This window comes from Delphinapterus leucas, chromosome 1 (assembly GCF_059928025.1).
Source record: "Delphinapterus leucas isolate spDelLeu-1000000601 "Yukka" chromosome 1, BTC_Dleu_Yukka2, whole genome shotgun sequence".
NCBI classification, from domain to species: Eukaryota; Metazoa; Chordata; class Mammalia; order Artiodactyla; family Monodontidae; genus Delphinapterus; species Delphinapterus leucas.
In genome coordinates, this window is record NC_143129.1 from 160,302,115 (window position 1) to 160,442,061 (window position 139,947).

The 139,947-nt window shown below is 47.8% G+C and overlaps 5 protein-coding genes, 1 long non-coding RNA gene, 1 other non-coding gene and 1 pseudogene across 17 annotated transcripts; 4 read left to right on the top strand and 4 right to left on the bottom strand.

The window, feature by feature from the left end:
- Positions 1-6,091: 6,091 nt before the first annotated feature.
- Positions 6,092-32,978, top strand: GNL2 (G protein nucleolar 2). Its single transcript, XM_022575271.3, has 16 exons — positions 6,092-6,303; positions 7,998-8,082; positions 9,084-9,178; positions 11,300-11,439; positions 14,610-14,794; positions 18,714-18,780; positions 19,907-20,065; positions 21,273-21,386; positions 24,873-25,001; positions 25,721-25,825; positions 26,612-26,770; positions 26,979-27,092; positions 30,284-30,750; positions 31,112-31,194; positions 31,775-31,860; positions 32,760-32,978. Exons 1-16 carry the CDS (start codon positions 6,099-6,101, stop codon positions 32,922-32,924), a joined length of 2,358 nt encoding a protein of 785 aa, XP_022430979.3. The 5' UTR covers positions 6,092-6,098; the 3' UTR covers positions 32,925-32,978.
- Positions 32,979-34,606: 1,628 nt separating this feature from the next.
- On the bottom strand, positions 34,607-41,199 carry DNALI1 (dynein axonemal light intermediate chain 1). The gene is made up of 6 exons (XM_022575272.3): positions 41,014-41,199; positions 40,333-40,478; positions 38,600-38,769; positions 37,382-37,560; positions 36,881-37,045; positions 34,607-34,729 (listed from the first exon to the last, which is right to left on the bottom strand). The coding sequence occupies exons 1-6, from the start codon at positions 41,179-41,181 to the stop codon at positions 34,694-34,696; spliced, it is 864 nt and encodes a 287-aa protein (XP_022430980.3). The 5' UTR covers positions 41,182-41,199; the 3' UTR covers positions 34,607-34,693.
- A 1,121-nt stretch (positions 41,200-42,320) lies between these two features.
- Positions 42,321-56,627, top strand: SNIP1 (Smad nuclear interacting protein 1). Its single transcript, XM_022575270.3, has 4 exons — positions 42,321-42,606; positions 44,012-44,114; positions 51,575-52,173; positions 53,156-56,627. Exons 1-4 carry the CDS (start codon positions 42,389-42,391, stop codon positions 53,418-53,420), a joined length of 1,185 nt encoding a protein of 394 aa, XP_022430978.1. The 5' UTR covers positions 42,321-42,388; the 3' UTR covers positions 53,421-56,627.
- LOC115801884 (U6 spliceosomal RNA) lies at positions 51,026-51,130 on the bottom strand. The gene has a single exon (XR_004022242.1). It is a non-coding gene; the product is annotated as a U6 spliceosomal RNA (small nuclear RNA).
- Positions 56,628-62,569: 5,942 nt separating the features above from the next.
- MEAF6 (MYST/Esa1 associated factor 6) lies at positions 62,570-91,690 on the top strand. Of its 4 annotated transcripts, XR_002644753.2 has the most exons (9): positions 62,570-62,694; positions 63,895-64,010; positions 67,404-67,491; positions 67,670-67,715; positions 79,722-79,914; positions 83,693-83,722; positions 83,828-83,885; positions 84,519-84,552; positions 85,040-86,590. XR_002644753.2 is itself a non-coding variant. In XM_022575269.2 (7 exons), exons 1-7 carry the CDS (start codon positions 62,605-62,607, stop codon positions 85,046-85,048), a joined length of 576 nt encoding a protein of 191 aa, XP_022430977.1. In that variant the 5' UTR covers positions 62,570-62,604; the 3' UTR covers positions 85,049-86,590. The 4 variants fall into 4 exon arrangements, 2 of the variants coding, with proteins under 2 accessions (XP_022430977.1, XP_089751993.1); XR_002644754.2 differs by lacking the exon at positions 83,693-83,722; XM_022575269.2 differs by lacking the exons at positions 83,693-83,722; positions 83,828-83,885.
- A 3,155-nt stretch (positions 91,691-94,845) lies between these two features.
- On the bottom strand, positions 94,846-104,430 carry ZC3H12A (zinc finger CCCH-type containing 12A). 2 transcript variants are annotated; one of them, XM_022575266.3, is made up of 6 exons: positions 104,285-104,430; positions 102,944-103,419; positions 98,463-98,602; positions 97,261-97,495; positions 96,659-96,765; positions 94,846-96,465 (listed from the first exon to the last, which is right to left on the bottom strand). In XM_022575266.3, exons 2-6 carry the CDS (start codon positions 103,336-103,338, stop codon positions 95,591-95,593), a joined length of 1,752 nt encoding a protein of 583 aa, XP_022430974.1. In that variant the 5' UTR covers positions 103,339-103,419; positions 104,285-104,430; the 3' UTR covers positions 94,846-95,590. The 2 variants fall into 2 exon arrangements, with proteins under 2 accessions (XP_022430974.1, XP_022430975.1); XM_022575267.3 differs by lacking the exon at positions 104,285-104,430 and adding an exon at positions 103,980-104,206.
- A 77-nt stretch (positions 104,431-104,507) lies between these two features.
- LOC111175594 (uncharacterized) lies at positions 104,508-114,249 on the top strand. 7 transcript variants are annotated; one of them, XR_016387783.1, is made up of 4 exons: positions 104,508-104,674; positions 107,521-107,727; positions 109,855-110,009; positions 113,770-114,249. It is a non-coding gene; the product is annotated as an uncharacterized LOC111175594 (long non-coding RNA). The 7 variants fall into 7 exon arrangements; XR_002644746.3 differs by lacking the exon at positions 107,521-107,727 and having other exon boundaries at positions 104,521-104,674; XR_002644750.3 differs by lacking the exon at positions 107,521-107,727 and having other exon boundaries at positions 104,522-104,674; positions 109,884-110,009.
- Positions 114,250-126,922: 12,673 nt separating this feature from the next.
- LOC149750784 (histone H3.3A-like) lies at positions 126,923-129,886 on the bottom strand (annotated as a pseudogene).
- Between the last annotated feature and the right edge of the window lie 10,061 nt (positions 129,887-139,947).

The following is a 139,947-nucleotide window of genomic DNA, read 5'->3' on the forward strand; positions in this document are numbered from 1 at the left end:
GTGGGAGGGCTGTAGTTTGCCTACCCCTGCCCTCAGAAATAAGCTACTTGGTTTATGCCCGGTGCACGGGTGAGGTGAGGGAAGGGGAACACAGCAGAAATCTGAGTCCCCAGGTCCTAGGCACAGTGGCCAAGCATCCTAGGGATTTGCCCAGCTCTGGCTAGAAGCGAAACTGACAGCTCTAAAGTCTCTCAAATAGACGTTTAAAGCATCTAGAAGATTCCTCCAACCTGGTTACACAGTGAGTTGGAAGGACTGCTTTTTCCTGAGATGAAGGAGTTGGCAGATTTGTCTTTTTCTAATCAAGGCTCTAAAAAAATACAGAAATCAAGGTTTTGACCACTTCTTCCTCTGCTGCTTGAGAAGGTACTTGTCCTAACTTTCTTCCATACCTCAGTCTGGGTCTCTCTTTTGGAAGTAAGATTTTGTTCCCAGTCTAGACTAGAGCAGACAAAGGAGCAAGAGGGATACAGGAGGCCAAGGAAAACCTCGGGGTCTTGTTGGGCAGAAGCTGCCCCTAGGGCAAGGCTGACCTTCTGACAGACAGAGGTCCCCCTGACACACTGGTTTCAGGAGTTGAGTTCAGATTCTTTATGTGACATTATTCTTCTGGAAACAATCTAAGATACCTGGTCAACATTTTTAAAAAGTGCTTCCCTAAGGAAAAGAGGGTGGTGGGCAGGAGAGGAGGGGGTAAAGAATTACACAGAGATTTAGTCTAATGGCTTAAAAATCAAAAGGATCATTGGACAGATAGATATCAAGTGTAATAGGAAACACACTGATCCTGGGGAGATGACTTAATATGGGCCCTCCAGCCTCCTTGGAGCTTAAACACTTATCTACGATTTGGAATTATCCTGCAAATTCCCACATCAGTGTGTGCTCTGGATTCACTTCTCAGGACGCAGCCAGCAATCCTGAGTTATCTAACCCAGTCTGAAAATTAGAGGCCATTAATAGCAACTCATAAAATTGCTTCTCAGATTTTCGTAAGCGGAGTATGCTGAGGACCACAGGGCTTCGGTGATAGAAGGAGAGAAATGCTGCTAGTTATTTTTCCAAAGCGTAATCTGGGGATCTTTTTGAAGAGCTCCTTACCCAGCAATGAGATGAATGCCAAGACCAATATAGACTGTTTTTCCCACTTAGAAGTGGTGACCAGATACATCATCCATGAAGAGAAGTTTCTTGGGGTTCCCAGGGGTGAATCTCTCAGCTTTTGATAGCTTTCCATAGCCACCCAGCCCATCAGCTTGCTATAAGCTTGTCTAAAACTTCCCTGGCATCCTGCGTTGAAAACTGATAGCAGTTTGGTCCACGAAGCTCCAATTGAACACACCTTATATTTTTGTATTCCCTTGTTGAGGTTGTCCGAACAAGGACTGTCTCTTTTTGTTTTCTACAAATGTAACAAAACTCTAAAAACGTATTCCGAGTGCTTCTCTGGTCTTCCAGGATCCTGGGGCTGGTAACTGTTTCACTCTGAGAAGCAGCCACTCCAGGGGCCCAGCAGGCAGGGGTCACTTCATCAGTACTTGCCAGAGAGACACAGGAAACTGAATAGAGAAGGCTCTGCTGTCAGTTCAACCGGGAAGGCTAAGCCAACAAGCTGGCACTAACTAAGAGCAAATGGCCTTACAATGGATCATTGCCAAAGGATAACGACCCTCAGGCTGCAGCATAAATATAGAGGCATTTGGGGCAGAGCCAAGACATATATTTTTAGAGTGCACAAGACACTGCCGCAGCCTTCCTCACCCTGGCTCTGCTGAGAGAAGAAGAGAGGATCTAAGATAGGTGGGAAAGGAGCTGGGTCTTACTAGGACTGCCTTCCAGTCAGCTTATCAGAAAGCTTCAGGGGGACTTTGGGGAAAGACTTTGCTTTTCAGATCTCAAACTTCTGTGTACCCAGGAATCATTTGAGAAGTTCTTTAAAACGTATGTTATCTGGGCCCCAGCTCCAGAGGGTCAGATTTCAGTAGCTCTTGGGTGAAGTGCGAGAGTGCATTTTTTAGAGTTGCCGTATGATCCAGCAATCCCACTCCTGAGCATACATCTGGAGAAAACTATAATTAAAAAAGACACATGCACCTCTGTGTTCATAGCAGCACTATTCACAATAGCCAAGACACGTAAACAACTTACATGTCCGTCGACAGATGAACGGATAAAGAAGATGTGGTACATGTACACAACGGAATATTACTCAGCCATGAAAAGAATGAGATAATGCCATTTGCAGCAACAGGGGTGGACCTAGAGATTATCCTACTAAGTGAAGTGAATCAGAAAAAGACAAATACCATATGATATCACTTATATGTGGAATCTAAAATATGACACAAATGAACTTATCTACAAAACAGAAACAGACTCACAGACACAGAGAACAGACGTGTGGTTACCAGGGGTGGGGTGGGGGAGGGATGCACTGGGAGTTTGGGATTAGCAGATGCAAAGTGTTACATATAGAATGGATAAACAACAAGGTCCTACTGGATAGCACAGGGAACTATATTTAATATCCTGTGATAAGCCATAATGGAAAATAATATAAAAAAAGAATGTCTATATATGTATAACCAAGTCACTTTGCCATACAGCAGAAATTAACACAACATTGTAAATCAACTGTACTTCAATTTTTAAAAAAGTCTGCATTTTTTTTTTTTTTTTTGCGGTACGTGGGCCTCTCACTGCTGTGGTCTCTCCGGACGCACAGGCTCAGCGGCCATGGCTCACGGGCCCAGCCGCTCCGCGGCATGTGGGATCTTCCCGGACCAGGGCACGAACCCACGTCCCCTGCATTAGCAGGCAGACTCTCAATCACTGCGCCACCAGGGAAGCCCACCAAAAGTCTGCGATTTTTACCAACTCCCCCAAGTGTTTCTGATGCTGATGGCCCTCAGATCACACTTTGAAAAAACACCTCTTTAGAAGCTGCTGCTACTTGTCCATTAGATCCCAATGAAAAAGTTTTTACAGAATGAAGAAGGAAGTGAGGTCAAGATTCTCTGCTTCCCGTGAAAACGCCAGTTCATTCTTTCCTATCAGAACTTGGCACAAAGTTTGGCGTTTTGAACCACCTTTCTGCTCTATTCCTGTTGGGATCTTCCCATTCACACACACCTGTGCTTACTAGGAGCAAGATTCCAGGGAGTGAGAAGCTAACTCTGGGTCTGGAGGAAAAGAGAAAGCATCCCATCTACATGGTGTGTACTGGGTATACAATGCTTTCATGTGCCATAATTCATATGACCACACTGCAGTCTTTCCGGGTAGTTAAATGAATATGTCAGTTTTAAAGCTGAGAAATTATAGGCCTGGAGGTATGTCATGCCTCCTCTGATCACCATGACTTGAGGAAGGATATATGTGAAAAATATATTACACATGCGGTAAGCAGGGCAGGCAAACCACACCAATAACTTTAGCTTGACTTTCCTTGATGAGGCTTTTTATCTGCTGGTAGAACTGAGGTTGGTTGTTGGGGTCAGCAAACACTGCTGTAAAAGAATTGATGGATCACATTATAAAAATAGTCGGAAAGTTCGTATGTTAAACACAAGCTGAGCATGAGGACAGGAGAGAAACAACCCGCCATATCATCTGGGAAAGTGAAACTCCTTGGCAAGACTTCACAACAGCCTGATTCAAAACTTCGTAATGAAATTATGTCACTGATCAAAGCCTGAATGAGCTCATGGGCTGATTTTTGCCATTCGTGTTTATTCTGGTTTGAACCAAATTGAGGCATCAGAAATACATTATCCTAGTCTATTCTCCGGAAGTGGGCTATGGCACTCTTGTTTGGGGGATCAAAGGGACAGAGTGAGGCAGAAGAGGACACCTTTGGATCCTCACTGGGTGTGAAGTTGCTTCTGGTCAGCTCTGAGACACTTCCTCAAACACCATGTCAGGGTCAAGGGTGTTCAAGCAAACTTGTGTTTAAGCTCATGATACTTGCCCTGGGGGCAATAAAAGTGAGTCTCAAGGGACTGAAGGTATTTCCCGCTCTTGTCTAGGACATGGCCTGGTTTTGCTCTAGAAAGATTCTTTTGGGGTTTGTTTGTTTCAGACTCAGAGAAATAAAGACCCAATCATCCCTCCCACAATTAGAGGACCTGACTTTATACCAAGTTGTTTGTTTTTATGGAACAAGCTACCCCACCCAGGATCCACCTTCTTCTGGCCTAACCACCTCTTCTCTGACCTAATCTGAAGGCACAGTGATGGACACTTCCTGACAACTTGAAGTGCCAAAAAAAGAGGGAGTCTTCTTGGTTGAAACACAGACATACAGAGACTTGACTTTGGCTAGTAAAAACAGAAACTTCTGGGTCTTACTGCCCTCATTCCCCCTCAGGAATGCAGAGACATTCCCATCTGCTATTCACTAAATGTGTCCTCCTAAAACTCATGTATTGAAATTCTAATCCCTGATGTGATGGTATGTGTGTGTGTGTGCGTGATGGTATGTGTGTGTGTGTGTGTGTGTGTGTGTGTATGTCGGCGGGGGTGGGTGGTGGGAGTGGGTGGTGGTGGTGGAGATGATTAGGTTTAGATGAGGTCATGAGGATGGAGCCTCCATGATGGGATTAGTGCCCTTATGGGAAGAGGAAGACACTCCCCCTTTCTCCAGCATGTGAGGACACAGTGAGAAGACAGCTGTCTACAAACCAGGAATAGAATTCTCACTAGGAAGCCAACCATATGGGCACCCTGACCATGGACTTCCCAGCCTCCAGAATTGTGAGAAATCAATGTTTGTGGTTTAAGCCACTCAGTCTATGGCATCTCCTACAGCAGCACCAGGTAAGACACCATCTATTCATTCCTTCATTCAGTGAATATTTATTTAGTCCTTACTATGTTTAGTAATAAGGACTTAGTCCTTACTAAGTGCTTTTTGAAGTCTTGAAGACACAGTGGTGAACAAACTTTCAAGGTCCCTGCCCTCAAGAAGCTTACATTCTAGTTTTGGGGGAAGCAGCTGATAAACTTGTAAATAACATAATTTCAGCTAGTAATAAATGCCATGAAGTAAATAAAACAGAATCCTATAACAGAGTAACTGCAAAAGAATGGGAGATTGTGATTTAGACAGATTAGACAGGAAAGACTTCCCCCAGGAGGAAGGGTTGCTGGGTAAAATACAGGATGCCCAAACAAATTTGAATTTCACATAAACAATGAATTTTTTTGTATAAATATGTCCCAAATATTACATGGGACAGATAATATTTATACTAAAACTTATTCCATTGTTTATCTGAAATTCAAATTTAATTGGGCATCCTGGCTTTTTTGTTTGTTTGGCCACACAGCACAGCATGTGGGATCTTAGTTCCCCGACCAGGGATCGAACTCCGGGACCCTGAAGTGGAAGCACAGATTCTTAACCACTGGACCACCAGGGAAGTCCCATGGGCATCCTGTGTTTTTTATCTGCTAAATTTTGCAGCCCTACCTGTAGGTGACATTTGAGCTGAGAACTGAATGACCAGAAGGAACTAGCTATGCAAGGTTTAGGGAAATGATGATTCAGGCAGAAGGAATACCCAGTGTAAATGTCGGAATAACCAGAGAGTGGAAGGTACAAATGAGGTCAAATAAATAGGCAGGGACCAGATCATGCAAAATTCTTTAGGGATAGCAAGGAGTTTCAGTTTCCCTTCCTCTCTCTCTCTCTCTCTCTCTCTCTCTCTCTCTCTCTCTCCTTTAACGCTGAGAGCGATGATATGCTGTTGGAGTTTTCAGAAGGGTGACAAGATCTCATTGGTATTTGGCTGCTGTGTAGTCGGCCACTTTTGGAAGGGCTTAGAGGACAAATTCAGAAGATAATTAAACTTAACCTTCTGTCATTGGCCTGGGAAGAGGCATCTACATTTGAGGGTGGACCCAACTAGGAGTTCTAGGCCGGGCGTCCAGGGTAACTGGGCGGTTGCTACGGAGGGCAGCTTGGTGGTTGCTAGGGAGAGAGAGGGGCGGGGCTCGACGCAGGGCAAAGTCTAAGAGGCCGGGGCGGGGGCGGAGTCTGGAGTGCGGCGGCGCGCGCCTCGCGTTCGCAGGAAGTCGCTCAGGGTAAGGAAGGGATGCGAGCGGAAGTGACGTACTCCCGCGCACGCGGTCCAGCGTGGGTCGGGCGGGTTGTTTCATCCCGGCTTGGGAAGTTACGAGATCTTTTACTCCACGTAGGCCGGACCCAACGCTCCGGTCCCCGTCCCGTCGGCAAGATGGTGAAGCCCAAGTACAAAGGACGGAGCACCATCAACCCCTCTAAAGCCAGCACAAATCCTGGTACGGGCGGCGGGGCTCGCGGAGGGTGGGGCTTGGAGGAAGCTTGGAGGGAGGGACACCGGGTGGCCTTGCTTGGAGTGACTTCAAGCAGAGTGGCCTTTGGGGATGAGAAGGGAGAAGGTGATTACTTGTTTCTAGGCCCTGAGGAGGGCTCAGTCTTGCACGCCTGGCAAGGCTAGATGGCAGGCACCAGCTCTAAAGCCGGGAAAGTGAACACTCAGGCCTGGCAGCCTTGGGGCATCTCCACCTGTGAGGTGCAGAGACTGGGAAGCTCTGAGTTGGAAGGGACACTTAAATTTGACCTCTTCTTGGGTCCCTGTGTGTGTCAGGTGTTGAAGCCCCTCCCCCAATACAGTACAGTCTTGTATGAGTCCAGCTCTCCAGCTCAAGGAATTACTAGAAGTACTATGAATTAGACAAAGTCAGACTAAAAGTGATGTAGCCTGACCCAGCTGGCCCTTTACACTTGGCCACACTTGCCTACCACCTTAGCTTTGACCATTTAGATGAGAAAGGGCTAGTAGATTTGGAATCATCCCATGATGATTTGGATTTCAAATCTTGGAATCATCGCATCCGGTAAAGTGCATAGAAAATGCTACAGATAAGTATGATTGTTTCAGTAAAGATGTTTTTGAAGATGTGTATGAGTTTTGTTGAGGTTCCACCACAGAATGAACAAGATAGCCTTTGGGGGAATCCCTTCCATTTGGGTTTAGTTAATAAAACATATTAAAATATGGCCTGAAGTTTTTGATTTTAATTCATGTTGAATGTTTTACCTGTACCGCTGATAAATTATTCAGTTTGTGTAGACTGGGATCTGACAGTGTTAGACCTGAAGAGGCCCTTAGAGATCATGATGTTATAGGTGAAGAGACTGAGCCAAAATAGGGGAAGTGTCTTGTCACAGCTGGCACACGTAGTGAGCAGTAGAGCCGCCAGTCCTGTGATTTCTGCCTGTTTTCTACTGCATGACTTCAAGACAGATGACTTAAAGGCATCCCCAAATGAGAAGCTAAGCCGGTATTACTATGCTAGTTTGTCCTTCTCTTTCTCTCTGAGATGTAAGGCAAGAATTACTACCTATTTTGCTGTTGATAAAACTAAGGTCAAACATTAGGAAATTAAGAAACTGGTACATTAGGAACACTTATGTGTCAGAATCGTAGTCTTCGTGATGCTTTGCCTGTAGCAGGCACTCAGTATTTGTTAAACTGAGACCCAGAGGTAGGTGTCTTAGTGGTTAAGAGCACAGATGGTGATCTGATGCTTTTGTTCAAATTCTGGCTCTTGTACAAAAAATCTTTGTACAAGATGCTTGCCCACTGAGCCTCAGTGTCTTAACCTGCAGAATGGGGATAATGCATCCCTCTTGGTAGGATTGTTGTATGTATTACATGAGACGATGCCTATAATGTGGATAGCACAGTGCCATAATTAGTGCTCAGAAATATTACCAACTATCATTTTCAAACACAGTCCTACGGAGGGTTCCAGATTAGGTCAACTTTGTCATACCATGTAGCTTCCAGGAATGATTTTGTTGGAGCAACACGTGGAGAAAGTGGAGATTTTGCAGTGAGGTGGCAGCTTGCCTGCTTTGAGTGAACTAGTTGGTGTGTTTGAAGCAATGGCTATACTTAGACTTGTTGGCTATCAAATAGTGTGCCTTCCACTTCTGTGTTTCCTAGATCGAGTTGAGGGAGCAGGAGGCCAAAACATGAGGGACCGGGCCACAATCCGACGCCTGAATATGTACAGGCAGAAGGAGCGCAGGTGAGCGTGGGCGCTGGTGTCCTCTCCCCTTCCCTTCCTGCCCTTGACTTATAGCCGACACCTGCTAAGCCTTTGGTATTCCCACCCCCACTTTCCCCAGGTAGGAGTAGTGTATTTTCAAATACCGTTTTATATGATAAACTGAATTTTGGGTTAAAGACATGTGCAGTAGGGGGTGAAATAGTGATTGTGTCACCGTACTGTACGACAGCCTTGTTCCTCACAGCCTCGGCCTACACAAATGGCATGTTAAATCTCAAGGTACATATCTGTCAGGTAGAAATCTGCTTTTCCTTAACAAAGCATGTAGGATGGTGTCATGAAAGCGGCCAGAAAACTTGTTTTTTCTGATGACAAACTTTAGATCACAACGTTGTGGCACTTGGAAACTCATCACAACTCAGATCTGCTGAGGCAGCCTCTACCACAGGGGCTTGCTGAGTGTGGCATTTTGCGACGTGGTCTTATTTTGTCTTATTCAATTTGTTTGGTAATTGGATTCTTCATCCGTTCTAAAAGATGTGTCTAAAACACAAATGTCAATGAACTTAATCTGCCTTAGTCACCTACTCTGCAGTTTGTTTTAGAATTTCGAGTTCCAGCATAAATCACCCTCTACTTAAAATTCATTTAAACCAGTCTTCAAGTAATTATCCAAAAAAGACTCAAGTATGCAGTTTTCTTTTTTAAAGTAAACAGTAAACAGATTTTTTTTTTTTTTTTTTTTGGTAAACAGATTTTTAAACATGGTCATTAGTTCTTATTCATCGAGCAGAAATCATTACATGCTCTGTTGCAAGAGGTTAAGTGGCTTTGGGGCAGTCTGTTTTGAATGTAGAAGTACTTTTTGTTTACCAAAATCTGTGTTTCATGATCACTTAAAACTGGAAGGAGAAAAAAAAAAAAAGAGGTCCTTTTGATGGAAAGCGTATTCTGTAAACCCAGCTTTGCTGTAGCCTTGCTTCTGTTGTCAACCCAAATCTGTTATTTCCTCAATTCAGGAACAGCCGTGGTAAAGTGATTAAGCCTCTGCAGTATCAGTCAACGGTGGCTTCTGGCACAGTGGCGAGAGTGGAGCCGAACATTAAGTGGTTTGGTGAGTGCGGTCCTTTGCTATTTTTACCCTAGAAAATGTGCGCTGTATGGAAAAGGGTAGAATGTTCAGGTATCTAAAAGGCAGGTATCTGGGGGCTTACCTGGTAACGCAGTGGCTAAGAATCCGCCTGCAAATGCAGGGGACACGGGTTCGATTCCTGGTCCGGGAAGATCCCACATGCCATGGAGCAACTAAGCCCGTGCGCCACAACTACTGAAGCCTATGCGCCTTAGAGCCTGTGCTCCGCAACAAGAGAAGCCACCACAATGAGAAGCTGGCACACTGTAGTGAAGAGTAGCCCCCGCTTACTGCAACTAGAGAAAGCCCGCGCACAGCAACAAAGACCCAATGCAGCCAAAAATAAATAAATAAATAAAAATAAGAGGCAGGTATCTGGGGTGAGGGGAACTGCCAAGGACAGTATGAGAAAGGGATGAGATAAGAAGTCCCCACCGTGGGAAAAATGCAGAGAAAAGTCATGGCGGTGGCTTCCATAAATGACTTCTTTTTGAAAAGAGCCCATCATTGTTCACTGTGAGTGAACCCCTTAGACAGATGAGATCATCCTTAATGACTAGCATTCATTAGAACGCTCCTCTCCTAATTTCCAGTCACCTGGAGAGGTGACTTTGAGAGGTGCCTTGCAGGCGTGTTTGTGCCTTTAGCCTAAAGTTCCTCTGAAACACTTTTTCTTAGTGGGGTTGTATTTGGACTGAGTGACAATGAAAGGACCTCTCGTTGGTCCTTCCCAGGAATGAATAGCGTATCTCCAGAGGCCTTGAGGAAGCAGGATTTCTTCCTTTGGAAACTCCACCTTCACCTCTGTTGGGGCTTTCAGCCTTTCCCTCAGCCACTGCCAGCTGTGTGGCACATCAGATGGTCAGACCGCATTCTTTGCCTGCTGTTTGACCTCTCTTCTGGGGGGCAGATGGCAACTACCTTTGCACATCTCATACGTCTCTTGGTGGGATTGGTACCCCCTAGGAAACTACAGCACAGAAGAGTGTCTGAGAGAACTCCTTCAAGAGGCCTTTAGCATGGTGGCAAGGTCCGGTGACACTAGATCCAGACCTCCTGGGTTTGAGGCCTAGTTCTGCCATATCTGGGACCATGGTCAGGTTCTTAAGTTTGCTCATCAATTTCTCCGTCCGTAAAATGAAGATAAAAACAGCACCTATTGTGTAGGACTGTTGTGGTAATTAAATGAATAAATACTCTTATGTAAAGTGCCTAGAATAGAGTCCAGCAAGTAGTACAATAGAAGCTTTAACTGCTGTCATTGTCACCATCCCCGCCAGCGTGGTCGTCTTCACCTTGAGTTTGGCATTTGTGCTGCAATGCGCTGTTTAGTGAATACGATCTCTCACTTCCAAGGTGTTCTCCGAGCAGTGTTATATAGTTTCATTTTGTTCCCTTGCAGGGCTTTGTTGATTAATTTAATAGTGCCTTCAAATCCTAATAACCCTAAAAACCAGAGCTGTGACTCTTAGGTGCTGTGCTTCGGGATTCTCTTGAGTATGCTAACTGATCAGCTGTGATTGGCTCCAAATTTCTTTGCCAGATCTAGCAGGAAGTAGGACATTTGTCAAATCTCAGTTCCATTCAGTGATGTTTATTTTTCAGTTTCATCCAGTCAGGAAATTGGACTTGGAGAACTATTGAAACCCTTTGTGTGTCTGGGTTGGTGGATTAGTTCTTAGTGTATGAGTGCAGGAGAGGCAGTTTTTTTGTTTTTTTCCTTCTTTTAAGTTTGAAAATGGCTACGTGGGATGGATGTGTCAGGTGTTTGGGTGAGTGAGGGCAATTTAAAATCTTACCTTTATAGCACAGGGAGATCAGCTCGGTGCTTTGTGACCACCTAGAGGGGTGGGATAGGGAGGGTGGGAGGGAGGGAGACGCAAGAGGGAAGAGAGATGGGAACATATGTATATGTGTAACTGATTCACTTTGTTATGAAGCAGAAGCTAACACACCATTGTAAAGCAATTATACTCCAATAAAGATGTTCAAAAAATAAAAAAAAATAAAATAAAATCTTACCTTTCACTGTGTCCCTGGGAAGATGGAGGCGGAAGTTGTAAGGAGCTATTTATTAAACAGCAACATTCTTTTGTAAAACAGGAAATACACGTGTGATTAAGCAGTCATCGCTACAGAAATTTCAAGAGGAAATGGACACGGTCTTGAAGGATCCATACAAAGTTGTCATGAAGCAAAGCAAGTTACCCATGTCTCTTCTCCATGATCGAATCCGGCCTCATGTAAGATGGAGGATGTCCCCGGCCACCCATGCACATCCCTCTCTACCATACTGTGCTCTTGTTTTTCCATAGAGAATAGTGCCTGCTTTCCGAGACTTCTCCTTTCACCTTTGTTAGGGGTCTCACCTTTAGCATGCACCGAATTCTGTCGGAGAAGTTCAGTGGCATAGTAGTGGACCAAAGCACAGGCTTGGGAGTCAGGCCTGAATTTTAATCTTTGCTCCGTCCCTTCCCGCAGCCTTAGTTAGGGTTCTCTGCGAGCTTTCACTTCCCTGACTGGTAAGTCAAGGTGACCCCCTCCTCGGGTGACTGGATGCAGATGAAACATCCAGTAAGGCTCTTGGCACATGGCGAGCACTTAGGCCACCGCTTACTTAGACCCAAATAGATCATGGCTATTATCAGTACTGTTTTTAAATGTTTTTGGTAAGCAAGCTTGTTTAAGTGGTAGTTCCATCAAACTTTGGGGAAACATAGAATTAGGATTGGCTTGGTAGGAGGGAGACCTTTGGTGTTGAGCACTTTCAGCTTCTTGAGAGTTCCTTAGAGAGTCTTTTCAGCTGAAGGAAAGGGTGCCAGTCAGATTGGTTGTTAATCGTTGAAGTTAGAAGTGCAGTAAAGACCGAATCTGGCTTGATTGGAATTAGTTTCACACAGAACCAAAGAAATGGCCTAATGCCTGCCTACACATTTTTACTTGCTTTGAATAGTAATTCCCAAAAATGTACATAAGTACAGCGCAGAGCTTCAGTTCCAGCATGAGGAGGGGAAGAAGACACTGACATGCATACATGGATTAAACACAGATTAAACAGTTCAAAGAAAAGCGTTTACTTGCAGAACAAAGTAAAACCCAAGGCCTGGTTATTGCCGCAGGTTTTGTCAATATGCTTTGTTCTATGACAGACTAGAAGAATGGCACCTATCAGTGGAGTGACTGTGTTCTTTCAGGGAAACTCACGAACGACAGACAAGTTGCTCATTTCCTTTGTTCTCTCTGTCCTCCCTAAAGCCATCTTTCAACAAACTATTGGCTCCTGTTTATGAGAAGAACAGAGAAGTTCTATTATGGATTTATTGCTTTGTTGCCCATGGCAGTCGTTCAGTGCTTCTAAAATTCAGTGCTTAAATGTCTGATGCATGGAGTGAAGGGCCCACAGCTGCAGGAGTTTGTGTTTTGGTGCAGACAGGCACTCAGTAACTGATGAGTTTTCTGCTCTGGCCTTGCAAAACCTTACCTGTTTTAATTTTAGTGCAATACCTACTACTCGTTATGAAATCTGATTCTGAGATTTGCTGCACAGTGGAGTCAAATCAGATATGCTTTTTTTTTTTTTTTTTTTTTTTGCGGTACACGTGCCTCTCACTGTTGTGGCCTCTCCCGTTGCGGAGCACAGGCTCCGGACGCGCAGGCTCAGCGGCCATGACTCACGGGCCCAGCCGCTCCGCGGCATGTGGAATCTTCCTGGACCGAGGCACAAACCCACGTCCCCTGCACCGCAGGCGGACTCTCAACCACTGCGCCACCAGGGAAGCCCCAGATATGCTTTTAACTTTTGCACATTCACCTGTATGTGCATTACAATTACTACGTTTCTGTAGCAGTACTACAGTGGAAATACTGTAACTTATATTGTCTCTGTATTTTAGTGTATAGACATATTACCACCTTGTACTTACTAAGGTACAGGTTTATAGACACAGGTCCAGGTATATTGTATGTAATAGGCTGAGAGATTTTCAAGGATAATTTTGATCATAATTTTCCCAGTGACATTAGAACCTAGTTCTCATGTAAAACGTGACTGTTCTGTTTGGGGATGTTCCCTTGTTGGAGCGTAGTGAGTAAAACTAAACTAAGAGATGGGTTAGAGACTCTGATACTAGCTTAAGGATCTTTAGGAGTTGGAGAGGTGTCTGTTAAGTTCAGAAGCCACTGGGTTGTTCTCTCTTCCGTGTTTCGTAGCTGGTGCTTACAGAGGAGCCTGTACTGGGGGGCAGAGGGTGTTTGTTTTTTTTGAGGATATTCTCTGCCGGCTGTTAACATACTGTTACGTGATAGATCCTAACTCAGAGTTTGACTTTCATCCTGTTTCAAAAATTCCTCTGACTGTAACTCCTTTACAGGCACATCAAGTTCTAGTTAGGATCAGGTTCCTTTTATCACATCTGAACTATTATTTTGGACTTTTGCTAGATGTTTTTCATCTGAAGACTTTGCATGTGCATTTAATAAAAACGTTACCTAAATTAGGAAAAATGTTATCTGAAACTAAAATGCATCTTACAAAACAAGCAATTCCTTTTAGCCATGAAAGAAATTAACTTCCAAGAAAAAGTTGGCATTTACAGTTTTTTTTTTTTATAAATTTATTTATTTTATTGTTATTTTTTTGGTTGGATTGGGTCTTCGTTGCTGTGCACGGGCTTTTCTCTGGTTGAGGTGAGCGGGGGCTACTCTTCGTTGTGGTGAGCAGGCTTCTCATTGTGGTGGCTTCTCTTGTTGCGGAGCACGGGCTCTAGGCGTGCGGGCTTCACTAGTTGTGGCTCGAGGGCTCTAGAGTGCAGGCTCAGTAGTTGTGGTGCACGGGCTTAGTTGCTCCGCAGCTTGTGGGATCTTCCCAGTCCAGGGCTTGAACCCGCGTCCCCTGCACTGGCAGGCGGATTCTTAACCACTGTGCCACCAGGGAAGCCCTACGGTTGGTTTAAAAAAAACCCCACAAATTTGAGCATGATCATCCTTGACAAAAATCTGAATTTGGCGAATTTTATGCACTTGTTTGAAAGCTAAAAAAAAAAAAAAGGTCAGAAAAAAGAAGTTAATTTTCAGCGTTGTAGCAGTAATTACATTTGACTAAAGTTTATGATAAATGAAATAAAGCAGAGTTTTTGGCAAGTCTTACACACAGCTATTCATATTTGCTTTGACTATTTGTATTTTGTATTTCTCCAGGAAAGCTTACAGAGCCTTCAGAAGAGGGGAACAAGTGCATTTGCTATTTAAATAAGGATTTCTGATTTGAAGTCAGGCTGCATCCATGTTGTGGATTTTGGTATGGGTTGAACTTTGCAAAAATGAAAGCAGAAATCCTTTCCCAGATAGGTTTTGAACTTTTTGCTTTTTCTCAGTGCTTTGCTTAGTGTTACCTGTAATTCTCCTTTCTCTTTAGAACTCAAAGGTGCACATCCTTGATACTGAAAGCTTTGAAACTACATTTGGCCCTAAAGCACAGAGGAAGCGACCAAATTTATTTGCAAGTGATATGCAGTCACTTATAGAAAATGCAGAAATGTCCACTGAAAGCTATGACCAGGGGAAGGATCGTGACTTGGTAGCTGAAGACACTGGTGTGAGGTACAGTTTTAAAGTTCATGCATATCTCCTCATTTGCTCTTCTGCAATGGACATCTTCTTTACAGTTATTTACCTGCAAGAAGCTCGGTGATTTATCTCATAGGTGGAGATCTTCCCTTAGACTAGAAAAATTAGTGAAACTGGTTGGGGCCAGACTAAAGATAATTTAAGGTGGCTTGTTTACTATTGGTCTCTTAATTCCCCCCCAAATAAAAATAAATAACACTTTCTTCATAATAATAACAGTATATTCTATCATAGACAAATTTTTAAAATATAGTTAAATTGGAAATACAACAAAAAGAAAATAAGCACTCATAATTCCACTACTTATGCTAAGCATTGTTAATATTTTGGTGAATATCAGGGTTTCCTCTGGACCACTGGGGGTGGGGGGAGTTCATTGATGGCCTTTGAGGTTTCTGTGACCCTCTGAAGATAATATGGAAAATTTATGTACACGCATAAAAGAAGTGGAGTTTTGTTCTTTATAGAGAAGGGGAGGAGAAGAAGGATCCATAACTTTCATCATACTTTCATAGGGGTTCATACCCAAAAGAAGGTCAAGGATCAGTTAAGGATATATATGTATATATATATGCATTATTCTAGATGTTTTTATTTATAAATATAATACTTTAAGACTGTATTTTAACTTGCTTTTATTTTAATATATTTTTCTAAATTATTAAGAATATATTTCCAGGGGCTTCCCTGGTGGTGCAGTGGTTGAGAGTCCTCCTGCCGATGCAGGGGACACGGGTTCGTGCCCCGGTCTGGGAAGATCCCACATGCCGTGGAGCCCCATGAGCCATGCCCGCTGAGCCTGTGCGTCCAGAGCCTGTGCTCTGAAACGGGAGGGGCCCCAACAGTGAGAGGCCCGCGTACCGCAAACAAACAAACGAAAAACAAAACAAAAAGAATACATTTCCATGTCAGTTCTTAGTCAACAGCGATATAATGTTTCATGTCAGAGTAGGTTTTTGTTGTGGCCAGTCCCATGGTTAGACATTTATGCTGTTCAAAGTTTTCCCCTATGGTAAACAACTCTAAGGTAAAACATCAATGTGACTAATTCTTTCTCATTCTTAATTGTTCCCCAAGGATAAATTCTTAGGGGAAATGACGTCGAAGAATATGCAGTTTTTTGATAGGCGGCTGCCTTATTACCCTCCAGAAAGGATTTACCAGTTTAGTTCTCCTAGTTCTCCCTCACGTGTTCCTGAGGTGCCCTAGCGGAGAGGTGCTGTCCCCTGCCTGCAGTGCCACTGCCTTGGTGCTGTCCTCGGTCCATCGCTAGCCCTGGGCCTCCTAGAGGTAAAGTCAAGGCGCTCGAGGCCAAGCAAAAAGAGGCAGCAAGTTAATTTATTCTTAGAGCTATTTGGACTTGTATGCTTCTGCTGATTTGAATTTTTTCCACCTCCAAAGGGTACAGTCGGCAGTGGGGGAGAAACAAAACTATTCTTGTTCCAGGGACATTGGGTAAATGTCTCTGAGGCTAGTAAATAAGCAGATTCTCAACCTTATCAAGAAAGTTTCACTCTACGTGAGAGCTGTGGAGTGTGGATTATGGTTCAGATTCCTTTTCATAATTCTCTGTGACAGACTGCCTAATTATAGGTGCTTTTTTTAAAAATTAAATTTATTGTGGTAAAATATACATAACAAAATTTACCATTTTAATCTTTTTAAAAAATTATTTTTGGCTGTGTTGGGTCTTCGTTGCTGCACGCAGGCTTTCTGTAGTTGCGGCAAGCGGGAGCTACTCTTCATTGCAGTGCGCAGGCTTCTCATTGCAGTGCCTTCTCTTGTTGCAGAGCACGGGCTCTAGGTGTGTGGGCTTCAGTAGTTGTGGCACATGGGCTCAGTAGTTGTGGCTTGCAGGCTCTAGAGCGCAGGCTCAGTCATTGTGGCTCACAGGCTTAGTTGCTCTGCGGCACGTGGGATCTTCCTGCACCAGGACCCGAACCCGTGTCCCCTGCATTGGCAAGTGGATTGTTAACCACTGCGCCACCAGGGAAGTCCCAGTTTAATCATTTTTAAGCATCCAATTTAGTGGCATTAAGTACATTCACATGGCTATGCAACCATCACCACTATCCACCTCTAGAATTTTTTCACATCATCCCAAACTGAAACTCTGTACCCATCCAGCACTAATTCTCCATTCCCCCCTCTCCTCAGCCCCTGGCAGCCACCATTCTGTTCTCTGTCTCTTATGAGTTTGACTTCTCTCTTGAATAGTACTTCACGTAAGTGCACTTGTACGGTATTTGTCCTTTTGTATCTGGCTTATTTCATTAGCATAATGTCTTCAAGGTCATCCATGTTGTATCGTGTATCAGTACTTTGTTTGTATTGCTGAACAGTATTCCATTATGTATACATGACATTTATTTTTATTCATTCATCTGTCAGTGGGCATTTGGATGTAGTCATTTTTTAAATTAAGTCAGTTTTTGGTCCGTCTACAACTAGTTGTTTTTTTTTTGTTTGTTTTGTTTTAGTTTTTATTGGAGTATAGTTGCTTTACAGTGTTGTATTAGTTTCTGCTGTACAACAAAGTGAATCAGTTATACATATACATATATCTACTCTTTTAGATTTCCATCCCATTTAGGTCACCACAGAGCATTGAGTAGAGTTCCCTGTGCTGTACAGTAGGTTCTCATTAGTTATCTTTTTTTTTTTTTTTTTTTTGCGGTACGCGGGCCTCTCACTGTTTTGGCCTCTCCCGCTGCGGAGCACAGGCTCCGGACGCGCAGGCTCAGTGACCATGGCTCATGGGCCCAGCCGCTCCGCGGCATGTGCGATCTTCCCGGACCGGGGCACGAACCCGCGTCCCCTGCATCGGCAGGCGGATTCTCAACCACTGCACCACCAGGGAAGCCCTAGTTATCTGTTTTATACATAGTAGTGTATATATGTCAATCGCAATCTCCCAATTCATCCTACCCCCCCTTCCCCCCTTGGTAACCATAAGTTTGTTTTCTACAGCTGTGACTCTATTTCTGCTTTGCAAATAAGTTCATCTGTACCATTTTTCTAGAATCCACATATAAATGATATTATACGATATTTGTCTTTCTCTTTCTGACTTAATTCTGTATGACAATCTCTGGGTCCATCCACATCTCTGCAGATGGCACTATTTCATTCCTTTTTATGGATGAGTAATATTCCATTCTATATGTGTACCACATCTTGTTTATCCGTTCCTCTGTCAGTGAATGTTTAGGTTGCTTCCACGTCCTGGCTATTGTAAATAGTGCTGCAGTGAACATCGGGGTGCACGCATCCTTTCGAATTATGGTTTTCTCTGGATATATGCCTAGGAGTGGGATTGCTGGGTCATATGGTAGCTCTATTTTTAGTTTTTTAAGGGACCCCCATACTGTTCTCCATAGTGGCTGTACCAATCTACATTCCCACCAACGGTGTAGGAGTCTTCTCTTTTCTCCACACCCTCTACAGCATTTATTGTTTATAGATTTTTTGATGATGGCCATTCTGACCGGAGTGAAGTGATACCGCATTGTAGGTTTGTTTTTTTGTTTTTTTGTTTTTTTTCCTTGCGGTACGTGGGCCTCTCACTGGTGTGGCCTCTCCCGTTGCGGAGCACAGGCTCCGGACGCGCAGGCTCAGCAGCCATGGCTCACGGGCCCAGCCGCTCCACGGCATGCGGGATCTTCCTGGACCCGGGCACGAACTCGTGTCCCCTGCATCGGCAGGCGGACTCTCAACCACTGCGCCACCAGGGAAGCCCCTCATTGTAGTTTTGATTTGCATTTCTCTAATAATTAGTGATGTTGATACTAGTTTTGATACCGCTTTCCCTTGGCACATGGTTTTTTCCCTAAAACATCCTTTTAATCTTTATAGTGCTTCATTTGCTCACTTTGGGTCTTTTCTTATTTAGAAATGAAGCCCAAGAAGAGATATATAAAAAGGGACAGTCTAAAAGAATATGGGGTGAACTCTACAAGGTAAGACTTTAAATTCTGTCTCACTGAGTGGTTCCTTTGGCTTTCATGATCTTATATGAGAAAACTGACTTGGATCTATTGAAGCTCTGTCAATAGAAATTCCACCTCCAGGATGGATATGTCTGTGCACGTACTACCATTGTTCTAGATAACTGCATTTTTTAATTACTCATATAATAGTAATAACCACATTGCATAGATTCACATATTCTCTGTTAATATTTCTTTGGATTACCTGCTAAAATGATATTCCTGTTGGGATTTATTATACATGGTTAGAGCTGCATGAGAAGTTTTGAGTTACTTAGTCCAGCCCTCTCATTTTACAGGTGAGAATTCAAGTCTAGAAAGCTTGAATACCTTCCCCAGCTTACCCAGGTAGTTAGTACAAGAGGCTTTGTGTCTCCTGAGTCCCGGTCTAGTTCTCTTCAGCTGGCTGAGTTTTAGGTCCACACTCAAGTAATATTCTCGGTAATGAAGACTTTCAAGCATAGTCATGTAATTAAATATAACATGATAGGAAACTAGTACCATGAAAGCAAACAAAATTTTTTAGTTTTTTTGTAAAATACTCAAAATCTATAATATGGAAGCTTAGAGGTCTAAGAAGTAAATGAGGGACTGCCCTGGTGGTGCAGTGGATAGGACTCTGCACTCCCAGTGCAGGGGGCCTGGGTTCGATCCCTGGTCAGGGAACTAGATCCCACATGCATGCAGCAATTAAGAGTTCGCATGCCACAACTAAGGAGCCTGCTGCAACTAAGGAGCCCTCGAACTGCAGATAAGACCCAGTGCAACCAAATAAATAAATAAATAAAATATTTTTTAAAAAAAGAAGTAAATGGTTCTGTTCACTAATAGATAGCAGTCGTGAAATAGACTGGTTTCATGCAAGCTAGTTCTATTTGGAATTCAACAAGTTTCAGATACTCACAGGATGAAAACAATTTTTTGAGTACTGATCCCTGGGCTTTGAGATTGGCTACCACCTGCTCTCCTCATAAGACTATTGAGAGGTTATCTCTATTGTTGCTTTATTTTTCCCAGGTTCCCTTAAATGTCTTCTCTCTTTCATTTTGCCCTTGTGCTCCTGTAGCAAGTCACTTTTGCCTCTTTGAATTTGCAGGTGATAGATTCATCAGATGTTGTAGTTCAAGTTCTTGATGCTAGAGATCCAATGGGTACCCGTTCCCCTCACATTGAGACTTACTTGAAAAAGGAGAAACCCTGGAAACACCTCATTTTTGTTCTTAACAAATGTGACCTTGTTCCAACCTGGGCAACGGTAAGTACAGTTGCTAATGCAGAACAGATGACCAAGGCCACACGGCTTCTGCAGGCTCTGAGTTACCCATGAATAAGTCAGTGTCGTGGTCTCTAGGAGTTGGGGCAGCAGTTAAGGTGTTGCACTATTGAGGGTGTAGTCATTCAAGTGTCCTCATCGAAAACAAAACTAAAATCAGCTTCATTGATGATGGGCCGTTACCTTTTTTTTTTTTTTAATTCATTTATTTCTGGCCGTGTTGGGTCTTTGTTGCTGCATGCAGGCTTTCTCTAGTTGTGGCGAACAGGGGCTACTCTTCGTTGCAGTGCGTAGGCTTCTCATCACGGTGGCTTCTCTTTCGCAGAGCACGGGCTCTAGGCGTGCGGGCTTCAGTAGTTGTGGCTCGCGGGCTCTAGAGCGCAGGCTCAGTAATTGTGGCACACGGGCTTAGTTGTTCTGTGGCATGTGGGATCTTCCCGGACCAGGGATCGAACCCATGTCCCCTGCATTGGCAGGCGGATTCTTAACCCACTGTACCACCAGGGAAGTCCTGGGCAGTTACCTTTGACCCTTGATGGTTGGCAGTGGGACAGCTGTAGTGCCCATAGGATGAATGGTGTGCGCCCTTCAGAAGAGGCGGCTGCCGAGGCCCCAGGTCTGTTTCACATTATGTTACATTAGTTGCATTTAGTAGCAATGAAGGCATTTTTGGAATATTGTTTTGTGTTTATAAGACAAAAGACAGGCTTCCCTGGTGGCGCAGTGGTTAAGAATCCGCCTGCCGATGCAGGGGACACAGGTTTGAGCCCTGGTCCGGGAAGATCCCACGTGCTGTGGAGCAGCTACGCCCGAGTGCCACAGCTACTGAGCCTGCATGCCACGACTACTGAAGCCCATGGGCCTAGAGCCCGTGCTCTGTGACAAGAGAAGCCACCGTGATGAGAAGCCTGCACACCGCAACGAAGAGTAGCCCCCGCTCACCACAACTAGAGGAAGCCCGCGCGCAGCAACGAAGACCCAACGCAGCCAAAAATAAATAAATTAAAAAAAAAAAAAGACAAAGCATCAACTGTCATACTTGAAAAAAATATTTCAAAGACTTACAGCTAACATCTTCCTTAGACAACTGTGTATTTGAAGTACCATCCTGTTATTCAAGCTCTGGTTCTTCCTATGTTGTAAATAAACAGCTCACAGTTTACCAGCTTCTTTTCTTTTCTCCCTTTAGAAACGATGGGTTGCCATCCTCTCCCAAGATTACCCGACACTTGCTTTCCACGCAAGTCTTACTAACTCCTTTGGCAAAGGAGCATTTATTCAGCTTCTGCGGCAGTTTGGAAAGGTATTGCGACCTGACCTGTCCCCCCTGGAGTTGGACAGCTGTGGGTTTGTGTGAGAATTTCTCTTCCCAGGGTGTGTCAGAGAGTTACCAGCCTCACCTTCCACATCTTCTCGGTAGTGAGGACAGTGTGTTCTGGAGATGTGAACACTCACAGAGCCTCAGGGATTCTGAAATACTCTGTAGCTCAGCCTGTACCCCCATCCCTGACAAACGTCGCTTCCCTTTCTGCCGTGTCCCTGGCACCGGATGGTCCACCCTCTGCTCGATGATGACGATGGGCCCCCTCCCCACAGTGTATCCCCACTCTGGGCTCCCGGGCTGTGCATTTCTCTTCCCTCTGCCTGGGAAGCACCCTGCCGAACCCCAGCCTCGGATCCCTGGTCAGATGCTAGTTCCTCAGGAAGGCCCTGAAAGCACGTGTTCTCGCAGCTTCGTGTTCTGTACCTGCAACTTTGTATTTGTGTGTTCATTTAATCTTACCTGGCTTCTAACAAAGGACACCTGTCCTCTGTCCCACCCTTCCCCACTTCCCAGAAGGAACTCGTCCAACTCATAGCTGTTACTTCTGGTGTTTTTTTCCATATTTTTTATATATGCTTATGAATCTGTTTCTTGATCTCACACCCCCCTCAGTTTTACGTATTTGTTAAGTTCCTACTATGGAAAATGAGGGTTAGGTTTCTTACCCCCGTCCTCCCTCTCCACTCCCTCTGTCCTTGTACGACATTTGGCTAAACTATTACTCATTTAGTGTTTAGGTTATTATGACTGAAGTGTCAGTCCTTGCTGATCCACAATGCTATGATTTTAATTCCTTTCTAATAGGACCTTCTGTTTTATCTGGTGTTAATTAGCTCCGTTTTATTTGTCACTGGCATATCACCAAATCCTCTGGTGGCGTGGGAACTTTCAGAGTGTCTGGCGCCTCCCTTCCAGGTGGACTGGCTGCTCCCCAGGCTGCTGCCGGGTCTTCCTGGGATTTCCTTTCCCCGTCCTCTGAATGGGGGATTCCCATGGCTGTTCCCTGTGTTGTCCTTGTTCATTGGATCCCTCTTCTTTCTTGGTTTACCCCTTCCTTTTGATGGAACCTGTTTTCCAAAAGCTTTCTGAAAAGGAGTGCTTAGGAGGAACATTTTTTGAGACCTTGCATTCTGTAAATTTCTTCATACTACCCTCACACCGTTTCTTAGAATGTTGAAGGCACCACATTGCATTGTTTTCTGGCTTCCGATGTTGCCATTGAGAAATCTGAGACCGTTTGGACTCCTAATCCTTTGTGGCTGAGATCTCTTTGAAAAAAGTTCCTGTTTTACAATGTCCCAATGATGTGCTCTAAGGTGGGTCTTTTATTGTTCAGTGAGCTAGGCATGGACGGGACTTTTAGTCCGTTATTTGTCCTGTACTGTTTTTTGGAAACCACCCCATGCCATATGCCCCCATTCATCTCTGTTCTTGTTCAGGAATTTGGTTTTATGTCCTGGTTTAATTCTTGAATTTCCATTCTTTTTTTTCTGGCCTCGCCTCGCGGCTTGTGGGATCTTAGTTCCCTTACCAGGGATGGAACCCATGCCCCCTGCAGTGGAAGCGCAGAGTCCTAACCAGTGGACCGCCAGGGAATTCCCAGTTCTTGAATTTTCTTATCTTTTCTTTGTTTCAGCACATTTATGACATTTTACCCCGTTTTCTGGGAAGTTTCCTTGACTTGATCATTTAGCTGTTCTATCGCAAACTTTTATTTTGCGTCTCACTTTTAATTTGTAATTTCTGAAAGCTCTTGTTTATGAATTGCCCTGCTCCCTTTTATAGCCTGTTCTTGTTTCACGGATGCACTGGCTTCTCTGTCTCTGAGAACAATGATAGTGGTATTTGGAAATTTTCCTCTACATTTTCGTACGTTGACACTGTTTCCTCCAAGTTGCTGTTTTTCTGTCTTTTCTACTAGAGTCACACTTCAGATGCCTGGTTATTCTTGGTTCTCCACTCATTTAAGAGTGAGCCACCAAAAAAAGGCTAGAGAGACTTTATGCAGGGAGTGGGCTTGTTGAATGAGAGATTTCACTGTGGGTGACTGGGCAGAAACCCAGTGTTTTGTTGGGGGACACTCTAGATGTCAGGGTCTGTAGGGTGGGTTTTTTGTTTGGGCTGCACTGCACGGCATGTGGGATCTTAGTTCCCCAACCAGGGATCGAGCCCGTGTACCCTGCAGTGGAAGCACGGTGTCCCAACCACTGGGCCACCAGGGAAGTCCCGTCTGTAGGTCTTTACTCCTGGGCCTGTGAGTTTCCCTAGAAAGGAGTCTTCCTGTCTCCAGCTTGGGCGTGTAGAGACCTGGCTGCCAGGGCTCTGGGAACTCAGTGGGAGTAGGAGGCTGGGGCTGTACTATTCAATATTTAGACTTTCAACTAATCACTCTGGGAACACTTGCTTTCAGTTACTGTTATCTCTAAATCTAGGGCCCCTTTCAGGTCTGAAAAGTAAAGATATTTTCAGACATGCAGGGTTTCAAAAGAGTCATTATCTCTCCTAAGGCTCTGGGGTAGAGAAGTTGGGCACCCATGCCAGGCGAGGGAGGGGAAGGAGAGGTGTGACTGTTTCTACAGATGGTCCACTGGTCAGTCTTCTGGATTTCAGTCCCACCCTTAGAGGGGTCTGTACTGCTGATTCCCAAGGTCTTTCGTGATTCATTGGCAGTATATTTGCTGCATTTTTAGTTTTTCTACCTTTGCAGCCATGTAGCTTTCATATTTTGTAGTGGGGCCAAGTTAGATACTACTTTTTAACTGCTAGTCTTCTGTTAATATCACACATTAGTTTGTTCTGTCTCATCTCCAGCGCATGCTTTGGTTTTATATGTTTGGCTCTATGGGTGTGTATGTGTTAATTCCCACGGCTGTGGTTCCAGTGGAGTTTGTGGAGGGAGCGAGGTGGGCAGGGATGTGCAGTCCACTGTCCCTAGTCAGAACTCCCCATCCGTTTGTAGACTCTTCCTGAGCTCTGTCTCTTTGAGACTTTCACCCAGTGATCTAGTTTTTGAAGCTGCCTTTCTTTTCTTTTGTTGTTTACTTTTAGCAGTGAAAATGCAAAATATGTTGTGCAGAGAAGAAGAGGGATGGGTCATGGGATTGCCGGTTGCTGCATCTGCTGAGGTTCTCTTCCCTGAAGACATTTTATCAGTGGATGGTGTTCTTCTAAATTGATGGCTAACAAGCTATTTCTTCCTTTGTTTCTCAACCTACGTACTTTTAACCTTAAAACATTCAAGAGTAATTTCACATGAGTGACCGAGGAGCTGACTCACTTCTGATTTATTAATGAGTATGTGTATGCAGCCCACTCAGACTATGCAGGTGGTGCGTGTCTGGGTTTTAAATCAAGTAGCAGTAGTTTTGTACTGTATTCTTTATGGTAGCAAAGTAACACGACCTGTTTGTCCCATGGGATGTTCACTCTGCATGTATGTGGTGTTTATTCTTTTTTTTTGAACAGTTGCACACTGACAAGAAACAGATCAGCGTGGGGTTCATTGGCTATCCAAATGTTGGCAAGAGCTCTGTCATAAACACACTGCGCTCCAAGAAAGTTTGCAATGTGGCCCCCATTGCAGGTGAAACAAAGGTATGTCTGGCTCAAGGGGGTCTCATTTGCTTTGACTTACTTTATTTCCATGGAGGGTGATAATTCAGGACGTGGAGACGTCTATCTGCTTCTCTTGGGTGAAGATCGCCATTGGGAGTTTAGTCTCCATATAATAGTTGGCAACGTCCTGGAGCTGTTTCTGCCCTTTTTGATAAGACTAAGAGTATTTGTGTGCCACTGCCTGACTCTGGCATGGTTCGGTATGTGCCGTTTGAGTCTGTTTTAAATTGTCACTCCAGCCTTTTGCTTTGATAAACAAAACTAACCCAAGAATATTTGGTGCCTGGGTTAAGAAAGAAAATTCAATTTTAGGGTAGATTCTGTTGGTTGGGGGTCCTACCCTGGAACACAGGGTATTTGGGGAGCACCATGGTTCTGCTGAAAGGAACAGGGGCCAAGCAGTATTAAGCTTCCAGGAGTACTTTTAAAAATCAGAAAAAGCTTTACTGGACATTATTGCACAATACTAGATGGAGATCCTGCCTCTGCATTATTTTTAGACCCTTAGCCGTTGGAAACTACGGTTTATGCCTCGTGGAAGTGCCTCATGCGCAGCCCAAAGAGAGGAGGGGCTTTGGAGCTTCATTACGCAGCAGGCTGCTCCTCTCTGACCGCTACCCCCCTCTCTAGTTTCTTGAGCATCAGGGGTTTGTGAAATCGCTTTCAGGGATTGACCTGGGGAAGTCTCTGCTTTTTAGGTCTGGCAGTATATTACCTTGATGCGCCGGATATTCCTTATCGACTGTCCCGGCGTGGTTTACCCCTCTGAGGACTCAGAGACGGACATTGTGCTGAAAGGAGTCGTGAGTATTTTGGTTCCGAGAGGCTCTTTGTTTGCCTTTTGGGGCCAGCGCTCTGTGGGGAACTCTGGATACCTTTGCTTTTTACTCATTCAGCAGACAGTTTGGGGTCAGCCTGTCTGACCAAACTTGAGGAACATGACACTGAACAGGGCAGTCTCTCCATTCCACTTAAGCCTGTTTGAGGAGTTAGTGGAACCGTGGGCATATCTGGTCAATGTCATCCCACAAAAGAGTTTGTCGTTTACACACGGGCTCCAAAGGGAAGCAGGGCCTGTTTATGTTTAGAGATAATTCATCTTCATGGGTTTATGGGTTGAGTCATTTTGGAACTTGGTCATTTCCTCACTTGTTTCTGAAGACGACGGAGAGCTTTAAATGGTTCCACTTAACCTTAACCAGTGCTTCTGGCTGTGCATCCTGTACGGTTCCTCCCCTTCTTTCTTAAACTGTTCCCTTCTCTTTGTGTCCTGGGATGGGTGGACTTTTAACCATTTCTGCAAGTCAGTAGCACAAAGGGTTGCAGTTTAAACTACTTGCGGAAGTCACACTGTCAGTTTCTGGTGAGCCGAAGTTAGAGCTGAGTTCTGGGCTCCGCGGCTGCGGTCGGCTGTCCATGGCGCTCCTTTCAGCCAACTGCATCTCGCCACCTCCAGGCCAAGCTCGTGCCAGGCCCCGCTTGCTTGGAGGCATTGAAATCTGTTTTCAGATACGGTTACAGAGAGCACTGGGAACTTCACTCCTCCCGTAATCAAGTTTGTAAGCAAGAGCTTTCCTGTGAACATTTAGGTTCAAGTTGAAAAAATTAAGACTCCTGAAGACCACATTGGTGCTGTACTTGAACGAGCAAAGCCAGAATATATCAGCAAGACATACAAAATTGATTCTTGGGAGAACGCTGAGGACTTTCTTGAGAAGCTAGCTTTCCGGACAGGGAAGTTATTGAAGGTAAGCCAGGATTTGTGAGAATTCAGACTGGGACGTGCTGCAGGTGTGTGCGTGTGTGGTGTGGACCTTTTATATATGCATGTGTGAGCAGTATGAAGTGCGAAACTTGGCAGGTAGATGGTGCCAACTGGGACCGCCGCCGTGCTTCCAAACCAGGAGGTGGTTTTCTTGTTTGAATTTAATTGGGCCTCTTCCTGCGACATTTCAGGGTGGAGAGCCTGACCTGCGGACTGTGGGGAAGATGGTCCTCAATGACTGGCAGAGGGGCCGGATTCCTTTCTTTGTCAAGCCGCCCAATGCAGAGCCCCCTGTAGCCCCCCAGGTAAGAGAAGGGTGGACCCCTGTCTCGGGAAGCATGGTTACTGACCTGGGTGTGGTGTGTCTTTGGACCACCGCCTTCTCCCTTTAGGGTAGAACTTTCAACTGCAGTGTCTCCCATCCCAGGGTGCCACTGCTGTGACCTGGTGGGGTGGTGACCAGGAAGTAGATGTATGATAGAAGCGTGAGTGTAAATGCCAGTTTTCAGGGCCTTGAGAAAGGAGGGCTCATTAAATGTGAGTGCTCCTGTGGTTTTCGTGTCTTTTCTTCTGCTTGAAGAACAGGCATTTCCAAGCTGCTTTTGTTTCATGGACATTATGCCCAACCATGTGCCAGGAACTGGGAGCATAGGAATAATGAACATGGTCCTTGCCCTCAAGAAGCTCGTGGTCAGGTGGGAAAGGAGAGTGGTACAGTGGATGCTCAGGGAAAGTCTTAGGTTTGGGGCCTCTGGGCTAGATTGAAAAGTTTCCCTACGGTTCCGTGTCCTTCCCCCGGCAGCGGACTGTTCAGGGCTCCAACTTTGGCACTTTGCCTGTCTATTTCTGGGGTCTTTGTCGGAGCTCAGCCAAGTCTCTTGAAGAAGTGGCTTTAAGTTCTGCTTCCATGCTAGTCTTTTGGGTCCATATTTCTCTGGTTTTCTCTCACCGGGCTCCATTCCCAGAGTTTCCATTGTCAGCTGTAAATTTCCAGTTTGAATATTTTCTCCAGCATTTCAAAATCAACATATCTGAAACTGATGTTACTCAACCTTTTCCCTTCTCCCCACTAAAACCGCCAAACAACCAGTACTGCGGGACGAGGCCCTGCCCTCCTGCACGTATACATGCACACGTACACACGCACGCATACACGTGCCAGTGGAGGAGTATTTGGTGTTTTCTGATACCAAATAGCTTTCATTTTTCCATACCTGTTATGCAAGCCTCTGACACCAACTGGGTGTCCAGTAACTTCCAGAGTTAGTGCGGACCCCACAGGTTAAGGGCTGAGTCCCACAAGACTACCCCAACTTCAGATGCCAGCTGCAGGTGGTGTTCTCAGGCTACCCACACTTCTGCCCAGCTGACTACAAATTCAGAGGTTCCCAGGTTTGATAATTCGCTGAAAAGACTCACAGAACTCAGGAAAGTGGTTTGCTTATGACTACCGGTTTATTACAAAAGATACAAGTCAGGAACAGCCAAATGGAAGAGATGCATAGGGCAAAGTATGGGGTAGAGGGTGGTGTGGAGTTTCCATGCCCTCTCCAGGCAGGCCACCCTCCCAGCACGTCAATGTGTTCACCAACCGAGAAGCTCCCCAGAGCCCGTCCGTCCTTAAGGGTTTGTATGCAAGGTGTGTAAGTTCAGCCTTCATTATGTGGGCACGGTTGACTAGATCATCAGCCACTGGTGATTGAACTCAATCTCCAGCCCTCTCAGCAATTGCTTGGGCTCTCCGGTGACCAGCCCCCAGTCCGAAGCTAGGTCCCACCACAGTCATCTCATTAGCATAACTTTGGGGGAGAGGGGCTTATTACAACTAACAAAAGCAAGATACCCCTGTCTTGACCCGGGAGATTCCAAGGGTTTTAGGAGCTCTTGTGCCAGGAACTGGGGTTCAAGGACCAAATGCACACTTTTATCGTCCTGCAGGGAGTCACGTAGTAAACAGATAACGGATGTAACGTACTGATTGCTGTGAGGAAGGCTAAAGCAGGGTTAGGGGTTTGTGGGAGACAGAGCAGTGCCTCGTACGTGGGGTGGTCAGGGACGGCCTCTGAGGAAGTGGCCTTTGAGGGGGGGCCCTAGTGATGGGAGGCAGGAGCTCCACAGGTGTCACGAGAGGCGAGCGTTGCAGGCATGGGGAGCAGCACGCGAGGCGGAGCGAGCCTGGTGTGTCGTGGCTCTGGGAGGACGTCGCGGGCGGGCCACGTGGCCGTGGCCTCTGACCCAAAGAGGCCGCCCCTGCTCCCGTGTGGCCCTGCGTGGGAACGGTGGGCTTTCTCTAACTCTTCCTCCACGTCTAGTCGTTAACTTGAGATGGTCAGTGTCCGTCGTCCCCCGCCCCTGCTCCGTGACTCTCCTCCTTTCCTCTTTTTGGTGGTGGCAGCAACCCCCTTGAGAATCCGAAGGCTGAAATCCACCTTACCAGAAAAATGCACGGAAACGTACATACGAATTTGTGTACAGTTTCCTGAACTTCATGGATTCCTGATGCAGTTAGTGCTTCGCGCAGCCACCTTCGCCTTTGGAAAATCCCTTGAGTTCTGCGAGCCTCAGTTGTGAGTGCACAATTGCCTCAGCTGCGTGAGGGCTCGCGCCGCCAGCCCACGCTCCCTCCGCCCCTTCCCCGAAACAGGCCGCCTCCGGGCTCATTCTGAGCTCCTAGGAGGTTCCCTCCTCTTTCCTCACACCTTCCTTCCTTTGAGGTGCCTCCTCAGTGCCTCTCCTCTGCCCTCACACTTTCTAAACTAGTGCTGCGATCGCCCTCAGCATTCAGCTGGGCCTTCATTCTTCTGTTATAGTGTGTGCTCATTTGGAATTACCCTTTTTCTTCTTTTTTTTTTTTGGCCATGCTGTGTGTGGGATCTTAGTTCTATGACCAGGGATTGAACCCGTGCCGCCTGCATTGGGAGCACGGAGTCTTAACCACTGGACGGCCAGGGAAGTCCCAAGGTGTGTGCTCATTTGGGATGTGCTTTCTCAGCAACCCCCATTCCTTGCAGTCCCCAGGAACAGTGTAGGGAACCTCCCCTGTCTACAGTGTAAAGTTGACTGGTTTTGATGGCTAAATACTCAGGGTTGGCGCATCCTTTGGGACCGTAGCTGTATTCCTCTGATCCTTCCATGCTGGGTTCAGGGTTTAATGCACATTGACTTAAAATAGATTAACAGTATGACTCAGATGTGCATGCTTTCGATACTTGCCCTTAGTCCTGAGAAGAGGACTGCCTCATTTGAGAGCAAGGTATGGAAGTTCAGAAATTCAGCAGGGAACTCTGCTCAATATTCTGTAATAACCTAAATGAGGAAATAACTGAAAAAGAATAGATACATGTGTATGTGTAACTGACCCACTGTGCTGTACACCTGAAACTAACACAACATTGTTAACTATACTCCAATATAAGATAAAATTTAAAAAAGGGACTCAATTTTCATTTTCTGATTCCATTTCTCTCCCCACCCCACCCCTTTTTGGCCTGACTAGCTTCCATCCTCCTCATCTTTGGAAGTGGCCACAGAAACAGCCCAGAACAGCCCAGAAGAGGACGTCACAGACACTGTAGGTGAGGAGTCGGAATCCATCACCGAGAAGGAAAAAGAGGAGCCCGGCCATGGTGGCGCCGATGCAGAAATGCAGCTGATCGTGGCGCGGGTCCGGCAGAACTTCGGCAAAATCAACGTGGTGCCTCAGTTTTCTGGGGATGACCTTGTTCCTCTGGAGATGTCTGATATTGATGAAGAGCTGGAGAGCCTTTCCGCGGAGAGGGAGGAGGAGGAGGAGGAGGAGGAACAGGAACACCAAGGAGACGAAGAGGAAGAGTCTTACGCAAAGTCCCAGGAAGAACACACGGGAAGCAACACCAAGGCCGTTATTCAAGCCCTGGATGAGAAGATTGCTAAGTACCAGAGGTTTTTAAACAAAGCCAAAGCTAAGAAGTTTTCAGCAGTCAGGTAGCGTCCTCATCTCCTCACGAATTGCAGTTTGCTCATTCCTTTCCCAGAAACTTGCCACGAGGATTGGAGCCAGTGTGTTTGTAGGGCAGGGGAGGGTATTGCCGTTTTTTAGAAGTGATCTGTACGTTTTTCAAATTCAGCTGCCTGAAGTATGAGAAGCTTAGTATTGATAGTTCTGTCTTTTACAAATGCCCAGGGGCCGCCAAAACAATGTTGCTTCTACCGATGGTGTTAACCACGTGAAGGGGCAGCGGGGTTTCGTTAATCTGCGAGCTTGTCATGGTCCCTGCGTCAGCGCCTGTGTGGGCAGCGGGGGGGAATGTTGGACGGCTTCATTGCTCTACTCTTCCCCTTACAGAATATCCAAGGGACTGAGTAAAGTGGTTTTTGCAAAATCCGAAGAACAGAGAAGAACAGCTGAAGAAGACGTAGAAGATACGGGTACAGTTAAATTATTAAAATCATGTAGATGTGATTTGCATCTTTAGCACGTTGGGGAATCTAAGTTTAATCTCCAAAGTATCTCTTGTACTGTCATCCACACAGATATTTATCATATCTGGCAGGTAACCCTGGTTCCACTTACTATTTATCACACAAATTGGCTTTTCTTCTTTTTATTCTGCACATGTCTTGGGGTTAAATGGGTGATTTGGGAGAATTCCTCTCAAAAGAGTACATTATGACCATTGTAATCTAAGGGTGGGTCCAAAGACAAATTTTTTTCTGGGGGTAGGATGGTTCATGTATTTATTCTTTATGTGGTTGGACTACTAGCTCCTACATTGAGTGTGTTTTCAAGACAAACGCAAACCCCGCCAAGGCCACTCAGCGCCCCCAGGTCTGGCAGCCTCCAGCCTCGTCCTGCTTTGCTCTGCTCTGCTCACCACACTCCCTTCACACCGGCCTCTGCCTTCCTTCTCCAGCACAACAAGCTCATTCCCACCTTAGGATTCAGACACACTTTGAATTTAAAAATCCCTGTTTCTTTCCTCTGCGTGTACTTGTGTTTCGTTTCCAGCACCTACCAGAAAGGGAAAGAAGAGGAAGGCACAGAGGGAGGAGGAGCAGTCGAACAAAGCTCGCAGGACGCTTACATCTAAGGAAGTACGTGCTTTGGTCTGAAACGTCCCCCAGGTGTAGAGAGGGGAAGTCCATTTCTTAAGACTCACTCTTGCAGAAACTAATGGTCTAGAGTTGAAATCAAGAAACCCCAGTCCTGGGGCTTTCCTGGTGGCGCAGTGGTTGAGAGTCCGCCTGCCGATGCAGGGGACACGGGTTCGTGCCCCGGTCCGGGAAGATCCCACATGCTGCGGAGCGGCTGGGCGCGTGAGCCATGGCCGCTGAGCCCGCGCGTCCGGAGCCTGTGCTCCGCAGCTGGAGAGGCCACAGCAGTGAGAGGCCCGCATGCCGCTAAAAAAAAGAAACCCCAGTCCTAAGTGACCTAGTTGAGGTCAGTGAAACAGGATCAAGGAGTGGGCTGCTGCATGAAGGTCCTTGAGTTTATGTCTTGTTTTACGAATTCCTGATCACTATCCCCAAACACGTGGACCACTGTTTGGAAGAGTCCGCTGGGTTTATGTGGCCTCAGGGAAACGACACGTGAGGAGCAGAGCTGTGTAGGCAGACAGATCACCGCCTTCTGTGAAGTTCAGCTCTGTAACTGGGCCCTCCAGAGCTGGAGGGGGCCCTCTTCGGAGGTGGAGAGCATGTTATCAGAGCGATCAGCCTTAGACCAGAGGACCACTTGTCAGGAGCTCAGGAGAAAAGATTCAGGCGCTGGATGAGGGTTGGACCAAATGACAGTCTAACTTGGAGTGGTCACAAGTCACAATGGAAGTGCAGACTTGGGTCTGTGAGGTGAACTCTCCCTTGTTGGCGCTGCTTCCGGTAGTTGTGGGAGCAGCGTGGAAATAGAACACAGAGAAACAGAGGGGCCTGTTTTATGACTTTCAGTGTTTGATTGGTTTTTTTCCCTCTTTGTGTGTGTGCGCCATTTTTTACAGCGGAGGCGAGAAGCACGGCAGCAACGATCCAGAAAAGTCGGTGTACGCTACTATGAAACACACAACGTGAAAAATAGGAACAGGAACAAAAAGAAGACCAGTGACTCAGGAACAAAAAGAAGACCAGTGACTCAGAGGGGCAGAAACACAGACACAAGAAATTGAAACATAAGCAGTAACATTTTAAAAGTTGTTTATTAAATTCTACAAAAATATGCAGTTAGAAACTCTGTTCGTTTTCTTCATGCCCAGTTGGCATTTCGAAGGCCATGGGTGCATCTGTTCTGAGATTTGACAGTTGAAACCATTTACCAGTGCTAGTGAAAATAAAGATAAGCCCCTCACCCCCAAGGATCTCAGCGATGGGGTCCACTGGAACTTCGGACACTTGAATTAGCCCTGTGAGTTCCTCAAGCAAATGGAGATATCTGACAGAAACAGGCTTGAGGTCTAGAAAATGTGGAGTGTGGTATTTCTTTTGTACTGGCAATGAGCAATTTAGAACAGAAGCTCTTTGGAATAGAACTGTAAAAAGAAGAAAATTTTAGGGATGTCGTGTGCAGAGCCTAGGCTTTAAAATACGAAGAAAAAGCCACAGCAACTTGTGTTGTCCGTCGTTGAGTCTGCTAGGGGAACCTAACAGACCATGAGTGCTGCACTGTCAAGGAGTCATGGGACTAGCACGTCTCAGTGACCACAGTTCTTTCCCATGAAAATGACAGAGCACAGACAGGCCATTTTAGTGGAACCTGGGGATTAATTCCTCAGGACACCTGGATGAGGGTAAAAGCTGTGACTTCAAATTTGAGATTAGAGTGTAGAGGGCTTGTTTGACTCAGTGGAACACAGCTGTTCTTGTTGGACTGCAGTTCATCCAGTGAGCCTGGAAGCCCTGGCCGGGACAGGTATCCGACCCGAGCGCCTCTCCAAGAGAACGCTGAGCACTTGAGGCCTTCTAACTGAGGGGAGATGTTAGTGCCTTCTTAGTCATGCTAGTTGTGAAGTGTGACTGAATGATGGCACTCATTGAGCTGCTGGTGTGCCCTGGAATGAAGGATTTATGTCACTAATTTAGTCTTCTGGGTCTATGAAATCAGAAGACTCCTGAACCTCCAAACTGAGTTTTAGCTTATGAGGAATAGTAAAATGCAGTTGTCTGCAGGCCGTGGCCCAGTCATGAATAATTAGTACTGAGAGGGAGGTCTGGGCTAGTCAGGCTGTAGGGTTGGGGTTTGATTGTCTGCAGAGCAAGGTGAACCAATCAGTGCCGGGGGAGGAGCCGAGGTCCAGGCACCTCACAGTGGACACCGTGACCTGTGTTTCTTTCCAGCACATGTTTACTTTCTCGAAACCCATGGGTTTGACCCTGCCATTGCCTCCTACCCAGGCAGTCCAAAACTAAGGAGGATGGGGTCCAGTGACTTGGCAAGCGGGGATAAGATGATACGGTATAAACCGAAAACTCCAAAATGAGGTACCAGAACTGCACTGGAGTAGGGATGATGAAAAGACATCAAATAAGGGCAAGACTGAGGCCAGAGGAGCCCGGGTTAAGGGACAAGATGAATTGCGGGGCAGAGAAGCAGCTTCGTGTGGCTGGAAATAAGTGACAGTATGGAGTGACAGTGAGAAAGGAGCTGCTCCACCTGAGAGGGATACAGCCAAAAGGGATGCATTCTGAGTCTCACCGTTGGAGTTGGCAAATCCCAAGGTTGGCCACGTACAGAGACTTCCTGGGCCACACTGCCTTCTGTCGTCCAGCCCGGAGCCTGGCTGCCAGACTGTAGGTGTTGCACCACACTGGGGCGGTGGTGGGGCTTCTGACAAATACGTAGGTGGGACCAGGGGAGGGGTATGGCTTCACTCAGGAAGCTTTTTATTACAAAGGGCTTATGATGGGGTAGTAGTGCTTGCTGAGACCCATATGGAAATTATCACTTCTTTGGTGCAATAATGCCTTCCAGTTGGGCCTGAAAAACAAAACCAAACTCCGTTAATATTTGAAACTTGCAGCCTAACACAAATAGCTGAGAGGTGATAAAAGTCTCCGGGAAGAGTAATCCAAATGCTGCCACCCCAAGTGTTTTTCCCTTCATTCCCAACTCCGTATTTTCTAGATGAGCTGGTCTCTGGCTTGGCATTCAGTCTTGCTGCATTAGGAGAAATCAGAGCTGTCCTGGTTTCCATACAATAGCTGCTCAGTGTGTAATATAAGGCATTGAAAAGGAAATTGAACAAAAGCTGTTGAAATAGTGGCTTTTCAAGGCTCAGATTTCAAGCCTGAGTACGTCTGCTAAGTTAAACGTTTGGCTCTCTGGTTTGGGAGCCTGGGAGCTCTGTGCTGGGACAAGAGGTTTTGGAAACAGCAGAGTTTCAGCCACTGAGACAACCTGATACCCAATTAGAGAAAACTGCCACCAGTGAGTAGGGAGCTGTCCATCTTGTATGTAAAGCTTCAGACACTTGGGAGTTATTTACTCTGCTCCTCTGGCAGCCAGTAAAATAATTCACTGTCACGGTGTGTGAACAGATCTCTAAGTAGGTCTATTCTGCGGACTGCAAACACTGCTTTATTTGCAGTGCATTTTGAGCCAATAAAAATAACTCACTTCTAAAGAGTCCTTCACCCTGGGGATTCCAAGGTTGCTTGTAAATGTTAGAAAGATGCCGAGGTATTCTGCTTTGCTCTTGCCGCCAATACCATAGGAGGAACGGAGAAACTTGAGCTTATGATAAAAGAATATGGCAGATAAGGGAGACAGCTTCAGAGACTGCTAAGTAAACAGGTTCACATCTGGCTGTGAAAGTTTCTTTGTTTTGTTAAACTCAGCAACAAGAAAATCTATGTCATCCTCCACTAGCAATTAACACAAGCCCCTTCTTTATCTCAAATGCCTGGCCTTGGCTTGTAGCACCAACAAGCCTGCCAATCGCAAGAATGTAAGCTTCTATGAAACTAGGGAGGAAAAGGAGATACGTCTAGGGGCCCCTCCTGGCCAGGGCCATGGGAGACAGCCACTGAACGTCAATAGGCCATATATCTAGAGCAGTGGTTCTCAAACTTTGGCAAACATCAGAATGGAGAATGTTGCACCATGCAGTGATTCTGCCCACCTTCACCACTTGTTAGTAAAAAAAACTATATTTTACTCTTTTCCGCGAAGTTTGAATCCTGTTTTATCTCATTATAATTAACACTTGTTTCTGCAAGATTCACAAAATGATGACAATTGATGAAGTTCTGTAATGGGCACATGGATGTGTACTGCATTATTCTACTTTGTGTTTCAAAATTCTCATAATAAAAGGTTAAAAAAAAAATCACCTGGAGACCTTGTTAGAATGGCTTGCTGGACCCCAACCCCAAAGTTTCTGATTCAGTAGCTCTGGGCTGGGCCCAGTGATTTGTATTTCTGAAAGTTGCGGTGATGAGGATGATGCTGGTTTGGGGCACAACCCTCTGAGAACCTTTGGACCAGACAGAGAGCCTGGAGCTTCAGAAGCCTGGCCCCTAGCCCAGCCCTTTTCACTAGTCCCCCTCCCTCCCTCCCTTCAGCTCAGTTGGATAAAAGTATACCATCAGCAAAAGGGCTTTGATGAAAAGTGCCTACAGCTGAGTTCCTCTGACCACAGACCTCGGGAAGGTTCCTGATTTGAAATGGTTCTTCCCTCTCGAAGGGCCTTCCCAGCCCGCCCCGAATGCAGGACCTCAGAGGGAACTGCAGGTAGGAAAGCACTCCCATGAAAGCCAGCTGGAGAGACTCAGCCCACTCTAAGAAGTCTCCAAAGCGCCAGCTGCCATGGGACAGACGTCCCGCTTCTTGACATAGCCACCTCTCCCAGACGATAGGCAACTTTTATCCAAGGGGAAAAAAATCCTCCACTGGGGAGCCAGAGCTGAGAATACAGCCTCTCTTCAGAGCCGGATGGAGATGGACAGAGAACCTGGGAAATGATCCCTCACCTCTCCCCAAAAGAGTCAGCTTCCTTTACTCCTTGGCAGTATTGAAAGTCAGTGTAGGACAGGGAACCAAATGCTTGGCCTGCTCGGCTGGCAGGGCCGGGGGCGGGGGCGGGGATGGGGGTGGCAGGAGCTCCACCTGGGCCTGGGCATCGATTACCTTCAGCTGTTGATTAGTCCGCTTCAGGAACTGAATCTCTTCTTTGTGCTTCGTCTCCTCCACCTGTCTCCTCTCACTCTCCCGCTTCTCGATGGCCTCACATTTTGCCTTCTGCTCGTTCACTTGCCTCTCCAAATCTCGCTTTTCCGTTTCTAATTCTGCAATCTGAGGACAGAATCCCCAGTCATGCTGGGACGTCGCCAAGTGGACGGGGCGGTGTGAGTGCCTGGGTGAAGGGGACCTGGGACACAGCTGTCCAACCCCAGGCATTGCCAGGGTCTGTACTGCCACCCAGTGGGAGGTCAGTGACTGGCAGGGCATGTCCAAGGGGAGACAACTCTGCCACGACCGGACTGGCCGTGACACTGAACCAAAGGGTCCTCACTAAGGTGATGGGAGAGCACGTAGGAGGCCGGAATTTGGTGCTGGAATGACGAGCTGTGGCCCTGAGATTGACAGAAGAGTCGAAGAGGGCCAAAGTCTCCTGGTGAAACCACTCACTTTCTTCTCCATGTCTGACTTCCCCTGCTCGGCCTGCAGCGCCTTCCTCATGCCAAATGCCACGCTGCTCTCATACAGGGTCTGGTAGGCAGCAATGGTCATGCGGATCTCGTCCCGGACTCGCAGCAGCAGCAGCCCTCGCTCCGCACAGCTGATGGTAACCTCGCGGATCAGTTCATCTGCCAAGGCACACGTGGCGAGGTCGGAGAAGGCAGGCAGGCGGGGAAATGCACCGCACCTACTGCGAACCACCTTCCTACCGGGAAGTCGGAAGGGCACTAGGGTATGTCCTCCTCATTTGGAGACAGGCCTCAGGGAGGGGCCTTGCCATGCAGCCACTGCTCTGAACTTGGCACTTGGGAGTACAGGCCATCAGCAAGCCTGGTTTGGCCGGCGCAGAGGCAGACAAGAGCCCAGGTTTGTCTGCAGCTGTGGGGGCCCACTCTCCCACCGTTAGGCAGAAACTGGGTGCTATTCAAAGAACTCTGACTTTTTCAATATAAACGTGGTGGCTGTTTTAAAGCAGCTGGAAGCTCCTATGTGGCCCCTTGGCTGGACTGGTTTGGGGCTGGAAACAGCAGGGTCTACAGCTTGCCCACCCATCTCCTCCATAAATGCCGACTGGGAGGGCAAACCAGAATCACACTCAGACTGAAGGGAGCCCGCTAGCCCCGTGCAGCTGCCTCAGGGTTTGGATGCGGTTTGCATGTCTGAGTCCACATGGGCTGGTGAGACTAGACCGAGGGCCAGTCATCTGACACCAGCACCCGAGGAGGGAGATCTCAAATCCCTGCGTGTGTCGGGTCACAACAAATCACCCTGAAATATTTTTCTGGACCAAGGCCTAATGTTGATGGATGGATATAAATATAGAACATTAAATCTTTCTGATTAAAAAACTAACATATTGGGACTTCCCTGGTGGTCCCACGCTTCCACCCCAGAGGGCGCGTGTTCAATCCCTGGTCGGGGAACTAAGAGCTAGCAGGTCGTCAGGAACACGGTGACTGACAAGGGTGGGTGCGGGACTGGTAAGAGAGGTGGGCTGGGAGGGGGAAGAGGGCACAGTTGGCAGTTCCTGGGTGGGGTAGGTGGGGGGAGACAGACATTCCAGGATGGGGCAGGCTTCAGCTGCAGGGGACTCAAGGCCTGGATTAGTGCGAAGGGAAGGGAGGGAGGCAGTAGAGGGTGGTGTAGCTTCCCTCGAGGACCACTCACCGAAACACTGTGAGTACAGCTCCCGGCGCACCGGGCAGATGCCAGTCTCCCGGGCCTGCCGCTGCTGCAGCTTCAGGTCCAGCTGCTCCTGGAGGTGTACCACATCCATCCTGGTGCTGGGGGCGCTGGACACCTGCTGGATCCATAGCTGCGTGTCCTCCACCCACTCCCTGCGGGACAGACACAGCCAGACTGAGCGCACCCCATCCACCAGACAGGGTCCTCAGGATGTGAGCAGAGATGGCCCTTTGCGCTCTCTGCCTGAGAGGAGTGAGGGGCGGCTCTGTCCCCGACCCACCAGAATCCTCCATCTCTTTCTCCCTTGATGAGTGTGTGGCTCCAAAGCCACACCCACTGTGCCACCTCCACGGGGCCCCTATCTTGGGGCTAGGCTATCTTCATTCTCCCACGACCCTCTGTGAAGTCGTCATCCATGGTCCAGATCTTACACTCCTAACATGTTGAGGGCGGACTGATGGTGGTTGTTGCTTGATCTGAACGGAAGGCCCGGCGGAAATTCCCACTGACTTGTGAGTAGGAGACACAGGGGACTATAAACCTTGTGCCAGCCAGAAAGAGGTGAATGGTGCTCGCTTCAGCAGCACATATACTAAAATCAGAAATAGGTGAATGTATGTATTGGGGGTGTGTACCTATATGGGCCCCCCGTAGTGAACCTTGTGTCAGAGACACAGCCAGGTTCTGGAATCACGAGGGGGGGCCTGAGGGCAGGACCACCATGAGGGAGAGGATTCCATGCATTGTTGAAAGGCAAGCAAATGAAAAACACCCTCCCCTCCTTTGACCTCCATTTCAGAGGAGATTGCAGTCTGGCTTTTACTGTTTCCCCTTTTCATCATAACTTTAAAAACTGCTGTCAACTTATTACATAAAAACAGTTGAAAGGCACTGTGATCACAATGATCTTCGTGGCTGCAGGAGAAAGAAGCAGGGTAAGGGGATGGTGAAGAAGGGAGCTCTCCTTTTAGAAAGGAGTCTGAAGGAAGGCCTCCTAGAGGACTCAGGACTCCGCACTCCCAATGCAGGGGGCCCGGGTTCAATCCCTGGGAGCTGGATCCCACACGCATGCTGCAACTGGGAGTTCGCATGCCACAACTGAGGAGCCCGCCTGCCGCAACTAAGACCCAGCACAACCAAATAAATAAATTAAAAAAAAATAGATGGTGGAAGCAGAGTAAAAAGCAGTCAGATTTGGAAAATAATTTGAAGGGAAAGCCAAAAGAATGTGATGAAGGACAGGACATGTGATGTGAGAGATCAAAGGGAATGAACTGTGGCCTGTGCCCCTAATGGAAAGGAGAAGACTGAGAATGAGCTGGTTGGGGGAAGGAAGACATTATGATTTAGTTTGGACATGTTGAGTTTGAGATGTCTATTAGACATCTTCATGAAGGTAATGAGGAAGTAGTAGAATATATAGGTCTGGAGTTTAGGGGAGAGGACAGGGCTGCAGAAAGACCTGTGGGAGAAATCAGCATATAAATGATGTTTAAAGCCATAAGCCTGGGTGAGAGCACTCAGGAAATGATGGTAGATAGAGAAGAGGTCTCCCCGCTACCCACATTCCCAGGATCTAGCCATGTGCAAGCTCTAGAAACTCTAGGATGCTGGGAGGAAATCTCAGTCAGAAACAGAGACAAGGTGCCTCCTCTCACATCCCCAAGTTCAGGGATGCAAAAGCCTGGGCCTCCTCCCAGCCACTGCTTTTTTACCTCGGGGGCAGGATGGCATTCAAGATTTCTTCTGCCTGCTTTGTAGGATCTGGGACACAGGAAGTTGAGGGGAGCTTGGTCTTTGGTGGCTGTGGGACGGGACCTGAGGGTCCGGGCTGCTGAGGGCTGACTTTCAGTGGCCGAGCCTGAGAGGGAGGGACAAGTTGGGGCAGGAGGTGATTCAGACACTCAGCTCCACACACCCTGGCCCCCTGGGTTGCTCCAGCTCTCCTGCACATCCCTCCCCTCTTCCCAGCTCACTTTCCCCCGTCTTCTCAGCCAAAGTTATGTTTCAGAGCTGAAGGAGGCCACGAAGAATCTCTGGTTCCACCCCAACCTAATGCTTGTATCTTCTTGAAGAAATGTTTCTGGCACAGCGGCTCAGGCCTCTGCTCTAGTGATGGGGCAATCACTCCCAGATCTATTCTTAGGGCTACCGTGAAAAAAGGTGAGCCCCATCCATCTCCCTGTGACTTTCTTCCCCATCCTAAATCTGCCCTGTGGGATCACCCAACATCTGGGCTTCTTGTATCGCTCTCCCATCCTCCTTCTCCGGTCCCAATTCCCTTTACCCCCAGTCACTGCAGCCTCTGTCCCTCGGGACTCCCGATCCTCAAGGCAGGGATCGGTCTTTCCCCGTCGGAGCTTCGTGCAACCCCACCTTCTGAGACCCGTCCTTACTTTGGGGCTCCGTTTCTCCCTGTTCCGGCTCACCAACACCGGGGTGTCATACTTGAGCAGAGAGTCCGCGGGGGGAATCATGGCGGCGGCGGGAGTAGTAGCCCAGCTGCGGCCCTCCAGTTGGGGCCTTGTTTGCCGTCGCCATGGAAACCTCCCCTCCGCCCTCATGACCTGGGCGGGGCTTCAGGGCGGGGCGGGGCCAGCAGCGCGAGAGTTTCTGCTTAGCCTTCGCGGAAAGATCTCTTAGCTTAGTTTCCCAGGCCACTTGCTCACCGGGTCGTCTTGGTACTCTTGGAAGCAGGGAAAACATCAGTTCTGAATCCCTGTGCTGCGTCTAGCTCGTGATTTGAATTAGGTGCAGATCACCTTCGTTGACCCTCAATTTTGTCATTTTCAAAATGGGAATCATCTGACCCCTCAGCGAAGGGTTGGGGAAGATTCCCAGAGGAAGGCATCTGAAGTTGCCGGGTTTTAAAAAATATTGGCCTTTAAGTAAGTGGAGAAATGACAACATAACAGAAAGCGCAAGAACAGAGGGGAAATACTAATGATTTGCCCACGGGCTACCATCTGTGATTGCATTTCCTTCTCTTCCTCTTTCCTTGGTATTCCCAAACGTAAATGTAATCACACACTGCGCACAATTTTGTATCTTGCTTCTTTCGTTTAACAAGTCAGGGTTTTTTCCATTTGTCATATAGTTTGTAAATAGCATTGCGAATGGCGACATAACATCTTTCCTATCGCTGGGCATGTAGGTTGTCTCTGTGCTCCGTAATTACTATAACAGGGCAACAAACATCCTTGAGAGTAGCTTTTTTTTTTTAACATCTTTATTGGGGTATAATTGCTTTACAATGGTGTGTTAGTTTCTGTTTATAACAAAGTGAATCAGTTATACATATACATATGTTCCCATGTCTCTTCCCTCTTGCGTCTCCCTCCCTCCCACCCTCCCTATCCCACCCCTCCAGGCGGTCACAAAGCACAGAGCCGATATCACTGCTATGCGGCTGCTTCCCACTAGCTTTCTACCTTACGTTTGGTAGTGTATATATGTCCATGCCTCTGGTCATGTACCAAAATGTTCATTGCAGCTCTATTTACAATAGCCCGGAGATGGAAACAGCCTAAGTGCCCAAAGTTGAGAGTAGCTTTTTCACAAAAGTTTGCTTTTGAAACTTAAATCTCCTGCCTCTCGAGTCGGGTCACTAAGGCCCCTCCCACTCCAGAATCGTATCGCGTTATCTCCGCCGCGAGGGTTTCTGGGAGAGCGTGCACTCGGAAGCGGAAGTCCTAGAGTCAGGTCCGTCATTTCCTTCGGGGACAGGAGTGCTACGGACATCTTTTTCCTGGGCTCCGCAGGTCTCTTAGTATGAAGGAGGTGAAGAGCGAGCGGGATCGGGGGAGCCGACGAAGGCACCGGGACGGGGACATGGTGGCGGCGGTGGTGGTGAAGCAGGAGCGCCTCAGCCCGGAATCCGCGCCTCCCGTGCACCGCCGCGCGGGCTCCTCCGGCGGTAGCCCGTCCCCACCGGCCGGCGAGTCGGGCCGCCCGAGTCACCGCGGGAACCGAGCCCGAGGAGGTAGCCGGTAAGTGAGAAGCAGCCCGGGGTGGACCTTAGGTCGGGTTCATTGAGAAAGGAGGACAGGGCTAGAACCAGAAACACACCTTGAACGCTGAGCGCTGCAGCTTGGACTTAATCCTAAGGCGATAGAAGTGACCGGTTGTGCTTGTGTTAAGGAACGTTTACTCTGGTACCTGTCACTTGCGTAATAGTTGGGCGTTAAGCGCCTAATGCCTGCTGGACAGGATCTCGTCCCTCCATTTCTGGGTACCCAGCATTTCACCGGGTATGGTCCAGTTTAAGTTGTTCGTTAAGCAATGATCGTTTAAGTTGAAATGAAAGATTTTCCCCATTTGCCTGCAAACGGAGTGCGGGAGTTACCTTTTCAGTTATCTTCCCCAAGAAGTTTACATATCGAGGGCCTAGGCGATCTGTCTAATGTTCTGTGGAAAAATATTGTCTCTTGTTAAACTCGTTCATTTATTAATTCATTCGACGTAGTTTTACTGAGTACCTATTATGTGCTAAAGACCATCGTAGGTTATAAAATAATGTGGAAAAATATCTATGTAACACTTTAAAAAATATACATATGTATATGTAGAAAAAAGAAGACCGTGCTAGGTTCTGGGGCGGCAAGGATGAACACCGTAGATGATCTCTACCTTGGTGAAACTGACCGTGCCGTAGCTCTGAGACAAAATAACAAGCAAATTAAATTTAAAAAAAAGTTTCAGTTAGTAACAAGCGTTAGGGGTAGGTTAAAACAGTAATGTGATAGTGAGAGGGTAGAGGGAAATGGTTCTCCCTGAACCACTCTCTGAAAAGTCCACCATTTGACCTGAGACCTGAATGGTAAGAATAATCCAGCTTTGTAAAGATCTAGGCGGAGGGAATAGCCTGTGCAAAGAACTTGAAGTGGAATCAATTGTGTTCCTTCTAGAAATGGGGGGTGGGGGGGTGGATCCAGGAGATCAAGGAGAGTGGTTGGAATGAGGTGGGAGATGGAGGAAATAGAGCCAGAGAACTTGCTGATTGAGTGAGTGAGTGAGTGTGATTGTGTGGGAGAGGAGCGTGGGGGGCTGCTCGTGGTGAGGAGAAAAAGAATCGAGGGTGACTTCTAGGTTTTTGGCCTGAGGAACAGGGTGGATGGGGTGGCGCCAGTTACCCAGATGGCAAAGACAGAGGAAAGTTTCTTGAGGGGATGGGAATCTAGAGTTATGTCATCTATGTGAGAAGTTCCATCAGGCAGTTATGTATGTGGAAGACATTAGGGCTAGAAAAGTGAAGCTCCTTACTCCTTTAGTGTGATCAGCAGAGACCTGCACAAATGTGGTGTTTGTGTTAGTAGGTAAGCCTGATACTTGAAGCTAATTTGTATTAGGGAATGAAAATTGAGATAAAATCTGCATGTATCATTCTCTGAACAGGTCTCCAGCCAGAAAGAAAAACAAGTCCTCAGGGAGAAGAAGCAAGTCTCCCCGGAGTAAGAGAAGCCGAAGTCCTCACCACTCAACGGTCAAAGTAAAGCAGGTAAGTGGATTGAGATGTTTTCATACTGGCCCCAAACCTAGAGCCTGTCCCATCATAGCTAAAGAGTGTTGTGTATGTGTTCTCCTGTACTTGCGATGGGCTTTTCTAAAAACTGGGTTTGTTTTTTTTCCCTGCTTGCTTTGTTAAGTTAAACCTATTATTTTGAGGTAATTGTTGATTCACATGCAGTTGTAAGAAATAATACAGAAGTGGCTGTTTCTCCCAATGGTAACATCTTACAGAACTATAGAACAGTATCACAGTCAAAAAGTTGACATCAGTGCAGTCAAGGAACAAAACATTTCCATCACAAGGATCCCTCATGTAGTCCTTTTATAGTCGAGGCCAGTTCCCTCCCACCCTTACCCCTCAACTCCTGGCAGCTTCTCATCTCCTCTCCATTTCTATAATTTTGTCACTTCAAGCATGCTGTGTAAATGGAATCTCACAGTACAAGCCTTTAGGGATTGGCTTTTTTCACTCAGCAAAATTCTTTAGAGATTCATTCAGGTTGTTGCCTCTCTCCGTAGTTCATTCCTTTTTATTGCTGAGTCGTATTCAGTGGTGTGGATTTAACCATTTGCCCGTTAAAGAATATCTGGGTTGTTACCAGTTTTTTGGCTATTAGACGTAAGGCTGCTATGTAAACATTTGTGGGCAGGTGTTTGTGCGAACGTAAGTTTTGTTTTCTCTGGGACAGATGCCCGGGAGTGCAACTGCTGGATGGTATGGTAGTTGTGGGTTTAATTGTTTTAAGACATTGCCAAACTGTTTCCCAGAGTGCTGTGTTAGTTTGCCAGGCCTTCCATGACAAAATTCCACAGACTGGCTGCCTCAAACAACGGAACCTATGATTTTCACACAGTTCTAGAGGCTAGAAGTCCGAGATAAAAGTTTCAGCAGTTTGGTTTCTCCTGAGGCCTCTCTCCTTGGCTTGCCTTCTCCACTGTGCCCTCACATAGCCTTTCCCTCTGTGCTCCTATCCCTGGCTCCTAGCTCCTCCTTTAACCACATCAGCCGTGTTGGGTTAGGGTCTCACTCATTTTAACTCAATCAGTTCTTCAAAGAGCTTATCTACAAAAAATTTGGTTACATTCTGAGATGTGGAGGTTGGGACTTCAACATATAAATTTGGGGGCACGATTCAGTCCATAACAGTGGCTGTACCGTTTTACATTTCCACCTGTCATGTGAGTGATCCAGCATTTGTTACTGGCACCATTTTTTTATTTTAACCATTCTTACAGGTGGGATAGTGGTACTGTGATCTTAATTTGCATTTACCTAATGGCTAATGATATTGAACATCTTTTCATGCGCTTATTTGCCATCTGTATTTCCTCTCAGGTGACATGTGTCTTCAGATCTTTTGCCTATTTTCTAGATGGATTATTGGGGATTTTTTACTATTGAGTTTTAAGAGTTCTTTTTTAATATTCTTAGATACTAGGCCTTTTAGGGTGAGTGGTTTGCCAGTATTTTCTTCCAGTCTGTATCTTTTCTGGTCATTCTCTTAAGAGGATTTTTCTCAGAGCAAAAGTTTTAATTTAGATGGAGTCCAGCTTATCTGTTTTTCTTTTTGTAGATTATGCTCTTGGTGTCATGTCTAAGAACTTTTTCCCTGGCCCTAGATCCTGAAGATTTGTTTTTTCCTTAATGTTTTTCATGTAAGTCCCTGGTCTATTTTAAGTTTGTTTTACTATAAGGTGGGAACAATCTTGTTTATATCTATTAAAAAAAATCTTGTTAGGATTTTGATTGGAATAGTGTTAAACTTGTATTTTGGGGTGAGTCGGGTTTTTTAAATTATTATTATATTGAGTCTTCTAGTCTATGAACATAGGTGTGTCTCCGTTTATTTAGCTCTTTGATTTCTTTCATCAGTGTTTGTAGTTTTCAGTGTACAAGTCCCATACGTGTTTTGTTAGATTTACACTTTTTTTTTTTTTTTTTTTTTTTTTTTGGTACGCGGGCCTCTCACTGTTGTGGCCTCTCCTGTTGCGGAGCACAGGCTCCGGACGCGCAGGCTCAGCGGCCATGGCTCACGGGCCCAGCCGCTCCGTGGCATGTGGGATCTTCCCGGACCGGGGCACGAACCCGTGTCCCCTGCATCGGCAGGCGGACTCTCAACCACTGCGCCACCAGGGAAGCCCCCAGATTTACACTTAAGTAATTTGTTTTAGTGACTGTAAGTGATATTTTAAATTTCATTGTTTACTTGTTCATTGCTAGTACATAGAAATATAATTGATTTTTGTATGTTTATCTTATATCCTGTGACCTTACTGAACTCATTCATTTATTTTAGGAGGTTTTTGGTAGATTACTTGGGGTTTGCTACATAGATAATCATATCTGCAAATAGGCACAGTTTTAGTTCTTCCTTTACGGTGTGTGTGCATTTTGTTTTCTCTTGTCGCGCTGTCTGGGACTTCAGCACTGTGTGCAGTAAGAGTAGTGAGAGCAGACGCTCTTGCTTTTCGCCCTCAGTCCTGATGGACAAACATTCAGTCTTCTTTTTAAAGAAGCTCTTTGTTACAAAGTGCAAATAGAGACACTGGCATTAAGAAAATGGATTTTCTTATGATTTTGAGAGACTGTGGGCCAACTGTCTGCTACCTAAAAAGATACAAAGCCAGACAGTCTTGATGGTCTGTTATATGAATTGGTCAGGCACCGCCTTGGCTATCTCAGAATTCAGCCACTGGAACCCCAGTACCCAGATAGAACCTCTCAAACCACTTGTAGTTTTGTGTGTGTGTGTGTGTGTGTGTGTGTGTGTGTTTATGTACAACTTGCTACTTTTTTGATTTAATAATTTTGGCATGTTACATTTTGTAGATTTAAGGTGCAAAGCTGTGTTACCCCGATACATTTATATATTGTGATGTGATTGCCATTGAAGCAGTATTTACCACGTTACATCATTATAGTGCAGTATTATTGTCTGTATTCATTATACTGTGCGTTAGATCTCTATGGCTTATTTACTACTCGTTACAAGTTTGTACCCTTAAATACCATCAGTCTTACCCTCTCGCCCCCCCATCTCCTAGTAAACACCATTTTACTCCCTGATTTATTTATTTATTTATATGTATGTATGTATGTTTGACTTTTTCGACTTGCAGCTCTTTACCTCTGGTTTCTAAATCAGCACTTTACAGTGAATCCTGGGGCTTATTGCATGGAACTGTTTTGTGATTATTGTTATTTTGAAGTGTCTTAGTTTGCTTTTCTATGCTAACTTCCCTCCTGACCTCAGATTATCTTTTAAAAAGCTGATTTCATTGTATTAATCAGCTGGAAACTTGGAAGTGGCTCTTGAGCAAAAGGGCTTGAGCGCTTGACAGGCACCTGAAAGTCAGTGACTTTCACCTGGATTGTAAGAGGGCACACAGCCTCTGACTTAAGCATGACTTGTACTTACAGATATTCTCCTCTGCACCACTCAGCCACCATTAAAAAAATAAAGTTATCTAGCGCAGGGAATTATATTCAATGTCTTGTAATAACCTATAATGGAAAAGAATCTGAAAAAGAATATATGTGTGTGGGTGTGTGTGTATGTATAACTGAATCACTTTGCTATACGCCTGAAATTAACATAACATTGTAAATCGATTATACTTCAATTAAAACAAAAGGAGGAGGGGAACAGGATTGTGGAAACCTCAGAAAAAAATAAATTTATCATTCGCTTGTTCATCATAACACAGAATTCTGTAAAGTAGAAAGTGAGAGTATGGTTCATGCAGTGTATGGTTACTTTTCTCATTAGCCTCAAAATCGCACCCCTTCCCACAAACAAAAAAATCACCTCACTCCCCGGAAGTAGCCATTTTAATAGTTTGATATTTATACTTCAAGGTTCTGTTATACTTAACGTTATCTTCTTTTCCTTTATGTTTTGGGGCGTGTGTGTGTGTGTGTGTGTGTGTGTGTGTGTGTGTGTGTGTATTCTATGCAAAGATGTTCATTAAAAAATATATATTATCCTACTTATCAGTAATTGAGAGTATATGTTGAAATCTTAGTTATTTTGTGTTATCTGGTTTTGTAATTTGTCATATTCTCTCCATAGTGTCTACTAATTTTGCCTGGTATACACTTTTTGGAAACGAAGACAGAATTGCTCATTGGATTTAGCAACATGGAGGTCATTGGTGACCTTGACCAGCAATTTTAGTGGAGTAGTAAGGGTGAAGCCTAATTGGAGGGTTCAAAAGAAGATGGGAGAAGAATTGGAGACTGATTAAAACAAAACTGTTTTGAGGAGTTTTACTCAAAGAGGAGTGAAGAAATAGGGTGGAAGCTGACATGGGAAATGAGTTCTAGAGAAGAGTAGGTGCCTGTGCTGATGGGAATGATCCAGTGCAGAACGGGGAAGCAGATTATGCACAAGAGAGATGAGGATCACTGGAGTGATATTCTGGATGAGAGGGAAGCTCCCAGATGTAGGAATTGGCTTTAGGTAGAAGCACAGATAGCTTCCTTATGGTCACAGGGAGGGAAGACAGAGTATATGGGTACAGATACTGATGGGTGGGTGGATGTAGAAAATCCCTTCTGAGTAAATAAGGGATGGGGAAGACCATGTAGGAGATTTGAGGACAGAGAAGTGGTAAAACAGTCATCTGGGAGAATGAATAGATCAAGAAAATGTAGGATGTTTGCTGGGCATCATTAAGGAGGCTTGGGGTCATGCTTCTAAGGTAGGACCATTCAGAATGGTTTGTGTTTTTTCTCTAGCCACCTTGCTGTGCTTAATGCTGATTGTGGTTTTGCCAGGACAGTGCAACAGAATGGCATAGGGGCAAAGGATTTGAATATCTCCACATGGGAGTGATCATACTGCTTGACCATGGTTTTTTTTTTTTTTTTTTTTTTGTGGTCCGCGGGCCTCTCCCTGTTGTGGCCTCTCCCGTTGCGGAGCACAGGCTCCGGACGCACAGGCTCAGTGGCCATGGCTCACGGGCCCAGCTGCTCCGCGGCATGTGGGATCTTCCCGGACCGGGGCACGAACACGTGTCCCCTGCTTCGGCAGGCGGACTCTCAACCACTGTGCCACCAGGGAAGCCCTTGACCATGGAATTTAAGTTAGGAAGGGAAGAGAGCGAGGGACTGCAAAGGTAAGAGGATCAAAGGCTTGGATGAGTCTTATTGGGATAAGGATTGTTAGAGTTGGGTAAAGTGTGAGCTGGAAAGATGGGCAGAAGGAGGACTGCTTAAAATGGAAATTATAGAGGGGTTGCAGTTATTAGAAATGAAAAAGTCCATGTATAACCATGGGGGTGAGTGGCTGAAGAGAAGGGAGGAGACAAATAAGGTAATGGGAGGAGAGAAATGCAAAGAACAGAGATGCCAGCACGTTATCGAAATGACCAAGAGTAATGCTGGAGAGAATGACTTGAGCTGGAAGTGAAACTGGCACAAAGTGAGGGGAAGTGACTCAGGATTAGTAAATGACAGCAGCACTGAGAGTAATGGGTGACAGTGGTCTTACGTGAGATTCACAGCTGGGTTTTTTAGGGAGAAAGAAAAGGGTGGGGTGTGTTCTGGAATTGGCAGTGAGAAGCAAGGACGACACCTGCCATATGTCCGGACCCAGTGAGAAGCAAGGATGACACCTGCCATATGTCCAGACCCAGAGATGGTGGGAGTTGGGGGAGGTCAGAGGGAGAAAAACAGCCACCATTTGAGGAGCTGCAGGGGAGCAGTGTGCTCAGGGCAGAGCCAGGGTTCTGTTAGAGCGAAAGGAGATGGGAATGATCCGAGAAAACCTGGAGGATGTAGATCAGTTTTGCCGAGCCTTCCATTCCAGGGGGCATAGTGCAACAACAGCTTCAGGAGTTGAAGAAGGGGACAGATTTGGGGACAGAATCCTTGATGTACAGAGCCTTATGGGGATTAGAGTACAAGGGAGGTAGAGGTGATGACCTGGAATCTGTGACTTCTTACAGCGACTCATTGAATCAGGGATAAAGGGCATAATGAGATGAGTTCTGGTGAACTCAAGGCAGATGGTGGTGGCAAACTCGTGAGTGTCTTGGGGTAGGAGGGTTGGGTGTCTGAGGCTCCCTGCCTCTTGATACTTGTCTCTGGAGGCTTGGAAGTCTAGGAAAACTGGGTCCTGCTCTGAGCAAGCAGACCCCTACTTGACCCCTGTGTATGGTAGGGAGAAGGCCTTGAGGCGGGGGTGGGATTGGTGGGGGAGTGGAGACAAGGTCTCAGTCCTGGTGCTCAGGATTTCCTCTCTACCCCTTTCCAGGAGGAGCAGCCTTGCTCATAGTGTGTGGGGGCCCCCCTCTTGAACTCTAATGCTTTAGTTATTAGATTAATCAGGGTAAGCCTATCTTCGTGTGTTCATTAAATATTTATTTGTTCTGATAATTCCTTGTTAATATCCTTTGCCCATTATCTCCTGTGCTGATTTTCAGTGCTGAGTCTATTTTAAGAAACCATCGTGTTTCCTCATTTTTTTCAGATCTTTAAAAAATATATCTGTTACAGTTGACCCTTGAACAACATGGGTTTGAATTGCACTGGTCCACTTATATGCATATTTTTTTTCAATAGTAGATACTGCAGTACTCCATGCCCCCTGTTGGTTGAATCTGTGGATTCAGACCCTTGAATACAGAGGAACCAGGTATACAGAGGGCCGACTACAACTAGTTGGAGTGTTGGTGCCCCTGTGCCCCTAACCCCCTCATTATTCAAGGGTCAACTGTAGTAAATTTTTATAGGTTTCTTATTTTTTTTTTAATGTTTCAAAATTAACTGCTTGTTTATTTTTGTCAGGATAAACCTGTCACGGTACTGTTGCTACCCCTCTTGAGTTCCTATGGCTACACTAATAATAAAATTGACACAAGGCAGAAAAACAGGAGAAGAAAACCCACACATTTAAAAATATGGAATGCTTCACGAATTTGCGTGTCATCCTTGCACAGGGGCCATGCTAATCTTCTCTATCGTTCCAATTTTAGTATATGTGCTGCTGAAGCGAGCACTATATGTTTCCTATATGTCTTGCATATTTCTTAATTTTATTCTGGGTATTGAAATCGGATCTTTTAAAATTACTATTACATTTTCCTTTTGGGCATAAGAGAAAGCTAGCTTTTTTTTTACGTAATTATCTTGTATGTGACTACTTAACTCTCTCTGTTAGTTCTGATTCTGTATGCATGTCCCGCTAAGTTTGCCTATAGGTGTTCTTGTTTCTTGGGCTCTGAACGTGGGTGTGCACTGTTAGCGCTATAGCTGGGCAGCAGCCTAGGGCACCTGCTCTGTGTGGTGGCCTTGCAAGGGGACATGACCACCACTGGTAACCTTATTTCTGTGGGACATTTTGCTCTGAATGCCAAAGTCCAAAGCACAAATGACTTTTTGACTGCAGCTCTCTTCATAGACTATGCACGGCCTTTACTTTCTTGAATCTGTTTGAATTTCAGGAACGTGAGGATCATCCCCGGAGAGGCCGGGAGGATCGGCCGCACCGAGAACCCTCAGGACAGGAACACAGGCGAGCTAGGAACAGTAACCGAGACAGACACCGCGGCCACTCCCACCAGAGGAGAAGCTCAGGCGAGAGGCCTGGCAGCGGGCAGCCTCAGGGACGGGATCGAGATGCCCAGAACCTACAGGCGCAGGAAGCTGAGCGGGAGTTTCACAACACCCGGCGCCGGGAGCACCGCCAGAAGAACGAAGCCGGTGGTAACGCATCTCAGGACTCACTTCCTCAGCCTGGCCCTGGCAGCAACAACAAAGACAAAGAAGTGCCTGTTAAAGAAAAGCCAAGCTTTGAACTTTCTGGGGCACTTCTTGAGGACACCAACACCTTTCGGGGTGTAGTCATTAAATACAGCGAGCCCCCGGAAGCACGTATCCCCAAAAAACGGTGGCGTCTCTACCCCTTTAAAAATGATGAGGTGCTTCCAGTGATGTACATCCACCGACAGAGCGCTTACCTCCTGGGCCGACACCGCCGCATCGCAGACATTCCCATCGATCACCCCTCCTGTTCAAAGCAGCACGCCGTCTTTCAGTACCGGTGAGTGTACATCTGCGGAGGGAAACTGAAGTGCCAGTAGAAGAAGCCCGGCATCTCGGTTAGTTAGGATCGCTGAGGTCTGTGTGCCGGTGTGTGCACAAGAAGCCCATACCCCTCGTATCTAGTGTTAGTCTTAAGGAGTATTATTCATCTAACGAATAATCACTTTACACAAATAATTGCTTACATTTGTGTAACAGACTGGAACTTGGTGTCAGAAATCTAGATTTTGAATCCTGCCACTGCCACTTACCAGGTGTCTGCCCTGGGGCGAGCCAGTCTTCTGGGCCTCGGTTTCTACCTGCCTCGCAGGGCTGTTATGCGGGTTAAATGGAAATAAAGCTGAGAGTGCCTGGCATATGTTAGCTGAATCTGTATCTTGACAGTTTCCGCAGTACATCTGTTATTGTTGCATGTTCACAACAATCCAGTGGGGAGGCGAGGACAGGTATTAATACCCCATTTGACAGATGAGAATATGAAGCTCAGCAAAGCCAAGTGGCTTGCCTAATAAGTGATCACTGTAGTAGAACTCTGGCTCGAATCAATTTTGATTTGAACAGTTTTGATCATCTCATCTGTTCCCTTGACTCTGAAGTCCAAATCCACTGGTTTATTCCCATTGGGGCAGAAGCTAAAGTATGTTGAGATATAGGTAAAAGGAGCATTATATTGATTATAAACAATGCAAAAAGTGTCAAAAAATGCAAAAAATGTATTTCTCAACCATGGCAAGAGGCCTTGGATTCTGCATTTTAAGCTTTGATCTACCATGAATCCTTCCCACCCAGTGACCAGTTCTCACCATTTCTACTTGCTCCCAATTTCTGAATCCATGGCCATGCCTTTCCCTTGACTTCCTAGAGTTTGAACTTGAACTGTGTCTAAGCCAGGTTATTTACATCATCTAGACTGTTAGCAAAGAGCTGGATGATCTGAGGCAGGATTTCACTCACAGGTTTCTCTCCTTTATCCCTGCTAGGCTTGTGGAATATACCCGTGCTGATGGGACAGTTGGCCGCAGGGTGAAGCCCTACATCATTGACCTTGGCTCAGGCAATGGAACGTTCCTGAACAACAAGCGAATTGAGCCACAGAGATACTACGAACTGAAGGAAAAGGATGTCCTTAAATTTGGGTTCAGCAGCAGAGAGTATGTTCTGCTCCACGAGTCCTCGGACACATCTGAAGTGGACAGGAAAGAAGACGAGGATGACGAGGAGGAGGAGGAGGTATCTGACAGCTAGCAGACTGAAGCACAAGCCAAACTCTCGAGAGACCTTTTCTTTCTGCGAAAGCTTTGGGATTGACTCAGAGGGCACCGCCGTGCTCTCTGTAACGCCTCTTATTGCCTTAAGTCTTTCTTCTGTTGCTGACCAGCTTACGTTTCAGTGTAAGAAAACTGACTTATGTTTGGTTGAACTTTTTTCTGTGGCACATCAGCCACATGCACATGCTGTGGGCATTTGTTTTCTGAACAGTCTCACCAACACATCGTGTTTTAGTAGAAGCATCGTGGCTTGAGTTGGTGCTTTCAGAACTACTGTGCAGGAAACTATAAAGCCCTGGTTGAAGGGGATTGTGGCTTGCTTTCTTTGTACAGTTACTTTATTTATATTGTTGTTAAGCTTTGTGGACCGGGTTTGTTTTTGTCTTGGGGGCAGACCCCTGAACAGAGAATCTTACTAAGCTTTGGTTATCACCAAAACAGCCTCCCGAGTATACCAAAGCTTTGACCTGGTTGAGCTCTTGAGTCACAGAAATTGATTTTGCACTTCGTTGTTTGGGGGTGGGCAGGGGGGTGGGGGAGATTTACCACATGACCTCATTATTGACTGTTGGACTTAAACGGATGCTTTGTGGAGCCTGCTTAAGCTTATGACTGTACAGGAAGGTCATGGCCACTACCAGTGGGTGCTCATTACATGTCACGAGAGGCTGAAATGGGTCGTGGATCTGTTTCCTGTGAGAGAACTCTGATTTCTCCATGGAGCATGTACAGAACAATTTTGATCTTCAACTTTGCATTTTTATTTAGAGGTTATCTCCATTCTTCCTTCTTTGAGAAACACACTGTCATTTATGTGGCAGGGTCCTTGCTTTATTCTAACAACGTGTATGTGTTGTGTGGTTTACACGTTTTCATCTTTTTAAAAAAATGTTCGGAGAGGTTGTATTTACCTGGGCAATTGGGAATAGCCCAGTTTCCTAATTTTCCACCAGAGGAATATGTGTAAGTAGAAAAGTCATAACTGCTTACATCTAGTGTGTGTGTGTGTGTGTGTGTGTGAGTGTGTGTGTGTATGTATATATTTAAAAAATTGTGTGTGAAAGAGCTGCATATTGATTTTCCTGTGAGAATGTTTTGTGATGTAAATGTAATACTGCATTATAGGCAAAGGCCTCCCTGCATTTGAAGAGCAGGTTTTCATTTATATGTATTTTTGGAATAAAAAATAATAAAACTTGTAAATATAGCCCCCTTTCAAAGAGTACTTCTTTCCTAGCACAGAGGACCTTGTGTTCATAGGTATATTTGCTGTTAAAGAAATCTTTGTATCAATATTTTGGAGGTAAAAGTAGACAGTTGTGGAGGGTGCCCTGGGGGTGATAGGACTCACCCTGCACTGGAATCCAGATCTTCAAATTTCAGCGAGTGAGCCATGGTCCTGTTGAAGCAGCAGTGCTCTCTGAGTTGGCAGTGAAGGGGTTTTCCTTCCCAGAATAGTCAAGAGTTGGGGCAGGTTATACATAGTGGGCCTCATACCAGTTGACCCCTGTCCCTGCTGTTTCACCCTCAGGTGGTGATGGGGGGTGGGATGGGAGGAAGGAGAGATGATGCAAGTCAGTGCTCCTGCTAACTGTTTCTCTTGGGTGGAAACTAATGACATTATTAGATGGTCTTCCTTACCACTGTTTTTCCACTGAGGTCTCACATACTTAGATGTACTCAGGGTTAAATGTTGACTATCGTGGGCTGCTGACTAATGTTTATTCAAAAGAAATGAAAAGATTCCCCTTTGGGGAATTCCCTGGCGGTCCAGTGGTTAAGACTCGCATTTCCACTGCACGGGGCACGGGTTTGATCCCTTACCGGGGAACTAAGATCCCACAACCTGTGTGTCGGGGCAAGAAAAAGAAAAAAGATCCCCTTTGAAGAGTGAACACTTAATAAGGTTAATTAGGTGAAAGGTTACATGAGGGAAGAAACAATGTAAGGGCAATTAGCATCCTCACCCAATGTGCCCTGGCCCCTGGAGGCACTATTACATACCTGCATGTCTAAAATGTTGTGTTTTGATGAGTTTTTCTCTTGATCCAGGCTGATGGTTTTCTCTTCCTGGGATGAGGGGCTAATGTGGCATCTCACTCCAGGGCCTCCGTGTTCAATTTGTGTAACTACTGCTTCCTGGCAGCCTTAGGCTTGGCTTCAAGCACCATCCTGGTGAACATTGTGATAGATGACCACTTTGCCTACATTTTTTTAAAATAAATTTATTTATTCGTTTTTGGCTGCATTGGGTCTTTGTTGCTGCACGCGGGCTTTCTCTAGTTGCGGCGAGTGGGGGTCTACTCTCTTCGTTGCGGTGTGCGGGCTTCTCATACCGGTGGCTTCTCTTGTTCCGGAGCACGGGCTCCAGGCGCGTGGGCTTCAGTAGTTGTGGCACAAGGGCTCAATAGTTGTGGCTCGAGGGCTCTAGAGCTCGGGCTCAGTCTTAGTTGCTCCACAGCATATGGAATCTTCCCAGACCAGAGCTCGAACCCGTGTCCCCTGAATTGGCAGGTGGATTCTTAACCACTGTGCCACCAGGCAAGTCCTTGCCTACATTTTCAATAAAAGGTCCCAGTTGTGTAGTAGACTTTTGCTTCCTGGATTAAGAGATTCTTCATGCCAAACATTGATATATGGGACGGTGTTCCTTGCCCACACACACTTTTTATTTTTTAAGAGAAAGGGAAAGAAAAGATACTACTTATCTCCAAAGCCAGATATCACCAGCAGACTTCTCATTTGAAGTTGACAAAATCCTAAAACTTTCTTCTTGAATTAATTCATTGCTTAGAAACTGATGTTCATTTTAGCTATTTGCAATTGCTTTATCACCCACCCTTTCTCAACCCTGGCTATCTTGTCTGCAAGTCATAGCTGTTAAAATCAAGCGATCTGCAAAACGGCCCTTTGCTTCTGAGCCCCTCCCCCCAATCCTCTGTGGTGGCCCACAGTTCTGCCGAGGTATGGGACAGAATCTTCAGATTTTCCCCAGGAGCCTCTTCCCAGTCATTTTCTCATTCCCTCTTTCTGACATTGACAAAGGATAACTCATTAAGAGCAACTGGTGATCTAACTTTTAAATACTTTTATTATATCCTGATGATAAGGGAAAGCAGAGTAATCAGATAACTGAAAAAAATTTTTTTGTGTTATTGTATTGAAATGCCAATATACAATACAGCTTGGTTTTTAAAGGCTTAGAACATATATAAATATAATTTATGATTTGATATGGTGCACAGATGGTTATATTTTTTAACATCCTTCCCTTTGTGGAAATCAGTAGTGGATGTGAGGAACGAAATGATGCCACGTTCATCAGAGCCTAAGTGTGACATGCACATAACACGCCAGTAATGCCTGCTTGTGAAAGAACGTTCTGATCCCACAGTGTTCCTGGGTGTGTGAGTTTGTATCAAGTGAAGGCCACTTGATTTATTTATTTTAAATTTATTTATTTATTTATGGCTGCGCTTGGTCTCCATTGCTGCGTGTGGACTTTCTCTAGTTGCGGTGAGTGGGGGCTACTCTTCGTTGCAGTTCACAGGCTTCTCACTGCAGTGGTTACTTTTGTTGCGGACCACGGGCTCTAGGTGTGTGGGCTTCAGCAATTGTGGCTTATGGGCTCTAGAGCACAGGCTCAGCAGTTGTGGCGCATAGGCTTAGTTGCTCCACGGCATGTGGGATCTTCCCAGACCAGGGCTCAAACCTGTGTCCCCTGCACTGGTAGGCGGATTCTTAACCACTGCGCCACCAGGGAAGTCCCGGGCTACTTGACTTAAATTAAAGCTTTGGAATTTAAAGCTTCATTCGGTCTCTTGGGTCAACTTTCTAGTATATTTATCAAGTGGCAAACTATTTTATTTATTTATTTTAATTTTTTTTTTTTTAATTTATTTTGGCTGCATTGGGTCTTTGTTGCTGCACGTGGGGGGTTTTCTCTAGTTGTGGCGAGCAGGGGCTACTCTTCCTTGCGGTGCGTGGGCTTCTCACTGTGGTGGCTTCTCGTTGCAGAGCATGGGCTCTAGGCTCACGGGCTTCAGTAGTTGTGGCACACGGGCTTCAGTAGTTGTGGCTCGTGGGCTCTAAAGTGCAGGCTCAGTAGTTGTGGCACACAGGCTTAGTTGCTCCGCGGCATGTGGGATCTTCCGGGGCCAGGGATGGAACCCCTGTCCCCTGTGTTGGCAGGCAGACTCTTAATCACTGTGCCACCAGGGAAGCCCCGGAAACAATTTCAAAAGACAGTTGATTTGTTCATATTTACTCTAAAGTTAAAGTGAATTAATCCAATCAATCAATGGTTACATAAACTTACTATGCTAGCAATTGGTTTACAGCTGTGAGTTAGAAACGGAGAAATAATTTGGAGGTGCGCTGCACCTTTTGCAAGAGATGGTATTTGTGTTTAGTTTTTATTTGTATCTTATTGAAGTAGAGTTGATTTACAGTATGTTAGTTTCAGGTGTACAGCACAGTGATTCAGTTATACACACACACACACACACACACACACATATATATTTTTTTTTCAGATTCTGTTCCCTTAGAGGTTATTACAAAATATTGAGTATAGTTCCCTGTGCTATACAGTAGGTCCTTGTTGGTTATCTATTTTATATATAGTAGTGTGTATATGTTAATCCCAACCTCCTAACTTATCCCTCCCCCCACCCTTTCCCCTTTAATAACCATAAGTTTCTTTTCTATGTCTGTGGGTCTCTTTTTGTTTTGTAAAATAAGTTTATTTGCATTTTTTTTTAGATTCCACATATAAGCGATATTACATGATATTTATTTGTCTGGCTTACTTCATTTAGTATGATAATCTCTAGGTCCATCCATGTTGCTGCAAATGGCGTTATTTCATTCTTTTGTATGGCTGAGAAGAGGTGGTATTTGAAGTATGCCTTAGAGAATAGGTAGATTTTTGAGCCAGTAGTAGAGGAGGACGTTGTTTCAGACTGAGCAGGCCAGGGGACCACAGGACTGGAGTGGAATATGTGGAAAGGATCCTATGAAATTGTTACCTGAGGTTCCCTCAGCAAGGCAGTGGTAGAGCTAGGATGGCAATGGCCTCAGTCCTGGTTCAGTGGTCTTTCATCTGAATTGTTCCCTCTCACCTCCCCAGTGGAGCTTCGTGGAGAGTTTGGAGGAGGGAAGAGACAGCTGGTCCATGAGACTTCCTGATTCACAGGATGTTCAAGGAAATCCTAGTGAGTGGGACTTTCACGGGTAGGGTGTGGCTTAGGTAAATCCTCACCTCACCTAGTCATAGTCAGAACTAGTTGGAAATCATCATGTTGATTCAGAAAAATTGACAAATATTTAATCATGGGGAGCCTAAGAATACATGTACTGAGACCTCTAATAAAACTGGCCAATGTCTAGGAACACTTTCTATGTACAAGGCACAGTTCTGAGCATTTTACATGTTGCACAAATGCATACATTAACTCATTTCCTCCTCATAACCTTATGAGGCAGGCTTCTATTATCATTACATTTTGCAGATGCCAAAACAGGCAAATATTTCTAGACAGAGACTAGCACTGAGAAAAGCCTAAGGTGATAAATGAGGCTTTGGAAGCACTTGAAGTTCAATGGGGGAAAGAGGGTGATTGAGACTTCTGGTTTCTATTAATGACTGACTAAGTTATTCTTATGAATCCTCCTGCTGAAAACAGCTAAAATTTCTGGATAAAATATAAATTAAAAAATGTCTGAAGGCATCCAAGAACTGACAAGTAAGTAGAGAGTTATCAGGCCAAAAGTGAAGATGACAATAATCCAGAGAGAAATGGAGCAGAGATGCCTGGAAACCACATTTGATATAAAGACAAACCATATTTGATTCTAGCAAATCAGACCTTGCCCTGGATTGAATGGGACAAAAATCAAAACCCAAAGCCCACATACAATGAGTCTAATAGAACATGTTTCCCACAAAAAGCTGACATGCCAGAGAGCTATACCTTTCAGAATAAGAGTGGAACAGAAATTGAGTTCTCCCAGGGATTTGCAGGCTGGAGCTCAGAAAACATCAAGCCCTGAACTTGGCTTAAGATGACCCTGTACTAAATACAAAGAAAAAAAGAAGAAGAAAAAAAGAAGAAACGACCCTGTACTATTTGTGTCTTCAGGTGTCTGATATAAATAAATGAAATTACTTTTTGGAGGAAGGGACGTTTTATCTCCCCTCCAGTTATTTCCACATATTTTCCTGCAAAGATACAATTGGTTTTTTTAAAAGCATACAAGAAAAGGTTCTCACCAATCGAAATAACGGGTAACAGAAACTGATTGTCAAAGACTTCAGATACTTGAATTACAAGGTACTATAAAACGTTCATGGTTGCTATTTTCAAAGAAATAAATGACAAGAAATGGCAACAAGTGAAATGGGAGTTATTTAAAAGATCAAGTAGAACCTTTTTAGAAATGAAAAATACAATAACTAAATCCATCAATAAATCCCTTTAACAGAAGCTTCAGGGAGAATTAGTGAACTGGAAGATAGGTCGAAAGAAATTATTCATGCACATAAATTTAACAACTTAGAGGAAATGGATCAATTCCCCCAAAACCATAAGCTACAAAACTTCACCTGTTATGAAATATATCATCTGAATAATCTTATAACTATTTTAAAAAATTGAATTTGTAATTAAAAGACTTCCCCCCAAATAATATCTAGGCCCAGATGGTGATGGTTTCATTGAAGAATGCTACCAATCATTACAAGAAGAATTAGCACCATTCTATACCATCTCCAGAAATTAGAAAAGCAGGGAACACCTCTCAACTCATTTTATAAGGCCATTATTATTTTGATACCAAAACCAGACCAAACAGTACAAAACAAAACAAAACAAAAACAAAAACACTACAGACCAATATCCCATGAACATACCTACTAAAATCTTCAATAAAATATTAGCAAATTGAATCTAGCAATATGTAAAAAGAATTATATAACATGGCCAAGGGATTTATTCCAGATATGCAAAGCTGGTTCAACATTTGAAAATGAATCAATGTAATCTACTATATCAAGAAGCTAAGGGGGCTTCCCTGGTGGCGCAGTGGTTAAGAATCCGCCTGCCAATGCAGGGGACACGGGTTCGAGCCCTAGTCCAGGAAGATCCCACATGCGGCGGAGCAACTAAGCCCATGAGCCACAACTACTGAGCCTGCGCTCTAGAGCTCATGCTCCGCAACAAGAGAAGGCACTGTAATGAGAAGCCCGCGCAGCGCAACAAAGAGTAGCAACGAAGACCCAACAAAGCCAAAAATAATAGATAAATAAAGAAGCTAAGGAATAAAAATCATATGACCATGTCAATTGATACAGAAAAAGCATTTGACAAAATTCAACACCCATTCATGATAAAAACTCTCAGTAAAGCAGGAATAGAGGGGAACTTCCTCAACCTGATAAGACTGAATACCTTCTTCTTAGGATAAGGAACAAGTCAAGGATATCTTCTCTGGCCATTCTTATTCAACATAGTACTGGAAGTCTAGCCAGCACAGTAAGGCAAGAAAAGGACATAATAAGCACACAGACTGGAAAGGAAAAAGAAATAAATCTCCCTGTTTGCAGATTGTCGACATTAAAAATCCCAAGGAATCTACCAAAAAACCTCCTGCAATTAATAAAGGAATTTAGCAAGACCCCAGTTTACAAGCTCAACACATAGAAGAAATCCAGAATGCGGCAGAGACAAAAGGATGGAAAAAACAGTGGGTAAAAAAAGGATTCTGGGCTTCCCTCGTGGCGCAGTGGTTGGGAGTTCCCCTGCCGATGCAGGGGACGCGGGTTCGTGCCCCGGTCCGGGAGGATCCGACGTGCCGCGGAGCGTCTGGGCCCGTGAGCCATGGCCGCTGAGCCTGCGCGTCCGGAGCCTGTGCTCCGCAACGGGAGAGGCCACAACGGTGAGAGGCCCGCGTACCGCAAAAAAAAAAAAAAGGATCCTTATGTTTAATCTAAGTTACAGAAGGAGACAGACAATGAGGCAGAGGCATATCTGAAGAAAGATAGCTGTGAATTTTCCAAACCTGTTGAAAGTACAAATCCACGATTGAAGAAACAAAGAATTTCAAAGCAACGTGGGAGGGGAGAAAAAAAAAGAAGAATGCAAGAAAAAAGGAAAGCAAACAAGCAAGAAAGATTAAAAAAAATAAAAATCCTACCTAGATTCCCAGTGAAATTGCAGAACCCTGGAAAATGGAGAGATCAGAGACTGGAGAAGTAAGCAGGGGGCAGGTGAATACAAAGTTAATGGTATTAGACTTACTGATTTTACTTACATAGTCCTTATTACTTGCCAAGCCCCTTACATTAAGTGATTTACTTCTCACAGCAATTGTATTAGGTGGGCACTATTATTACCTCTATTATATAGATGAGGAAGTTGAGACAAGTGAAATTTAGCTACCTGCGCAAGGTGACACAGCTTATCAATGGTAGAGGTAGGATTTTGAACAAGGTAGTTCTGGATCGTTTGTGCCCTTAACTACCACACATATTTGTCTCCCTAAAGGGCAACGGGAAGCCATGAAAAGGTTTTAACCAAGGGAGCGACACCACATTTGCTTTCCAAAAACAAATCATTCTGGCACCACTGTGGATAATGGATTAAATGGAGCTAAGGGTGGAAACAGGAGGCTGTTGGAATAATGTATCAAAAAATAAGGAGGAGAAAAAAAAAAAAAATAAGGAGAGCCTGGATGAACGAGGGAGGTGGCAGACAAAAGAAAATAGATTTGCTGGCTCTTCCGGAGTCGAGTCCACTTGGCTTGACTTGGTTTTGGATCGGATTAAGGGGATGAAGGAGGGTGAGGATGGCACCCATGTTTCTGACTTGGGCAATTCGTCGGACAATGAAAGTCATTCACTGACGAGACTTCGGAGAGGTCTGATTTTGGACACAGTGAATTTGTGGTGCAGAAACTCGGCCAGGACGAAGAGCAGAGCCCAATGCTGAGGTCCTCCTGGCAGGGCGCGCGCAAGCCCGCGGGCGGGAGCTCGGCGCGGCACCGCGAGCCTCCGAAAGCCGCGAGCGCAGGCGCAGTGTCGCGGCGGGCGCCCCCTGGCGGGCGGCGGCGCGCAAGGACCGCCCCCAGCCTGGCCCCGCCACCGCCCGCCTCGGCACAACATGGCGATGCACAACAAGGCGGCGCCGCCGCAGATCCCGGACACCCGGCGGGAGCTGGCGGAGCTCGTGAAGCGGAAGCAGGAGCTGGCGGTGAGGGCTGGCACCGGGGGCGCCCGGGTTGGGGCCCCGTGCCTGCCTCCGCCTCCAGGATCCGGCCCCGCCGCGCCGCTCGTTACTCCGCCGGCGCAGCGCGGCGGCTGGGAGTCCGGCGGCCTGAGGACGGCTGCGCATTGCGCGGCCCGCCGGCGCCTCGGCCTCCCGGCCGTGCGCATCCGGAACAGGGAGCCGGGGCCGGGGGCGGGGCGCGAAGCCGGGGAGGGGGAGGGGGACTAGGCAGGTGGGGGCGTGGAGGAAGGATGGCGCCAGGGGGTGGGGGCTTCCGTGCGGGAGCCCTGGAGAGGAGAGTGTCCATGAGCTCTGCGGGGTGGGCGAGGGCGGGCGGGTCCACGATCTTTGAGGGATGGGGACCGGGCTTGTCGGCAGGCTGTAGGAGATTGGTTCGGGCTTGCCAGTGGGCTTTGGGGGGTGGGGTAGGAAACAGGTGTGGGGAGGGGGACCCACACATCCAGGCAGGCCTTTGGAAGATGGAGGGGCGCATGTCCTTTTGGGGACTAGGAGTAGATTAGTTGGATGCGGTTTTTGATGGGCAGGGTTGTGATGTATTTGGGAACATCTTAGAAGGTGACATGCGAGGGGAAGCGGACTCAGTCTAGGGAATTAGGAATTGTGACACGCACCCGGGACCCCTTGCACCCTGGTGGCTAAGCCCTCCCTCCCCTTGCGTTTTGGCTTGGGCATCGGGAGGCCCATCTCACCTGAAGCTGCCCTTCCAGGTTTCCATAGCAACCGCAGCCCAGTGCCCGCGGCGTTTCGGAGCCTGCAGGGAGGGGAGCGAATTGGCTCTGGAAGGCTGATCACCCTTCCCTCTCCGGGTAGCAGTATCTTTTATGCGTGGGAGTAGAGACTGCTCATGTTCTTCCTCCGCCCAGGTTCTTGACAGCTGGGTTTCCACGAAGCCCCTGAGTACGTGCAAACTTTGGCATGGGTGTACATTTTAATGGGGACAGGCTCTTTCTATTCCATTTTATTCTTAAAGGGATCCAACAAGATGGGTCTAGACTGTCTTGGTCTGAAACAGCCTGCCCCTGCGCATGTCATCCTTCTTTCCGCAAGGCTGGCTCTGTATAGTTGAACTTGAGTTTATAAGTCTGATAGTAAGATTTCAGTTTGGTTAGGCTTAATGCTTGCATGTAGAAGGCATTAACCACTTCCTTGTTTTTCATCTTTCAGGAAACACTGGCAAACTTAGAGAGACAGATCTATGCTTTTGAAGGAAGCTACCTGGAAGACACTCAGATGTATGGCAACATTATTCGTGGCTGGGATCGGTATCTGACCAACCAAAAGTGAGTGTCGGAAGCCTGTAGTGTTTGTGTGGTGCCCTAGTAATATTTGTGTTTAGGGCTATGTATGTTGTTGGTAGTGACCTGGCAGGGAGACAGTAGTAAAGTGGGGTGGACAGAGGTCTGCACTTGAGCTTGAACTCTGGCTCAGCCACTGCCTCACTGAGTAACCCTGGACAAATCCTACATCTGTATAGTAGAGGAAATCTGGCCAGTGGCACAGGGCTGTGTGAGGCTTAAATGAAATGCAGCATATAATACCTTACACACCAGCACTGCTATCAGTGTTTTCTACATTTTAATCAGTCACGAGTCACACCCTCACAAGGTTTGCCATACGTGTGTGCCAACTGTACCACGGTTTATTTAGTAATATTATTCTAGAAAACTTTCTAAATTTTTTGAAAATCTAGAGAAAAATTGAAATAATAGTTCGTGATCTCTTGATACCCTTCACTAGCATTTACCAGTTGTTAACTTGTTACCACATTTGCTTTCCTCTCTTTTTTCCCTTTCTATAATATGTATTAATACACACACCTATATCTACACTTAAAAATTTTTTTAAATTTGAAATAATTATAGATACATAGGGAGTTGCAAAAACAGTACAGTTTTCCCCAATGGTTGGGTTTTATGTAACCATATAGTACAATAACAAAACCAGGAAATTGACATTGGTATAATGTGTATATGTAGTTCTGTCATTTTTTCATGTGGGTAGATTCCTGTAACCACCACTGCAATCAAGATACAGAACTTTTCCATCATCACAAAGATCTCCCTCATGCTACCCCTTTGTAGTTATATCTCCCCTTTCTCCCATACATATATGTATATATATTTTTTGCTAAACCATTTAAAAGTTGAAAGCAGATATCATGACATTTGCCGCAAATTATGTCAGCAGGTACCTCCTAAGAATAAGAACATCTTTCTTACGTAACCAACAATTATCATGCCTGGAAAATGAGCACTACATTAATAGCATTATGTAATATACAGTCTTTATTCATATTTCCCTAAGTGTTCCTAAAATGCATTGCTATCTTGTTTTGAACCAGTGAGTGTTTGTGCATTGCATTTGGCTGTTGTGTCTCCTTTAGTCTCTTAATTTAGGAGCTTCCCACCCTTTTTGGTGGTAAGGTTGTTTATGACATTGTCTTGTAGAGTGTCCCAATTCCAGGTTTTTCTTATAGTGACTTCATGAGAGATCCTTTAAATATTTTTGGCAAAAATGTTGCATTAGTGATTTGTGTACCTCTTGTTGTTTACCTCTGTTTTATCAGGAGGCACATAATGACAGATTACCCCATTATTGGTGCTGCTAAGTTTGATCATACGATTTCACCATTGTAAAAGTTATTTTTTTCTCTTTGTAATTAACAAGTGATTTCGGAGGTTATACATTTTATTTATTTTTATTTTTTAAGATTTATTATTTATTTATTTATTTTATTTATATTTGACTGTGTCGGGTCTTAGTTGTGGCACACGGGATCTTTCATTGCGGTGCTCGGGCTCTTCGTTGCGGCGTGTGGGCTTCTCTCTAGTTGCAGTGCTCTGGCTTCTCTGTAGTTGTGGTGTGCAGGTTTTTCTCTTTCTAGTTGTGGCGCACGTGGGCTCCAGGGTGCATAAGGGCTCTCTAGTTGAGGTGTGCAAGCTCAGTAGTTTTAGCACGCAGGCTTAGTTGCCCCACGGCATGTGGGATCTTAATTGCCTGACCAGGGATCGAGCCCACGTCCCCTGCGTTGTAAGGTGGATTCTTTGCTACTGGACCACTAGGGAAGTCCCTGGAGGTTATACTTTTTAGGCAGTGTGATTATACTGCTCACCCCAATTTTTGTCATTGGTTTTAGTATCCATTGTTGATTATCTGAATTAGTTATTATAATGGAGGTTGCAAAATGATGATTCTAATTTTACTGTTCCTTTTACATTTATTACTGGCATTCTGAAAGAAGAGTCTTCCCTTTTTATCTTCTTTCCCTTTCATTCTCTCTTTCTCTCTCTTTAGAATCACTGTAGATGCATGGATTTAAAAAAAAATAGCGTATTGGGATCTAGTACTGTCACTTTGTAAAGGTTTATTTTATTTTTTAGTATAAATTAATTTATTGAAATCTATGCAAAGAAGTGCACAGATCATAAGTGTTTAGCTCACTGACTTTTCACAATGCTAACACACCCATCATTATCCTTAGTTTGTCCCAAACGTGGCCAGGGGGAGCCTCCTCAGGCTGATTCCTTTGTCCTTTTTTTTTTTTTTATCTTTTAGTAACTTTATTTATTTTTGACTGTGTTGGGTCTTCGTTGCTGCGCACGGGCTTTTCTCTAGTCACTGCGAGCGGGGGCTACTCTTTGTTGTGGTGCGCGGGCTTCTCATTGCGGAGGCATCTCTCCTTGCAGAGCACGGGCTCTAGGTGCTTGGGCTTCGGTAGTTGTGGCGTGTGGGCTCAGGAGTTGTGGTTCGCGGGCTCTAGAGAGCAGGCTTAGTAGTTGTGGCGCACGGACTTAGTTGCCCCGCGGCATGTGGGATCTTCCCAGACCAGGGCTCGAACCCGTGTCCCCTGCATTGGCAGGTGGATTCTTAACAACTACGCCACCAAGGAGGTCCCATCCTTGTCCTTTTCTTGTCTCAGACCTGGTATCAGTCATTTCACTAAGGAACTCTGGTTCTTTCTTTAAGTTATTTATTTAGTTAGTTATTTTTAGCTGTGTTGGGTCTTCGTTGCTGCACGCGGGCTTTCTCTAGTTGCAGTGAGCGGGGGCTACTCTTCGTTGCGGTGTGCGGGCCTCTCATTGCAGTGGCTTCTCTTGTTGCAGAGCATGGGCTCTAGGCATGCAGCCTTCAGTAGTTGTGGCACGCGGGCTTCAGTAGTTGTGGCTCGCGGGCTCTAGAGCGCAGGCTCAGTAGTTGTGGCGCACGGGCTCAATTGCTCCGTGGCATGTGGGATCTTCCCGGACCAGGGATCGAACCTGTGTCCCCTGCATCGGCAGGCAGATTCTTATCCACTGTGCCACCAGGGAAGCCCTTTAAGTTTTTTAAACTAAGATTATTTAACAGAGATACTTCGTAGCACTAGTCTGTGCTAGATGTTTTTAATAATAGGCATTAAAATAAATACATATTAAATGAAAATGATTGTGAACCTAAAGCTAAAGTAATCTCATGTGTCACAGTGGACCACATACCATCCATTGGAAAACATTGCTGTCTACATAGGCATTCAGCATGCAGGTCATTTTGGTCAATCCAAGTGGTGTGGAGGCATTTCTGTATGGAACTTGGTAATTTAAAAAACAAAGAGTTCCTTACATTTGTCCTGGTGTGTCCTCAGCTTGAGCCACAGACATAGCTTGGTGCTTATAATGAGTTTCTTGTGTGTGTTTTAGAAACTCCAATAGCAAAAACGATAGAAGGAACCGGAAGTTTAAGGAAGCAGAGCGGCTCTTCAGTAAATCCTCAGTTACTTCAGCAGCTGTAAGTGAGGCGGGGGGATCTTTCTGTGGCCCATTGTTAAGGAAGACCTCCGTTAAGTTTCTGTGAGTTTTCTCTTTCCTGTCCATCTGTGAGTTGGTTGTCTCTTTCCTTTCTGTCTGTGAGTGCTCTCCTGAGATCTGTGGTAATTTTTATAGTAACTGGTGGTTTTCTCTTTTAGGCAGTAAGTGCATTGGCAGGAGTTCAGGACCAGCTCATTGAAAAGAGTAAGTTTATCTTTTTACTTTTTCATCAGTTTATTTTTAAGCTACCATCGCCTCTATATTTAATTCCTATCCAACGGTGTATCTGAAGACTGCATCTCTTGTTCTTGCCTCTTCTTTCCAGAAGTTAGGAACCCTTTTGGGTATCCTTAATCATGTCTTTCTTTGGGGGAAGAAACTACCGTGTCCTTCCTGCCTTTTCAGTCACGTGAAGGTTGACTTCACCTGTTCAAAGACACAGAGATATGTCTTCACTCCTGTTGAGTCTTAGGGAATTTTTTAAATTTAAAAAAAACCTTTTATCATGGAAAATTTCAGACATATCTAATAAATCCTCATGTACCCAATTTAATAATTCTTAGGAAATTCTGATCCTATGAACAGAATGTACCTGTGTGTTCTTAAATTTAAAATGGAGAGCAGGTAGTATTTACTTTGTAGAGAAATTGTATCATTCTCTGTATGTAAGCCATACAGTCTAACTCCTTTCTAATTTCTAGTGATGGGACTTAGAACTGCAGGTTTATCTTGCTGTATCAGACTCTATGTAGCTGTATTGGATGCTCTCCCTGTGGGTCGGGTCACTCTGAAACACACCCTGCTTTTTGTATTGTGGCTGGGTATTTTCACATGGCATATCTTGTTGTGGGATCAAGTTGTCTTGTTTGCATTACCAGGGCAGTGGTTTGAGGAGAAGGGATTTTGGTAGTATGGGAATTAGAACTACTCAGTGACTTCAGTTATTATCTCCATGTACAGATTTCTGAATCTTTAGCCCTATCCCTAATTCCTTTCCTGAGATTTAGTCATGCATTTCTAGAAAATTCTAGAAAATGTCTTCAGACATTTCCACTCAGATGGTCAGACTCACACATTTTGTGTAAAACTGAGCTGTTCTCTTTCCTTCCAAATGTGTCTGCCTAGTTGTTTTGTTTCACAGGACTTCTGTTCTCCGTCCTTCAAAACTTTGTACGCAGCTTTGACTCCTCTCTGCCAGCCTAATTAGTTGGACCAAGTCCTTTTGATTTTTTCTTTCATTATGACTGTCAGTTAAATCTTATTTCTTCTCCATTAATACCACTTCTAGAATGTAGAGCCATTTCATCTGCTTTGTGGAGTAGCAAGACTGGTTAAGAACATTCTGGACCTCACTCCTGTGAGCTGCGATGGAATGATGTCTGACTCCTCAGTTTTCACAAGAGCCTATTATCCTGCCCCAGGCTTAGCGGATAGTTTAGTATATGGCTCTGTATCTAATGACCCACACAGACGGGGTGCGCCTAGATACTGGTCAGGAAGACTCCTAAAGCCACTGCTCAGCAGCTTGACTTGAGACAAGTACTGATGTACTGAAGATTTTCTGGAGCATGTGGAGGCCATCCATTCCCCTAAGATCTTCCCCCTGGATTGAGCCCCATTTCTGGAATATATCATGTTGGTATTCCTTGGTCTTCCCTATAAAGTTGCACTTCGTTGCACTTAGTAACATTTTGGTCCTGTAAAATGTGTCACTCTGTTAGGACGTTGCAAACGTTTATTATCATTACTAATTATTATCTCCTTTGGGAATAGTTGTTTTCCCTGAACGACTAGTTGGTTTTTACTGAAAACCTGGTAATTGACTGTTTCCCTCTTTGTATGGGCGCTAAAATGCTTGAAGCCAAATTTGAGGTTCCTCTCTAGAAAGCAAATAGGAACTTATAGCATGTGTTTGGGGAATGAATCTTAGTACTACATCCAGCTTACTTTCTTCTTCTGTTCCTCTTTGCTTTTCTTATCCCATTTTAAATTTATTTTATTGGATTTCATTCTTTTAATTTATCTAGCTTGGGTTTCATTGGACTTCATGAAACTATGGTTTGGTATTTTTTATCAGTTCTGGAAAATTCCCAGCTGTTACCTCTTCAGATACTGTGTTTGCTCCATGCTCTCTCTCTTCTCCTGGTACTCTGGTTAAATGTAAGTTAAACCTTCTCTCTCATTGCATCCTTTATGTCTTTTATTATCTTTTCTATATCTTCTTTTTTGTCTCTGTGCTGCATTATGGGTATTTTTTTTTCTGACCTACCCATTCACTAATTCTCTTTTCAGTTGAGTCTGATTTACTCTTAAACCTTCCCTTGATTTTTAAATCTTTTATTATACTTAAAAAAAATTTTTTTTGGCCATGCTGCGTGGCATGTGGGATCTTAGTTCCCTAACCGGGGATCAGCCCACACCCGCTGCATTAAAAGTGTGGAGTCTTAACCACTGAACCAACAGAGAAGTCCTATTACTACATTTTTAATTTCCAGAAATTCTACTTAACTACTTAAAAAATCTGCTGTGATTTATATATATATATATATATATTTTTTTTTTAATTAATTTATTTTTGGCTGTGTTGGGTCCTCGTTGCTGTGCGTGGGCTTTCTCCAGCTGCGGTGAGCAGGGGCCACTCTTCGTTGCGGAGCATGGGCTCTAGGCACGAGGGCCCCAGCAGTTGTGGCACGTGGGCTCAGTAGTTGTGGCTCGCGGGCTCCAGAGCACAGGCCCAGCAGCCGTGGCTCATGGGCCTAGCTGCTCCACGGCATGTGGAATCCTCCTGGACCAGGGCTCGAACCTGTATCCCCTGCATTGGCAGGTGGATTCCCAACCACTGCACCTCCAGGGAAGCCCCTGCTATGTGGTTTTTTAGTACCTTTCTTTGCAGTTGTTTTCAAACTTGCCTTTTACTTTTTTTTAAAATAAATTTATTTATTTATTTATTTATTTTTGGCTGCATTGGGTCTTTGTTGTTGGGTCTTAGTTGTTGCGTGCGGGCTTTCTCTAGTTGCGGCGAGCGGGGGCTACTCTTAGTTGTGGTGCGCGGGCTTCTCATTGCAGTGGCTTCTCTTGTTGCACAGCTTGGGCTCTAGGTGCGTAGCTTCAGTATTTGGCACACGGGCTCAGTAGTTGTGGCTCTCGGGCTCTAGAGCACAGGCTCAGTAGTTATGGCGCATGGGCTTAGTTGCCCCGCGGCATGTGGGATCTTCCCAGACTAGGGCTCAAACCCATGTCCCCAGCATTGGCAGGCAGATTCTCAACCACCGCGCCATCCGTGAAGTCCCTACTTCTTTAAGTATAGTAAGCATAGGTTTTCTGTAGTCTGTATTTAATTTCAGTTTCTGAAGTCTTTAAGAGCCTCTTTCTGTTTGTTGTTTCTGCTGTTGTATCACTCATGAAATCTAACTTCCCTGTGTGCTTGTTGCTTATCTTTGACTGTGTACTTCTGTTCACTATAGTTAAAAGTATTTGTAGAATAAGGTGACGGCTGGGATGAAGGTGCTGTCTTCCAGAGAAGACCTATGTTTGCTTCTGCTAGGACTGCTTGGACCAAGTTCAAGGCTTGAGGGTCCCCAAAAGATCCAAACTTTAATTCCAAGAGCGGAATGAGGAATGGTCTGCTTTGCCTTTCACTCTTTTTTCCCTTTGTACAGGGTCTTTCCGTTGTCTCAGAATGTTTTGTATAACAGATCTTGTGGAATGACTCCTGTGTTTTTGATCTTTGGTGGCAATGAAGAAAACAACCCTTTCTCTTAGATTTTGTACTTGTCTGTTCTCAGATCTCAAGGATTCTGGAGTTTTGCACTTTGGGCATTTATTTTTGAACTGTTCTGAAATTTTCCTCAAAAAATGCACTACTTTTGCTTCCTTTGGCTTCTTATGTACCTACCCTAGAATGAGAATGGATTGGCATGGTCCCAAAGGGGAATTTTATGCTAATTAGTGAGGCATTGTATATTTTTCTAAAAAGAATAAAGTGAAAGAAAAACAAAGCAGGCAGATTTTCCCAGGCCAGGGCTCAAACCCATGGCTCCTGTAAGGGATCAGCAGTCTCACCTGTTTGTTTTACTGGGCTTCTCTGAAGCTTTCACCAAAGCAAACCCCTCCAGCATCTACGTCATTGCACAGGTAAGTGAACAGCCGCGTGAGCATTGTTCTGGGTGTCTTCCTTTCTGCCTTTAAACGTTTCGTGCTGATCAGGAGTCACTGCTGCGGCACTGTTCAGTAGCTGGTCCTTTAAGTAGAGCATCTCATTTGTAGATGTATTTAACTTAAAATTTGACGTTATTTGCGCTAAGAATGAGTTGCTCAGTTTTATGTCAGTGAGAGGCAAACTCGTGTGTCTTTTCATGGTGGCAGCAGCAATCGATTGACTGACTTGCTGCTGTACCTTGATATGTTGTAACCCAGTCCTCTTGCTATCACTTCTCTTCTGCTTCCGTGAACCGAGGGAGGAAATGATTATTACTTTGTGCTCTCACTTTGTACATTAACAGTGTTTAATCTAGTCTCCCCAGCTCCAGTCCCTCTTATAAACCTCTTCTAGCCTAATCTTAAAGCACGTGTTTGCACAGAGAACTCAATACACGTTAGTTGTTTGGTGTTACTTCCCTGTTCCGAAACTCTGGATGCCTTCATCTTGTTATGTCCTGCTAGCAGCTGTTTTACTGCAAATAACCCTGACTGATTGCTTGGAATTTGACTTACGTGTTTTTAGATCTCAAAGATGTTGAGATTTCAACACTTACTGTGTTCCGGACACTAAGCAAACACTTTACTCTACATTATCTCATTTAATCCCTAAAGCTACTTCTTGAGGATAGGGAACATGGCTGTAGCCCCAAGCATCTAGCCCAGTATCTCGTCCATAAGAGATACTCAAGACGTGAGAGAAAGAATTCCTATTTTACAGACGGGGAAACAGGCTCAGAAAGATTAAGCAACAAGTCAGTTTTCTTAACATCCCCTCGTATTGTCCCCTGTGTTAGATCCCCTAGCCTGACAGTTATGACTCCGCTCAACCTGTCATTCCATCCCACCTGTCATTTCTCAAGCTCTCTGTTTAAAAGGTGTTGTTTGATTTATTTGTCCCAAATACCTTGTGTTTTCTCACCTCAGCACTGTCTTGCATGTGCTATTTTTTGTACTTATTTTGGCTCTCATTTTTCAAGGTCCAGTTTAAATTCCACCCCCTCAGTGAAGCTTTTCCTGAATAATCCACTCTTTCTTCTCTGACTCCCATAATACTTAGTATCCATGTCAGCCCTTCGGGACGTCGGTTACTGCCTGGACTCTATTCATAGGCCTTTGATTTGACTTCCGCTGCTTTGTTTGTGTTTGCATGTGTGCGTGTGTACACGTGTACCCACTTTATAGAATATGACCAATTCATCCATCCATTTACTCAGAACTCCCATAGCAGCTGGCCCCAAATGAGTAAATAGTTGGTTTTGCTCCTCAGTGTATTCGAGGAGAATTGCAACATAGAGAAAATTTGCCCTATCTAACTTGCCTTCCTTACTTGTTTCCCACCTTTTTAGTTAACCCTTCTCTCCCCTGTGCCCAGCCGCTCCAGTGAGTCCTGTGTCCCTTCTGCAGTCCTGTCTGTGATGCAAAGCTTTTGTGACTACATGCCCTGTCGGCCTGCTCCTTCCCCGACCAGTGCCTCCACCATTTGCATTTTCAGAGATGACATTTTTTATCTGAATAAATAGGATTAAGTACGGCAGAGGAAGGCTGTCCTGACCATACTTCTGTATCTTAGACTCATCTTTTTATATTTCGTTAGATTTCTTTTTTAACTTTTTAACCCTTGTGAGGGTTGTATGTATTAATATATCTGAAGTGTGTACAGCGGTGCCTGGCTTAGGGTAAGGACTGTCTGTGTCAGCTGTTGTTAGCATCTTGCAGTCTTATTTATTTATTTTTTATAAATTTATTTATTTTTATTTTTGGCCGCGTTGGGTCTTTGTTGCTGCGCGTGGGCTTTCTCTAGTTGCGGCGAGTGGGGGCTACTCTTGGTTGTGGTGCGCGGGCTGCTCATTGCAGTGGCTTCTCTTGTTGAGGAGCACGGGCTCTAGGCACGCAGGCCTCAGTAGTTGTGGCACATGGGCTCAGTAGTTGTGGTGCACGGGCTTAGTTGCTCTGCAGCATGTGGGATCCTCCTGGACCAGGGCTTGAACCCCTGTCCCCCGCATTGGTAGGCGGATTCTTAACCACTGTACCACCAGGGAAACCCTATTTCTTTCTTTCTTTATTTGGCTGCGTCGGGTCTTAGTTGCCACACGTGAGATCTTTATTGCGGCATGCAGAATCTTTTTTGTTGCGGCACGCAGACTCTTCATTGTGGCGCTCAGGCTTTCTCTAGTTTCGGTGAGCGGGGGCTACTCTTGGTCGCAGTGCGCAGGCTTCTCACTGCGGTGGCTTCTCTTGTTGCGGAGCACGGGCTCTAGGCATGCGGGCTCAGTAGTTGTGGCTTGCGGGCTCTAGGGCGCAGGCTCAGTAGTTGTGGCGCACGGGCTTAGTTGCTTCGCGGCATGTGGGGTCTTCCCGGACCAGGGATTGAACCCATGTCCCCTGCATTGGCAGGTGGATTCTTAACCACTGCGCCGCATGAGGTCCCGCATTCTTTTTAAAAGCCAGAAAATACCCCCTAGTCTGGTTGTTCCTCCTCTGTTGATGAATATTCCCATCATCTCCCTTTTCCCCCACTGTGAACAGTGTCACAGTAAACATCCTTGTACCCATATGCTTTTTTGCAGTGGAGTTTTAATTTCTGTATGACAGTATCCCAGAAGTGGCACTACTGTGTCAAAGAATGATTTTCATAGATACAGCCCAGTACTTTCTGTGGTATGAAGGGAAATGTATATTTGGTCTTTGTCCCCTCTCCTGGCACACAGCTCCTAAAACTCTTGGACTCTCCAGAATATTAAGAATGACTAACATGGGGCTTCCCTGGTGGCGCAGTGGTTAAGAATCCGCCTGCCAATGCAGAGGACACGGGTTCGAGCCCTGGTCCAGGAAGATCCCACATGCCGTGGAGCAACTAAGCCCGTGCGCCACAGCTACTGAGCCTGCGCTCTAGAGCCTGCGAGCCACAGCTACTGAGCCCAGGTGCCACAACTACTGAAGCCCACTTGCCTAGAGCCTGTGCTCCGCAACAGGAGAAGCCACCGCAATGAGAAGCCCGCGCACCGCAATGAAGAGTAGACCCCACTCGCTGCAACTAGAGAAAGCCCATGCACAGCAATGAAGACGCAATGCAGCCAAAAATAAATAAATAAATACATAAATAAATTTTAAAGAAAAAGAATGGCTAGCATGCAAAAGAGTAGTCTTTTGTATGCTAATGAGATGACTGGTGGCTGTGTTCACTGCCCCTCCCTCGCCCACAGATAGCATCAGATGGGGGCTGGTCACCCAAAAGATCAGTCCTTGACTAGAAGTTTGGAACTCTCAGCCTTAACCCTGAAACCTCCAAGGAGGGGAAAGGGACTGGAGATTGAGCTCATCACCAATGGCTAGTGACTTAATTAGTCATGCCTGCATAATGAAACTTCCATAAAAACCCCTAAATGATGGAGTTTCTGTTGGTGAACATGGTGCAGTGCTGGGAAGGTTCCCAGCCCAGAGAAGGCAAGGAAGCTCCACGCTCCTCTCCATACCTTGCCCTGTGTGCCTCTTCCATTTGCCTGTTTCTGAGTTGTATCCTTTGTAATAAAGCATGTTCCTGATCCTAGCAGATTATTGACCCTGAGGAGGGGGTTGTGGCACCCCTGGTTTATGACTGGTCTGTTGGATGTCTGGGAGGCCCAGGACTGGTGACTGGTGTCTGAAGTAGGGGGCACTCTTGTGGGACTGAGCCCTTAAATTGTGGGTTCTGCCCTGACTCCAGTAGTTAGTGTCAGAATTAAATTCAAGTGTTGGTGTCTGGGCAATCAGGGAGTTGGTTGTTGGTGTTGGAAAACACCCTGGACTTTCCAAAAAGAGTCTTGCCATTCCCATTCTTAAAAGCATACCTTGGGAGGGCCTGTTACAGATACATTGGGGTAAAATAAGGGGGAAAAAGATTACGTTTAAACTCTTTCATTAGAGTGAATTTTTAATCTACGCAAATACAGACAAAACAATGAATCCCTGTGTACCCATCACACTGCCCCCAAACCATCACACTGTGGCCAGTCCTGTCCTATCCACACCCTACCTGCCCTCACCTCCACCCCCTGTGTTATGTTGAAAAATCTCAGAAATCTATCCCTGTTTCTTGTATACATATTCTAGTATGTTGGGTTTTTTTAAAATTTTTTTTTAATTTATTTTTGGCAGCGTTGGGTCTTTGTTGCTGCACGCAGGCTTTCTCTAGTCGCGGCGAGCAGGGGCTACTCTTCGTTGCGGTGTGCGGGCTTCTCTTGTTGCAGAGCACGGGCTCTAGGCGCGCGGGCCTCAGTAGTTGCAGCACACGGGCTCAGTAGTTGCGGCTCGCGGGCTCTAGTGCACAGACTCAGTAGTTGTGGCGCGTGGGCTCAGTTGCTCCGCAGCATGTGGGATCTTCCCGGACCAGGGATCGAACCCATGTCCCCTGTATTGGCAGGCGGATTCTCAACCACTGTGCCACCAGGGAAGTCCCTTTCAGTATGTATTGCCAAATGATAGTTTTTAAATTGTGGCAAGGACACTAAACATAAGATCTACAGATTTTTTTTTCACTTTTTAATTTATTTTTGGCTGCGTTGGATCTTCGTTGCTGTGTGCAGGCTTTCTCTAGTTGCGGCGAGCGGGGGCTACTCTTCATTGTGGTGCGTGGGCTTCTCTTGTTGTGGAACATGGGCTCTAGGCACGCAGGCTTCAGTAGTTGCAGCGTGCGGGCTCAGTAGTTGTGGCACACAGGCTTGGTTGCTCCACGGCATGTGGGATCTTCCCAGACCAGGGCTCGAACCCGTGTCCCCTGCATTGGCAGGTGGATTCTTAACCACTGCACCACCAGGGGAGTCCAGAGCTACAGATTTTTAAGTGCACAGTACAATAGTCTTAACTGTACAGAGTTGCACTGCAGATCTCTAGGACTTAATTGTCTTGCACGACTGAAACTTTATACTCATCAAACAGCAACTCCCCCCCCCCCCCCAGCCACTGGCAACCACCATTCTACTTTCTGCTTCTGTGAGTTTGACTGTTTTAGATACCTCATAGAAGTGGAATCACGCAGTATTTGTTTTTCTGTGACTGGCTTATTTCACTTAGCATAACGTCCTCCAGGTTCATCCATTGTTGTGGCATGTGACAGGATTTCCTTCTTTTTAAGGCTGAATAATATATTCCATTGTTATGTATATACCACATTTTCTTTTTTTTAAATAAATTTATTTATTTATTTTATTTTTGGCTGCGTTGGGTCCTTGTTGCGCATGGGCTTTCTTTTAGTTGCGGCGAACAGGGGCTACTCTTTGTTGCGGTGCGTTGGCTTCTCATTGCAGTGGCTTCTCTTGTTGCGAGCACGGGCTCTAGGCACGTGGGCCTCAGTAGTTGTGGCAGTCGGGCTCAGTAGTCGTGGCTTGCAGGCTCAGCAGCTGTGGCACACGGGCTTAGTTGCTCCGTGGCATGTGGGATCTTCCCAGACCAGAGCTCGAACCCATGTCCCCTGCATTGGTAGGCAGATTCTTAACCACTGCGCCACCAGGGAAGCCCTACCACAGTTTCTTTATCCGTTCATCTATTGACAGACATTTAAGTCGTTTCTACATTTGGGCTATTGAATAATGCTGCAATGAACATAGGAATGCAGATATCTCTTCAAGATCCTGATTTCAGTTCTTTTGGATAAATACCCATAAGTGGGGTTACTGGATCATATGGTAGTTATATAAATGATAGGCCCTTTACACTATGATCACACTTAAAAACTCCCAAACAGAGCATGTATTAGTACTGCATTTCTTTTTAATGCTGAATAATACAGGCATACTTTGTTTTATTGCACTTTGCAGATACTGCCTTTTTTACAGATTGAATGTTTATGGCAACCCTGTGCTGTCAGATGATGGTTAGCATTTTTTAGCAATAATATACATTTTTAAATTAAGGTATGCACATTTTTTTAGACATAATGCTGTTGCACACTTAATAGACTCAGTATAGTGTAAACATAACTTTTATATGCACTGGGAAACCAAAAAATTTGTGTAACTCACATTATTTTGATACTCGCTTTATTGTGGTGGTCTAGAACCAAATCCACAATGTCTCCGAGCTGTGCCTATATTCCATTGCATGGATATACCACATTTTATTTATGCATTCATCAGTTGATGGACATTTTGCTGCTGTGAATAATACTTCCGTGAACATTTATGACCAGTTTTGTGTGAACGTGTTATCATTTCTCTTGGAAACATACTCAGGAGTGGAATTGCTGGTGATTTGTTAACTCAATGTTTAATCTTTTGAGGAGCTGCCAAAGTGTCTTCCAAGTTGGCTGTACAATTTATATTCCCATCAGCAGTGTTTGAAGGTTCTAGTTTCTCCACATCTTCACCAACACTTGTTACTGTTTGTCTTTCCATTATAGTTACCCTAGTGGGTAGGCAGTGCTATCTCATTGTAGTCTTGACTTGCATTTCCCTAATGGCTAGTGATGTTGTGCGTCTTCTCCTGTGCTTATTGGCCATTTGTATATCTTCTTTTGAGAAATGTCTATTCAAATCCATTGCTGATCTTTTTAAAATTTTTTTGTCTTTTTATTATTGAGTTCTAAGAGTTCTTTACGTATTCTGGATACAAGTCTTTATCAGATATATGATGTGCAAACATTTTCTCGCATTGTGTGGGTTGTGATTTTTTTTTCTTTTTTTTTTCTAGTTAGCATTGGTTTATAACATGTAAGTTCGATAGGTACAACGTTATACTTTGACTTCTGTATATACTACAGTGTTCCCACCACCAAAAGTTTAGTTTCCATGTGTCACCATATAGCTGACCCCCTTTGCCCGTTTTGCCCTCACCTCACCCCTGTGGGTTGTTTTACTTTTTGGGTGAAATTTGCAGTTCAAGAGTTTTACATACATGATATAGTTCACTATACATATTTTTTCTTTTGTCATGCTTGCTTTTGTGGTCTTATCTAAGAAACCATTGCCTACTCCAATAGATTCTAAGAGTTTTATAGCTCCTACATTTAGGTCTCTGATCCATTTTGAGTTAATTTTTGTATATGGTATGAGACAGGGTTCCAATTTCATTCTTTTGCATGTGGATATCCAGTTATCCAGTTATCTTAGCCATAAAGAGAAACGAAACTGAGTTATCTGTAGTGAGGTGGATGGACCTAGAGTCTGTCATACAGAGTGAAGTGACTCAGAAAGAGAAAAACAAATACCGTATGCTAACACATATATATGGAATCTAAAAAAAAAAACAATCGCTCTGAAGAACCTAGGGACAGGACAGGACTTAAAGATGCAGACGTAGAGAATGGACTTGAGGACATGGGGAGGGGGAAGGGTAAGCTGGGACGAAGCGAGAGAGTGGCATGGACATATACACACTACCAAACGTAAAATAGACAGCTAGTGGGAAGCAGCCGCATAGCACAGGGAGACCAGCTTGGTGCTTTGTGACCACCTAGAGGGGTGGGATAGGGAGGGTGGGAGGGAGATGCATGGGAATATCTGTCAGCTGAAGGGTATTATTACCACTTTTAAAATAATGTTCTTAAGGCTTCTCAGAGTAACTTAGGTAATGGGGCTTTTCTCCTCCTGGGCCCTTTTTCTTGATGGAAAGTCAGGATTCCCATGTGGTCTGGGGAAGGAACCAGGGCCAGCTGTAGGATGTTTTCCCAAGGTCATCTCTCACCTCCCGAAGACCTATGTAATGTTTTTGATAATGCTTCTTGTGTAATTATTAATCCCATTAGCATATTCTTGTTTAAATAACCTTTATGTAGCGAGGTTATCTTGATTGTATGGTCTAATCTCCCAGCCGTCCTTAGGTCTGTTGACTCTGGTTACATTGTTTCAGATTACAAGTTTCTCGGGAACTCTGGTAACTTTGTATGTCTCTTCCTGTCAGTTAGAACATATGGTCCTTAAGGGTAGGAAACAAGTCTTTTTCTATGTGTTAGTGCTCAGAAAATCTTTCCTGACTGATGGACAAACTGCCTGAGGAGTACTGATGATGCTTTGGGGGACTTGTGTTTATTCCCTCCAGGGGAGCCAGGAAGTGGGACGGAAAGTGATACTTCTCCAGACTTCCACAATCAGGAAAATGAGCCCAGCCAGGAGGATCCTGAGGATCTGGATGGATCTGTGCAGGGAGTGAAACCTCAGAAGGCTGCTTCTTCTACTTCCTCAGGGAGTCATCATAGCAGCCATAAAAAACGAAAGAATAAAAACCGGCACAGGTCAGTGGTAGGGACCACCTTTCCCCACCCCCTATGCCCCCACCCTATCCCCACCCACTTAGAGCTTCCGTGACCATTGCTGTGAAGGGACTTTAATAGAATAAACATTCTTCAGGATTGGTGTGGTCTTTCTGTTGCTGATGGGAAGAAATTCATTTGGTCCAAGTGAAACAGGCTAATTTTTCTCTAAGGGAGGAATTAGTGGGCATTAGAGGAACTGTGAAGGAAGACATCCTTCTCAGTGTTTCTAGTGTAGAAGAATTTGATTCCATAAAACTTTTGTTTAATACAGTGAATTTGAAATCCTTTCAGAAGAGAAAAAGGGAAATAGAAATGGAATCTGTGTACTAGTGTTTGGAAGATGCCACTAGCATGTGTTGGGAAGCTGAAAAGTGGGATATAAGTCTTCTGCTCCTAACCTTGATCCCTGCCTGTTCTTATTCCCTGGAGGATGGACAGAACTGATCTAATAGTGCCTTTATGCTTTTTATTTTTTATTTTTATTTTTCGGTACACGGGCCTCTCACTGTTGCGGCCTCTCCCGCTGCGGAGCACAGGCTCCGGATGCGCAGGCTCAGCGGCCATGGCTCACGGGCCCAGCCGCTCCGCGGCACGTGGGATCTTCCCGGACCGGGGCACGAACCCGTGTCCCCTGCATCGGCAGACGGACTCCCAACCACTGCGCCACCAGGGAAGCCCCCTTTATGCTTTTTAAATACAAGTTTTTTGATTGCTTATGATTTCTCTATTTTTATATATCTTTGTAAAATGCTGATTTCAGTATCAGAGGAACAATATAAGGTCTATAAGATACGAGAGCACCTTCCTAGATAATGTTTGTTCACTGTGTGTTTTTGCAGTGCCTAATGAGATAGGAATCACATCAGTGGGCAGAGAGATCAGGTGCCACCCAGAGAGGATTTTAGCATTCTCTCTCCTTGGGGTTTATATGATGATGCCGGGGCCTGTTAGCTCAGATAATTGGAAATTATACAGCTGAACTCAGAGAGGGTAATGCAGTAGTTTCTAGAGGAAGGGATGGCCTCAAACCTTCTTCTGGGAGGTTTGAAAACCAGATATCCACCAGGTTGGCTTTTGTCCTGCTCCTCTTAGGAGCCTGCATGCTGAGGAGATGAAAGGGAGCGTGCAAGGAATGGGTGGGCTTCCCTGTGCCAGTCAGTTTGCTTCTGGGCTGGGTTGTCCCACAGAACATTCCCTCAGGCACCCAGGATATTATAGTTGTTACCTTTGCCAGATGTGGCATACAGGGATAATACAGAATTAACTCCAACGGGTTTAAGCCTCCTTGGCATCAACTGATTCTTTAATTCTTTTAAGAGTTTTTCTTGTCAATGGTGGTGGTGGTTTTTAGACCCAGAAATAGTATATCCTCCAGATAGTGACTAAGGACTGCAGCCTAACATTTTTCTGCACACCAGAAATCACCACGCCAATCTCATAAGTGCAGTAAGAGAGAGCAAAAATTGTATCTCTCTCTCTCTCTTTTTTTTTTTTTTTTTTTGGTAAGGCTACAGCTTATTTAATCGCTGTGACAGGACTGACGCTAGTTTATCATAAACAGCAGAGATCCATACTCTTAAAAATATTTTTTTAAATTGTCAAGATAAAAGGGTCATGCTCTGTGTTGCTTTCATTAAGTTTACACCAGTGTCATTTTAAATGGGATAATTATTTTCCTGTTTCAGAGTAGAGGAGGGGTAAATTCCTTGAAAGTTTCTGGGACACTTTCTCCATTCCTGGTACACTAGACTCTATTGATAGCTATTGTTTATTTCAGGTAATACCTTATTTTCCTTAATGATAGGATCAGCTGATAAAAGGGAATTAGACATTGAACTTAATTTTCTTCTTGCAGATTACTGGTAGATTTCCATAGTAACAGCATTTCCTACCGTTTCCTCTCCTGGCCCTAGGAACTAACTCCTTCCAGAAAAATACTAGGATTTAAAAAGATATTTGATGTTAGTTATTGCCTTCACAATGGGGCTTTCTGTTTGGAAAGCAGGATCCTTTTTCGTTCCCCAGGTTCAGTATCCTGCTGGGTTTCTCCGTTGGCCTTAGGGCCTCACCTGCCCTGAGGGAGGATACTGGAGCTGATTTGCCTTCTTTCTGGAGAAAATAGGTTTATTAGCACACCTTCTCAGATTCCTGCCATCTTTAGTCAGGAATTGTGTCTGGCCCAAACCCCTCGCCCCTGACTAATGTCTTAGTGGGTCTGACTGATTGGGGGATGGGGACGGGGGAGCACTTTGTCTACACATGTTTGTAACTTTGCTCCCAGTACAGTGTCGTTTCTCCTTCAATGTACCACACCCCATATTGTCAGATAAAAGTCAACAGTAAATTATTTCAACAAAAGTCTGAATACCCACCATGTGTAAGACACTGTTTAGTGATGAGTAAAGCAAAGTGGAATAAATAAGTACCCTAGCAAAAAGGGAAGAACTTTGAATTTGTCCTCTTTAGGAATATAAAAATCTATCAAATAATTTTTAGCATTCATAAATGATCACAAGATTCTAAAGTCTTATCTTTTACGTGATATCTGAACGATAAGTCCCAGTGTCTTTAAAGAAAAAAGTTGAAATCGGTATAACCTTATAGCTGCTCTTACAGGTTTTTGATACTGTACCAAGCTCTAGAATTCTAGGTAGTTTGTGACGTTTTCATGAAGTAGGTACAGTCTACTTCTTTAATTTCTGAACAAAGTTAAGTTAGGCTGAAAGTTAAATTTCTGACAGTTCCTGGTTTGTACAGTTACTGTATACTTTTCCCAAATGTCCGAAGTGAAACTGTTGCATAAAGGTTATTGAAGTTAAGCTTTCTTCCAGCTTCACTCTTGCAAACATTGGCTAGGAGGAAATACAGCCATTTTGCGTATTGTTTTACCTCCTGTCTACAGTCTGAAAGGCTCTGGAGCCAGCCAAGGAACTGGTGTCGTGCCCCTGGTTAACATTTGCTTTGGACGTCTGCCCAGCCCATGGTCTGTTAGCGGTGTTGGCCCGAAACGGCCTTCTCCTCTAGGCTGCTCTCCCATCTGGACCCTTACGGCTTGGGTGCTTGCGGATGTCAACTTCCCTTTGTTTCAGTAGGCGCACTGCAGACTTCCGCGTTCCCTGATTGTAGCCCTGACATAAACCGTTAACTGCCCTCACCAGTTCAGGGGCAGAGTCATACGGCTGTGTGGGTTTTGGAATTAGACTCTGATTCGACCCCTGGCTTCTAGCATGAATGCAGAGAAAAGGAGTACCATGTTTGGACATGTTTAAATATAAAACCCGAGTTAGAAATTGCAAAATGTTTTTTATTTTCAAAACTGTATGATATTTTTATCTTTCATTTTAGTGAAAGTGTATTATGCCGAGTTGTTGGTACGGTCTTCAAAGCACTTTTCATTATGTCACTAAACCCTTTGTTCTCTATTTCTTCTAAATGCCCTGTTTATTTTTCATTATAATTAAATATTTTAAAAGTTCTAACTCTGAATCTGGTAGTTAATAGAAGGCCTGCAGGTGTCTAGTTTTCTAATGAAATAACTTTTCTTTTTATAGTCTGTTCTTCTGATATGAAATCCATTGAGGGAAGGGAATCTCCCAACCACAGAATCTTTGGTGCTTTGATGTCTGAAACTTTGTGTCTTAAGATTCTTAAAAGTGATTTTGTTTCTACAAATCTTGCTAGGGTGGCTAATCAACTAATTTATTCAATTAGGATATTAATTTCTATTGCTTTCTTCCTTTCAAATGCTGCCCCTCAGCCCGTCTGGCATGTTTGATTATGACTTTGAGTAAGTTTGATTTGAATTAGTATTTGTGCTGTGTTGTTTAGTGTGTAGAGACAAATATGCCTTTCTGAGACCTTTCTAACCCATAGTTTATCTGTTTAATTGTAGGTATGTATATTAGGTTAGGCTGGGAAGTTTTTTTTAAAAACAGAAAAACGTGATGGAGGTAACATTTTATTTAATAACTTAAGCAAAATTAAGTAAACTTCACTTTTATGCATTTTAATTTCTTTAAAAGTAGATAACCTTTACTTTGATTAATATTTAAATTGATATCCTGGCTTTGCTTCATAAGGAGATTGATAGTTTAAGATCTTGATGTTTTGCTCTGGAAAGATTTAAAAATTGAAATTTGTTGAATTTCTTTTGTGTTTCATGTCCAGGAATACAAACTCCTAGTCTCTTTCCTGTTCTTAATCACTCAGTGTCTCAGTGATTATCAGCAACATAGTTGCAGAGCTAACACATTAACGTAGAGCATGCCCTCTTAACCCAAGCTCTTTAACGTGTAATTTTGGAATCATTCTTAAAAATTGTACGACTTTTATAACTGCTATAGTGTATTTCTTTTTGAGTCATCTAAGTTTACCTTGTGGCAAGAGTATCTGCTCATGTTTTTAATAAATACTTGCTTAATAATATCTGGGTAAACAACTAAATATGACATAGTCTAATGAAGAATGTGGATTTTACTTAACCAAATAGTCTTTGTTATAGCTTGTGCCCTATGCAGTAGCTGATTCTTGGACCCGTTTTCTGTAAATTAAAATGCAAATATCTTTTATCTTTCCTATCACAGGATTGATCTGAAGTTAAACAAAAAACCACGAGCTGTAAGTATCAGCCAGACCATTTCAGAGAGGCTGGTGATTTTCGTAGACGGTTAGAAAAACGTATTTGTCTTCAGAGCTTGAGTGTTCCTAATCTGGGGTCACAGTTCTTGTTTTAAAGTCTGGGGTATCCATCTGGATGCACTTTGACTTTTAGGTTTGTGTACTCTCTTTATATTTTGGAGAGAGAAAGGCTCACACATTTTTTCCTGAAGAAAAATTCCCTTTGATTAAATAATGTACTGTTAATACTACCCCTCCTCACCACCCCCATGCCTCTAACTGGTGAGTTCTCAGGTCTAATAAGGCAGAATTGATGTTTCTGTCCCTTTGTGGACTCAGAAGACAAGCCATTTTCGATGTGAAATATTGTCTGTCATATTTGAAATAGAATCTTTGGCTACAGAGCAATAGCCTAGCAGGGTTGTTGGTGAGAATTTATCAATGTTCTGCTGAGAATAAGTTGGGACTTCTGTTTTTCTCTCTTCAGGATTATTAGAAGACTCATTAGTGCAGAAGCGTCCAGGCTATAGAGCCCTGCTTCCCTCCTCCGACCTCACAAAGATAAACACCCCTCACCTGGCTGCGTGGCCATCCATCTCTGCTTTCCCAGACCTGGTGCCTGTGACTCTGAGTAGTTTGTTCTGAAATGTGGTGACAAACAAGTCATTTCTGTAAGACCATATTGGAGCATTTATTTTGTGTCATTTTCCGTAACAACTGCAGGACGACCCAAGACATTGTTTTAATCCCAGCAAGTTGCTAAGTGTGCATTTCTCCGTTCTTGGAACCAATGTCTCCCCCGTCAAACTGCTGGCTGGCACCAGCCTCATCTGTGATGCGCATCGAGAAATGTTCTCTAGGTTTGTTTTATGCTGAACGTAGAACAAGTCACGTTTCAGAGGGAGGCTGTAAATATCTGGCGTTTTCTTATTTTGTTTGTGTTTTATCGTTTTTCTATGATTGTTTTTACCATCTTATTTGCTTTGGGGACTTTTTGTAATGCCATTATACAGCTCATACCTTCCTGCTGACATATCTGATCATCTCTTTCGTGCAGTTGCCAATATTCTTAACTGAAAGTAATTTGGTTTACCATAAATAAAATGGGGACTTGGCTTTTTGTTTCTTTGCAGAGGGAAGGTAAAGAGTGTTTATTTAATAATTACCTATCTTAAATCTTTTTGAGTTGGAAGCAGTTTCATGTTCAAGGAACAGGAAAAACTGAAACACATGAGTTTAAATGAGTCCTTTTAAAATAGGTATTTTTATTCTTTTGTATAAATAAAATTTCACAGGCTTTGACTTCTCATCCTTCACCTTTAAACTTGAGATTGTTTTTTCACTCACTTATTCGTATCATGCCTTACGGAAATCTCTTTCTCCATCTTTTCTCTCTCTTTGATGGTATTTGCCTGATTAAGTATTGCTCTAAAAATGACTAAGGCAAATGGAAAGGCTCTAAATTGTACCCAAAGCTGATAACGCCTGGAGTCCTTGAGCAAAGTGAATGACAGGATCACCGAGAGGCCGCGATGCCCAGCAAATGCCCCTTCCTTTCAGGGTGGATGGGCTGAGGAGTCTGTTGATGGTTGTTACCTGCCTCTGGAGCAGCGGCCATCCACCTTGGCTGCACATTGGAATCACCTGGGATGCTTAAAAAAATACCAGTGCCTGGGTCGCACCCCCCAAGACTCTGACTTGGGTACGGCCTAGTATTGGGGATATTCGTTCGAAGAGTCCCTGGCATTCTGACAAGAAACCAAGTTGAGAACCACTGCATTAGGAGACTGGATTGTTCGATTTAAATCCTATGTCATGAATCAGTCTAAGGGATATGCTGTGGGGCCTCACCTTTCCTTTGACTCTATTTAGTCATAAATACTTATCTCCATATCTTTGTTAGAAAAAATATGTTCCATTTGTGGCAATATTGGTAGAGCTGAAATATGGATGGCGTCTATTATCAAAACACGTCTACCTTGTCAGATGTGCAAAAGCTTCCTCTTGTTCTCAAATAAACTTTTTTTTTTTTTTTTGACTCTGTGGCTATTTAGATGTCTTTGCCTATGTCTTTGGTAGCAGAACTTCAGGGGTTTTTTAAGGAATTAGTTTCTTATATAGATTGTTCCTTAAAAACAAAACAAAACTAAAGACAATGGAAACCAGAAGCTTTCTGTATCCTTTTTTGTCAGTCTCCTTTCCCGGGAGGGAAGGATGGGATCCCGGTGGTTTCCTTAACTCTGAGGACAGCACACAGCAAACCTGAAGATATTTCTGACTCTCACAGTTTGACTTTTGCTAGAGATAGAGTAGGACTACTCTTAAAAAGATATATTATTAAAAGCATATCTATGTGTATGAATACCTCTATGTATGTGTAATCATGGTTAGAGACATGGCTTGCTTTATACATACTTTCTCTATAAAGTTTAATCATTGATTAGGAGACCTCACAACTTTCCTGTAAGTTGGCCAGACATACTGGAGATACAAGAGTCTTGAGAGATCACTTAGGTTCCCTGTGTTGGGCTGGTTTAGGAAAAAATGCTGGGAGATCCCTGCCTACCATACTTGTGATATTTGCAACTTTGGCTCTCAGCTAAGCTTAAGTTTGCTTGAGTTTAAAAGAGGATAAGGTTATGACCTTGATCAAGTTATTGATTAGAGGAACAACCATCCTAGTGGAGGAACACGTGTATTTAGGTAGCAGTTGCCCTCACAGTTCCTATCTGTGACACTTGGTGGAGGTGGTCTGCTGGGTGGCCTGTGTCCTCCCATCTTAGCTGCCCCCACCAGTGACCCCTGCCCTGGAACGGCTGCCAGGACCACTGAGAAGGTACTGCCTTCACCAGCTTGGTTGGGTTTGGAATAGTACTTGGCTTCCGGTCTTTAACCTTCTCATCTCTAAGATGGGAATAGGTTGTCCTTTGCTCCTTTTGGTAGTTACAAGATATTAAAAAAAAATCCAGGCACTGTATATCTTATCCTGGGAGGATGGTGCCTGTATAGAGCTTCCTAGGGAGTCTCAAGTACCCTCTTCCAGGAGATGAGGAAATAGCTCAAAGTGCTCTAAACACCATCAGACCCCAAAAGTTGAACACAGAGAATGGGAACAACCCACAAAGCAGGAGGTGAGAAGCCATTTGGGGCCCAGGGGAGAGACGGAGGGAGGTGTTGTGAATTTGGACAGGGCTAGTGAGGGTGGAGAGCATGGCCTGTCGAAGCTGCTGTCCCCATCTTGGGGGCCTTCGGAGTGCTGTAGGAAATTGATCCATAATTAGGTTAAACGTTTACCCTAGGATGGAGTTTATTCTCTTTGCTTAGAAGAAAATCCCTTGCTGTGAAAGAGGAGGGAGCAGGCGTTAGCATTATTTCCGACTCCAAGATTGAGCCTTTGGGTGCTGGGGTCATGTAAGTACCCTGTAAGTATGTATTCTAAAGAGAGTATTCTTGGCTTCTTGACCTGTGTGCTAAGTAAGGGAACTGAAACAAGTATTAAATGGCCTAAGCTTGAGAGCAGTAAGTATGCTGTTTTGAAACACTGGGTGACTTAGTTTTTGCTTTTATTCTGACTCCTCTGCCCCTTAGCCTTTCTCCAAATTACTGAGGCATGATTACACTTAAAAAACTCACATCGGGGGCTTCCCTGGTGGCGCAGTGGTTGGGAGTCCGCCTGCCGATGCAGGGGACGCGGGTTCGTGCCCCGGTCCGGGAAGATCCCACACGCCGCGGAGCGGCTGGGCCCGTGAGCCATGGCCGCTGAGCCTGCGCGTCCGGAGCCTGTGCTCCGCAACGGGAGAGGCCACAACAGTGAGAGGCCCGCGTACCGGAAAAAAAACAACAAAAAAACAACTCACATCGGAAGCCCGACTGGGGCTGCTGCACTGGGGGAGCAGGACTGCGCTCTGCACACATTTACTTCTCCCAGGCTGGGGTCGTATTGAGTCCCTGCGAGGGCGATGTGCCTGGAAGGTGCAGAGATAAGAAGAAGAAGGGGCTGAGGTTCTCATTCCTGTGTTAATCCAAATTAACATTATCAGGCCTGAATTTTATAAGTGGTAAGCTTCATGATTTGAAACAGTTTTCCTCACTGAGATGGGCTGTGGCGGAGTTGATTCTCATCCCCACTTCAAAGGCTGCTGGTCTCCAAGGGGAGGGGTTGGGGGCTGGGAAGAACACGGCAGGCCTTTGGTTTGTATTTACTTTCTGGCTCAGCCTTACTTAGTTCCTCACTTTGTGTTATATAATATGCAGAAATATTCATTCATTAGTACATGTAAGATAATTTGTAAATAAATATTAGGTTGAACCACAAGCAGTCAACCATTTTGATCTTCCAAAATGGCAGTTATCATGGTTTAACAACACACACATGTTGGGGGCAGGTGTGCACCAACTTTTCACCATTCGTGTACAAGAATAAACATTAGCTGGGAATTCCCCGGCGGTCTCGTGCTAAGGACTCCGCACTTGCACTGCTGTGGGCCAGGGATTGATCCCTGGTTGGGGAACGAAGATGCCATAATCCGTGTGGTGCCAAAAAGAAAAAAAAGAATAAACATTAGAGACCCCTGGCCAATACAGCCCTCCTCAGATCCCCATCCCCACCCCCATAACTTATTTCTCTACCCAAGGGTGCTTTAAAATATCTAATCTGGGGCTTCCCTGGTGGCGCAGTGGTTGAGAGTCCGCCTGCCGATGCAGGGGACGCGGGTTCGTGCCCCGGTCCAGGAAGACCCCACATGCTGCGGAGCGACTGGGCCCGTGAGCCATGGCTGCTAAGCCTGCGCGTCCGGAGCCTGTGCTCTGCAAAGGGAGAGGCCACAGCAGTGAGAGGCCCGCGTACCGCAAAAAAAAAAAATAAATAAAAATAAAATAAAAAAATTCTAATCTGAATAAGTAATACATGCAAGTGGCATATATTCAAGTGGTACTGAAGTGCGGTCAATGAAAAGTCAGTCCACCTGCCCCTCTGCTCCCAGTTGTCCTTCCTGGAGACAGTTTCTTGTGTCTAAGCGAGCTAGTAATATAGCTTAGAAAATGTTCTATAAATGCAGTGGCCTCGTTTCTGTTGGCTACCTGATACTCCCATTACATTTGTTACCAAAATCTATCTAACCCAATCCTCTACTGATAGTGTTAATGTTATTTCCCATCTTTTGCTGTTTCAGACAGTGTTGTGGTGCATTACACACATCATTTTGCAAACACAACGCTTAGCGGTGGGGTGGCTGAGCCAAAGGGTTGAAATACGTGGAACTCACTGTGACTTTATCTTCCATATCACTTTAAAAATAGGAATACAGGGACTTCCCTGGTGGCGCAGTGGTTAAGAATCTGCCCGCCAATGCAGGAGACACAGGTTCAATCCCTGGTCTGGGAAGATCCCACATGCTGCGGAGCAACTGAGTCTGCGAGCCACAACTACTGAGCCTGCGCGCCCTAGAGGCCGAGCGCCGCAACTACTGAAGCCCGCGTACCTAGAGCCCGTGTTCCACAGCAGGAGAGGCCACCGCAGTGAGAAGCCTGCGCACCGCCAAGAAGAGGACCCCCCCCCCCGCTCGCCGCAACTGGGGAAAGCCCGCACTCAGCAACGAGGACCCAGTGCAGCCAAAAAAAAAAAAAAATACAAGTATTTCTTTCTCCTTTTCCTTTCCTCCCTATTTGTCCAGTTCCTGAGAATTTTTCTTGGGTAACTTGTTACCCAGAACAGTTGGAATTTTCTGGAACTCTAAACTTTGTAGGGTGGACTGTGACCTCTGGTGTTGCTTTCCAGGTGGAGCTGCAAAGACCCCTGAGAATTCCCTGTTTCTGCCTTAGCACTTACCTTCCATACTTTTCTCTTTAGATTTGTGTTTTCCGATCCTGCCGAGCATCCCAGTTTCTAGGCCCTGTGCTCAGGCCTGGGCTGGCAGCCCTATGGGCTAAGCAGGCCCCCTGCTCCGCTGGCAGTCCTTACCAGGAGGTGCCAGCAGGTGGCAGGCAGAGCACCACAGCGCCCCTGGCCTTTAGCGAGGCTCTTCTCTGGAGAGCAGCCAGAATCAGAGCCTTTGGACCCTTCCCAGGGACCTGCCTGCTAGCAACAAGCCTAACCCTGTGCGGTGGGTGGGTTGCCCAGTCCATTTCTCCCACCTAGTTTTGCAGCCATTTCTTAAATGGGTGAGCAGTTTAAGATCACCAGTAGCGGCCTTGAGTCGGGCTTTGAGGCCACACCCCAGAATGACAGCCTGGGGCCTCCTCCCCATCCAGGAACTAGCCGGAAGGATTTACATACCATGGCCTGGGAAGGCTTCATTTTCCTTAATTGTAGGGCCCTACTTCCTGTCCCTTTCAGCCAAATCTCCCACACCCTTCCCATGACCTAGGAGGCCCCCAGACAGGCTCTTACTCACCACCCTCTACTCACCCTGCTATATGGTCTAGGGGAAAAAAATGAGCCAGAGGTTTGAGGATCCCTGGGGCAAAAGTGCTAGGATCCCGGAACTGCCTTCTTTAGGGGCAGGAACCCCTGGAGACCAGCTGGGCCCAGGGCTTGGGCTGATGGCACTACCCCTCCCCCAACTCTAGATTTGTGTCCCCTTGAATCCCAGTTTCTCTGTGGCTCGCTCAGTCTGTTTCTCATAGAGACCTGCCTAGCGCCTCCTTCAGGGCAGGGGGCTTGCCCTTCTGTGTAGGGGAGACACAGTCTGGCTTTTCCAGGGGACCTGGGAGGAGGAGGGAGGGCACAGAGCGTGGGAAGAGGGAGGAAGTGGCAGCTGGATGGTGACTGGTGGCCTCTCCCAGCCACTCCCCCATACCACCCTGCAAGAGACCAGTGCTGTTTGGGGTGTTAGCAGCACTGGGGTGGAGGTTGCCCAGGAGCTGCTCTCCTGGAGCCCCAAAGCTCTCCTGCTCCTAGTTTAGGCCCTCAGATCTTTAGGGACTGTAGGGCTTCGTCAGGCTGGCGTGGTGCGATGGGGACAGAGGGGGCGGGGACCTCCAGGCAGGGAATTGCATCCAGTTCCCTGCCAGGGAGGCCAAGGTTTCCGTAGTCATCCTGCGCCCCAGTGTGGTTAACCCGAGTGCAGGACAGAACTTGCAAGAAGACCCAGGGTCAGGCCCCTGCTGGTGAGAGCCCCAGGGTGGGGTGTAGGGGCCTAGGGGGGGTTGGGGGAAGGGCTGGCAGGAGGCCATCCTCTGTGAGCGCCCCAGGGTCATTTCCCAATGCAGGGATTTGCAGATGCTCCCCATTGGCTTCTCAGCCCCTGGAACCAGGAAAACAAAAGGAGGAAAGAGCTGGCAGGGCAGTGACTGGAGCTTGATCCCCTCCAGCACCTCAGTGGCTTGAGATCCTGTCTCAGGGTCACGTTCTGGCCCTGCCACTCTCTCCTTCACACTTCCCCCCCCCCCAAGTATTTCTATTTTCTTGTATTATTTAAAATTTTTTTATTGGAGTATCATTGATTTACAGTGTTATGTTAGTTTCAGGTGTACAGCAAAGTGACTCAGTTTTTTTAAGACTCTACTCAGTAGAGTCCCCTGTGCTGTACAGCAGGTTCTTGTCAGTTATCTGTTTTATATACAGTACTGTGTACACGTCCATCCCAATCTCCCAATTCACCCCTCCCCAACACCTCTTCCCCCTTGGTAACCATAAGTTTGTTTTCTACAGCTGTGACTCTATTTCTGTTCTGTAAATAAGTTCATTTGTACCATTTTTTTAGATTCCACAAATAAGCAATATCACGTGATACTTGTCTTTCTCTCACACTTTACAACCGTATTGTGAGGTAGGCCAGGAAGCCCAGGCCCCGAGAGGGCCACACAGCCAGTGAGGGGGACCCGAACCCAGGGCTGCTCCCTCCTGTGCGGCCACCAGCCACACGGAGGTGTCCTCTTGTCGAATCTAGGGAGAAGCAGGGACCATCATATCCCTTTCACAGGCGGGGACGCTGAGGCCTCGTGAATAAAGATGCTTCAGTGGGTGGGGCAGGAGGTGGTGAGGAAAGCTTCGCAGTTAAAACCCAAGTCCTGGGAAAGAAACATGCTGGGCATTGGGCCTGGCAGCCTCTGAGCTCTGCCCGGAAGCCAGATTGAGAAAGAGGCCTGGAGGCGAGGCTCCGAACCTTGGACGGCCAGCCCAGCCCAGCCAGGCCGAAGCTGCCGGGAAAGCAAAGACGACGGGGCACCGAACTGACTCAGTCCTCCAGGAGCCCGGCCCCAGCTCGCACCTGCCGTGTGGGCTCTGCTGCCCTTGTCCGTGCCTGCCGGCGAGCCAGCAAGGCCAGGCGGTACCACAGCAAGCCCTGACCTGCTACCCACTGCCGCCTGTCCGCTGCCCACCTGCCTGTGGAATCTGCCTCTTCCTCCCCTCCCCACAAAGCAGGAGCCGTGAATGACCAAGAGTTCAGCTCTGGTCAGGAACCAAGTGTGAGCCTTCATGTTTACGGAGAGCAGGCTGGTGGGATGGGCAGAGGGGTGAAGGCGCCCTGCTTCTCCTTCCAGGCCTCCCTTGGGGCCTCACGGCCTTCACGACCCTCCCCGCCCCGTGGTGTGCAGAGAGGGGGCCGTGTGGGTGGGACTGCTGGCGCACCTGCCGTGAGCAGGGCCGTGGGGTGGTCAGGCCAGCCCTCCCGCTGGAGGGTCCCCATGCAGATGTAACTCCACGTGGCTGTGAGGGGCGGGGCTGAGGGCACCCCCTCCACCTCCATCCCCCTCAGGGGCCCGAGAGTCCCTGCGAACGAGCGTCTGGGTCCCTCCCTTCCTCAGGTTTGTGGGGCCAGGGGACCCCAGGCAGAGGCCCTGCCTGAGTGTGTCCTCCGTGGGGCCTCAGGCAAGTCACTCAGCTTCGTCAGTGGCTGATAATGAACTGGACAGTCCGGTATTTTAGCTTCCTGTCTATAGACACAAAGGCCCATAAGCAGCCTTTAATCTGGAATACAGTTCTCGACTGGAAAAACTATTTTATAAACGAGGCAGCGACATTTCCTGGTGCAGGTAAAGCGTCCCGAGGCGGCGGGACACGGCAGGCACAGAGCGCCTGGTAGAGCGCGACGTGGGGGCTTGGAAGTAACGTTCGCTGCAGTCACTACCACGTCCTGCGTGCAGGTTCCCGCCTCGCGTGCAGGCTTCTACAGAGCGTTCTGGGCCAAGAGCAACTGGCGGGGGGCGGGGGGGACCCTAATGTGCAGGGAGATCACCGGGGTGGCCTTTCCTACAACATGCTGCACAGCCGTTCTGTGGGAAAGCAGTTTCTAGAAAAAAAATAGATACAATACAAGCTTCACAAATAAAAAGTACAAATTGGGTGAAATGTTCAAAGATGTAATTCTTTTTTCTTTTCTTTTTTTTTAAAGAAACTCCTTATTTATTTATTTATTTATTTATTTTTGGCTGTGTTGGGTCTTTGTTTCTGTGCGAGGGCTTTCTCTAGTTGCGGCGAGTGGGGGCCCCTCTTCATCGCGGTGCACGGGCCTCCGCACAGGCTCCAGACGCGCAGGCTCAGTAGTCGTGGCTCACGGGCCCAGTTGTTCCGCGGCATGTGGGATCTTCCCAGACCAGGGCTCGAACCCGTGTCTCCTGCATTGGCAGGCAGACTCTCAACCACTGTGCCACCAGGGAAGCCCAAAGGTGTAATTCTTAAAACTATTTTTTCCACTGCTGATGGTGTTTGGGGATCATCTGACTGTCTAGCTTTCCACTTAAAATACCTAACATTTATACCTCATTTTTATCTGAAAAAGAAAAAAATTGTGTAGGACTTCCCTGGTGTCCCCACCAGGGACACCCCTTCCCAGGAGGTCCCCACCCCTGACCTCCTGCTTGGAGGTTACCCTGGCAGGGCCTCTCCAGGCTGATTCCACCCCAGTGCCCCCCTACTCCACTCCGGGTCTGAAGCAGGGTAAGATCTGGGAGGATGGGACAGAGCTGAGCCCTTAGGCCCACTCTACAAGCTCTCCTGGAACGCTCAGCTCTGCTCACGGGGCAGACGGAGGGGCTAGCCTGATCCATCCCCCTACTCTCCCGCAACAGCACCCCTTCCTCACGCTGCAGCCTCAGGACTCCAAGCTTCACGCTTCTGCTTCCTGACACTCTGCCCGTGTGTCCACAGCCGCCTCCTCTCAAGGCCTGACCCAAGGCCTCAGGAAGGACTCCTCTACCCCAAGGGACAGAGCACTCTCGGTAGAACTCAGAAAACCCTCCTTCCAGAGAAGGGTCAGGGAGCTGGTGTGGAGGAAGATCCGGGGTGCCCACCTGTGACCTTCCATCACCCAGGAGCCGGCTCCACCCGGAAGCAACAAAGACCATCACCTCTTAGAGGGGCTCAGATTGTACTTTATTGATGTGTGAAGAGAGACAAGGGCTTTCCAGTTAAAATATTTAACATTTACACCTGTACACACACATACACATGTCCCCCCTTGGGGAAGGGCGAGATGGCTCTGAATACAGAGGAAGGGGGGAGGAGGAGAGGGTGGGGCAGAGTGCCCTTGACCCTGCAGGAGCGATGGGATAGGAGCACAGAGTGGGACGGAAGTGGAAGTGGGTTATTAAGAAGCATCTTGCTTACTAACATGAAGCCCCGTGCCCGCTAGAGCACGGACGAGGCCTCATTGGCTTAGAGGAGGGCCCACGGAGGGCGGGCACACGGTGCCCAACGAGCCGGCCAAGGCCGGCATCCCAGGGACGGGGCGGAGGTGGGGGGCCGTGCAGAGGGCCCCCAGCCCAGGCCTCTGCTCCCCGCTGCCTCCCTCCCCGCCCTCTGAGAGAAAGGAGGGTTTGGGCCTCAGCCACAGACTGACAGCCGTTACTGGCAGCGTCTCCTTAAACTACAGATACAATGTGCATCAACAGGGTGATCGCTCCTGACCCCTTGGGCAGACGCCTAGAGGTGCCAGAACCAATCCTACAGTATCTTTGGTTTGTGGGTTCTCTTCCCTACTTGAATCCTCCCTCTGTGCAGCCTCCAGGCTGGGGCCGGGGCTGGGCTGCTTGAAGGCTCAAAGCCCAGCCTGGCAGCCCTCGGAGGCCGGAGGTGCTGCCCGGGCGGCTGGCCGGCTTACTCACTGTGGTGCTGGGACTTGTAGGAGAGGATCTCGGCGGCTAGCTGCTGGGGGTCCAGGAGCTGCGGGAAGCGCCCCATCACAGCCTCCACCAGGTGCGGGGGGAAGACGCCACACAGCTTGGTGTACACGCTGGCTCGCTCCTTGGCTAGGCTGCCTGCCCCGCCCCAGGGGCCCCTGTCAGCCCCTGGGCCCGGCACCCGGGGCTCCTGCAGGACTGGGGTGGGTGGGGGCAGCTGGTATGGCTCAGACCAGTACTCTCGAGGTGGAAAGGCAGCTGGCGGGGGTGCGTAGTCAGCAGGGACGCTGAAGTGGCCAGCACCCATGGCCCGGCTGAAGGCAGAGAAGGCCGGAGTGGTGGGGAGCTCAGCCCCATAGGGGCGGTAGCCGGCATAAGGGCCCCGAGGTGGGCCCGGCTCAGCAGGGCCGCCTCCTCGAATCCCCCAGAGTTCTGACATCTGGCTCTCCAGGGAGCCAATGCCCGAGTCCAGGCAATCCTGGGAGGTATACGGGAGAGAGTCCAGGGTCTGCGGGAACCAGTCCGAGGGCCCAAAGCTGCTGCCACTGCCCCCACTAGGTGGGAGGCTCCTGCCTGCTGGGGTGAAGGTCTGTGTCAGGCCTTCCCGGGGGGTTCCCGGGGATGCCTGGGCCCCCAGCTTCTTCCCATCCGGGCTGCACTGCTCGTGCTCTGTTGGCAGAGAGCCGGGCTGAGAGGAAGGTGAAGGCCGCCGGCCACTTTTCTCCTTGCTCGGCGGCCTGGGGGGTGAGAGGAGGGCGTTGGCACGGAGCTCGTCAGCCACAGAGCGCTGGGGCCGGCTTGGCCGCTCGGGGTGGAAGAATCGGCACTTGATCCCATAGGTGCATTTCCTCCCTGGGAGAGAATTAAGGAGGGCTCTCAGCCGGGGGGGCTCTAGAACCAGGGGGTGGGAGACGGAAGTGGGTAGCACAGGAAACATGGGGTTGGGGGTCCCCGAGAGAAAGAACGTGGGGCGCAGGCCGACTCAGGCAAGAGAGGAAGGGGATGGCGTGAGGAGGGCCCTGGAGGGTGGAGCTGGGGGTCTTACCATAGGGACACGGCTGCTTCCTGTGCTCGGCCATGAGTGGCTTCTTACGCAGGAAGTTGTCCAGGCTCGGCCCGTGACGGCCCAAGGGGTCATCAGGGGGCATGAACCTGCGGAGGAGGTGCGAGACATGAAGGGGGACTTCCCAGTGCCGACGAGGGGACAGGACAGGAAGCCTCGATAGCACGGAGAGGAGGGCAGCTCCTAAAACTGGTGTCTGCCCAGCAGGACATCCCTGGGCTCTAGGGGGTACTGTCCCAAGGGAGTGGAGGAGGTCCCAGGCCAGAAGGCCGCAGCCACGGGCGCCTTTACGGCGACTCTCCTGCTGGGAGCTTGCAGAGGCCGAACATCTGAATCTAAGGCTGCATCCACTGGCCTCTGGTCAGAGCTTCGGCGCTGGCGAGTGGAGATGCTCTCTTGGAAGCACTGACCATCCTGTACCACATGCTCCTTCTCCATCCCCCAGATTAGAAAACCCCAGTCTGGTCCCATCCTGACCCTTCTTAGTGGGGCCCGCTGCCTGGGCCCGAGGCCATGGCCCTGCAGCAGAGTTGCCCCTGCTCCACCCCTCCCACAGGCACCTCCCGGCGCTGTCGGGAACGTACTTGTCGTTGACGAAGGAGTACATGAGCAGCCGTTCCTCGATGAAGCGCTTCCACTCCTGCCGCTCGCCCTGGAGGTCCCGGTAAGTGTCATTAGAGACCACGATGCCATCGGACTCGAAGGCCAGCTTCACGATGAAGCGGTCGTCATAGCAGACCACGCGCTTGCCGCCCACACGCCTCGACGGCGTGAACACCAGGATCTTCTTCTTCTCCAGGTCCCGCAGGATATGCTGGTCTGGGAGGCAGCAGGGGCGCAGGTCAGGGCCCAGCCTGGACCCAGAGCCAGCTCGCAGGGCTCCCTGAACCCCCGGGTGCCGGACACAGGGCTCTCAACTCCAGGGTCGCGGGAACAGGAAGAGGCTCTGCAGAGGCCACTGCTGAGGCCCAGCCCCTCGCTGGGCCTGGCGCCTAGTTTGCTGCCCAAAGACCAAGGACCCCGGAGAACAGGCTGGCAGGTCCTGCTCAGGGAAGGCTCCTCAGTAGAGCTGGGCTGCCTCCTTCCCGCTCCTGGACACCAGGCCTGGTCGCGCCCAGCCTGTTCTCGAGGGATCTAGGAATGAGCCGCGGCTTGAGCTGGGGCCAGAGGAGTGTCTCAACCAGGACAGAAGGACCCACCCAGAAGGGGCTGCTTCTCTTGGAGCGGGCGGCCCCAGCCAGCCTGCCCCCAGATCTCAAGACTTCCAGGGAAATAAACTCAGGCTCTCCTCCCAAAGGCTGGGGGCTCATGTAAGAGCAATGGTGGCAGCTGGCACTGGCTGTGTGTGTGCCAGGTGCTCTTCTGAGCACCTATGTGTATTAACCCGTGTGATCCTCACAACCAACCCTGCGAGTTTATCAGATCCTCACCCCATCCCGCGTCTCAGATGAGGGGCAAGTGGCTCAGAGCCAGAAGGGACTGAGCCAGGATTCCAGAGCCCAGGGGCTTAGCCGCCACACCACGTTGCCCCTGTGCCGTTGGGGACATGGCAAGAGCACACCACCATTAGGTGAGGGAGGTGCCCAGGACCCGGAGGCAGAGGTTGCCCAAGGTGATCTCCAAGGACCGCTGTTCAGAGCAGGGATGCTGAGGACAGCAAAAGCCAGGAAAAGAATGCTGGTCCCTGCCTGGGACCTAGAAGCTGTTGCTCACACCCTAAGGGTCTCTATTGAGGATAGGGGCTCCTGGGGCAGGGAGACCATGCCCCTTCAGAGGTGCCACTCACCTGTGATGGGCACATCGGGCCGAGGCTGCTCCTTCCTCCAAGATGGTACAAACACTGTGATGTCTGTGTGGCCCCGCTCCAGAAACCAGTTCACTGCCAGGAGGATACCCCGACAAGAGAAGACCTCCTTGTTCCCGTGGCTGGGGAGGAGAGGAGGACGGGGTCGGCCTGCTGCTCCCAGATCCGCACAGGAGGGAGGTGGGTTGCACTCCAGCCCCTGCCCTGGCCGGTGGAGCCGCTGGGCTCAGCCCCCTGCCTTCTGGCCGGGGGCCTAGGGCCTGTATTCCCTGCTGGTTCCCACACTGCCAGGGATGGCCAGACCCGGGGCTTTCCCTGAGGTTCCGTCTCCTGACAGTGAGGAAACGCCCAGGAATCTGGCAGCACCCGCTTCCCACATGGGGAAGGGTCAGGCCGCTTACAACACACCTGGGGGTGGGGGAAAGGCACTGGGACCATGGGGACACAGATATACACAGGCTGACTGAGTCACCACCCCTCCCTCGCCGGCTCGGCAGGGCTGAGGGTGGGTGCTGGGAAGGAGAAACCAGATTGCTCCGGATTAAAGTTGGATTACAGTTCAGTCCTGCTCAAACCGCAGGGGCTGGGACTGAGGAGGGCGAGGAACACAGGGCAGGAGGCAGCTGTGAGGCCTTCCGTTCTGAAAGGGAAAGGAACTGCTTTTCCTCTGACTGCCAATTCCCCAAAACGCCTGGACTCCCTGTTCTCTTCTTGCCCTTTTGGAGAAGGCATGACCCAAGGCAAAAAGACGGTCTGGAAGACTCTGGGGACTCTGCCAGCAGGAGAGCTGGGAAGTGGGACATCCCAGGGCCGTGGACCAGACCTCACCCCATCCAAATGCGGCTGGGCCCAGACGCAAGCCCTGAGGTTGCTCTGGCTCAGCCTCTCTGTCTGAAAAATGGGCCGGGTGGTCTGCAGCCTCCTTAAGAAGGGCCCATGTCAGTGCGACAACGTTCCTGTTTTCTTGAGGCCAAAGACAGTCCAACAAAGTGGAGGTTCCAGCTGGCTTCCTGGGAATGGAAGGGGGCTCCCAGGTAATACTGGATGTCATGGCAGGGCTCCAGGACCAGGCTAGGGGCCTGGAAGGGGTCAGCTGGGGCTCTCACCCCCACAGTCCCTGCCCCTCAGTGAACAACTCAGACTCTCATATTTGGCACATAAAACAGAATAAGCGTTATGCAAAAGAGGCAACTCCATGGCCAACCACATCCTGTGGCTGGCTTGGGGGCGGTAATAGCTGGAGCCCCAAGAGAAGTAGAAAGGGAGGTAGGGTAGCTGGCGGGCACGGAGGCTGTCTGGGAGTGAGGCGGGGGGCTCCCAGGGCTGAAGGTCTCCGTAAACTGTAGGTGAGGCAAAGTCCAGCCGGAAGGCAGGGCTCATCCCCACCAGGTGGGGCCTCCCTGCCATCTGCCGGCCTGCTTATAATAAAAGTTAACATTTACTGAGAGCTGTGAGGCAGGCCCTGATCTCCATGCTCAATACTGAATCACCAGCAAGTCTCTGAGGAGGGTACTATCATTAAAGGGCCCTGGCCCACCCCACTTTTTTTTTTGCTGTGCTGCGTGTCATGTGGGATCTTAGTTGACCGACCAGGGATTGAACCCGAGCCCCCTGCATTGGAAGTGTGCAGTCTTAACCACTGGACCACCAGGGAAGTCCCACTTGCCCTTTTATTCAGGTGTGGAAACTGGTCCACAGAGGGCAACCAGTTGCCAGCATCACACAGTAGCAGCGGTCCAACCGAAATGCAGACCCAGAGGCTGTGCTCATAGCCACCACCGGTGTTGATGCTACGACAGTACAAAGACAAGTGCCAACCCTGACAGCAGGCCCGGAGCGGGTATGGGTGGGTACCAAGCACCTGCTGGGGGCCAGGTACATGGCACGCCTCCTTGCTTCATCCTTACAAGGCTCTGAGACTCATCGAAGGTCCCCTGGCTACTGGTAAGAGGCAGAACTTGAACCCACATCTGGGGGTACTGGATTGCCCCTAACAGAAGAGCTGAGGTTTATTTAGGAAAGAGAAAAAAGCTCCCGAAGTTGAGTGTGAACAAACTGTTCAGAGGGTGGGGCAAGCTGGGAACAGGGAAAACCATGCACCTGGCAAACTCCTCTCCTCTGTCAGAACCCAGGTGAGGTGTCACTGCCTCTGAGAGGCCTTCCCTGACCTGGCAGGATGGGTCAGGTCCCAGGTCTGTCTTCGCAATGCCCAGTGCTTCCCCCTGCCCTAGGCCTTCTGTCTCCCCAGAAATGTGGGGAAGGGATCATCTCTGCCTTGGATCCCTGTCTCAGGTACGCAGTCTGCACATGCATTTACCTGTCTCCTTCTATACACACGTGGGTACCTGCATATGCCACATCCCAGGCCAGCATCTGCAAGCCCTGGGACTTCATGGGACACCGGGGCTTCCAGGACAGTGTACTGCTTCTGGGCATCAGAAACCCTGGCTGGGGACAAGTCTGCTCTCAGCCGCCCTAGCCCCCAGAATATCCCTTAAGCAGGTAGTCAGAGCCTTAGTCTTGGGAGAAGTAGAACACATGTTCCAGTCCCTCGAGTCAAGCCCAGATCCTGCCCTCCCAAGCCAGGAGTGCCTCTCTACAGCTAACTTTAGACCCCCTTCGCTGCTGTGGAGGAAGCTGTGCTGGCACAGGAAAACCAGACATCCTCCCATCCCACACCACAGTCCTGTCGGCCCAGAAGGTCAGGGCCCCTCAGCCTGTCTAACGAGACTCTGGTAAGATGTGCGATTCCGTAGGAGACTCCAGCTCAGCGGCTCCCGCCCTAGGGCAGAGGGCAGGGCCAAAAGGCAGGCTACCCAGGTGAAAAGATCTGCCTGGGCCGGGCCCAACTAGTGGAGAAAAATTCCCTTAGAAGGAAACAGAGGTGAATTTCCCCACGATTTGCATATGGCAGGGGCTGGCCCGCCAGCCCTGGGCGGGAGGGGGCAGGAGGGCAGGAACCCTGCAGCAGCTGAGACAGGAAGTTTGAGGCTGGAATTCCCCTCCTGCTACTGCCCCAGCTCAGAAAGCCCCTGCGGCTCGGCCTCTGGCCACCCACTGCATCACCTGCCCCTCCTCCCGCCCAGGCCCCTCCTCCTTCTGCCGGGACACAAACACACACAGCACATGGCTGCCCCCGGGGCTCAGCGCTCCTGGCCCACGCCCCTAGAGTAGGGAGTCACTGACTGATCCCAGCCAAACACTGCTGAGAGGGATCCCCTAACTCTCAAAGCACACATTGGGACCAGCGGCCGCTGGCCTGTGGATGCCAGCTTTCCTCAATTTCCACCTAGGCTCAGTCCATTTCAGAGATGGGAAGACTGACTGACCCAAAAGTGGCTGGAAGAGGGCCACCTGCACACCTGCTGAGCTGGGCCAGGACCAGCCAGACAGCTGAGTTGGGCCAGGTGGGCCAGGTGTGGGAGGGGCAGAGGGGGCAAAGGCATAGAGGCCTTAGGCAGCACACCTGAGAGACGTCAGGGAAGCCAGGGAAGGAGCCCTTCCCACTCCACACCTGTGTATGGGATCTCCCCATCCACACTCACAGGAACCTTTCCCTGTGAACCATCCACCCAACCCTGACTCACCAGCCTGCCTTGAAAGGACTGGGAGAAAGCAGGGCCAGAGGGCAGGGCCTGGATGGAAGGGAAGTCTGGGCTCCCTGGGGTCCACGGCAGCCCTCCCGCCACCCCTCCCCCCCCATCCCCCGAGCCTGCGGAGGGGAGAGGTGGGATGGTTATGGGGCTGAGTCCTGGCTCTGGCCCCTGGGGAGCCCTCAGAGCCCAGTCCAGCACAGGTGGCTCCAGCAGAAGTGACCCAAGTCACTGCTCCCCTGGAACCAAAGCATCAAGCTACCCACCCACACCCCTGATGTAGAGCCAGATCCTCAAGGTTACTCTTGGTCACAGCTACAAAGGCCTCAGTAGCTGGGCCCGCTTCCATGGGAGCCCAGGTCTGGGACAAGGCCTCAGCAGTCCCAGACTCTAAATAATAGTAATAACAACAACTACTACTGATTAATGAGCCCTTACTTCTCTCCAGGTTCTGTGCATTTACTCCTCACAACCACCACCTGAGGGGGTGGGTTATCCCCATCTCATGGAGGAGGAAAGAAGGCTCCTATGTAGTAAGCTGGAGCCCACAGTCTGATCCCTCTTGAAGAGCATAAGGTAGCTCTGGAGACAGAAGGACCTGAGTTCGAATCTGCTCTGGCACTTACCAGTCGTGTGACCCTGAGCAACACTTTGAGCTCCCTCAAACATCCCTAAAACCCACTTCCAAGAAGCCATGAGGATTAAGGGAGCCTCCTGGCACACAATAGGGCCTCCATAAAGGGCCTTCCCTTCCTCTAGACCAGTCTGGAGAAGAGGTCAAATTCCTTTCTGAAATCCTCTCTACCAGAGGTGCAGAGACACACGGCCACCATTCCCGGCCACAGTCTTGGACACAGAAGTGACATGTACCTCATGGCCACGTTGCTCCCATCGATGACCACGGGCCTCAGGTCACTGCCCTCCTTGTCCTCCTCGCGGGGAGAGGGCTCCAGGATGGGGGCCTTGGGGTTGCCCCCGCCCCGGGGGACCAGAGGCAGCTGAGGGCAGGGGTCCGGCGATGCCTGGCGCTCCCGCTCGGCTGCTGACCCATGTTTCACCAGCTCGCCCAGCACAGTGTTGGTGTCTGCCTGGACCCCCAGCTTCTGCAGGACACTGTGGATCTCAGCGGACGAGTAGCCCAGCTTCCGGAAGAAGTCAACCTTCATCTGCAGCTCCGCAGTCCTTGCCTCCTCGGCCGGGGACTCCCGAGCTGGCCTGGGGGTCCCTCGGCAGCTGTGGCCGTCTTCAAGCTCCCACAGACTCATGGTGCGGTGGCTTCCTGGGTGGGCCTCTCTTTCCACCGGCCACTCACAGCTCAGACTGGTGGAAGGCACTTGTCACAGCTCCTGTATGACAACCATGAGGGTTAGGGATGCGGAATGGCTCTCTCTCTCTCACCCCTCTCCTGACCCCGCCCCATCCAACAGGATGAGACCACACGGACTGGTGGCAGTATGCAAAATGCAAAGCCATCTTCCGTGTTACCTCTGTTATCCTCTCAAAAGCCTTCCCAGCTAGGGAGCATCATTCCCATAATACAAAGGAGGAAACTGAGCCACAGACGTTACGAACTTGCTCTAGGTCATCCAGCTGTTAGCTGATGGCGCAAGGACTTGAACTTAGGCAGTCTGACCCCTCCTCCCACCCCAACCCCAGCCCCCCGCCAACCCAGGGGACCCAGAAGTCTTGGGAGGCCTCCGAGGACCTCGACGCGCCCCGACAGCTGCGGGGCGGGGCTCTCAGATGGAAACCCACTGGGTTGGAACTGCGTTGTGGGGGGGCTTCCCCGTTGAGGCCATCGCCTCCTCCCGCCCGCCTGCCCAGTGCTCGGAGCCCAGGCCAGGAGGCGCGGGGCCCGTGGCCGGACTCCCGGACCGGGGGAGGGGAAGTTTCCGGGGCGACCCACCAGAGAGAAAAGTTGCTGGGAAACTCTGGTTGGCCTCCAGGCTCGGTGACGCTTAGGGTGTCCCGGCCCAGAGCCTCGCGAGCGCTCTATTCCCCCTCCGGACCTCGGTCTCCCTACCCGCAGGATCCTCCGACTTGGACTAAGTTGGGAGGATCCTGGGGGTAGGGGAGGCCGGAGCCGGCCGGAGCCGACCGGCCCCACGTCCCTCCCGCTCAGGTCAGTCCCAGCCAAAGCCCTTCCCATCCGCTCCTCCGCCCTCCCCCTAAGCCCGCACTCGCGCCCCATCCCCGTCGCGCGCGCCTCACCCTGCCGTGCGCCAGCCGCGGCCGGCGGCATCTCCATGGGGCCGAGTCCCGGGGGCAAGGCCGGCGGCGCTTTTATACGGGGCGGGTGGGCGGCACTCGGGACCATGACGCGGAAGCCGGGCGGGCGGGGGAGAGCGGGCCCGGGCGGCAGGGGGCGGAGCGGCCATCGCCCCTTCCTGCTCCTCCCCCGCCCCGCCCCATCCCCGCCCCATCCCCGCCCCATACCTCCCCCCACAGCCCAGGCCTCAGGCCCCGCCCCCGCAGCCCGAGAGCGCCAGGCTTGGCCAGGAATCCGGGCTGGAGCCGCGGGGAGCTGCCTCTTCCGTGAGCCTCTAGCCTCCCGCGGTGAGGAGATCTGCAGGGCAGGAGTGCACGGCCCGCAGGCGTAAGGTAAGCCCAGGCTGAACCAAGTATGCGCACCGAGTTAGGCTCGGGCAGACCTAGTGTACGGCGATACAGGCACAGGTACAGCCGCGTACTTTCAGACCTAACTAAGTACGCCGAAGGTACAGTACGGGACACAGGCGTTGGTCCACACACACGGTTGGAGGCAGAGCCATAGTTATCAAGACAGGTACACCCAGGCAGGCACTTTTCGCATTGAGACAGGAATACTCAACAGGTACACCGTGATTGGAGCAGGTACACAGAGCTAGGGCCCCATCCAGGGACAGGTACAATTTTTTCTGAAATAAGGACCTTGACAGGATAGAAGGGCAGGTACAACCTGCCTTGTCCCAGCTGGAAAGACTTGCAACCAGGACCAGGAGCTCCCATTCCAGGGCACCAGGTGCCACCTTTGTCACTTTTGAAACCACCACCCACCTAGCCAAGTCCCTGCTTTGTTGTCTGGTCATCTTTAAAGACCCCCAAATACCTCTTCTTCTGTGTCTTCCAGGCACAGGACCCCCAGGGGCTGGCCTCCAGGAGAGGGGGAAAACGAGGCTCCTTCCGTGTGCCAGCACACTTGCTCACCACTACTCCTGCCCAGTGCTGTGTGTACTGTAGACATAATCTTCAGAACAGCCCCTTTTATAGTTGGGAAAAATTCAGTGAAAAGTGCAGTATATTTAGACATTCATTCATTGTATTAACTACCTTTACGGTAGTAAAAATATTAAGTAATGAGTCCAGGTTAATAATCATAATGATGATAGGTCAACCACAGTGATAATGCCTCGCATTTATGGAGTACTCGCAGGGCAGCAGGCACTGTGCCAGCGCCTTGCAGACACTTCCGTGCCTTTGCATCTCCTATCTCAGCCCCGGGAGTGCCCTCCCCTTCTTCCCTCCCTACAGCTGCCTGGCCAATTCTATTCCTCTTTTTTTTTTTTTTTTTTGCGGTACGCGGGCCTCTCACTTGTTGTGGCCTCTCCCGTTGCGGAGCACAGGCTCCGGACGCGCAGGCTCAGCGGCCATGGCTCACGGGCCCAGCCGCTCCGCAGCATGTGGGAGCTTTCCGGACTGGGGCACGAACCCGTGTCCCCTGCATCGGCAGGCGGACTCTCAACCACTGCGCCACCAGGGAAGCCCCCTATTCCTCTTTTTGATGATGTCACCTCCTCTGTGAGGCCTGCCCAGACTCCTTTGGTGCTGAGTTGCTTCCTCCTCGGTGCTCCCACAGCCCCCTGCCTATGTCCCTACGTGCCGGATTGTGATTGCCAGCCTGGACCGCCTCCTGGGCCAGGACCGGGCTGGGACTCCGCCCGTACTCCCAGGCCCTGTGCTGCCCAGTACTGTGCCAGAGGGAGCCAGCAGGACTGGGCAATGAGTCATGCAGCTCCGTGTCCTCCCAGAGTGAGCCGCAGTCTCGCTCTCTTCCGGCTCATGAAGGCGGCTCTTTCCCGAGAAGCTGACTCTCTTCTGCAGAACCCAGGACTGCTCCGGGGAAACCCTGCTCCACTTCTAGCTGGATTTTGCAAACTTTGGCCCGAATCCCCAGGAGCCCTCTGTATCTAATGTGCTCAGCCCACCCGCTCCACCCCCGCCTCCCCCGGCTTCCCTTGAACGCCCGTCTCAGTGGCTGGGCTTGCCAACTTCCTTCCTGGAGCCTTCCTGCTCTCCTGCCACCTGCTTGCACCTGGCTAGCCTGAGTGGGGTATGCAGAGCTCCAGGACTGGTCGCCCCCTGGGCGGGGGGGCGAGGAGAGGCTGGAGAGAGAAAAGTCCCAGGAATTACCTAGGATTTCGGTAGCTCCACCAGGCAGCTCAGACTGGGAAGGACACGGGAGCCAGGTCACCACTGTAGGAAGCGTGGGCAGGCTGCCCCCAAGCCTTAGCAGTGTGGCCGCAGAGGTTCAGTTCCACAAGCCCTCCTGGAAATGGAGAAAGGGCCAGATCCCCCCCATGTTTTGAGGCTCCTAATATATTTTAAAAAGACTTGTCGGACTTTCCTGGCAGTCTAGAGGTTAAGACTCTGTGCTTCCACTGCAGGGGGCGTGGGTTCAATCCCTGGTCAGGGAACTAAGGTCCCACATGTCACATGGCATGGCCAAAAAAAAAAAAAAAAAGATTTGTCACACTAGGAGCTATAAAAATTGAAGTATGTTTTAAAATTCAGTTGAACAAATGAACTGTTTCATCATGTATTCAAATGCAGTGCAGTACATTTGGACTATTGACAAGATAATTGGAGGGTTTGTTTTAAAAATATATTACTTCCTCGGAGAAACGGCTGATTCTAGGGCTGGGACAGGGAAAAATGTGAGCTTGGAGTGTCTTGTGGTGCCAGAGTTAGGAAGTGCCCCAAACTCAAAAGGGTAGGAGTGTGTCAAAGCGACTCGGGAGCCAAAAGCTCCCAGTGGCCAAAGCGGCAACAATTAGAGCAATAGAATGGATAATGGAGTATTAGATAGTAACCCAAAGTATAAAATCCATATCCCTGAGTTGGTACTGGTAGAAATAAATTGTTGAATAAATAACTAGCTGGGTGGGGCCGGGGTAGAGACAAATCTTACAAATAACACATGTAGGTTCTCCCTTCTCCAGGCTAATTATCCTCTCCTCTTCCTTTGAATGTGCCCGGGGCTTAGTGACTTACTTCTAAATAACAGAGTAGGGAAAGAGAACAATAGGAAGTGTATGGTGGAGACACCTGGCAGACACCACCTTGACCGAGTGATCAAGGTTACCACCACCCCATGATAAGTCAAGTGGCTATCACGTGCCCCCAACCCTATGTGATGAGGAAGGCATCTCATCCCTGTGGTATTCTTCCCCAAACCCGTAACCCCACAGAAAAGCCTCAGACAAACTCCCATGGAAGGACATTCTACATAATACTTGATCAGGACTCCTCAAAACTGAAAGGGTCACGAAAAGCACAGAAAGACAGAAGCAGACCAGAGGACACGAAGAGACACGCCAGGTGGATGCAGTATAGTTGCTGGTTGGATCCTGGAACAGAGAGAGCATTAATGGAAAAGCTGGTAAAATCCAAATGAGGTCTGGATTTTAGTTAATAGAGATGTACCGGTTTTTTTTTTGTTTTTTTGTTTTGCTTTGACAAACGTACCACAGTGGTATGAGATGATCACATGAGGGGAAACTGAAACTAGGTGAGGGGTATGCGGGAACTCTCTGTACTATCTTTACAACTCTTGTAAATTGAAAATTAATTCCAAAATTAAAAAGTTTATTAAAAGAATATGTATATAATTTCATGGGCCTTTGTAGGTAAGAAGGTCAGATGGCTTTGTTCACTTCTATTGGTATATATCTATATATCCTATATATCTATATATCTATATATATAGCTATATATATCCTTTTGGTCTGTGAGGTCCTGGCCAGATGGCCCCCCCTCTTACCCCAGTTCAGCCACCCCTGCTCCCTGTTCTTTGCTGAACCTTGAATGCTCACATTCTGGACTGTTAGAGCTGGAAAGCCCCATAGAGACTGATTATCCCAAAACCTTTATTTAAAAAAAAATTTTTTTTTTATTTTTTGCGGTACGCGGGCCTCTCACTGTTGTGGCCTCTCCCGTTGCGGAGTGCAGGCTCAGTAGTTGTGGCGCACGGGCCTAGTTGCTCCGCGGCATGTGGGATCTTCCCAGACCAGGGCATGAACCCGTGTCCCCTGCATCGGCAGGCGGACTCTCAACCACTGCGCCACCAGGGAAGCCCACCAGAACCTTTATTTTATAGATGGAGAGGCAGAGCAGGAAAGGGACTTGCCTCTGGCCACATGGCAAGTTAATATTGGAAAAGCTGAGAATGGGACTAGCCAGGCTTTCTCCATCCCAGGCATCCCTGGTGCCATTTGCCAGAGACAGGGAGATCAGACCCACACAGGTGCTCAGAAATACTGGTGACTTACTTGAGGACCTGATAAGGGCAATGCCTTACTCAAAGGAGCAGTAGAATCTCTGGTGTCTGTTAGAGAGAACAGTGGCAGGGGACCCCTTTGGCCTCGCTGTGTGCTTGCTTAACCAGTGAATCCCACCTGGTTTTGAAGATTTAGGAAGAGGCGGGGTCTGAAGACAGGCAAAAGGGTGAGTTGGCTTTTGTCCCCCTTCCCCCACTCCCACTCCTCCCCAGCCCCAAAGCCCCTGCACTGAAGGGGCCAGAGAGAATCCTGCAAGGCCCTGATGGTGTGCAGAAACTTGGCTCCCCAGTCCTGGGGTTGAACACACCCCAGTCTGTACTGGGGGGGCACAAGTTTGGTGAGATCCTTGAAGCCACCAGAGATAGCTTCCCTCGGGCCAGGAGAGTGCAGACTGGGCTGAAGTGGTCCTGCTGCTGGTCGTGCTGGGGTGGACATTCATGCCCTCTGGCCCGAGATGGGGAGGGGTCTGCCGCTGTCCTGCTGCTGCCCGCCTCACTGTGTTTCCACACTGAACTGTAATGGTCTGGGGCACCACTGCCTCCCCACCTCACTGGGACTCCTTGAAGACGGGTCCCTGGGACACGACCTGGCACAGATGTTGGTAAATCTGTGGTGAGTCAGTGAACGAGGCAGCCGGGGTTCCAGTCATGTTTTGCTGTGGACATCTCTGTTGCTTCCTCTTTGCCAAATCCAGCTCACAGATGTCCTCTTGTATCTGAAAAGGGCAGGCGTAGGCCTGGGAACTGCGGAGTCTGAGGTTCACCTGGGCCTCCAGCTGAGCCATGTCTGAAAGGCTGGGTGGGAGTAGAGAACTAGAAGCTTCATGGGTGAACTTGCATCTGGGCCAAGTCTAACCACAGCTGGGCTGACGTCGACTCACGTGGTCAGTGTGGCCATCCACAGATGAGGTCGTCATTGAGACCAGTTCACAAGATCCTGGAGGTCACTAATGTGCAGCTCACATGCTGGCCAGAAGTTCTGATGGGCTGTTTGAGATATCACTGGTTGATAAACACACCACAGGAAACTTGCTGGTGTCTCTCCAGCACCCTTCGTCCAATTCCCCCTTCCTAATAGTGCTGGGAATTTCCCAGCCATGTGATCTGGTCAGAAATGACCCCATTACAGCAGTGGGGGCTAACTGGCTTAAGCTAATCAATACATCTTATCCTTCAGGTTTGGTAATTGGTCAGGAAAAGGTAATGAGTCTCAATTCTGTGTCTTTTCTTTATGTTGACCGGGCAGCAATATCTCTGTTTCTTGCCAATCACAAGGGAGAAAAGCAAGGAGTCCCAAGAGTTTCTGGAAGCCACCTTGTGACACTTCAGAGGAGGCAGAGCCAAGAGACTAGAAGGACATTGGTCCTCAGTAACAGCTGCTGGATCAAGCCTTGCCTGAAGGTATTCCTAGTTCTAGACTCTGCCTATGTAAGCCCATAAATTCTGTCACTCACAACCAAAAATATCCTTTATAATGATAACAATAATTACTTAATATTTCTTAATTATACAATAATTACCTAAATACAGCTTAGGGGATAAAATCTTACAAAATGTGAGGTCTGTGGGGATGGTTTTGAAATAATAAAATAGACTCTTAGTGGTGAAAAGGTCAGCAAACTGCTGATCTAATTCAAGCTTTGCCATTTGGCACATGGTAAAACGAAGGCTCAGGGAGGTCATGAGATTTGCTTGAGGTTTTATAGCTGCTCAGAGCCTCCTGACAAATTCTTGATGTTTAATGATAATAATCGGAATGCTTGAATTTCTATGCATTCCCTGTGAAATCACAGCTTTGTGTTTTTCTGTCTTCTTTTGTGTGTTTTTCCAAGAGACAGAGAAAGAATGGCAATAATCCTCTTCATTTTGCAAACAGGGAGGCAGAAGCCCAGAAAGGCTTACAGGTTTGCCAAGATCACACCGAAAGGCAGTGGTAGAGCTGGTCCCGGAGGCCAAATGTCCTGAACATCATTTCAGGTTCAGCTGCCTCCACCTCTCCTCTTGCGCTAGCCACCTCTGCCTCCTTTAGGGTAGGAATAAAATGAAGGGTATGGTGGGGTCCCTTCTTCTGGCCTTGCTTCTCAGCTGCTAAGTGATTAAAGAGGACTTTGAGTTGTACAGGCCAAGGAGATGATTGTAGGCCCTGGCAGATGGTCCTCCCGCCACCAACCTTAGGAAAACCAAGGCTGTAAGGCTCAGAGAAAACTCAGGATATTTCTGTTGCCAGTGCCCCCACAAGGGAGGTCAACCTGGAGAGATGGGAGGCTATATGCATGAGATTCTGGCCTTCCAATCTATGTGACCCCACCTCTGACACCTACCCTCTCCTCCCCAGAAGCCTTCCACGACCCCCAACATTTTCAGTAGGCACGGGATTGATATGTCCGGTTGCACAGGCAGTGCACTGCACAATTTGGATTATGATCTCAATGGCGCCCCCTGGAGTTGTAGAGTTCGCAGCTTGCACAAACATACAGGATGAGCCCAGGTTGTATTTCTCAACATGTTTGAACACTCCAATTGTTTTCACAGCGATCAATGACCTCACAAACGCTTTTTCGAATAAATAAGATAATTTCTTTTTTTTGCAAGGTAAGAAGATATTTTGAGAAAATTTATTTTATTTTAGATCAGTCTGATTCCAAAGGTTGTATTAGAAAGTGTATATTTTGTAAGATTTGTTATTTTAAAGGCTACTTTTGACCCTTTCCTATTTAATAAGTGATGCCAACTGTTTAACAGAATTTAAATTAATTTTATGAGGAAAATTAAGATTTATAGACAAATGAATTGAAAATATCTTGTTAGGCTTGATTTGGAGACTGAATGTATGCTGAAATTGTCATTATAGATTGAAATTTAACTACATGCTATGAATTAAAAAATAGATTTGCTTTCAATACATGGGAGTTTAGAATTTTGGCATCTTGTGCTTCATTTTTGTGATTTATTTGGTTATTTTCAAAACACATTTTGTGCTTTGTTTCTAAACGAAGAGGTAAGAGAGAAGATATCTCCTCAAATAACCCATTTCAGGTATGAATAGCTGTTATTTCCAAAAGATGAAAAGCTAAAATGGCTATATTTTCTTTCTCCAGTTGGTTTTTGAAGTACTAGAGGCATCTTGATGTTATACACAGATTTTTTTTTTTTGAACAGGTGTTACATAAACAATGTAAAAGGTTCAAAAGGTACACGTGTATTTTGAGTAGAACCAAAATCTCCTTTCCATGGTCCTTAAAGTGTTTCTGTTCTCCAGGAACAACTGAAGTTAGCAATTTCTTGTGTATCTTTCCAGATAGAATCTATGCAGCTACAAGCAAATATTTGCTTACATACATTCTGCTTTGTTTCTCTTTATTTTTATACAAACGAGGTGCTCTCTACAACCAGCTACACCTTGCTTTTCTCACTCCCTAATAGGCCTTTGAGATAATTCCATTATTTAGGCAGTTTGTGACTGATAAGACATTTAGGTTGTTTCTGACCTTTAGCTATTACAAACAACACTGCAAGTAGACCCCCATCTGCTTACCACTTTGCAACTGCACAAATACATAATAGGATGAATTCATCTTGCTGGGTCAAAGAGTGTCTTAGTTTGCTAGGGCTGCTGTAACAACGTACTACAAACTGAATGGTTGAGCAACAGAAATTTATCATTTCACAGTTCTGGAGGCTGGAAGTCTGAGATCAGGTGGGGCCGGGTTGGCTCCTTCTGAGAGCTGTCGGGGAGAATCTGTTCCAGGTCTCTTCCGTGGCTCCTGGTGGTTTGCTGGCACTTTTGGTGTCCCTTGGCTTGTAGCTGCATCACCTCATCTCAGCCTTGACGTTCACATGGCGTTCTCCTTGTGTGTGTGTGTCTATGTCCACATTTCTCCTTTTTATAAGGATAACGGTCATGTTGGATGAGGACCCCTCTCCACTCCAGTGTGACCTCATCTTAACTAATTCCATCCGTAATGTCCTGATTTCCAAATAGGGTCACATTCTGAGGTACTGAGGATTAGGACTTCAACATGTGAACTTGGTGGGGGGACACAATTCAACCCATAACAAAGGGTATGTGAGTGCTGACCTTTAGAAGAATATGCTAAATTGCTCTTCATAGAAATCGTACCATTACCTTCCCACCAGTAATGATGAAAACAGCCCATGTCACCATATCCTTGCCCCACCATGGTCACCAGACGTTTTGATCTTTGTCAACCTAGTGGATGCAAAATGGTATCTCGTATTTCACTTAGTGCAAGTGAGGATGAAGGTTCTCTTTTCTTACATTGGAGACCAATTTGCATTTTGGGGGCTGACTAGTTGTTTACGTCCTTTGCCTATTTTTCTATTGAATTATTGGTCTTTTTTTTTTTTTTTTTTTTTTGCAGTACGCAGGCCTCTCACTGTTGTGGCTTCTCCCATTGCGGAGCACAGGTTCCGGTCGCACAGCCTCCGCGGCCATGGCTCACGGACCCAGCCGCTCCGCGGCATGTGGGATCTTCCCGGACCGGGGCACAAACCCGTTTCCCCTGTATCGGCAGGCGGACTCTCAACCACTGTGCCACCAGGGAAGCCCGATGGTTTCTTTTTTTTTTTATGTATAGTTTTTAAAAAAATCTGTTGGAAGGAGTTCCCTGGTGGCCTAGCTTTCACCGCCATGGCCTGGGTTTAGTCCCTCGGTCGGGGAAGTGAGATCCTGTAAGCTGAGTGGCACAGCCAAAAAAACAAAATAAAATAGGTTGGAATTAATTTTGGCACAGGTGTAAGGTAGGGACCCAATTTAGTTATCCTGGTGGATTCTTGGCGGTCCCAACAGTATTTATCAAATAACGTGTGAAAATTATGATCAGATGTAAGCAGTGTGTAGATAGGAGGAATTTACAGAAATATTTTCATTAACTTTTTTCCCAATTAACTTGTATTTCAGCATCAAATTTTGTTTTTAAGGATTTTTGTCTTTAACCAGTGATCTATGATAGGTATAGACTAAAAATTTATTATACTAAAAATAATTTTAAATTGTTTCATAGGCAAAGCTACGCCAGGGGCTGGCAGTGTTCAGCTAAGTGATAAAAGGGCTGAGTAACTGCGTTTGACAAGCACTCAGTCTCTCAATCAAGCAATGCCCTTTAAACAATTAATACAATGTATTTTTTTTTTTTGGCAGCACTGCACTGCATGTGGGATCTTAGTACCTGGACCAGGGATCCAACCTGTGCCCCCGGCAGTGGAAGTTCAGAGTCCTAACCACTGGACTGCCAGAGAAGTCCCAATACAAAGTATTTCTTAACTGATTAAAATACAGAAATGGAAACATAACCCAGTACTGCATTTAAAGACATGAATCCCCTGGGAAAACTCCTCAAGCCCTTGTTGGTTCATCTGAGGGTGTTAAGAGTTTGAATCCCAACTTCCCCACCTCCTGGCTCTGCCACCTTGGGTAACTTGCTTGACATCTCTGTGCCGCATTTTTCTTCATCTATAAAATGGGGAAAAGCAATAAGAGAAGGTTCTGTAGGGCCTGAAGTTTCTGCAGTTTGTTGGGGGGGGGATCTTAAAAATGACAAATGTAAAGTGAAGCACTATCCCTGTAGGATCTGGGGAGAGCCTCTCACTTGCAAGATTAAACCTCATTAGCTTTACCACAGACGAAGCTCTGAAAATAGCGTCTTTTTCAAGGGCTGTTGGGAATACGGAGTGAGGCCATGTGGCTGAACCATCTGGCTCTGGTGTGTGGTGGGCCTGACTCCCAGACTACTAACCAGGTGTGTAAGAAACATCACTTTCTTTATGTATAGAAACCTACCTGAAGTTCTGACGCCAAACCCCCAATTCCACAGAGCTGGCAAACACCTTCACTTCAGTCATTCTTGAAGTTTCTAATCCACTTTGCTCTGAAGGCATGGTGGGGGGCAGAGGTCTGCTTTTCTGTGATCACCATTTGTCTTTGATCATCTGTACCCACACAGACACCTATACAGACACATAGACACACGCACGTCATAATTGAAGCATCTGGTATTCCTTTCTGAATTCCCCTTCAACTTGCAGCTCTGTACTGTTTCTGATCCATGCGTGGCACTTGGGGATCTTTGAGGGGTGCCCCAGGAGTGCTGTTTAGCAACTTGTAAGAAGACTGCTGTTGGGGGCCCAACGGCTCTATTCCAGATCATATCTGAGGGAGGCAATGAGCCGCTGTGGCTAAAAGCATCGGATTGGGTGCCAGACAGAACTGGATTCTAATCCTGCAAAGCCTTGTTTTCCTCATCTGCAGAATGGGGAGGATGATAATAATGCCTCCCTCATAGAACTGGTGTGACTAACATCGAGGTATTTGCAAGGGGCTTGGTGTAGTGTCTGACAGGTAGTACACAAGCTCTAGTACTAGAGTTCATCTCTTCACCTTTCATTATTAGACAGGGAAACTGAGTCCTAGAGACACTGGCTGGCTGGGTGAGGTTACCACACAACATTATGTAAATACCTGGGGTAAAGGTGCAGAAAGCATGCTTATTCAATTTGCAGATGACCTAAAACTAGGTATAGCGGCTGGTATTTTAAATGCAAACCAGGGTTCGAAAGCACCTAAAGCAGACGAAATGATAGACTAAACTCCCTGAAGTAAAATGGAATGGGGATGGATGTAAAATGAAAAGATTTTTCATGAAAAAGGTTTTGGCTGAAAGTTCCATATAATCCCATGTTAAGATGGCTGCCCCCAAACGATCTCAGGCTGCATCTTTGGCGGTATAGATTGAGGATGAGGGAGGTGATAGCTGGAAGGTTGGGTTCAATTCTGGTTGCCATACCTTTGAGCGGACAGGGAGAGACCAGAGGCCAATTTGTGGAGGGCAAAGGATAGTGAGGAATCGGGGATCCTGACTTCAGAGAAGAGAGACTCAGGGGGCAGAGATGGGAGCACCAGTAACCCTGCCTGCTCCAAGGGCAGAACGCGGAGATGACAAGGCACTGAGAAGCAACTCTGACAGAACTGTCTCACAATGAAAAGGATTGTGTTCATAGGTAGTGAGCATCCTATCACTGGTGGTATGCAAGAAGAATTAGGAAAGGATTCCTGCTTCGAGCTCTCAGTTTCAGCAAAAATACTAGACCTTACTGATAAAACATCCTTGTTGGCTATATGTACACATATTGTAGTCAACAAATATATAGTCCATATTTCCTCTATTTTAAGATGTACTTTTAAGAAATGAATATTACTGGGATTGTCTTACAATCAGTGTGTACACTTAGTGAATAATGCATCCTTCTTTCTGAAAAGTTGTTATTCAAGCATTTTTGAATCAGCAAAATGAAGTGTACAATTTGGGATGTTGTTCTGACAATCTGTATTTCATCTTACATTTGCCCTATTAGAATGTATGTCTTGAACTAAAAGAAATCTATCTAAATAAATGATGTATATTAAAAAAAAATCCAGCCTTCTCTTCTTAGTGAAGCCATACTGAATCTATTGAATCCAGCGGCTGGTGACATTCCACCTTGTCACTGCCATCCTGGCATCAGAAATGGAACAGAGACGGGCTATTAAAGCGGTTTTAACAAATTCAGAGCAGAAGGTTGTTGGCTGGGGGAAAAAAATTCCACTTATCAAGAGATGTTATTCCTTCAAAGGATGAGAACCTGTTTCTTCATAAAGAGAGTTTGGAGGGAGCTTTTTGTTCTGCGAGGCCAACATCTGGATTTGACTATGTCCATCCTCAAAAGGAGATTTCTCATAATGGAAATGGACTCCAAACAGAGCACAAGGACCGGTTTGTTCTCAAAAGGAGACACTTCCTGAGACTCATGAGGGCCCTCGTGTCTCCGCAGCGCCAGCTCTGGAGGTCGGGGGAGGGCTCCGCGCCCTTGACGTCTAACTTTCACGCTGAAAGACTTTCCGTCACCTTCCGCCTCCCCCCCGTACTCCAGGAATTTGGGACCTGAATTCATTTAAAAACACTTGTGGTTTCAGGAGGCTCTTTTTTATTATAAGGCTGCCAAGGAGATCTTACCATGAAAGACCATATGAGAGACGAGAAAGAAGGAAGCCAGGCCAAGGCCGGCGCGGGCTGTGCGGTGGGTTTGGAAAGGATGCTACGCGGAGCCCGGCCACCTGCGGACCGTGCAGGCGGGTACATGCTCGCTGAGGCGGGTTCGAATTCCGGCCCTGCGGGTCCTTTCCGACGCAACCTTGGGGGAAGTTGTGTAACCTCTGCGCCCCGCGACGCTCTTTCCTGGAGCCCGGAACTGGAACGAAGCCTCTGGAAGCCCTGACATCAGAGGTGACGCGAGTCTTCGCAGGCGATGACTAGGCAAAACCCGTTGCCACTCCCTTTCCCGAGTCCCGGCCGCGTGGCGCGGGCGTATCACCTCCGGCCAGGTGGTTCGGGCTCCTTCAGCAGCTTCTCTACGGCCCCGCACCCCAGAGCCCCCGGGGCCCGCCAGACCCTCCCTGGCTCCTCGGCGACAGCGCCGGGCCTCTGATAACACAGCCCGTGGGCTGGGCTGTGGCGCCCCCTCGTGGTGACCGCGGGGAAGCGGGGCACGAGAACGTCATTGCCGCATCTCAACCAAAGGAAGTCCTTTATGGGGTCCAGCCTCGACCTCTCCTGGGGCCGTTTGAAGCCTGAAAGTCAGGCCATATGGAGTCCAACCGTTCCTTTTCGAGGCTGGGCCGGGCCACCTTGAGGCCCAAATGGAAGGGACCACCTGGAGTGGGACCCTGCCAGCATTTCTCTGCCGAAAGGGCCCTTTGAGGAGTCAGGCTAAGGACTGTCGTGCTGGGGGTGCATGAGTGGGGATCTCACCTAGGTGTGGGAAGGACAGAGGGGCCCCCAAAGGAAGGATCGTAGCTTAGGGCTTTTGAGAAAAAAATAAGGACTGGGAGCGGAGCCTGTGCCTGAGGGAGGGTTTTGGTGCATCCCCCAACTCACTGACCTGGTCAGCTTCCCCCGACCTTCTCCTGGGACAGATTTTATCAGTGTTTCAGCAGTATCGGGGAAGGGCCTCAGCGAGCCATTTTTCTTAATAAAGAAAGCAAGAGGGACTCAAGTTAAGCACCAGGCAAAATGTCTCAATGATGAGAGATGTTGAACCTCAGAAAAGAAAGCAGAGGGGGGACTTTCCCATTGAGACGAGCCCCCAGGTGAAGTGGGGTGTGGACAAAAGTGAGGCGGCCCCGGAAGCTCCCTGTCTATCCCGAAGGGCCTGTGCCTAGGGTGAGTCCTTGGGGTCCCAGGATGGAAAGACCTCTTGTGAGGCTCTTGGTGGCTCTGGCCCTTGGGGATGGGATGAACCTGGGCAGGTGAGGATGGGCAGGGGGAGAAATCGAGGTCCAGAGTCATTGCTGCCCCCATCCCGGCCCACTTGGCAAAGTCATCTTCTTTCACCGCTCAGCTTGCCTCTTCTCTGGACAGTTCCTGATGCCCCTGAGAGGTCCCGCTGCCCCCTGTCCCCCAGGTGCTCCCGTCACTCCTGTCCTATGGTGGTGGGCTCCAAGCCATCCTGCCCTCTGGGCTGTCATGCTCCGTCCCGGCTCTCTCCTCCAGCACCCAGCATGCTGTCCAGCACATCACCAGGGCTCAGTGGATATCTGATGACTTCAATTGATTTGGGAAGGGCTCCAGGTCCACCTTGGCTTTAGAATAGATTTGGACAGGGGGAGAGGGAGGCTTGAGTGGTGGTGACCTGGGTTGTCCCTCCTCTCTCTGAACTGCCCTGTTTCAGACTCTGAGTCCCCAGGGAGGGTTACTGCCCCCTCCATTTAGACCCCCTCCTCCCACTGCCTTAGGATCCCAGCCTGTCCCCCTCCTTATCCAGCTTGGCCTCTGATTTCCCACGCTGGGCCCATGCCCCCCACGTGGCTGCCCTACTCACCCCGAGCTGCCCCCATGTGTGGCTGCCCCCTTACCCCCTTTGTGTTCTGACACTCCAGGCCAGGCTGTCCCTTTGGGATAGACACTCTCCCCACCCTGCTGGGGCTCTGACACCCTGTGTGAGGCTGCCTCCCCCAACGTGGACCCCTCCTCACCCCGCTGTGACACCTCCCTCCTGTCCGCCGTGGTTCCCCTACCCCCATGCAGATGTCTCCCTTGCTCTGCTGCCCCTGATGGTTTTAGGACTGAATGTTTCAGGAAGGAAGGAAGAGAAGAGGAGGAGCTGAAAGAGTATTTTAACGGTGGAAATTTCTGTGCAAGCAAAACCTTGGAAAGAATATATAAAATAGAGCTACTCTGGTTAAAGAGAGCGAGAAGGGGGGAAGGGGGGAGGGGGGAAGGGGGGAGGGGGGAAGGGGGAGGGGAGGAGGGGAAAGGGTAGGGGGCAAGAGTGAGCCTGGAGCCCCACCTACTGGGTCCCACTCTCTCAGAACCGTCATTAAATCCTGCCGGGGGTGGCGAGTGGGAGTAGGGAGGTGTTCCTTGGTGTACCATTTGGGAACTACGGGAAAAGAATTCTGCCTAGAATAAAAAGGGTGCTGCTTTGCAGCCACTAAGATGTCCTCTCTGAGCTTTTCTGAGAAGGCAGCTCCCGCAGTCAGAGGGATGGAGCTTGCTGGGCAGCCGTTGCTGCCGCCTGGAGGATGGGTCTCTGAGGGGGCCAGAGGGCCCTGGGCAGGTGTTGGGGGCCTGTGGGTAGTGGGTCAGGCTCTGCAGGACACAGTGCTGTGAGTTACAGGACTTCTGCGTGCCAAGGCACTGGGCCAGATCGCCCCTTCCCCATTTGTGACCCTCTCTGTCCCCATCTCTGGTCACCTCCAGGAAGAGAACCTGGAAATTCTGCTTCGGTGGCTGAAGTAGATGTCACTGACCTCCCGATGGTCAAAAGTGAGCAACACTTTACAGTTTACAAAGCAGTTTCACATCCATTCCCTGGTTTGATTTGATCTTTGCAACGGTTGGTAAGGATAGCGCTGTGGCTAATCCCTCCACCCCCAACTGCCTGGAGAGAAGAGGAAGTAGAGCATCAGGAGTTGCGTAAATTGCCCTCAGCGGCGAGAGGAGGTTGGAGTCCCAGACTCCATTTCCAGTGACTTCCGGGCACCCTTGGCCTTTCCCCAGCCTCTCCCCACCCGGACTCTTCATCTCGCTGACTGAGGTAATGAGCTTCTTTAGCCCGAGCCAAGTGTGAGGTTAGGGCTCCAGGATAGGACTCTGTAGTCAGGCAGAAAACAGGTCAAGGGTCAGAACTTTTTCCCCAGAACCCCGGGGGGCAAGCTCTGAGCCCCCCTCACTGGTGTGGGGGATTTGGAGTAGGATGACCATATAATTAGTCATCCAGATTAGAACACTTTAGAGAATGAAAGGGAGCGCTATTAGTAATGACTCCATGGCTACAGCCGTGAACAGGGAGGTGAGGTCACTGTTATGGTACCACCTGCCCAGCCCCTTCTCCACCTCCACAGCCTCGGACCCCCAGACCTGATGCAGAACATCGGCCATTTACTGGGCATTTAGCAGTGCTGGACACTCCGTAGAGCTTGTTTTATTAGATTTCCATGACAACGTGTGGCTGATCCACTTATTGTTCCCATTTTAGTAATGCAGAGACTGAGGCCCAGAAGACTCTTGCCCAAGAACACAAAGCTGGCAAGTGGTGGAGCTGGACTTTGAACCCAGGGAGCCTGGCTTCCCTTGACAGGATTATAATAACATTTTTTTTTTGCGGTACGCGGGCCTCTCACTGTTGTGGCCTCTCTCGCTCTCCCGTTGCGGAGCACAGGCTCCGGACGCGCAGGCTCAGCGGCCATGGCTCACGGGCCCAGCCGCTCCGCGGCATGTGGGATCTTCCCGGACCGAGGCACGAACCCGTGTCCCCTGCATTGGCAGGCGGGCTCTCAACCACTGCGCCACCAGGGAAGCCCTATAATAACATTTTAATGAATTTCTTTGGCCTGCAAGAATTGCCATGGGGGCTTCCCTAGAGGCGCAGTGGTTAAGAATCTGCCTGCCAATATAGGGGACACGGGTTTGAGCCCTGGTCCAAGAAGATCCCACATGCTGTGGAGCAACTAAGCCCACGTGCCACAACTACTGAGCCTGCGCTCTAGAGCCCGCGAGCCACAACTACTGAGCCTGTGTACCACAACTACTGAAGCCTGTGCACCTAGAGCCTGTGCTCTGCAACAAGAGAAGCCACTGCAATGAGAAGCCCGTGCACCGCAACAAAGAGCAGCCCCCACTCGCCGCAACTAGAGAAAGCCTGCACGCAACAATGAAGACCCAATGCAGCCAAAATTAAATAAGTTGAAAAAAAATTAAAAAAGAATTGCCATGGAATGGGGTTTCCCAATCTTTCATCAGACCTCTTCACCCACCCCCGCCGCTCCTCCCACCCCCCAGTCTCTCTTAGCTGTCTTTAGCTCAGGGACATCATTAAAAGGACCTTTGAGTGGTGAGGGGATGTGTAGATGAGGAAGGGAGCAGGGAGTGGAAGAGTAGCGGCAGGATGAGAGTAGTAAAAGCTACCATTAATTAAACACTTACTGCATACCAGCCTCTGTTTTAAGTGTTTTCAGTGTATTAACCTGTTTAATCCTCACAACACCCCTATGAACCCCAAGTAACATTATGATTCCCATTTTACAGATGAGAGAACTGAGGCCACTTGCCCTCCATTATGCAGCTGGTAAGTGGTAGAGCCAGGGCCACCCAGTTGGCTTGACCATCATGCAGTTTGTCCTTGAGGAAGAGGATGCTGCTGGCCCAGTGGTGGAGTCCCTCTAGCCTGCTTCCTCTAGGACATAGAACCTGGAAATTCTGCTTTGGTGGCTGAAGCAGATGTCACTGACTTCCTAATGGTACTCCTCAGCCAAGTGAGCAGCACTTTGCAACTTTCAAGGAGGAGGGAGTCCACGGTCTGGCTTTTTGGGGGCGCCAGCCAAGGGTGTCCGACTCCCTCTTTTGCTCCGCCATCTCCCTGCAGGCGCGCAGGCGGGCAGAAGTGGAGCCTGATTCCCGCCGCCCACCGCGGCAGCTCATTTTTCATTCATTTTCTTTAAATGCTTCTTGCTCTGTTTTTAAATCTAATTTTTCAGCTTCTTTTTTTATCTTCACTCAAGTTGCTTTAATGAAACGAAAACGTGTCTGTTTCCCTCTGCTGGAGCTGCCTGGGGAATTTCAACATAAAACAAACAAGTTGGCTTTTAAAATTAAAATTTTATGGGTGGCATTTCCTCATTTAATGGGAGGCACAAAAGGCTGGAGCAAAACCAGTTAACACGGGGTTGGGACTCGGTGTTCAGCAAAATTAAGCAGCAGGAGCACAGTGTGCTGGGAGCCTCTAGCTCCGGGGGGCTGGGCGAGATGCGCAGACAGGCGACATGGAGGGCAGTGGCCGCCCAGCACCACTGTGCACCCCGGACGGCCCCGCACACGTTTACATGCAGCCCTCACCACCCCATCCCCTGCCCCCAGGACCCCATGCCCAGGTGCCTGTGTGCACACCTGCTCTGCACATTCAGATGGCAGGCGATTGTGTGGATGAGCAAACAGGGGTAGGGAATGGCTGCTTTGGAGTCCTGGGGTGCTGGACACCGAGTCTGGAGAGGTATCCGTGAAAGAAGCTAAGGTCTCTGCAAAAGCCAGGATTCACCCAGGAATTAACACCCACGGTACAGTATGAGTCCCATCCTGTCTTGATCACGGCTGTGCCCCAGGCCCCAGACAGAACCAGGAGTGTGGTAGGCGCTCCACAAACACACGATGACCCAACGAATGACTTCATTCGGGGGAACTCAGCAGTGGATCACTCAGAGTCCTTATCACCAACCATAGGACCCTGTTTTGTTTTGTTTTTTTTGGTAGAAATGGTGAAAATGCTACAGGATCCAAGGAGGGAGGGGCAGTCGTGGTGGGATCACCACCAGAGAAGGGCTTTGTGAACCCAGCAAAGGCAGAGTGAAAAGGCAGCCAGCCCAGGGGTCTGGCAGGAGCAAAGGTCTGGAGGTGAGAGGTGGACGTGGCTGAATCTGGCCAGAAAGTACGGTGTGTGCAAGCAGAGGACTCTGGAGAGGTCAGAGGCAGCCAGGTTGTAAAGTGTGGGATGAGGAACTTCGTTGGACTTTATCTCATGGGCAGTGGAGACCCACTGCAAGTTCCAAAGCAGATTGATATGCTCAGAGGTGGTTTCTGGGAGACTGACTCTGGAGGCTGGTAGGAGGGAAAGGAAGAGTCCAGCCTGGTTGGGGTGGCATTGGTCCAGGCTGAGCTGAGGACCTCAGGCTGGGTGGTCAAGGGGATGTGGGACCCTCCTGTGAGCCAGGGAGCCCTGGAGGAGGAGCAAGTTGGGGAAGTGGAGGTATTCAGTGTGTCAACGACAGCTCACCCGCAGGTGTGGACCAGCCTGTGCTGACGACACAGGAAGTAGATTTCACACTGACATTTATAACCCGATCCTGTAAGTACTGGGCCCTGGTGCCACAGCCCTGGGAAAACAGGCCTCATAGCTTCAGAGAAAGGGCCTGGGAGACCTCTTTTGCTTCCTTCATCTCCATCCCGCCCCCACCCCCTAAGTGACTCTTTCTATCCTACAATGGGGCAGATTTCTCCCCATCCCTTCTTCCCTCTGACTCCTGATTCTGCGGAGAGGACCACTCTGGTTACTAGGATCACCAGAGCGGCAATAAGATGGGGAAAACCGAGTGTCCCACCTACTCTGAGTTAGGAAATCTAGCTGGTCACCATGACCACCACCAGCAGCCTTAGAGTCTTCCCCAGTCAGGGCTTCAGACCCACAGATGCACTCCTGGACAGAGTCCTGCAGGCCCCAGACAGACCTCCGGCTGGGATGTGGGCAGTGGGAGCTGGGTCCTGGCTCTCTTGGGAGGGTGTCTTTGAGGGAACATCTGAGGTTGGAGGAAGGGGCTTCCTGATACAGGTCTGTGCTCTGATCTGTGCCCATCGAAGGGTCGCATCTGAGGCGGGTCTGAGGATCCAGGTGAGAGTCTCTTTGAGACCAATTTGAGAAGCCTGAGGTTTATTTGCAAGTATCTTTGAGGCCTGTTTGAAGGCCTAAAGACTGGATTGGCCTGAGGGCCAGTAGCATGAAACCAATAAAAATGTCTCAAGGCTAAGGCTGATATGACCCTTCTCCCTCCATATAACAAAGAGAGTAAATCTGGCCAAGTTTGCAGCGGGTTCTTATGGCCAGGGGGCTGGTGGAGAGGCTGTCTTTCCTTTGGTGATGGATGACGTTTACCCCAAACCACAAAACAGTTGGCCAGAGACCCCATTCTATCCCAACAACCAGCTGGCTGACCTCGACAAATCTGGCAAAGGCAATACACTTCTTGAGGACCACACCACCTGCCCATCTTCCAGGGGAGAGAGACACCATGTGCCCTATCTGAAATGGGTTTTTAAGTATGAATAGTGGTTCACCTGGTGAGCAAGGTGAGAAGGACCATATCGACTGCGTGACACAGGTGAAGACACGGAAATGCGAAACAGTTTTCTGTGGGCCAAGAGAACTACATCGGTTTTCCTGGAGTCGAGAACTTGCAAGAGCTAGCGTACGAGTATCACACAAAATAAACTGAGACAGAGCTCCTTGCAAACTGTTGAGTGCTACACAACATGACGCCTTGCTGTTACCACCCATCTCTCTTGTTTATCACGGGAACCGAATGAGTCAGTATGTGAAGTTGCATTGTAAACTGGAAAGCATGAAAATGTTAATTAATATATTTAGAGAGCAGAGAAATTAAGTGTGAGAATGTGGAGATGGAGTAGACAATTAAAATACCTGCTCCTTTCTCTCTTGAACTCACATTTGAGGCAATGTTTGTAAACTGAGAATTATAATTACTTTTCTCCGTCACACCTCTTTTCAGATGAATATGCTGTGAGAGGATTATAGTAGCTATTAAAAACACTGTCAATTTCCTGGTAGATCAGTTGGGACTCTTTATATAGCAAGTACCAGAAGACCCAGCACATACTGGCTTACCCAGTAAAAGGAAGGTGTAGTTTTTATGTGATGTGAAAGTGCAAAGGTAGCATGAACTTCAAGATGGGTTTGATCCAGAGTTTGTTAATCCTGATGCTCAGGCTTGTTTCTCCATGTTGGGTACCAATAGTTCCTAGGCTTCTTCCTCCAAATGCTGGGAGAGAGAGAGGGGCGTCCCTTCAGCCAACCATCCAACAGAATTCCTGAGCTTCATGTCTGATTGGACTAACTTGGGTCATGTAGATGGGGAATGCCAGGGTTTGTTTGGCATAGGTCTGGATCAAGTGTCCATCCCTGAAACAATCACTGTGGGATACGAGAAGGTAGAATGGACCCCCACCATACCTGGGCACTCAAGCGGACCACGGGGCTTCAGGCGTGCAGACCTGGAGTCATGTTGGTTTCTGCCCTCATTGCTGGTTCAGCGTCTAAACTCTCTCTTCCCTGTATCTCCTCCTTTGCAGGCGTGATACTGGTCCAGGCCTTGTCCCATGACCCCACATTTATTTTTATTTTGCGGTACGTGGGCCTCTCACTGTTGTGGCCTCTCCCGTTGCGGAGCACAGGCTCCTGACACACAGGCTCAGCGGCCATGGCTCACAGGCCTAGCCACTCTGCGGCATGTGGGATCTTCCCGGACTGGGGCACGAACCCGTGTCCCCTGCATCGGCAGGCGGACTCTCAACCAATGTGCCACCAGGGAAGCCCGACACCACATTTAAATTACTACCATTGTGGGGTTTTTTTAGCTGCTTACTCAGTCCCTAGCCTCTTTGCTTGCCGGTACATTTTTCTTGATAGCTGCCCAAAACTTTAATCATAGAAAAGAACACATATTATAGCCGATGTGATGAGATGGGAAGCATGATTACAAAATTTAGCTATGGGAAAATTATGATCATTTGCCAAAGACCCAATTTTATCACTAGAAAACCCAGTAAAATTAACTCAAAACAATTAATTATGGCAAATAAAAGAGTTTTGTGAGATGTTGGAAACAAAATAAGAAAAAAAGCTCTTTTCTATAACAGCAATAATCAGTTTAAAAATATTGTAGCAGATTACCTGGAGAAGAGGGTTTTTACTTTTTTTTCTGTAACTTCGTGAGGAAGCACACTTGGGGATAGTTGGTTTCTAGTGGTGGAGACGCACATGACCTTGAATTAGACCCCTCCCCCCACCCTTTTTAAGAATATCACCAGGATGGATCCTCTATACAAGTAAGGCAAATACCACCTGTTTTTCTAGGAAGAGGCCTGGAAGAAGGAATCTAGGTGCAGGAAGGCAAACCAAGATGGTAATTATTCTGTTTTTTTTTTTTTTTTTTTGCGGTACGCGGGCCTCTCACTGTTGTGGCCTCTCCCGTTGCGGAGCACAGGCTCCGGACGCGCAGGCTCAGCGGCCATGGCTCACGGGCCCAGCCGCTCGGCGGCATGTGGGATCTTCCCCGACTGGGGCACGAACCCGCGTCTGCTGCACCGGCAGGCAGACCCCCAACCACTGCGCCACCAGGGAAGCCCCAATTCTGTTTTGTAATGACTGCATTTAAGTGGTTTTCTCTAGATGTGACCTGGTTTTATTGCCTGGGCTAGGAGCAGAGGGGAATAGGGATTTTCAGGTGGAGAGAGAGAGAGAGGGAAAGAGAGAGAGAGAGAGGAAGAGAGAGAGGGGAAGAGAGAGAGAGGAGGGGGAAGAGAGAGGGAGAGGGAGGGAGAGAGGGAGCGGGGAAAAAAGAGGAGGAGAAGAAGGGGAAGAAGAGGAAGAAGAAAGAGGGGGAGGGGAGCCAGGAAAAGGAGGACCCAGTGAGGTGACAAGCAGCCCCCCAGGACTGTGTGTGGAACACGTGAGCATCTATCTAGCTTCCCCAGGTGCCAAGGTACAATTCTTAAAATATTGTGAACATAATTCTCAGGCAATAGAGAGTGAACACAATCAAAATTTTATTTAACTCAATGAGGGTTGAGCAAAGCTGATTCAAAGGAGGATATGAGAAACTCGTATGAAAAACAGTGATGGAATATGATGACTAAATTGGTTACAAAATTGGTTAATATCTTATAAAGCAATAAAACCCTACCCTTTGGGGTTATTTTCTCCTCTGGTTGGAAATCATTCGCACCTTATCAGTTTTCTACAAGTGAACATCTAACTTTACAGAGCATGGGCCCTGATCAATAGTAATTAGAAGGTCAAACAAAGCTGCAGGCCCTAGAGTCACCTGACTCTAGGTGGGCTTGTCGGCCAAGTCACAGGATGGGGAGAGAACTCACAGCCATCTTTTTGCCGATTTCCAAGTTTTGAATAGGACTAGGGGAAAGGAATCTCCTAGAGGAATGTGCGATGGGAATTTGAGTGTTGGGGGCTCAGAAAAGAAATGTGAGCCCAACTTTCACTAAGGTGAAGTGGGGCAAGTAAGAGAAGGGTCAGTTGGTGCCAGTGGCTTGGTGGGCTCCATGTGAGGATGGGAAGATGGGTTGTACCCACCACTGTGCCATGCTGTTTTTTTTTTTTTTTTTGCCTGTGTTGGGTCTTCGTTGCTGAGCGCGGGCTTTCTCTAGTTGCAGCGAGCGGGGGCTACTCTTCGTTGCGGTGCCTGGGCTTCTTATTGCAGTGGCTTCTCTTGTTGCGGAGCACGGGCTCTAGGCGCACAGGCTTCAGTAGTTGCGGCTCGTGGGCTCAGTAGCTATGGCTCACGGGCTCTAGAGCGCAGGCTCAATCGTTTCGGCGCACAGGTTTAGTGGCTCCGCGGCATGTGGGATCTTCCCAGACCAGGGCTCGAACCCGTGTCCCCTGCATTGGCAGGCGGATGCTTAACCACTGCGCCACCAGGGAAGCCCCTGTGCCATGTTTTGAAGTACCTCTCCTTGGACTCAGAGTTACACTAACCTTTTTATTTTCTGGAGGCTTTTTCCTGCTTTGTTTTTTTAACTAATTTTTTTATTGTGGTAAAATATACATATATATTTACATAACATAAAAATTACCATTTCAATATTTTTAAAGTGTACAGGTCAGTGGCGTTAAGTATATTCACATTGTTGTACAGCCATCACCACCTTCCATCTCCAGAACTTTTTCATCATCCCAGACTGAAACTCTGTACCTGTTGGACACCAGATCCCCATTACCCTTCCTCCTACTTCCTGGCGATGACCATTCTACTTCCCGTCTCTCTCAATTCAAATACTCTAGATACCTTATATAAGTGGAACCATACTGTATTTGTCTTTTTGTGACCGGTTTCTTTCACTTAGCATAATTTTAAGGTTTATCCCTATTGTAGTAATATATCAGGACTTCATTCCTTTGCTTTTGGATAAACAAGTGTATTTGTAAGTTTAGTCAACGTACATAATTGATCTAAAAACTTCAATAGAATGATAAATTTTAAAACCACTTGGCAAGCCATCTCTATGAAGTGATTTTTCCCAGGACCTTATACCAGATGACGCCATTTTAACTGGCAGAGGTTCCATGAGCTGAAGCTGTGTGTCCCTCCCCTACAGCAAGTTTACCCTAAGGGTTATTATAATACAAACACCACAAGGAAAAGAAGTTTGGTATTGTTCCCTCTTGGTAGAGAAAAACTCAACCTAGTTATGAGACCAACCACAACACAAAGAAAACCTGCACTAACTACTATATTAGTAACAGACGATGCTGGTCTGAATAACTTGTATCGTATTCTAGAGCCCTTATAAATAAATCCCCCCGTTAGTGTCTGCGTTATCAGCTAGAGGGTTAGTTAACATGTGGTAGAATGAGGACTTACGCAAGGTATAATGTGCAAAGCATTTTACTACGTATGAAAAACAAGTGCAGTCTAATTAGGAGAAAACCAACCGGACTCCATATCACACACACCTTAATGACAAGACTCCCCACCACATGTGAGTGTAAAACATTTAATTTAAAAATGTTGACACTACAATATATAAAATAGCTATTATAAATGTACATAGTGTATTCTATAGCTGCCAGGTTTACTTTTTTTTCTTTTTTTTTTTAAGGAAACTGTAAGTTACACTGTGGTTAAGACTTGTATCTTCACCCTTGAAAAAGTCCACATTCTATCACAGTGATGTATGGTCAGACTTAACAGCCCCAATCGTTAAACACTTGGATCAAGTCATAACCAGTTTTATTGCAAAAGGACTCTGTACACGGTTATCAATTTTAGTACCTTAACAGCTACCCAACAAGTCATTAACATACAGAAACATGCATCATGAGAAGCAAGAAATATCACCCATCCCTTCTGCATATTAGCAACTTGTCACTCCTGAGCAACGTGCTCACATCACTGAGGTCTGTGAACAGTCAGTCACTTTTCGCATTCATCCTGAGTGAAGGATGGAATGACTTAAGTACAAATGCGGCATGTTATAAACAATTTCTTACAGAAGAAGTCGCAAAGTAAACCAAAGTATTTTACATAATTTACTACAAAACACCATAAAAACTTCCTTCACTTAAGCTCTCTCTCCCTGTAGCCGGCGAACCAACTGGATGTCTCTGGGCATGATGGTGACTCTCTTTGTGTGGATAGCACACAGATTAGTATCTTCAAATAAACCCACCAGGTACGCTTCACTAGCCTCCTGAAGCGCACCGATGGCGGCACTCTGGAACCTCAAGTCGGTTTTGAAATCCTGGGCGATCTCCGGAAAGGCAGCTTCCGGATGAGAAGCTTGGTGGGTTTCTGGTAACGACAGATTTCTCCAAGAGCAATGGTCCCGGCCCTGTAGCGATGAGGTTTTTTCATCCCGCCGGTAGAGGGGGCGTTTTTCTCGGCCGCTTTAGTGGCCAGCTGTTTGCGGGGCGCTTTGCCACCCGTGGACTTGACGAGCAGTCTGCTTGGTTCGGGCCATTTTCTTTCACCCCATGCCGAAGTCTTACACCGCTTCTCCGACCGCCGCGCAGTTCCTGCTGCCCAGTAAAGAGCCGTAGCTGCTGAGCTAATGGAAGAAGCTCCTCCGACTAACGACCAAACGGCTCTGCGCTCTTCATTCCTTTTTAAGGCTTATTAATATTTCATTGTATGTATATACTATATTTGGCTTATTCTTTCATCCATCAGTGGACACTTGGGTTATTTCTACCTTTTGGCTATTGTGAATAATGCTGCTGTGCACGTGGGTGCACAGATATCTGTTTAAATCCCTGCTTTCAATTCTTTGGGGTACATTCCTAGAGAAGGGATTGCTGGATCATACCATAATTCTATGCTTAATTTTTTGAGGAACTACTGCACTGCTTTCCACAGTAACTGCACCATTTTACCTTTCCACCAGCAATGCACAAGGGTTTCAATTTCTCCGCCTGCTTGCCAACACTTATTTTGTTGTTGATTTAAATAATAGCCATCCTAATAGATGTGAAGTGGAAACTTTTAGTTTTTAAATAATTGCTGAGTGTCACTGGATATTAGAAGAAAGTCTGATTGAGATTCTCTCCCTGAGTTTCAATTGCCCAGGAATCTCTGTGGCTGATGCAGTCAAAATGAGGTCATTTCTGCTTCCAGGACCATTCCTAGAAGAAACAAGAAGGGCCCTTGCTTCTGTTGCTTGTTCCTGCCACATGGTGTCGCTGTTGAAGACTTGTCCTGCACAGTCTGAAGGACATTGCTCCCCTGTTGCTACGCTGATGTCTCTGTTGTTTCAGATCCCTCCATGGGCGCCACTAGATCTACCAGAGGAAACAACAGGCCTTGGCTAAGATTACAGTTCCTCTATTAAATTAGACAAATATTTACTGAGTGCCTACTATGTGCCAGGCATTGAGCTAGTTCCTCGGAAAACATCAGAACAAAATAGACAATGATCCCTGCCCTTCTGGGGCTAGACAATAAACAATGACCGCAGTAAACAGTAAATTAAAAAGCATGTTAAAAGGTGTTAAGCACCATGGGAAGATGAAAGAATAAAACAGGATAAGGGGATTGGGAGTGTGCGGTGGGGAGTTGAATGAGAGCTGCATCACTGGGAAGACCTTGAATCAAGTCTTGAAGGAGGTGAGCTGTCCCTGGAGGAAGAGTTCCAGGTAGATGGGCCAGTCCTATGGCAGGAGTATTTGGGATACGTTTGAAGTCAGAGTGAGTGAGGGGGATGGGAGCAGGAGAGCAAAGCCTTTAGGGACCATCATAAGGACTCTGGTTTTTACCCTGAGTGAGATGGGGATCCACTGCAGGATTCTGAGCAGAGAAGTGACTTGATCTGACTTGTGGTTTGTTTTTTTTTCAACTTAAGTATTTATTACTTTTGCAATTTAAAGACTTTATTTTTTGGAGCAGTTTTAGGTTCACAGCAAAATTGAGAGGAAGGTACAGAGATTTCTCATATATTTCCGGCCCCCACACAGGCAGGTGTCCCCTATTATCAACGTCCCCCAAAAGAGTGGGACATTCGTTACAATCGATGAGCCTACAGTGACATGCTATTATCACCCAGAGACCATAGTTTACATTAAGGTTCACTCTTTTTTAAAAAAAAATCATTTATTTATTTATTTTTGGCTGCGTTGGGTCTTCGTTGCTGTGTGCGGGCTTTCTCTAGTTGCGGCGAGCGGGGGCTACTCTTCATTGTGGTGTGTGGGCTTCACATTGCGGTGGCTTCTTTTGTTGCAGAGCACGGGCTCTAGGCGCGTGGGCTTCAGTAGTTGCGGCGCGATGGACTCAGTAGTCGTGTCTCGAGGGCTCCAGAGTGCAGTTTCATATGTTGTGGCACACGGGCTTAGTTGCTCCGCGGCACGGAGATCTTCCTGGACCAGGGATCGAACCCATGTCCCCTGCATTGGCAGGCAGATTCTTAACCACTGTGCCACCAGGGAAATCCAGGTTCACTCTTGATGTTGCATATTCTATGGGTTTGGACAAATGTATAATGATGTGTATCCATCCTTATAGGATCACACAGAGCATTTTCACTCCTCTGTGCTCTCTAACTTAACGTTTTAAAAGTTTCACTGTGGCTTACGTGTTGAGAATGAATTGAAGGGTAAAGGGCAGGGACAGAAGCAGGCAGACCAGTTAGGAGGCCATGGCAATGATCCCGGGTCACAGGCATCATGGTTTACAAAATCATCACAGCCTGGAGCCTGGCCCCCTCCTCAGCCTCCTCAGCAAATCCTCCTGCTCTACCCCAGTCATCCTCTGCTTCAGGGCAGCACTGAAGACAACCGCTGGTGATTGAGGACCTACTGTGTGCTGGGCTTGGCTCAAGGTGCTTCCTGTTGATCGTTTCACTCAGTCTTCAAAGGCATTCATGAGGAAGGGATTGTTCCACAGATATTTCAAAGCTCATGCTATGAATTGTGTCTTCCCCACCCCAAATTCATATGTTGCAGCTCTAAACCCCAATGTGGTGGTATTTGGAATGGGGCCTTTGGGAGGTAATTAGGTTTAAGTGAGGACATAAGGGTGGGCCCCCATGATAGGATTCGTGCCCTTACAAGAAGAGACATAAGAGAGTTTGCTTCCTTTCTCTTTCCCCTCCAACCCCTTGATCATGAACCAAGGAAAGCCATGTGACCACACAGTGAGAAGGCGGCCGTTGGCAAGCCAGGAAGAGGGCTCTCACCGGGAACTGAATCTGTCTTGATCTTGGACTTGCAGCCTCCAGGACTGTGAGAAATAAATGTCTGTTGTTTAATTCACCTAGTCTGTGGTATTTTGTTATAGCAGCCCAAGCTAAGACAGTCCATTTTACAGACAAGGAAATAGAAACCTCCAAGGTTTGGATGACCAGGTCACTCAGCTGGGGAGTGGTGGAGCATTGGGTTGGGCTCTGATGGGAGATTGGGGAACCAGGGAGAACAGGGCTTGGGGGAGTCCTGCCTGTGGGGCTGGGGGGCCTGGCACTGAGGAGTTGCAGAGGGACAAGGCCAGGTCTTGAGGTGACTGGGCCTGGTGGGCTCCCCGCCCGGGGTGACACCCTCTCTGTGGTTTCCCAGAGGCCAGGCTCTGGCTTTTCCGGGTGTGCAGGGAGCCTGCAGGGGTTCCACTGAAGCCCTTCCTTGAGGCCTCCCAGGCTTGCTGGCAGCTGGAGCTGTCTAGGCTGGTGCTTCTGGAGGGGGCAGGTGGTGGTGGTGGTGGGGTACAAAATGGGGAGGGGAAGGCACCCAATCCTGACTCCCTGGGGCCTGTTCCTGCCCACTCTCAGAGATCGTGGTGAAGAGGGCAGCATGTTAATGACAGTAATTGCTTTAATTATTTTTTTGTTTTGGAGAGTCATAAAATATGGCAGCTTGCTCAGTGCTAATCATGGTAATTAGGAGGGGCTGGGGGCCGTACAACTGTCAAGAGGGGGAAGCATCAGCCTGCAAAAACAAAGAGAAGCAAATGGTCAGCCCCCCTTTCTCTTCCCTCCCTGCTTTCCCTCCCTTCTCTCCTACGCCTTTGGCCTTTTATTCCCTCTTTGGCCCACCTCCCTTCACTCCTCCTCCCTCTGCACCACCCCTTTGGGAGGGAGGCCTCTTTGATTCTGATGCATTGACTGCTGGGTTGGGGGTGGGGTGGACGGTGGCCTCAGCTGGTCTCAGGGATGCCCAGGGTCTGGGGGCGCAGCTGTTCTGGGGAAGGCAGAGAGCTGCGTCACAAGCAGAGGTCTGTGCCGCTCTGGGCTCTTTCCTATGGTGCGTCCATATGGGCAGCTTCACACAGCCTGCTTTGGACCAAACACCTTGACCTTCACAGATCCTCTCCTCTCAGGGGACAGAGCAGAGCTGCATCCTTGAGCGGAGCTGGCCAAGCCTCAGGGAGTGGAAGCTGGGCCACCAGCCTGCTTCCCTTACCCCTAGCCAGCCAAGCATCACACGCTCTGCCAACATTTCCTGAGCCACCTACTGTGTGCCAGGCTGGAGATTCAGTGGAGAATCAGGCTCCTGGTCAGATTGAGAGTTGGACGTGGAAGAAGTAATGACCATCCAGGGGGAATCAGAGGAACGGCACTCAGGCTAAAGGTGCCGACTCTTGGAAAGTCAGGGAAGGCTTCCTGGAGGAGGTGGCAGGGCCATCAGGAAGGACTTCCAAGAGGAAACAATGTTTTCTGGGTCTTGCAAGGTGAGTAGTAGTTTCCTGGATGTGAGGGGAGGGAGGATTCCAGGCTGAGAAGAGGGGAGGGAGGGAGATACAGCTAGAGAAATCGCTTTGGGTTAGATTGTGAGGGGCCTCAAAGATCACACCATGGGATTTGGGCTTGACCTAGCCTTTGGGATCCCTGTGCATGTGACTTGGGAAAGGGTGGGAGTCAGGAAGCTTTTTCTATGAGGAACAGGTAAAAACATGTCGGTAAAGCACAGAGCACAGAGCATCAGTGGATGAGAGCTGTGCTGGTATTGGTGACAATAACAAAGGGATTAGCCCAGGACAATGTCCAGGGACACACAGACGAGCTCATGCAGGTACCTGGAGGCAGTTTTGCACAGACACGTGAGCTCCGATACACAGCACAGAGATACAAACACACAGTTACTGCCCCCCGCCCCCCAGATATGTACAGGTACACACACACACACGTACAGAGTCAGCACACACAGAAACACTCTGACAAAGACCAACAGCAGACACACTCACCACACCAGATTCACCAATGTGTTGTACTTTTGAGGGACCTGCTAAGGCCAGAGATGTGCCCCAAATCCTAGGACTTGTTACTTTGCTCCCTGGGACTCTGGGCTGCAGGGCTGGGGCTGAGTCAAGGAGAATGTCTTCTACAGATCTCCCCAGCAGCCCTTCTGCTGGAACATGACCCTTGGCACTGCAGCTAGAGAGCCCGAGGCCAGCTGTCAGGAAGAACTGTCCACATGAGAAGCCAGCTTTCTGCAGCCAGGGGTGCCACTCACCACCCCAGGCCTGAGCCACTGGTGAGGTGGACATACCTGGTTTGGGGCAGGGAGCCGTTGCAGCCTAAGCAGAACTCTCACCCTCTTCCGAGACCAGGGTCTCAGAATCACCAGGCCCCTCCTCTGGTGGGCTTAGGCAGGGAAGCTGTGAGCTCACGGGGAGCACATTATGTGTGGTGCATGCAAATGTCTGCTGTGGGTGGTAAAAGGGGCCTTGTAACAGGAGGGATAGTGTAACAGGAGGGATAGTGGTTTGGGTTCTGGGGGGCACTTCTGGTTTGTGAGGGGGTGTGAGGAACAACAGAGGAGCATAGAGGCTTCTGGGGTCTGGCGAGGGGTGCTAGATGTGTCGGGGGAAAGGGCTTGCTGGGGGATAGGCACTGTTCAAGATGAATTGCATGTGTGAACTTGTTTAATCCTTGTGGCACCCGACGAAGCTCGTGCCGTTAGCATCCCATTTTACAGATGTGGAATTTAAGGGCCCTATGCAATTCACACTGTTGGGAAGTGGGAGGCTGATAGGAACCCTGGCAGCTGGGCCTCAGAGCCCTGCCTCATCAAAGCACTTCCCATGCCAGGACTTGGTGGTCTGTCCCTGCCGGTTCCCCTTGAGAACGATAGTGATCACTTGGTCCTTGTGTTCCCAGGAGCCAGCAGAGACCCAGCGCATGGTAGTTGTTCACCAAGTCTGGATGGAAGGACGGGAGGAAAGGAGGGAGGAAGGAAGGAAGAATTCGAAGCAGGGGCTGGCCCCGAGGGTCTTCGGGGATCTCAGAACTCCCATCTCGTCCCTGTACCCCTTCCCCACCTGTTGGGGGCCCTCCCGTTCCTGCCACCACGCCTGAGCCTCAGGTGTCCCAAAGCTCAGTTTCCTTCTTGTCCAGTTTCATTTTCTTACCAGACAAATGAGAGGCTGGGTCTGCCTTCCCGCTCACACCAACAGGCTGGTTGTCAGCTGCAGTGACATCTGTGCTTGTCAGAAAAATTAAGAAGAAAGTGAAAGAAGCCGCAGTCCTAGAACTGCCGGCTGGAGAGGGAATCTGGGCCTGGCCTCTCCTGGGAAGACCCCTTCCCCCAGCATCTCACAGGAGGCCCAGGGGGCAGGCCTGGGCCAGAGTGGACACGACTTCTCCACCTACATTCTCTTCCCTTGAGAGGGAGTGCGGTGAACAGTGTGGCTTCTGGAAATCCCGGCTCTGGACGGCCCAGCTGTTTGTTTGGGCAAGTTACTTAACCTCTCTGTGTCTTAGTTTTCCCATCTATAAAATGGGGATAATGTTGTGAGGGTTAAATGAATTAATATCTGTAAGCACTTGGAACTGAATATACATCTGGCACTTAGTATTTTGTTTGTGTTATTTTTCTTTTCTTCCTTGTCCTAGGGATTGTGCCTCTGAGTGAGGGGCTCCGCCCATCTGTGTGGTGGAGCTAGACTGGGGAGAGCTCGCTATGGACTGGGCAGGTTGGAGAAAGCTTCATTCATTCTACAAATTTTTATTGACCCCAAGCCCCTGGTCCCTTCCCTTGGGGACCCCCAGTCTGGTAGGGGGAGGCAGACATGTAAACAGATTATTATAAAAGGCAGGTAATATAATGTTCAGAAAAAAGAGGAGGAAGCATCTAATGGGAGTGGGGAGTGGTGGAGCGAGGAGGTCAGGGAAGGCTTCCTGGAGGAGGTGGCAGAAACATTACATGGAAGTGTGAGGAAGAGTTTTCCAGGTGGCCCTAGGGTGGGAGGCTTTCTATGGAGACTGGGCATCAGGAGCAGCCTGTGAGGGGCCGGGTCAGCTGTGTTCAGGAGCCTGGGCTTTATCCTAAAGGCAGTGGGAGGACTGGTGAGGGGTGTATGTGGAGTAGACAAAGACGCAGTCAGCTTGAAGGAGGTGGCTGGGTCAATGGTTGGAGGATGGATGGGACGCCTACTCACTTGGTCCCCTTTCTCATTCATTTCTGTAGCCCCAGCCACCCTGGCTGGCCCATTTCTGGCTACCACTAGTGGATGAACCTAGGATAGGACCTCTGTGATCACCCAGGCCCAAGATGGCTGGGACCAGAGAGGGGGCTGGGCCTTAGCAGGAGGGCGCAGAGCTGAGGATCTGGGGACTTCTTTTCAGGACTGTGCGCTCCTGGCTGCCCCCATATCTCAGCCTGGATCAGCCCTGGTGGGGAGAAGCAGGTCACAGAGACAACTGGGCTCGGCCAGCTCTTTCCAGCAGGGGGCAGCCGCAGTGCGTGGATGAGTGCGTCTGGCCACCACGGCTCTGGCCACCACAGCTCAGCTCTGCACCACTGGCACTTCGGAAAGGGTCTCTGGGAGGACGGGGGGTCAGACGCAGGGTATCAAGGCCTTCCTAGGTGAGCTGAAGGGCAGGGGTAGGGAAACCTTCACACCCTCAGGGCAGTCCTGCCGGATGACGAGGATGCCGGTAGGACCCCAGAGGCCGGATCAGATGCTCCAGTAATTTCAACCCTGGAAGCACACTAGAATCACCTGGGCAGTGTTAAAAACATACCCATTGCCTGGTGCCCTCCCCAGATCAATTGAGTCAGAGTCTCCGGGGCCAGGGCCCAGGGCCAGCAATGAAAAAATCTCCCCTGATGGTCCTAATGCACACTGAACTACCTGGTTGCAGGGATTTGAGAGTGAATGGACAAATGTCAGGGCCGTCTTTGCCCTCCTGGGGGTAGATCTGCATCATATACATTGCACTATGTAAAGGAGTTACACGATGTGTGACCACGATGTCACAGGAGTTGTCTCCTGCCATCTCGAGGCTGAAAGAAGGTGGTGAGCAGGGCGCGCTACAAGAGGTACCTGTTCCCACCTGCCCCAGGGTGAGGCATTCAGAGCGGGCTGTAGCATGTGTGTCCACGAACATGTATAAGCATCCCTGTGTGTGCGCAGGCACATTCTGTGTGAAGGTGGTGGGTACCTGCACTTGTGGAGATGTCTCTCCTCTGGGCAGGTGTAGGTACCTCTGGGCCTGTTCTGCCTGCATGGACATGCATGCTCTTGCCTTTGTGCTACATGTATGTGTCAGTACAGACGAGTGTGGCTCCCTGCTCGTCTCTGTGAGCTTCCTCTGTGTCTGCAGGTGTCTCTCTGAGTACATGCGTGTCTTTGCACATACACATTTGTCTCTGCGTCCCGGTGTCTCATGTGAGGCTGTCTCAGGGCTGCCTCGTGGTCTTGGGTCCTTGGGAACTGAGATGGATTTGAAGCTCTGCTTTTGAAGGTATTTTTCCTCTTTCTCTCCTTCCCATCTGATCGTGCAGCCTCCCGAAAGACCACACACAGGCGAGTTCTGGGTGGACAGAGTCAAGTGTGGGTTTAGAAAACCCACAGCCCCTCCAGGCAGTGTCTTTAGTCGGCCTCCAGGTGGGCAGCCAGCCTCACTGGGAGAAGCTGCTCAGAGCCCACGCGGCATGTGCCAGGCCCACTGCCCCTCCCTGCCAACATCTTGGAAAGGCCGTAGGTGGGAAGGAGCTCCTCAGGGCCAGATGGGGTCCCGAGGGCTCCCAGGCTGCTGATTAAATTGACACACTTTATATCAATATTCTTTATGTATTTGTTCAACATTTATTTAGTGGAGGGGGTAAAAGTGATATTCTGTTAGTAAAAACGGTGATCTGCTTATAGTAAAGACAAGATTTATCGCCTGCACCGAGCATCGCAGACATCTTAATATACTTAGAGTTGCTTTTGATATCAGAGTTTTCCTGTCATTTATAATCAGAGGTGCATTATCTCTCACTCTGAGGATGGAGATTACTTACATAGATGTGGTTACGAAGTTTGTTCCCACAGACGGGACTCTATCAGGCATTATTTGGTTTGAGAATTTCAGCCAGCTCTGCAAGGCCATGTTTAACCTGAGTAAATACTGCCTCGTGGTGAATTAGAAAAGGGTACCTCATTCAGGCCACCTCAGTCCTGTGGACGCACAGCTTTGGGGGTTGAGGCTGGATGGGACTTCAGCGCCGCCTTGGCCTCACTCAGCTCTGGGTGGGTGGTGTGGACTGGATGTGTGTGTGTTAGTGATCTATCTGACGTTTGTATGCATGAAGTGTCCACTGTGTTTTGTGTGGCTGGCATGTGACGTGTGGGTCTGGGTGGGGTGTGTAATGAACTGAACATATGATGTCTGCATGTAGTAAAGAATGGGTGTGTGTGGGTGGTGGTCACGTGTGGGAGGAGGGATGGTGAGGGTGATGCAGGCGTTATGAGTGTTTTAATTTTTTTAACATCTTTATTGGAGTATAATTGCTTTACAAAGGTGTGTTAGTTTCTGCTTTATAACAAAGTGAATCAGTTATACATATACATATGTTCCCATATCTCTTCCCTCTTGCGTCTCCCTCCCTCCCACCCTCCCTATCCCACCCCTCTAGGTGGTCACAAAGCACCAAGCTGATCTCCCTGTGCTATACGGCTGCTTCCCACTAGCTATCTATTTTACGTTTGGTAGTGTATATATGTCCATGCCACTCTTTCACTTTGTCCCAGCTCACCCTTCCCCCTCCCCACATCCTCAAGTCCATTCTCTAGTAGGTCTGTGTCTTTATTCCTGTCTTGCCCCTAATTTCTTCATGACCTTTTTTTTTGTTTTCTTAGATTCCATATATATGTGTTAGCATACGGTATTTGTTTTTCTCTTTCTGACTTACTTCACTCTGTATGATAGACTCTAGGTCCATCCACCTCACTACAAATAACTCAATTTTATTTCTTCTTATGGCTGAGTAATATTCCATTGTATATATGTGCCACATCTTCTTTATCCATTCATCTGTTGATGGACACTTAGGTTGCTTCCATGTCCTGCCTATTGTAAATAGAGCTGCAATGAACATTTTGGTACATGACTCTTTTTGAATTATGGTTTGCTCAGGGTATAGTTATAAGTGTTTGTTGTGTGTGCCTTCCGCTGGATTGGGTGAAAGGGGTGTGCCTGGGTGTGTGGGGCTGTGTAGTGTACAGTGTGAGCATGCAATTCTGTGAATGGGGTTCTTGGAGACAGGTTCAAAGTCTCAGCCCTCCAGCCTAGCTTTGGAGCTGGCCCAACCTTGGGCAGGCCTCCCCAAGACCCCTCCCCAGCCTCAGGTTCCATCCTGTTGCCGTCCCAACCATACTGCTCTTGGGGGGCCAACAGGGTCCTGTCGGTGGGCCTGAAGGGAATAGTCCTTTAGGTAAGAGGGGCAGCTGGTGGCAGTTGGCATTGAAACTCTGCCCTGGCCCGAGCCTGCCTGTGTGGGGTCTTCTTCCCCACCCCCACCCCAGGCCCCTGTTTGGGCCTCCACCATCTGAACCACTGCAATAACTTCTCATCTGACCTCCCTGCCTCTCTGCCCACCGCCCCCCCCCCCACCATTCATTCCCCACGGTGCAGCCAAAATGTTTCTCCAAACTCAAATCTGGGCATATCCCTCCTTACTTCAAACCCTTCAGTGACCCCTCAATGCCTATAATATGAAGGCCAAGCCCCAAGCCGCAGGCCACTGACGACTGACCCTCATCTTCCTCTCTACCCACCCCTCCCCCCAGGCTCACTATGGC

Bases quoted from the DNA above. Each gene is read 5' to 3' on its own strand.
- SNIP1 (XM_022575270.3), top strand. From the start codon at position 42,389: ATGAAGGAGGTGAAGAGCGAGCGGGATCGGGGGAGCCGACGAAGGCAC. The intron at 42,607-44,011 runs GTAAGTGAGAAG...TTCTCTGAACAG, and splicing joins CGAGCCCGAGGAGGTAGCCG to GTCTCCAGCCAGAAAGAAAA. The intron at 44,115-51,574 runs GTAAGTGGATTG...TTTGAATTTCAG, and splicing joins CAACGGTCAAAGTAAAGCAG to GAACGTGAGGATCATCCCCG.
- DNALI1 (XM_022575272.3), bottom strand. From the start codon at position 41,181: ATGAGGGCGGAGGGGAGGTTTCCATGGCGACGGCAAACAAGGCCCCAA. The intron at 40,479-41,013 runs GTAAGGACGGGT...CCTCCCTCTCAG, and splicing joins GGGAGAAACGGAGCCCCAAA to GCTCGGCCACTGAAAGTCAG. The intron at 37,561-38,599 runs GTGAGTGGTCCT...GTGCCTTGGCAG, and splicing joins GCTGTACTCACAGTGTTTCG to ATGAACTGATCCGCGAGGTT.
- MEAF6 (XM_089895867.1), top strand. From the start codon at position 62,605: ATGGCGATGCACAACAAGGCGGCGCCGCCGCAGATCCCGGACACCCGG. The intron at 64,011-67,403 runs GTGAGTGTCGGA...TGTGTGTTTTAG, and splicing joins CGGTATCTGACCAACCAAAA to AAACTCCAATAGCAAAAACG. The intron at 79,915-89,850 runs GTCAGTGGTAGG...CTTTAAAAATAG, and splicing joins AAGAATAAAAACCGGCACAG to GAATACAGGGACTTCCCTGG.
- ZC3H12A (XM_022575266.3), bottom strand. From the start codon at position 103,338: ATGAGTCTGTGGGAGCTTGAAGACGGCCACAGCTGCCGAGGGACCCCC. The intron at 98,603-102,943 runs GTACATGTCACT...TCTCCTCCCCAG, and splicing joins GGGAGCAACGTGGCCATGAG to CCACGGGAACAAGGAGGTCT. The intron at 96,766-97,260 runs GTACGTTCCCGA...CCTCCTCCGCAG, and splicing joins TACTCCTTCGTCAACGACAA to GTTCATGCCCCCTGATGACC.
- GNL2 (XM_022575271.3), top strand. From the start codon at position 6,099: ATGCGAGCGGAAGTGACGTACTCCCGCGCACGCGGTCCAGCGTGGGTC. The intron at 6,304-7,997 runs GTACGGGCGGCG...TGTGTTTCCTAG, and splicing joins TAAAGCCAGCACAAATCCTG to ATCGAGTTGAGGGAGCAGGA. The intron at 9,179-11,299 runs GTGAGTGCGGTC...TTTGTAAAACAG, and splicing joins GCCGAACATTAAGTGGTTTG to GAAATACACGTGTGATTAAG.